This window comes from Passer montanus, unplaced genomic scaffold, assembly GCF_014805655.1.
Source record: "Passer montanus isolate IOZ18808 unplaced genomic scaffold, ASM1480565v1 scaffold6, whole genome shotgun sequence".
Taxonomy (NCBI): domain Eukaryota; kingdom Metazoa; phylum Chordata; class Aves; order Passeriformes; family Passeridae; genus Passer; species Passer montanus.
The window spans coordinates 4,365,471-4,509,649 of record NW_024371037.1 but is presented as its reverse complement, the minus strand read 5'-3'; the positions used below and the strand labels follow the sequence as shown (position 1 = coordinate 4,509,649).

The 144,179-nt window shown below is 40.5% G+C and overlaps 5 protein-coding genes across 18 annotated transcripts in view; 2 read left to right on the top strand and 3 right to left on the bottom strand.

Annotated features, from left to right (window-relative positions):
- The window catches only part of TRABD (TraB domain containing), a 31,788-nt gene extending 16,495 nt beyond the window's left edge, over positions 1–15,293 (bottom strand). Inside the window, exons 1-3 of one of the 4 annotated variants that reach the window (XM_039726916.1) lie at positions 15,205–15,293; positions 3,636–3,698; positions 1,419–1,497 (exon numbers count right to left, since the gene is read on the bottom strand). In XM_039726916.1, coding sequence (XP_039582850.1) covers positions 1,419–1,497; positions 3,636–3,659 — 103 coding nt within the window. In that variant the 5' untranslated portion in view covers positions 3,660–3,698; positions 15,205–15,293. Of the gene's footprint in view, positions 225–1,418; positions 1,498–3,635; positions 3,699–15,115; positions 15,136–15,204 lie in introns of those variants that run through there. The other 3 variants (XM_039726918.1, XM_039726917.1, XM_039726919.1) reach the window with 3 other exon arrangements.
- Positions 15,294–28,612: 13,319 nt separating this feature from the next.
- Positions 28,613–31,775, top strand: LOC120510802 (tetraspanin-7-like). The gene has a single exon (XM_039727016.1). The coding sequence runs from the start codon at positions 28,687–28,689 to the stop codon at positions 29,401–29,403; it is 717 nt and encodes a 238-aa protein (XP_039582950.1). The 5' UTR covers positions 28,613–28,686; the 3' UTR covers positions 29,404–31,775.
- Positions 31,776–52,172: 20,397 nt separating this feature from the next.
- On the bottom strand, positions 52,173–75,064 carry PANX2 (pannexin 2). Of its 8 annotated transcripts, XM_039726921.1 has the most exons (6): positions 74,923–75,064; positions 74,351–74,641; positions 64,568–64,689; positions 64,003–64,147; positions 55,870–57,374; positions 52,173–53,994 (listed from the first exon to the last, which is right to left on the bottom strand). In XM_039726921.1, the coding sequence occupies exons 5-6, from the start codon at positions 57,353–57,355 to the stop codon at positions 53,633–53,635; spliced, it is 1,848 nt and encodes a 615-aa protein (XP_039582855.1). In that variant the 5' UTR covers positions 57,356–57,374; positions 64,003–64,147; positions 64,568–64,689; positions 74,351–74,641; positions 74,923–75,064; the 3' UTR covers positions 52,173–53,632. The 8 variants fall into 8 exon arrangements, 7 of the variants coding, with proteins under 7 accessions (XP_039582855.1, XP_039582860.1, XP_039582854.1 ...); XM_039726926.1 differs by lacking the exon at positions 74,923–75,064 and having other exon boundaries at positions 55,870–57,321; positions 64,095–64,147; positions 74,351–74,632; XM_039726925.1 differs by lacking the exons at positions 64,003–64,147; positions 64,568–64,689 and adding an exon at positions 54,838–54,911 and having other exon boundaries at positions 53,864–53,994; positions 55,870–57,321.
- Positions 75,065–93,561: 18,497 nt separating this feature from the next.
- On the bottom strand, positions 93,562–123,667 carry MOV10L1 (Mov10 like RISC complex RNA helicase 1). The gene is made up of 27 exons (XM_039726852.1): positions 123,514–123,667; positions 122,247–122,431; positions 119,249–119,405; positions 118,756–118,868; positions 117,766–117,956; positions 115,621–115,761; positions 114,496–114,722; positions 114,160–114,355; positions 111,231–111,425; positions 109,773–109,887; positions 108,304–108,481; positions 107,616–107,686; positions 107,148–107,239; positions 106,403–106,461; positions 105,732–105,847; positions 104,610–104,640; positions 103,290–103,468; positions 102,626–102,772; positions 101,678–101,799; positions 100,793–100,892; positions 100,227–100,391; positions 98,638–98,811; positions 97,728–97,877; positions 95,985–96,092; positions 95,280–95,417; positions 94,437–94,528; positions 93,562–93,941 (listed from the first exon to the last, which is right to left on the bottom strand). Exons 1-27 carry the CDS (start codon positions 123,590–123,592, stop codon positions 93,932–93,934), a joined length of 3,531 nt encoding a protein of 1,176 aa, XP_039582786.1. The 5' UTR covers positions 123,593–123,667; the 3' UTR covers positions 93,562–93,931.
- Positions 123,668–127,805: 4,138 nt separating this feature from the next.
- MLC1 (modulator of VRAC current 1) lies at positions 127,806–141,794 on the top strand. Of its 4 annotated transcripts, none has more exons than XM_039727001.1 (12): positions 127,806–127,902; positions 128,565–128,748; positions 130,843–130,932; positions 132,930–132,983; positions 133,132–133,233; positions 134,863–134,964; positions 135,847–135,918; positions 136,376–136,492; positions 137,197–137,253; positions 138,363–138,485; positions 139,901–140,068; positions 141,229–141,794. In XM_039727001.1, the coding sequence occupies exons 2-12, from the start codon at positions 128,569–128,571 to the stop codon at positions 141,301–141,303; spliced, it is 1,140 nt and encodes a 379-aa protein (XP_039582935.1). In that variant the 5' UTR covers positions 127,806–127,902; positions 128,565–128,568; the 3' UTR covers positions 141,304–141,794. The 4 variants fall into 4 exon arrangements, with proteins under 4 accessions (XP_039582935.1, XP_039582937.1, XP_039582934.1 ...); XM_039727000.1 differs by lacking the exon at positions 127,806–127,902 and adding an exon at positions 127,925–128,046; XM_039727003.1 differs by lacking the exon at positions 132,930–132,983 and having other exon boundaries at positions 133,147–133,233.
- Positions 141,795–144,179: the final 2,385 nt, after the last annotated feature.

Genomic DNA, 144,179 nt, shown 5'->3' with positions numbered 1-144,179 from the left:
GAAAACCAACAAACAGAAGAGAAAACGCAACCAAAACAACCAAAAGCAACCCTTCAACATCCTTCTTAGCATTTGAGCAACCTGTTACTTCATGGTCAATACCAAAGAACATGGTGTGCTGCAATCATTACTGTCTGAGCTAGGACAATGTTGCTGCCAAAACACCTGGTGATGCTGAGGAGGAGGTAAGCAAAACATGACTGAAAAAGCAAGTAGAGGTAAGGCTGTTGCATTTGTAGCCCTCTCAGTCACATAATTATAAAAGCAGCAGATGAACAAAAACCCACCTAAGCAAATATCCCACCCCCCACTATGGTCAAAAGTAGATACCTAATGGGGAACACAATACATGGGGAAGTGTGTATAATACCCGTCTCAAATACTTTCATAGCCTAAAGCCATTTGTGAAAGTGGTTTCTACATATTTGGTAACCCTTAAAGGGTGTTAATTTTTATTTATTTCTCAAGCTTTCACCTCACACATATAGTCAGTACTGGACTGAATAATGTCTCATGTGAAGAAAAAATGTGATAGTGGTACAGAACCAAATGTTTTAATTTAAGATCACAATTAAGGAAAACATTCTCAGGAGCAGCTATGGTTTTTATTGAACTAACTTCTATATCCGCAGAAAAAAGCAACATAAAAAATGCATCTGCTTCAAGTCTGCATACACCTGCCATAGCTTTAGTCAATGCTCTGTTTGCTCCCATGAAAGCTGAGATCCCTAGGAATTATTCAGCAGTGTTACTGTTACGCACTAATTTGCCCTAAGAAAGCACAATCAGAATGTTCCTGTTGTTATAAAGGAGCACTGGATACATTAATATCATAACAGTTTATCAATATAGATAATGCAAACCCTAAGAAGCCTTTGTTTTTTCCTCTTGAGAAAGACAAGTCTTAATGTCATTATCTGATCGTACAATAACAGGTAAGAAAAGATACTCTTCCAGGGCTTCACAAGACAGTTTTGGCTGGAATACTTCTATTGCCACATCCTGCAGGCTTGCCAAAACATTATCATGCTAGCATGGGCAAAATTTTCCACTTGGGACAACTCATCACCATCATATCATGCCAGACTGTCAAAGCAAACATATACTCATGCATTACTGCCTTAGAAAGCAATAGTTAAGCTTAAAACAACAGCTGAGTGTATCTACTAAGTCTGAAAATATTTACTTTTAAAAGTATGGGATCAGCAAACTGACAATCTATATGTCATTGCTCTTTCTAAATTTGATTTACACAACTGGGCCTTGAAACAAATCAAGAACAGATTAAATCAGCTATGACTTCGTCAGCATCTCCTTTTTTTGCCAACAGCCCTGTCCTTTTTAGGTAAAGAAAAGGCAAGGACATTTAAATACCCCTTCCAGTATGATACACCCTCCCAGTCCAACCAGAAACATACAGATATTCTGCGATATACTTGACGTTTCCTTTGGGCCATCTTCTGGTGCATCAGAGGACGACATTGGATCTGCAGCAGCCTGTATGAAACAAATTCAAAAGGAGGCTGGGAATTATAATGAATCGTTTCAATGCATCTTTCCCTTTGTGAGTTTTCTCAATTTGAACCTACCAATAACATTCAAGCAAGTAAATAATTTAAGCAGTGTCACGGTTCAAAACATCTGTGATTTTACAACTATTTTTCCTAGCTGCCTGAGTATGAGAAAGAACATCTTGAAAACTGACTACTTCATGCCTATTTTAAGAGATAATATTTATACCTGACAGAGAGTTTTAAAATAAATAGGATTCCAGATAAAAAGAAACAAATTTATCTCTAACACTACTACAGTACTACAGCACTTTGTGTTGAAAACTAAAATGTGCACTGATTATTTTATACCATTTGACTCAACTATCAGTCAGCATTAGTCTGTCAGGAGTCTGACAAAGTTCATCAGTACTAACAAGACTAAGCACATCCATTCTAGAAGAGTCAGGCCAAGTATTTGTTGGAATAAGGCAATTACACAATATGCACATCAAATCTTAGAAAGTTCATGTGCATGTTGACTTTATACATATCAGAAATCAAAAGATACAAGGCATCTGCAGAGTTTTGCTCTCGAAAGGAACAGAAGGCAATTGAAAAGATTCACAAAGACTGCCTCTCCGATATTATCCCTAGAAATATATGATACAGTCTTTGGCTAACAAAACCCTTTCTTATTTTTCATTAAACAGCAAGTATTAAAACTCGTGCATAGAATTTAAATAATTCCAGTCATTCAAACAATGTCATTCAAGCCAGAGAGGCAGATTAGTGCAGAAAAGACTCGGGAGTAAGGGAAAGCTAAATTATATACTACCTTTAGACAACTACCTTAATTAAAAGTTTAATCAGGATGATTACTGGAAGAATTTGGAATTTCTGACCAACATTAAGTCAAAAAGTCAGAGATGGGATGAGAACCCATCATCATTTAAGTACTTTCTAAAGGAAAGACAATATTAATGAGTCAGCAAGCAGTCAGCCAACCTCTCCTGATGGATGCCAGCCTTTCAGCTAAAATGATTGGTTTATGCACTTTGTACTTAACCTGGTAAGGTTTAAAGCAAAGCTGTACAAAGCACACCCAAATGTTAAGAGCTTTCTATAAGAGTAATTATTTTCTTCTTGCATTCCATTATGCCAAACAGGAATTTTGAGAAAATAAATCCTGATTGTCTTACCGTGGCCCCACTGAAGGCAAGGAAAAATTTATTATACATTTCATGGACTAAACTCAAACAGTACAACAGCTTTACAGTGCAAAGTTTAAAATAGTCACAGCAACACATCATCCTTTCACTACAAAGCAGAAGTCTGTTCATTGACAACTGCAAACTGCAATTACACTGCAAATTGCAATTACATGCACAGATCTAATTTAACACCAGCTCAGCTTTTGATCACAACATATGGCTTGACTACTGCTTGCATACGTTAAGTCTAGTCACAACAATATTTTGGAAAAATTTATCCATCTGTAACATATGGAATTAATCCTATCACTTATGCTGGCTTTGTCATCACAACATCACAACACTGCAATGAGCACAGCACTAAACCACCACATTAGGAATCTGTTGTCCTTTCTTTTTATTAACAGGACAAAAGACCTGATGTTCTTATACTTCATAGGATAAAAATTTCCTGAACTTCACCTATTACACCGGAAAACGGTTTTGAGATACATGGATATGAAAGAAGAAAAAAAGGAACAGAAAGGATAGAAAAGCATCTCAATTTAATATGGCAAGGAACTTCAGCCATGTACAATGAGATTATTTGTATATAATCAATTTCTGTCATTTGCTCACAAAACCTTTTTCCTCCTAAAGGTTTAATCTCATAAGTTAGGCAATTTTATGCAATTCCTCACATGCAAGTAGAATAATAGAAAATACCTATTTTAGCTTTTGCAAGTGGAAGGAAAGAGAACCTGAAAAGAACCTAAATGTATCACGTAAAATAGCACTCAGCTCTCTATGCCCATTTTAAAAGGGGTCTCACACCAGCATTCTCAGTCCTAAGACTTTGCAGAACTTGCCCAAAAATAAGTGGAAGAACCTGGCTGATTCAGTCTTGACCTTCCCTGCAATTGTACTGAGATACAAACTTCATCTTCCCTACCTCAGGCTGTTGCTCCTCTTGCATTCCTGCAGTGTAGGCTAATTTTCACCAACCACACAAGAACTGCAAGAAGTAAAAAGAAATGGGAGAGAATTAAACATTATTGTCATAAACTAGAATATTTGCTCAAGAACTGTCCAGGAAAAAAAAAAAAGAAAAAGAAAAAGATGCGTCTCTACAGTCTCTAATAAAGGCTGAAGTAATAAAAGTACAAACTGAAGAGGCACACATGTCACCTCTTCAACTCTACTGCCATTAAGAGAACCAGAAAAGCCAACAGCAACTCCCCCAGTGGTAGGTAAAACCAGCCTGTTTCAGTATGGTTCTTGAGGTGGCTCAAGCCAGAGAACAGTTTCTGCAACAGCAGAAATCTTGCTCAACTTATTCAGTAGTTCTGTCTAGTTCATATCAACTACATCAAGACAGTTTTTAGGCAGATTTTAGGAATCAGAATTTATATTTCTACCACTTTACTGCTGCACAGAATAGGAGACTAGTCACAATTTTAATATTCAACTATAGTCATACATGTTGTTTTATCTGCATCATGTGACCACATATATTTAAAAATATGCCAGGGTTAGAAAGTCAGCTACTATCTGTGTGACAAACCCTTACTGAATGGTTTTTATGTTTTATTTAACAACAGGGATGAAGGAATCTCAAAAGTCCAAAGTTCTTCCTGACGCTGGCAGAGTGCTGTGATTGGACTTGGTGGTACTCTGAGGGTGATTACATGAGACACTGAATGCATGACTAGTGCTCATTCTGCTTATTCTCACTGCCATCCCACTAATATTGAAGCACGCAAAGAAAATGATGCTTCTCTACTACAGCATTTTGGGCTACCCCCATTTGAGCTATTTCACAGTACATGTGATCAGTGTTTTATTTTATTAAATAAAGAGAGAGCAATCCTGAACAACTTATTCATAGAATACGTTTGCAGTCCTGCTCTGAGGAGTGGACAGACAACTCTGGCTTCTGCCCTATGGTCATATGAGGCTGGAGAAAAGCTGGCTGTCATTTGGGTGACAGGATACTTTAGCACACAAATGTGATGGCAATAGCAAGCCTCCCTCTTCCCCAAATACAAAAGACTCCTGCAGTTGAATCAGCGCTCTGCATTCTGGTTTCTAGAATGCCATTTTGCTTTCTAGCCTAGCTTAAAATACATTTCTTTAAAAGAGCAATTGCTCTTTTAAAGTATGAAGCAAGTGAGTGTAATTCTGTCCACTAGCACATCTCCCACCATGCTGCAGGGATCTCTGGAATTTGTGCCTTCTCACTGTCCACTGCTCATGGTCAGCCAGCAAACCCGAGATCACAGCTGCAGGCTGGGCAAGAAAAAAGTGGAGTGGCTTCTTCATGGTCTCTAGACAAAAATCCCTTGAATCCCAGCAGCTCAAGCTGTTCTTGAGCAGGAACAGCTACAGACACAACTCCTGAGCTGTGAGGCAAATACCTCATTAAAACAAAAAAATACACACTGCACATAGTCCAAGAGGTTCATTAAGACAAACTATTCAAAAACATGCAAGAAGTCTGCACAGGCAACATAAGCACTCCAGTGGCTGTGCTACAAGGCACAATTTTAAAACCAGGACCTTCCTGCCTTCCAAGGAGTCAAGTCAAGGAAATCTGGATGTCACAGTAAGCTAAAATGGTAAGTGAAGCTGAACTGCTCTTCTGCTTTGGTATTTCCACAATTTACGAGCGGTGCAGACAGATATAAAGCAGAACAGCAGAAGGAAACCCTTGCATCGACACCTGCAACCTGACTGGGACACACCAGCCCACAGACATCTCACTCCAGACAGTCTCTCCTTTTTGGGGGGTTAAGTAAACTCAGTGCCTCTTTTTATCCTGTCCTGTCTTTGACAGACTGGCTTAACTACTTGGTGACTTAGGCAGTAAACTACACTGAAAAGCAGGCTCAGTTTACAAAAACACCACTTTTTTCTCCCCCACTCATCCAAAGCATTTTTAGTTCAGATGATTAAACAGCTGCAGGAAGAACTGCAGCACCAAAACCTGAGGAACAGCATGAAAGGGAGATGCTGAAACCAGCTCTGAGAAAATACTTCTTCAACTACAGCATCACTCAATGTGTACCAATACTCTGATGCTCAGCTCTAGGCTTGGTTCTCAATTGGTCTGTGTGCAAAATACCACAGTGTTTTTCTGTCAGTGAATCAGCTGGCCATAAATACAACCTAAAGTTCTAAGCTTGATTAAGGTCTGCTGGCATTTGAAAATGTCTCTTATCTACAGACTACTCTTCAAACTAATGAAGTGCAAGTTTCATTTTAAAAATAGACTCCTATACAGAAGGACTACATGGTATTTTTTCCCACCAAGTGACATTTTAGAAAACGTCATCCCTTTCTCACTACTAGCTAAATTATATGTCTGATACTGGTGGGGGAGAGAACTTCTTTGACGCTTACTCAAGTTAACTAGCACCGGTTTTAACTGACCTATACCTCTGGAGCTGTTTCCAGCTCACTGTTTCACTGCAGTTTTCAGCTCCAGCCCCTGCAGGGAATCCATGGAACAAGACTTCCATGGCCAGATGAGAGAATGCGCAGCCACAAAGTCTGCCACCATTTTCTTCTAGGACAAGCCCGTGGGAATCCCATGAGGTTTAATAAGTACAAGGTACTGCACCTGAGTTGGGGCAAGCCCCCATTATCAATACAGGCTGGGGATGAAGGGACTGAGAACAGCCCTGCTGAGAAGAACCTGGGGGTGCTGGTGGATGAGAGGCCAGACATGACCTGGCCGTGTGCACTTGCAGCACAGAAAGCCAGCTGGGTCCTGGGCTGCATCAAAAGCAGCATGGCCAGCAGGGAGAGGGAAATGATTCTGTCCCTCTGCTCTGGTGACACCACAGCTGCAGTGCTGCACCCAGCTCTCGAGTCCCCAGCAAGGGAAGCACACTGACCTGTTGGACTCAGTACAGAAGAAGGCACCATGGTGGTTAGATGGCTAGAGCACCTCTCCTGCAAGGAAAGGCTGAGACAATTGTGGTTGTTCAGCCTGGAAAAGGCAAGGCTTTGGGGTGACCTAACTGCAGTCTTCCAGTACCTGAAGGGAGCCTACAAAAACCATGGAAAGGGACATTTTACAGGAGCTGTAGTAACAGAATAAGGGGGAATGGCTTCAAACTGAAAGAGAGTAGATTCAGATTAGGTATCGGGAAAAAATTCTTTACTGTGATGGTGGTGAGGCACTGGAAGAGGTTGCCCAAAGAGGCTGTGGATGCCCTACCCTGTGAGAGTTCAAGACCAGCTGAATGGAGCTTGGAGAAACCTGGTCTAGTCACAGGTGCTTCTGCCAACTGCAGGAAGTTTGGAACTAGATGATCTTGAAGATCCCTTCCAATCCAGGATTTTATACCCTTGTTTTCAGGTGCTTAGATATGCTCAAGTGACACTGGAGCTGAAATTTTCCATGCAGAAGACCTGTTTCTAGACTCACCAGAGTACAGGTAAGGCTGGGTACTCAGCTAGCAGCATCCTCCTCAGAAGCACTGGCAAAAGTCCATGTATTTAGGAATTAGTCAAATACCTTGGACTCCAGGCTGATCTAGCTCATCCACGTGAAAGGCACTATCCCTGTACTTCTGTGTATTCACAGAAGGTATGTGAGTGCTAGGATATTTGAAATATAATTTGAAGCCTCTGAGTGAAGACCGAACGTACCTTGATGTTACACAGATAACCAACCAAAGTGCACAAATCTGTATGAACTTCCTTTCACCATGTCCAATAGCAAGAAAAGGAGCCAATTCAGATAAAATTCTGGCATCATCTGAACAATTTAGACACATGCTTTTCAAAATTTATTGGAGTTTCATTTTCCATCCTGTGTTCTGGGCTTTTTTTTTTGTTTTAATTTTTTTAAAGTTTACTTTCCTAAAGAAATGACACAAGGTAACAAGGCATCTTATTTGTTTGTGCTTGTTCACCCATAGGTGGATTTTCAACTATTTTGGCAAGCAGGGAAGAGTCTCACAGTCATTTAGAGGTGCAACACACAGCACTGCTCTTCCAGGAGAAACATCACTAAAGATTAGATGAGGTGCTTGTGAAAAAGAGGCAGTCCACAGAACTTGCCAAGGAACAGAAGGAAATTCAATCCCAAACTGAAAAGCCACAGGCAAAAAAAAACCCTGTTCAATTATTTACAGCGTTCCATAATATGTATTACTGCAATATCTCATAACCTCAAGTTCTACTTACCATGAGATTTGGCATGAACATGTGAAACCAATCAAATTGCCCATCTCCAGCTACTTCAAAGACCTGTAAGAGCCTCTTGTGAGATACATCATATACTGAAAATCTCAGACATGACAGTGCACTTCTTTCAGATGCACTGGGAGATGCAGCTTTTAGGCACTCATAAAGATCAGAGATTAGGAAGTATTTCTGTTCTCTTATCTGCCAGGAGACTATCTTAATCAGGGATTCATTCTCCTGATTCAAGTACTACCAAGAAAATTCCTGGAGCTAGAAGAAACAAAGACGGGTGATTAATGATTGAATCTCCACCTCAAACACCTTTTTTTCCAGGCAGATGGAATTCTTGTGCTTATTGCATCTTTGTTAGTCCAAGGGGACCTGCTGTTCACTGGGCCATTAAAAACTGTTGTTTATACATACATATGTGAAAAAATTAAGCCCTTCTGCCAACTCTTAAAATACCTAGGCAACCAAACAGGAGTTTTTAAGACCACTAAAACTGCAAACCTAGAATTTAGCCATTACTCATCTCTATTGATAGGCACATATTTCCTCTCAAGTCTTCTTGTTCCTACAGCACACACAGGACAGCCATTGCTACTGAGAAAAATACTGCCAAAGAGGGGCTGTATTTTTCCCCTTGCACATGGGCATTATTCTCTTTCCCCCAAAATAGCAAGTTCAGAAAGGAACACACAGAAAAGTTCAACATCTTCTACCAATGCTTACTTACCCTGCACAGACACTGGCAAAGCAGAGGCAGAAATGCTATTTCACATCAGCCCTCCAGTTTTGTTAATATAAACCAGCTTCAGCAGCAATTTGCACAAAATCTTCTTGTGAACTTATTTTTCATACTTGATAGCCTCAGTCAACCAAAGTGTTTCGGTTCCAGCTTCATATTTAGGCATCTGAAACTCTCTCAGCTTGCAGTCTCAAGAACACAAGAGGTACGTGCACTCACAAATCATGGCTTCTAGCAAGGCAAGTTAAAGAAAAAAAGGCCCTTTCCTGTTTCATTTCAGTGAGGTAGTTCAGTGAGAAAATTCAAACACCACACAGACAATTCATTACAGCATTCTCCTGCAGTAGGGCTAAACTTGTTCCTTTAATGTCTTATCTAAATTTGCTTCCTTTCAGACAGTGATTCAACTAAATCGATAAAAAAGCTCTCAAAAAACCTCTCATGCTCCTACCCATAAAACAACATAGTCAGCTACTTTTTAACACGATTTTTATTGGATGTTGTCCTTCTGAGCTATACTAGAGAAATTCAGAAGCAGCACTTTGTTTCCTCAACATGTTGACACTGCAAGAGGGAAATAAAAGTTGTCCACAGACTTATAATTGCTCTGTATTTTCCATGTGCTGCACACACACCAGCATAGCTAGTAAAGAAACTAGGAAAGGAGTCACCAAACTACAGCTTGTTCCACCTTTTATTGAAAGGAATGGGCAAAAATTTCTGTGTTTGATCACTTCAACAAGCAAATCTAAATGTATCTATTAGTGCTTTTGATGGCTACAGTATTCACTAACATTGCAGAAGGTACCCACATGTCTTGTGTTAATCAAACTGTTAATGGCAAAGTGTTAATCCTGTAGCCTCTGAGATAGTTACTTACTTGTAAACAGGAACGTACATACAATCCTGAGGTATATGAATGCTTAAATACATCTACAAATCTGACCTCTGGTAGCTAAACAAGTAGTTAGAAGGCTCACGGAACTTTCAAAGCATTTCAATTTTGCAATCTGAATTTTCCTTTCTTTTTAATCATTGGTCCTTCTAGGATCCTCACAGAACAGCACTTCCTCCTAGTAACAAGGCACCACCACCCATCCTTGGTCCTCTAAAGTTGCTATGGGAAGGACAAGAGATAGGCTGAGTACAGATCCCCACAGGACAGCACTTCCTCCTAGTAACAAGGCACCACCACTCATCCTTGGTCCTCTAAAGCTGTTGAGGGAAGGACAAGAGATAGGCTCATGAGTATTGAATTTGAGAGCAAGCTGTTGAACAATAAGGTGGGAGTACTCCAGTGAGGATATAGCACACCTCACACAAGTCATGCTACAACTGAGCCAAAACTGTCCTGAACTGGACATAAGCCACAGGCACACACAAAAAGACTATGTCACAAACAGACTCGTGTGTGAGCCCTCTAACACCAGTATCCCTGGCCAGAACACAGCATCCATCAGCTTGGCATGAGATGCAGCAATAGAAATTTACCTGCATCTATGTGCATTAAGAGTGCCGTGTTCCTGTCATCCTCCAAACCTGCAGTTCCACTAGCAATGGATATTTGATTTAGCTGGTATAGCCTGTACACTTTACATTCATATTATGCGCTGCATAAGCTCATCTCATTTGAATACTGCTACCGTTTAACAGGGTCACTTACTTTATGTAAACAGAAGAGGCATATCAGTACTTCAGAAGATACAGACCAAACTTTTCTCCCACTGACAAACTGTTGCACTCTTTATTTACTGTCTGAAATACCTAACAAAGCACCTTCCATGCTTAACATTTAACCTACTAAGGAGGCAAAACCAAAATAACAGATACCCTCTTAAGTCTCAGCACCATACTCTGCAACATAAACACAGTATTTAAGATTGATGAGGCTTTTCCCATACTTATGCACAGAAATCTCACAAATGTTTATAATCATCAGCTCCAAATGGTGTCTACTCTGTTGATAGCCTGTTCATACTCAGAAGGATGCATCCATGGAGACCTGTCTACCAATTAATGCAACAGCTACAAAGTCAGAAATTGGAATGTATTTCAAAATTATCACCAAGGTGACCTACTCCACATATTGCATGTTATCTCTTTGACACAAACCCACGCCTTTGAAACCCAAATGAGCAACTGGTTTTGTAATCACAGATGGTTGTAGAGCATGGCTCTGGTTTCTCACGACTCAGAAGTTCACAAATTTCAAAATGCACATTTTTACCCTCTGAGCATCAATGAGGTTTTCCTGCAAAATGAACTGTGCAGACATATGCAGCCTAAACTCAGGTACCTGCACACAATGTCCATTTGCGTGCTTTGGTAGTTAAAACATAAAAGTCAAAGACAACTACATTAATTTTGCTTGAACGGAGGTGTTGAAACATGAGAATATGTGGCCTGGGACACAGAAAACACATTTATCAGTGACAGACAAGAAGGCATTCTCATGTACTCTGTGGTTTTACAAGTTGTTGCTAATTACAATGACTGGGGCTACTTGATGAAATGAGTAAGTATGAGGTGAATCAGGATGATAATGCACTGCAGATTTATGAACAAACATTAGCCCAAATCTTTACTCTTTTAAGAGGTTGCAGAGGTTATAAATATACTGCTAAATTTAGAGACATGGGACAGAAAGACCGCAGTGATGTGGCTCAAGTCTGGACAGGCACTCAGAAACTGGCAGTTTTTTAGAACATACACATCTATTCAAGTCACTTTTCTATGGCATTTCAATGTGAACTATGTGAATTCAGCAAAGATCTAGAACCAAAATAATTTTATTAGACCTTCCTGTATCCAGCAGCTTGGAGTAAGATATCAGCACTTCTCCCTCCAGGCCACATAAAGCTATGAACAAAGTGATACTTCTGGCTTTGGAAAATCCTCTGCAAAACTCTCCCAAGCAGAACAGAAGGGAAATAGCACAGCTGCTGCATGTGCATGGAGTTCTACAAGAAGTTGCATTTCTACTCTGTTCATCACCTACAACCAGCAAGAAAAGGAAACAAGTGAAGAAGTTCTGCGATGCCAATGGCTGCTGAAATATGCAGAAGCTGCATCTCAAAAGTACCAGCAGACACATTCACCTTTATTAAAAACACTTTGAAATGCAATCCTTATGATGGTAAAATTGGGATTTCAGAGGACAAAATAATTTTGCCCAACTGCAAGCACATTACTTATCAGTAGAGTTCTTCTTCCTGTCCCTGTCATCCTACTCTCCACACACTATCTGTGAACAAGGTCATGTACTCTTTCAAAATCATTAGGTGAACACAAAGTTGAAAACAGTTACGTGACATGGGCCCATCTTCTGGCCACAAGTAAAGAAATACAGCTCTGCTGTAGCAGAAAACTGAAGAAAAACTCCTCAGAGACAAAGCTCCAGGGTAGCAAATTCCAGCCTGCAGTCACAGAAGCCCCATGATAACACTAACAACTCAGTACTATTGACACACTCACAGGAAAGCTGTTCTACTTCCAAGTCCATCCAGCTATTGCACCACTCATTTAACCTGTAAAGGACTCTGCACCTGATACTGATATATATTATATACATACATACCAACAACAAAAAAATCACCTCTATTTCCATGACTACCTGCTGCCCTCCCAAGAAATGAGAAAATCCCACAGCAACTTCTGATCCCAGTTCCTCACACACAGGCCTTCTTCACAGGCTACACTGTAACCAGCTGCCTGCTCCTGCTGGCCACACTATTCCTGATACTGATATATATATATACATACATACCAACAACAAAAAAAATCACCTCTATTTCCATGACTATCTGCTGCCCTCCCAAGAAATGAGAAAACCCCACAGCAACTCCTGATCCCAGTTCCTCACACACAGGCTACACTGTAACCAGCTATCTTGCTGTCCTTCTGAAGGACAGCTACCAGAGCAACACGGAAGATATGCATCCTAGCAAGGCAAGAGCAGCATCTCCAGATGCAGCATGCAGTGATTGGACACTTTCTTCAATTTCACCAGCAGTCATGGTGTTGTTCAGCCATGGTGTAGGCTCCTGCTCTCTCTCAAAAGCGTGCACACCCTTCCTGAGATAGACAGACTTCTCAACATAAGAGCAGGACGTGGCACTGTCAACAGAGACAGAGCTATTTAGCAGACAGCCTCAAGGGCTTACCCACTGGAAGACACACTCCTGGAGCTCCAGCCAAGTGCTTCATATGCAGGCTCATCAGGACATTTAAATTCTTGCATGTGGATAGGCTAAGATCCTGTATCCCTCAGTGATTTCAATCAAAACTGCAAAGCAGGTGAACTAAAGGCAATGAAAGAGGCAGGAGTAGAAAAGAGCCCCTCTACTTTTTTTAAAAATTATTATTATTAGTATAAAAAGAAGTGTACAGGAAGAGAACTTGTTACTGAGTGCATGCATGTTTTCATACAAATCTATAAACTGCGGTTAATAGCAAAGTTATGTTCCCTTCAGTCCTTTTTTTATAAAGGGAAAAAAAGTTTTCACTACAAAAGTTTTAAGTTCAAATACAGAACTGCAGTATTAACTAACATGTTCAAACCACCTGAAATTTGAATGGCCCTTTAAAAAAGCATTCAATAGCTGAAGGTCTGATCTCAGATTCAAGTCATATAGGTATTCGCAAATGTTTCTAATCTAGTAACAACTATCACCAAAAGAGTATATTGGTCAGATTTTGTACTAAATCATCTATGAAAGACAGCCAGTGTCCTGTCTCCTGACAGGACAAGGAGAACTACAGAATCCTTCTTTCCTACTGGCACTGGCTGGCAAAGCACATGCTGTGATATCACTTCAGACAGAGTTACACACCACTCCCATTAAATCTGGAGCACACTTATCTCTGGCCTGCTCTCATTTCTACATTTTCAAAGACTGCCCCAAATCTCTCTGCACTTTTCCTGAGTAGCAAATAAGGAAAAAGAAGATGCTTTCCAAAAAGTATTCTTTTAAAAAAAGCACTCGTATGACTCTCCCACAAATAGACGGCAATACCACGTGGTTCATTCACAGTTGTGGTGGCAGCAGCAGCAGTGTTTCATCATTTTTACCATATGGAAGAAAGAACATACTCAAAAATCAATCTAACTCTTCTACCACCCAGCTACACAGTATCCAAGTCTACAGTTAAGGTGCCAGAGTGTCAGACACTGTGAGGACTGAAATTTACAATAAGCAACCTAAAACTGAAATTTACAATACAATAGTCAATCCAAGTTACCGAATCTTGAAAGTCTACTGCCAAAGACAGCAGGGCACAAACCAATGCCACAGCCACAACCCAGATTTTTCAGTTAATAAATTCATTTAGCTTAGGATAGTTAAATGGATACGTTTTTCCCCTACTGTGTAAGGTCTATCCCCTACTAAAATACAGATGAGAAACCACCCCTGGAATCTGTTTGGTTTGGGTTTTTAATTTTTTTTTTGCTTTACTCTGTTAGCTTTCTAAGAAGAAATACCTCCATTGGTACATGGACAGTAGTTGCACAGATGCAGAACTCTACAAAATGGAGAAGTGTCGTTCCAGACACCCTGGGTATTTTTTTCAATTAGTATTGTCACCACCACATTTGTGAAACAGCATCTAACCTGTAAAAGACCATCCCGTTCTCTCACTTTTCCAACCCACCAGTTGCAACTTTCTCCAAAGTTTTACCAAAGAAAAATACTCTCTTCCTTCCTGAAAGCTGGTAAAAATAAACACCTCTGTTATGTGGACATCTGCATCAGTACATGTATTTTCCTCAAGAGAAAAGCCCAGGCTATGCCGGTGACACAAGTTATGCTCAAGAGCTAGGTTAATTTAAACTGTTTTCACAGGTGAATTCAGAAGAAGCCACAACTGAGACCAAACCAAAAAAAAAAAAAAAAAAAAAGAAGAAGAAAAAAAACTGTGAGTCTCGGCTTTTCCGCAAATCAAACAAATCCCACGCTCTTATCACCAAACACCTGGATCAGGAGCGTTGTGCCGTTGTGCCACGTCCGTGAACCCCAAACCAGTGAACAGCCATAACGAAGGCGCTGAAGACACGCGGCCCGGGACCCTACAAACGGCCCCAGGAGAGGCATTTTCCCACAGGTTTCCAGCCCAGCCGCAGCTCCCCGGCCGGCAGGGCAGGGCCCCCCCGGCGGGCGGCGGGCACCGGCCGCCCGGCCTCCTCCGGCCCCGCGAGCGGCGCCGCTCGGGGCAGCGCCGGACCGGCCCCGGCTGCACCTCTCTCGCCAGGCCCGGGGAGCGCTTCCAGCCACGGGAGCGAGCAGGGCCGCCGCGCCCCGGCCACCTCCCTGCCCAAGCGGGCGCTGCCCGGCAGCACCTCCGGGCCGGCACCCGGAGGGGCAGGACCCGGTGGATACCAAGGGGGAGCGGCGAGGGGACACGGCCGCGCCGCTCGTAGCCCCCTCCCCTCCTGCGGGGCACCGGGAGAACCGCGGCACCCCCCATCCGCTTCCCCTTGCACGCACCGCCACGACCTCGGTCGGCCCCAGCACGGCCCCGCCGCCCCCCGGCCCGGAGGGACGCGGCAGCGCGGCCGCCCCCCGTCCCCGCTGACCTGCCGTGCTGGGCGATGGCAGCGGCGGAGCCGCCGCTAGCCGGGGCGCTGCGGGTGGAGCGGGCGCGGGGCGCGTTAGCCGGACAACGTGCTGCACGAGTCAGCGCGGGGCGGGACCGCCGCGGGGCACCCTGGGCACTGTAGTCCTTCTCCGCTCCCGGTTGCGCGGCAGCGGGCGCCAACGGACTACAACTCCCAGCCCGCCGGGCCAGCCCGCCGCCGGCCCCTCCTCCTCCTCCTCCTTCCCCCCTCGCTCGCCCCGCGTGGCTCCTCCGCCGGCGGCCGCTCCGCTGCGGCCCGGAGCCGCGCGGCGCCGTGTGCGGGCCGGGCCCAGCGGCCGCTCGGGTCTGTGCCGGCGGAGGGGCCGCCAGGGGCTGTCGGGATTTCTGCGGGAGCCCCGGAGCGGAGCGTGCGGGGCTGCCATCAGCGGCTTTCCAGGCGCCTTCAGCTTCCGTGGGGGGCGGGGGCCCTTCTGGCAGGGAACTGAGCCACGTCTGGAGGCCGCTTCTGTCTGTCCTGGCGAAGCAGCTCTGCGGCCATGGCGACCGCTCTCGGCCGAGCCCGGCTTGGTGCAGGAGGCCGGCCTGGCACCGACCTGCAGGCCTGGACGGGAGCCAGCGGCGCTGCCCGGGTGTCCGTGGCTGCCGTGGCCGCCGGCACACGCGTGGCCGTCCTTGGGAGCCGGCTGGGAATGTGTACAGGTGTAAGGAGTAAGGGAGAGCCCTCAGGGGAGGGACTGCACCGAGTGTCCGTGTGAAAACACCCCGAAGACTGAAATCGCAGGGATATCACACTCCAAACGACATAATCTCTGAATTTGTCCATTACTTCCTCGATGTGCCGCCCTGCTTGCCACTGCTGTTCTGGCCCTTTGCTTTCTCTCTTGCAGTGGGCCTCTCCTGCTGGAAAAGAGTTAAATGTTTCACCCACAAAACATGAAAAATCTGTGTTACACCACTTCTCTAAGTACAAGGGGCATTTGGTGATACTCCAAATGACTAGGCTGACACATACAAGTATTTCACTGGTCAAGAAAATATTTGTTTTCAGAAAGATGTGTCGAGAGTTGATTATAACAACTGGTTGTGTCCTGGAATTGTCTCTTACCCTTTTCCTACTTCTCTGTTCTGTTTCTGGTAAGTCACAGTTCAGTGACAGTATGGCTTAAAACACCCATTTAGTCTGAACACACATTTGTTGTCTAAATGCAGTTTCATTTGAACAGATGTGAAGGTTTGTTTTCTAATTTTTTTCTTACTTCACATCCTGAGTTAGTTTAGGATTAGGCTGAGCTTTGCAAGAATGTGGTATGTGGAAATCAAGTCCAGACATGTTGAGACAGTTGGGAGTTTTACTTCCTGTTTCAACTTGCTATAAAAGCACAGAGCAGGCATTTCACGGGTGAATGATCAAAACACACTGAATCAAATAAGGTGCAAGCTACACAGACCTTCTGTTCTGAGGAAGAGCCATCCAATGTCTGACATAAAAGGAAGAAAATTTCACACTGAGCATTTTAATCTAGTGCTGTACACTGATTCCAAAGACTTTTTTTTTCCTTTTTTTTTTTTCCCCACAAGTGGTGAGTGAAGGCCACCAAGAAACATGGGACACTACTGGATCAGAACAAGTTGATTGATGCTTTTGAGGAGTGTGCCCAATGGCTTTATTGGCATCCAAGGACATTGGCCCTTTGAGTAGTGTAATTTCTAGATGCAGCTGCTCCCCCTGACCACAGCTGCTTGCTTTTGAGTCTGCTTCTAATCCCACCTCTCCAATCACCAGCCTTGCCCAGCCACAAGCTTTCCATGATGCCAGACCCACCCTGTGCCCTGTGAACGTTGGCTAAGCAGCACGAGAGGCCCCTATGCTCAGCAGCTTGAATATCAAGTTGCAGTAGCATCCTTTGCACAGCTGATCACAGATTTTATCCTCAGATTTGCTCAACTATCAGTGTGCCAGGCTTGTACTCAAGCCCCAGCTATTTGCAGTGTCATGTGTTTGGTTCAAGCTGATACTGAGTGACAGTTCAGTATTTTTTTGACTGCAGCTCCTCCTACTACACCACCAATGGTGTTTTGTTCAAACTCTGTGAGCCCCTTGACAAGATACAGGTCTGTCTCCAAGCTTCCCACTGCTTCAGATGCAAAAGCTCAGTGGTTTTTTTTTGGTCAGAGCATGGGAGCACCGCCTTAGCCCTGCAGGAAATACCTCATCTGATCTGATCTGATCTGATTGACAAGCCCTCTGCTTTTGGGAATACTGTGAACATTGTTGGTTTGATTTTATTTTAGCTCGTGATGCTGCACCCTGATTATGTCAACAGTGTTGGTACTTTTGTATATACTTACTTCAGGCAGGTTTCCTTTGCTGGCTCAGCAAAAGCTGTGGTGGCTGAACATGCCTTTACAAGGACTGAAGTAAGATGCAGGTCTCTAATGCCACGAAACAACGTGGCTGGAGATTCTGCCTGTGCTGTTTCAGCTTGGTTTGGTGCACAGCACTTCTGAAGGTGGAGAGGGAGGGCTGAAATGGGAGGAACTTCATCAAAAGCAAGGACCTCTGCCAGCAGGAGGTCTTAGAGGTTCCCTGGTTTGGTGCACAGCACTTCTGAAGGTGGAGAGGGAGGGCTGAAATGGGAGGAACTTCATCAAAAGCAAGGACTCTGTCAGCAGGAGGCCTTAGAGGTTCCCTTGTGCCAGGATTGTGCCAGGGATCCCTCTGACAACTGTGGTGTCTCTTCAAGAGCCTATGTGACTGTAAATTGTCTTCTGCTCCGTTGTGAGCAATGAATGACAGAGTTGTGGTAATTGAATACTCCATTAATTAGCAATTGCAAGATGACTGATTGGTGTTTTCTGAGAAGCCTAATGTGACATGTAAATAATGTTATTAACATTTAATACATTGAATATCTTCTTTAAATGTTGCTATTGATGTGGGACTGTTTTGAGATCAATGGCAAATGCCAGTAGTGAAGAAAGGGCATGATCGATGATTCCCGGATTTCTTCAGTGTTTCAACTCGACTTAAAATACGCTTCTTTTTTATACTGAAACTGATCCTCATGGAATGGTTGCCAGCCACACACAGTATATCTGAAGTAAGTTTGTTGTATAATGAGCCAGAAAGGCTCCTCATGAACATACCACTGTTCTTAGGCATAGAAATTTCCAGGAATTTTGGGGATTTCCAGGACTAGGAAGAGGAGAGGCAATTAAGTGCACTTCTGCCTGCCCTCCCTTCCTCTCTTTCCTTCTTCTCTTCCCTCCCTTCTGCCTTCATCTTCCATCCACTCTGCCCTCTTCTTTCTCTTTCTTAAAAAGTTATTTTTACATAAGTTTCTTAAGAACTGATAGGAGTAATGATGTCATCAGCCAGAAGAGCTCGATTGTCTTCAGATCTCCAGTTTGTAGCAGACAGAGAGACCCAGTGCAACATTTGAATCAGCGCCTGAGCAGACTGCCACGGAAGGTACCAGGCTGTTTCCTGGATGGCCATGTGTCTGTCCAGATTGCAACAGGTTTTTAAGAACTTGTAATAAAGAAGAAATCACCACTTCCACCCAAAACAAAGAACCTTGACCATCAGAAATGTTATTCAAGCATCTGACCTAAACTGGTGTTTGCCTGTATCCAAGCCCAGTAGCCGGTGCTCTGTGGGACTGGAGGATAACTTTCCCTTTGTAGCAGCCTTCACCTGTTTAAACATTGTCACGTCTTCTCTTGCCTTCTCTAGACTAGTGAGCCTTAAGATTTTTCTCCGTGAGTCCCAGCTTCGTGGATACTTGGCTGGGGCTGGTACCTGGTTCCATCACTGCTGAGCATTCCCAGATCAGCAGGATCCTGCCCCACCGCCTCTGGCGTTTCTAGCCCAGGAGCAAGGTGGGGGTGCTGTGACCATGGCTCGTCGGGACACTGACAGGAGCGTGTCACGGGCGCGCTGGGGCAGCAGCGGGGAACAGAGGGCGGGCAGCACAGGGAAGGGAGCAGAGGGAAGGCAGCAGAGGAAAAGGAACAGAGGGAGAGGAGCAGAGGGAGAGGAGCAGAGGGAAGGGAGCAGAGGGAAGGGAGCAGAGGGAGAGGAGGAAGGCAGCAGAGGGAAGGGAGCAGAGGAAAAGGAGCAGAGGGAAGGCATCAGAGGGAAGGCAGCAGAGGGAAAGGAGCAGAGGGAAGGCAGCAGAGGAAAAGGAGCAGAGGGAAGGCATCAGAGGGAAGGCAGCAGAGGGAAAGGAGCAAAGGGAAGGCAGCAGAGGAAAAGGAGCAGAGGGAAAGGAGCAGAGGGAAGGCAGCAAAGGGAAGGCAGCCGAGGGCGGGCACACGGCGGGGCCGGGTCGGTGCCGCGGGGCTGTGCCGCCCCCTGCCGGCCGCGCTCCGTCAGCGCCCTGGGGATGCTGCGGCCCCCGCCAGGGTCACCCCACAGCCTCCGCACCCCTCCTTCAGTCTTCTTTTCTGGGAGACACCATCCATCTCAGACTGCGAAGCTGAAGAAAAAACGCAGAGTGACTAGCAGCTTCACGGAATTTCTTTGACCGTCCTCCCTGGAGGAGGCGCGGGTTTCTGTCATTTCGATCTCACTCGCTGCGTGTTTGTTATCGCTCAGAAAAGGCCCCGAGGGCCACCTCCAGCGTGCTTCACTCCCTCGGGTCAGGAGTATGGTCTGTATTCACCTTGCTCCTAAACGGCGTCATCTAAACATGCTAAGAGGGAATTTAGAGAGTGATTCTGCTGCGCCCAGGAGAGATACGGCTGTTCTGTCACAGAGGTGGCAGCCTGCCGTGTCAAGAGTGCCATCGAGACCCAGTGCCCTCCGTGCACTGGCATATCTGCTCCTGAGGCTTAGAAGGTCTAGGAGATGTTCCTTCCACACTGCTTCTACAACGGAGCTGCTGTATGTGGAACTGGCTCCCCATGGAGCCATGTGCTGTATGTGGAACTGGCTCCCAAACCACACACAGGACTACTTCAGCTATCTCTAGACCTTACAATTTTCCCTTAAGATTTGCATGAGATGTGGGGGCAGTTCATCATGAGAGGCTGCTGTGAAGGGAAGCTGATGACTGTGAGCAAGGCTTTAGCAGCTGTGGTCCAGCCTTTGTGGCTGTGCTGGTGACTGTGGCATGGGCACAGGCAGGTGTGCAGTCCACAGCGTGCATGCGGAGGAGGATGGTGCTGATGGCAGAGGGGGTGGAAAGGCTACAGCTCCTTTGTTCTTCCTCTGCATCATCCCCACCCCACCCTCTGCTCTCCCCCTCTCCATTAAATTTGTAGCAGACCTGCAGAGCACAGTGCATTGCAGAAGCATTCCGAGTGCTTGTGGGTAACACGGCTTGGGTGCAGAAGCTGCATCGGCACAGCGCTCTTTGTGAGATCGTTTGTGTGGGAGGATGTAGAGCAAGCAACGTGGCATTGCTCTGACAGCAAGGTGGATGTGAGACACCAGCTCTGGGCTTTCTTTGTCCAGGAGGCAAATTAGCCTGTGCTTCTCTGCAGGAAAGGCTGGAAAAGAAGGCAAAACAGATTGTACACAGATGTACCTCTATGAGGAAGCCCAGGACTACACAAATTAATCTTTCTGTTCACCAGAGGTAAACAGAAGTCTCACAACAAAGCCTAACTCCCATAAGCTTTGGAAGGCAAGGAGAGACAACAGAAGTATTATATGTGGTCTTGTTCCTACACATGAACAATTAAATTGCACGGTGCTGTCTTCAACTAATAACAGACTGGATTAGAGCTACAGAGCAGAAAATCTGGGCTAATGCCAGTTTGCAATCCATAATGCACTCAGATTTGAAAGCTGTATGGCATTATGAGAGGCTTTGGTTGTAATCCCTGCAAATAAGTAAACAAATGAGTTGAAGATAAAGACCAGTTAATGAAGCACTGAAAATCACTGCTGATGTCAATGTGAGATGTGGACACAATAAATAGAATGAGGGGTCCAGATACTTGGTTTAAAGTTGCACTGAAAACCCTGGTTTGGCAATGGGATTTTTTTCTGTTAAATTTCTCTGTTCTCAAAAGCCTTGGGGCATACATATACAGTAACAGCTTTTCCTACAACAAATTGAACTGGGGATTGAAAGAGCTGTTCCTGCTCTCCACTGATTCCCCAAGGGATCATTCAAAGCCAAGAACAGTAAGTTAATTTGAGCAGGTGGTGCAAACATTTTCCCACATACTACACCCATATGTGGAATCAGTGAAAGTGCTGTAATCGACTTACCCACTCATCAGCTCCCCTATTTGCATGAGCTGTAAGACTCCTTATGTGTACTTGCATTCATTTGAGGACATAGCTTGCACAACTGAAGTCCCTGGCAAAGTTCTCCCTCACTTCAGTGGCTACAGGACCTGCTTCCAGGAGCTTGCTGTGAGTGGGCTAAAGATGGAGAGCTCAATACCATTAGTATGGAATTAGTTCAATTATGTAATTAAATTAAAAGAAAAATCAACCCTTTTGCATGATTACAATCCCTTTCTTACTAATATCTAGAAATACTCTGGTGTAGGAGTGTGCTCCCTAATGACAGAGTGGCAAAACTAGCCTTTGTTCCCCAAAAAAAGGAAAGAAGCCCAGAAGTTTCTCTCAACGATTAGGTGAAAAGCCACCTCATAGGACCTCAGGGACTTCACCAAAAACTCGAGAACATCTAATTGGATAGAAGCCAAAAAGTCCCACCTGGCCCATCAGGAAGAAAAAGAATAGAACAAAAGAGCTAAGTGCTTTTGTGAGGTGTTTTTACCAGGAGCAGACCTCTACACCTGGCTCGAATTTTTCTGTTTGTTATTTTGCCTTTTATTAAACCTTTTTTGTTTCTAACACTGCAGCAGAAGTCATCCTGCTTATTTTCTGCCCCCAAAATAACAGCTGAGCTACCCTTGGGTGTACTATATTTCTTTTGAGAGCTTATGAGACCTGTCCCAAGAAAAAGAAATATAATACTCTGATTCACAAATCCCAGCTGCTTTTGCCTTCATAGATTAGATGGAAAAGTGCTTAACACATGAAAGGTCCCTTCATAATGCCTTTCTCCTGAAAAAAGAATTAAGTTACTAATAAAATCATTAGGCACCCTAATGTTAATGTTGTGTTCGTGTACACATTTCAGTAGTAGGGAGTAGTTGCACAATGCAGAATCAGAACCAAAAATCCAAAATTATAGCCACTACATATCAGAATATTCAATTGTCTCCCATGGATTTGAGTCAAAATGTTAATTCCCATGCCTGCGTCCTCTAATAGATCTTTAAACAAATAGGTGGAATTTCCAAGAAATTAAATGTGTTCAAATGTTCTGCAAAAAATCCTGGAGCATACACCTAAAGATAAGAGTGAAGAGAAGGAAGGAGACATCCTCAAGATTTCTGAGAAGACAGAGAACTTACTGGTTAAATGCAGACAAGTTTGAAAAGGACTCTATTAGGAAGAAAAATGAAGAATAAAATTACCACATGGTTGGAGGTACACAGCTTGTGGTAATTGGGAGTGTGGCTGTGGCAGAGCCTCATCCCTCATGCACTACAGCTGTGAAAAGCAGGTGAGCAGCATTGAAAGCAATGAGCCATGGAGTGCCCAGGTGCACCCACCAATCACCAAAGGGACACACAGGTGCAATGCATGAACATCAGGCTATAAAAGGTTGGGCTAAAGAACAAGGAGAGCAGACACTTGAAGCTTTCTGGTGTGGTGTTACTCTCCATGGGCAGATGCCTGAAGCCTTCTGATGAGGTGTGGTGTTACTCTGTATGGGAAAATGCTTAAAGCCTTTTGGAATTGTGTGGTGATACTCTGTGTACTGTGGCTGTGCTGTGACACATGGTCACAACCAACAGCTTCTGCTCACCTGCCCTTGTGGTCCTGGTAGAGTGGTTTAAAGAGTTTAGTGCCCCTAATGAATTTGAGAGGGCTTATGCAAATCCTTCCTACCTGGCATGACAGTTGCCTAGAAGCACTCTTGTAATCTGTTCCTCCATCTCTGGTGAGAATATAGGAATTAACAGCAATAACTTCCCAAGCCACTGGCTTAAGGGCTACCTGTGCCCTGCAACAAAATTCACCCATCTGAAAACCTGAATAGTTGCCAGACAGGTTACAGCTTAAATTGGCTGCTTTTCTTGGGCAAAGAAACTACAACAGTAAAAAATTGTACTGTTTATGTATTATGGACACATCCAGCTGTGTGTGCTGGGCATTTTTTCCAGAAGGATACTGTGAGAGACTGTATTGAGAGCTTTGCCAAAATAAAAAGAATCCCACATCTACTGTTTTCCCTTGGTCAACTAGATGGGTGACTTTGTCATAAAGAAAAATTAAGTTCGTTAACAGGACTTTCCCCTCATGAAGAAGAGTAACTTTAGAAGTACATGAAAAATGTCTCACAAAAATAAAATAAAAAAAAATTTCAGCAATTCTTCCTGTGGGAAACTGTAAGAAAACTTCTTGTAGCTTTATTGTCTTCAGAGAAGCTGTAGAACGGATAATGTTACAGGCATTTTTAATACAAAATTGTAGTAAGAATTCTTCAGATTCTGTCATCATAAGAGAGCGAAACAAGATCCTTCCTATCTAAGTATCAGAGAGGACAGGCAGGCTGACAAATGATTGTCCTGATTAAAGCAATGATGCCAGTGTGGGGTGTTGTTTGCACACAGGCTGTTTCCTTGTTTCCTTTGACTAAGCCTTTACTGACCTTTACAGCAGGCAAGAGCAATGCTTGCTTGAGGACAGCACACTTCATGTGAGCAATTCAAGGAAGCTGTAAAAGAACATGGATCCAGGCCCCAAGGCTTGGAAAAACCTCTGCTGTTGTACTGTTGTTGCATTACAGAAAAGCTGTAACCATTCACCTCAGCAAGGACACAGGTTTGTGCCCCCAGGATAATTGTGGTGCTCTTTCACCAGCCCACACAGAAGGTGCGTGGTCACCTTGTCCTCTGCTGTGGTGGCAAGGTCTGCCAAAACACAGAAGCACAGCAGAGACAAAGAAGATACTCTTTGTGTGGAGGTAGGAATCAGCTGGTACATGTGGAATACCTTCCTTTGCACTGGATCTCTGTTTTCTGCTAAATGCTTCAGCCGTGCAATTATCCGTGAGATTTCTCAGTTCCTCACCCAGGGGCACAGAAAGCATGAACTTTGCTTGTAACCAAATATTCTTTTTCCACACTAACCTTGTGCCAAGCACCAGTAGGATGCAAGAGACTACTCATAGGTATTTTTTGATAAAAACACATTACAGGAACATATAGATCACCTCTATACATCAGGTTGCGTGCATTATCTATTTTATATAATCAGCCATGACAGCTGATTATATAAAATAATATTTTCATTCCATAAAGCTACACTTACAATGTCACTAAAACGTTTACTGTTTGTTACATAAGAAAATAAAATACATGGTGTATTGGGGTCTCTTATGCATCCAGAGAGGAACAGTCTTCTCCCTTGCATCAGCATTTGTGAACTGGAAGGCTCCACTGTTGTGATAAAATTAAAGAGAAGTGGTTGTGCTATGCAGTGAGAGTCCCTAGTTTACCCTAATTTACTCTGTTTTGGATTGGCTGCTCCACAATTAGTATCATGGCATTTGTTTAAGATAAGACAGGAAAAGGGGCTATAGAGAAATAAAGTCATTAACTTTCAAACCCAGCAAAGGTGATACAAAATTATACCAACCAAGTGAAAAGTGGAAGAAATTTTTGTTGCTGCAGATCTTGTAAATCTCAAGTATGGAAATCTGTGTTGATAAGTGTAGGTAAGTGTTATATGAATGATGACTTGCCAAGTACACTGAACTGCTGTCACTATGCACAGATCCCATATGTGAAATGCTTAATACCCTCAGCTCCTAACACAACAAGTGGAAACAGAGAATTAGTAGAAATATATTCAAATATTTTAAAATTAAATGTAAAATTTGCCAATATTTAATCTGATCTTGTCTTCTCATTGTTCCCTGAAAAGTTTAAAGATCTACTTTGATTTTTTATTCCTTTGACATGGTATTTTGACACTTTACTACCTACCTAGCCTGTATGCTATTTGGATACATAGCTGAAATGTATCCAAAGTGCTGAAATGTATCTGATGTCCAGCATATAATAATTTTCTGTGGGGTAAGTGGAAAGTACATTGAATTTTTCCTTGAGAGACTTGCTCAAGGCATGGATCATATTTTCCTCTAGTTATAGTGAAGGTACAGCTAAAATTAAATTTTGTGCTTTACTTTAAGGTTAAAAAGCACATTAGAAGTAAATCATTAATTCAAAGCATCTCTGATCATTGCTATTAATAGCAAAGTAACTGATATATAGCAGAGATTACACACTTGAGTTCCTAAAATAAACTTGCTGTGAAAAAAAAAAAAGAAATAGCACTCATGCTAGTACAGTTGGTGAAGTACATTAGTACATTTCAAGGATCAGTAGGTTGAGTTCTTCCTTAGGATCCTAGTTGTGCAGGTGGAGGCATCTGCTCAGCCATGCAAGCTGGTAGGAACCCCACCAGATGCCTCTCTGCTCTGCCCAGGCTGTATCTCTGAGTCTGCTGATGAGCAGGAGCAGTTATCCAATATTTCCTCTTGGACCAAGGGTTTGTGATTACTTGTGAGGCAAGTAATGTGTGCTATTTCATAATCTATTAATTTTCCCTGAAGGGACCTGCAACTGGAAATGAGTTCTGTTATGAAATGTTGATACATTTCCTTCTCAGGATGAATGGAAAGATTAAGGGGAAATTCTCTTTCCCCAAGTTCATCTTTTCCCATTTAACCTGCACTTGCACCACATCCATGCAGCACAGCCCTGGGAGTCTGTAAAACTATGACTTCTGTTTCAACTGATTCAATTTAAAATAAAGATAACTTTCAGTTTTAGATAAAAATAATTTCAATTGGAATTAGATAACTTGTCTTACACTGAAACACTGCTTTTCCTATTAACAGTTCTATTGAACTCAATGGGCTTGAATTTATGGTGTAAGAAATCACTCAACATGATGAAACATTGCAATATCAGACTTTACTGTAGCAGACACTTTTGTTTTGTATTTACAGGGATCCCGCCCAGTAGGCATCTTGTCCTTAGGAGGAGCTCTTAAGCATATTGCCAGACAACAAACTACCAATAACAAATAGTTACAACATCAAAGGTACACTAGTATAACACCAGCAGAACACTATGCTGGCATCACAGGACTTCTAGTTTTCCCCAAGGTAGATATGCAGGCACTTTAGCATCTATAGTACCTCTCTAGTAAATCATGACATGAAAATCTCATTCAAGTGTCTAAGAAAATACACTTGAGAACACTAAACCAATACTTTAAGCTACTCTTGCTACCCATTTTTTTGTGGTAAAGCTCCTAACTACTTGATCTTGCTGTCTGTGCAAGTACTGCCACTCATTCTTCTAGCCAGAGGTACCTTAAATAGTCATGAACTAAGAACCACAAAAAGGCTCAGTTTCCTTGAAAAGCTATAAAGAATCCCTGTATTGTTCTTCCCCTCTGTTACAGAGTGATGGGAAATAGTCACTTCAGAATCTCAAGTGTAAACTCCAGGAAAAAAAAATCACAGGAAGTGGAGATGATCACTTTAAATCAAAATCATCATGCATTTGCCAAGAAGATGTAACACTTAAGACATTATCAACCCAGAAGAGTAAAGAAACAGGAAAATTCATACTTCAAGCAGATGGCTTTTCCTTGCCAAACAGCATTTCAGAGCACTGCCTAATTAGGTATCTCCCATCACCCACATGCCCTTCAGACGCACAGTTTGGCATGCAGCTTCTTGCTGTCACTAAGCACCAGTTTTCTCTAGGATATATTGGCTTGCATTTCCCAGGGTCAATCTCAGTGAATTCCCTACCCAAGTTTGTAACCACTCTTTGATAATTGGTATTGCTTCTCTGACTTAATGGCTTAGGCACATCTGAATCCTCCCTTCTCATGGTATTTCCACAACACTTTGCTTTCCGAAACAACATGGAATGGATCATCACTTCTCTTTCATCATGTTGCCAGTCCACATATCACGTGTAATACAATAAAAATTTATTCACTTGTATGATTTAATGAGATTCTTTAACGTTTTTATTACTAAGATGTAAACATAATTTATGATTTGGGTAATGTCTGAAAAAAACAAGCTACTCTAGTAAGTTTATTTTTCAGACACTGAAGCTGTTTCATCATTTATGGCTTCACATATGCTCAAGGAGTTCAATCCTACCTCCTCTACTTACCCAAATAGTTCCAGGAGTATGGATTGTGAGAATGGACAGAATTCAAGGCCTCTAATAAAGAACAAGTGATTTTTCAGTTATGATTATGCTATATTAATGGTTTGACAACTATGAGTTGCACATTAAGCCTGTGCATTAAAATGTGACACAAAGCACCTCCTTTCCCTCCCTAAATCTGTAACAGAAAGAAATCAAGAAAATGTTACCACTGAAACAAGTAAACCTCAGAATTCAGTCCCAAAAGGGTTTGACCAGCCTTTTTTTTCAGTGTGACTGTTGCACATACAAACTAAACCCCTGGAGATGCTAATTCTACCTCTGACTGGGACACTGTCTCATTTACAGTTTCCTACTATTTTTTTTAATCTGACTTGTAGGGGTAGCTTATGTTTTGCAATGAGACTACGTTGATAAGGAATCTCTTCTTGTAGCTTACGGGGCCACAAGTTACGTAACAGTACCTTGCTGTGCTTTAATGTCTTCTCAGCGGCTCAGTGTTATCATGGGCTAAATCAAATGAATATTTAACAGGGCCAGGCCACACTGAAAATAGTTTCCAGCTGGGAAAATCTAAACTGAGTGACTGACTGAATGTGTAGTTAGTTAATAGTCAGGTACAGATTTGTGCTTATTTCTACAAAGGGTCTTAATAGTACAGCTTGATGAAGTAAACAAAATAAAAGAAATAAAACCAAAACCACTCGTTGTGCTTCCTGTAGGTTATGTCTGTGTTAAGTATTACTCCTAGTGCTTATAAAAGTTTAGTCCCTCGCCCAGGATAAGCCGGGGCTGCAGCATATGCCATTGAAGTTTAACACCGAGCTCTCCTGTTACAGAATGTTTTCTTTTCTCGGCTGAGGGTCCGCAGTGCTGCAGGCAGGGGCAGCTGCCGGTCGCACCCGTTTCCTTCTCCCGGGGAGACGAGCGTGGAGCCCGGGGACGGCGGCCGGGCAGCTGCTCGCCCTGGGCGGCTCGACCCCCCCGCCGAGCCCCGCAGCGCGGCCAACGCCGCCGGCCCGCCCCGGGCCGCGCCCTCAAAAGGGGCACGGGCCGGAGGAGCGGCGGCACTGGCACCGGGCAGCACCGAGGGCTGCTCGGGGAGCCGGCGGGGCCGCACCTCGAACAGCGCCGGGCGCCCGTGCTCCGCTCGGCCCGACGGCCGCGGCGGGCCCTCACCGTGACCGTGACCGCCACCGCCCTCCCCACGACGCCAGGGCCCGAGGGCACCATGACCCTGCTCAAGCTGTCCCTCATGGCCTTCAGCTTCGTCTTCTGGGCAGCGGGGCTGACCATGCTCATCATCGGCCTCTGGGCCAAGGTGTCTCTGGGCAGTTACTTGGCGCTGTCGGCCAGCGACTACCCCAGCGCCCCCGCCATCCTCCTGGCCACCGGCGTCGCTGTCATCATCTGGGGCTTCCTGGGATGCTTCGGCGCCGCTACGGAGCACCGGGGACTCCTGCGCGCCTACAGCGCGTTCCTGGCCGCCGTGCTGGCGGCCGGGCTGGCGGCCGGGCTCTCGGCGCTCCTGTACCGCCGGACGCTGGCGCAGGGCTTCCAGGCGGGGCTGCGCCGGGCGCTGCTGGCCTACGGGCAGGACGACGGCGTGGCGGACGCCCTGGACGCGCTGCAGCGCGCCTTGTCCTGCTGCGGTGTGGAGAGCTACCGCGACTGGCTGGCCTCTCCCTGGGGGCTGGAGCAGAACGGCTCGGTGCCCCTCAGCTGCTGCCGGGCCCGCCGCGGCTGCCAGAGCAGCCCGCCCGACGCGCGCAGCCTGCACCGCCACGGCTGCTTCGGCTCCGTGGCCGCCTTCGTCGGCAGCAACATGTTTTATGTTGCCAACGCTGCCCTGGGGCTGGCGCTGCTGCAGCTCGTCGGTATCGTGCTGGCCTGCCTGCTGGCTGCCCGCGTCCCTGCCCACCTGCTGGGCATCACCACCCCTCGCTGAGATCCCCCGCTTCTGCCCCTTGTCCCCTCCAGTTCCCTTCTTTCCCACATAACTGAGTATATCCCACTGGGAATATCCTTCCTTCAGATTCACCATTTCCACTTGAGCGTCCTTCTCCAGGCTCCATTCGTCTGGAGGCTGTGTTAGGTGTGCTGTGAGCACCTCAAGCCCTTCAGAGGGGAAGGTGCTGGGAAGGTGCCTGCTGGCCTGGACACGCGTCCTGCAGGGCAGCAGGTCCCCACTGGAGCCTCCGGACCACTTCGGCAGGGAGTGGTGGCTGCATGGTCACTCTCTGAGGCAGCAGGGACATCTGAGGCAAGGCTGACTGATTTTCTGGGTGGTGTACACACCAAGGCACCTAAACGTAGACCAGGAAAGAGTAGAAGATGTAGGAGAGCAAGAGAGGTGTCTCTTGACATTACACCATGTAAGTTTTCTTCTGAGACTGGAAAGTGATGTTACTGATAAACTGCTGGAGTGCACGAGGGGCAGACCTGGTCCAGGGGCACACAGACAGCCATGCCAGCAGCTGGCCCTGGGAGCTGCTTGAGGGACTGCCCAGCATCGTGCATCCCGTTGCCACAGATATCCTACCTTCGGGTGCGTTTTCTGCTGTTGGTATTTCCAATGCCGATTTCTATCTAAAGGTGGAGCTGCAGCTCTAAGTGTTACTCCCTCCTTCAGGATATGCCTGTCCTCTTAGCCAGTGTGTGGCTGGTTATATATATCTTTGCAGGGCTGAAAAGACCTAAAACCTTGTCGTACAAGAAGATGGCAAAAGCTGTACGATCAGATCTGCTGAGGGGTGGCAAGTGGAGAGAAGGTTCGTTGCCCTTCAGAAGTTTGCTTTGAACTTTTACTATTAATATCAGGATAAATGGAACAGGCTGACTGTTTTATAGAAGTGTTTCTAAAAATCAGCCCTCAGACTCTTAACATTTTTCCTCTCTCAAAGGATCTGTCTCTGAAGTGTGCCCCCACCTACATTTTTGAAGCCAGACCTGTGTACAACCTGAGAGTAAATGGAGAATCCCCAAGACTTGTTGTGTATCTCTGGGTGTATTCAGGTCAGACAGCAATATAAATCTACAAGAATTTGGGGTTTTTTTTGTGACAGAGCTGGGTTTGCATTTGGAGTTTGAGGAAAAGCAAGCCATGGACTTCAGAGAGTCCTGAACTTTCAGAACTTAACTCCGGCTTGTTTCCACTTCCTTAAAACCTGTGAACTCTACTTTTATGTGTTCTCTACCTCGCAGCACAAAGACATGCCCACCTTAACCAGCAAACAGGGGAGGAATGATTTCAGAAAAGAATCAAAGAACCACAAAGGAACTCCAGAACATGGCATCTCTTAGGAACGTGACTTGCAAAGCTGTGGAGAATGGTCAAATGAGTAAAGAAGATGACTGGTAGCTTCATGGGAGGAGTGGAGCAACTTTGGGGGAAAGGCTTTCTTTCATGTATTAGGTGGCTGTTTAGCTATGATAATTGTGTTCCAGGTTAACAGTGTAGTGTGAACAGTCTTTGCAGTCATTTGGGTATTCACCTGCATAGGTGGACTCTGGAAATGTGTTAGGAATCTCTGTAGGCAAAACAGTGCTTTATTTTTGAGGGCTGATGTTTATTATTTTACAAAAATATATTTTTTATTTTTGCTTGTAAATGTCTCTGCATTTTTTTTTTTAGTTATGTGATAGTGGAACTCCTTTTATTTCCTGGAAGTCAAGATGATGTTGTACAATTTTAACAATGGGCAAAAAGTATAGTTTGTATGGTAAATGGTACTTGAGAAATAAAGTTTGGCAGCTGCTAAGAGCAAAACAGGTCACTGTGTCAGCTTGGAGTATTTGCATTGCTGTATGTCTACACTTGCAACTAAATGCAAGTGAAATGAAGTTTACATTGAAATGTAGAGACAGAAGCATGTTGCGAGTTTTAAAAATTATTATTCAAAAGATCCATTATAGATGAAATAAAACAGGCATTATAGAGACTGTGGGAAAGGGGCATGGAATTGCACTGGCTTTATAAAAAGATCTTCTATATTTGAGTTAATAAGCTCTGAAAATTTACAAGAATATGACATTGCTCTATTTTTACTTTACTGATGACTAAAATTATTTCTGATTTTGACCCTTGTTGCTTTATGTGACACATAGTAGTCAGTAAAAATGAAGTACTCTGTTAAAACACATTCAAACATAGTGTAAATATGCACTTCAGTGAATTTGTTTTGGTTTTAAGTTGCTAAGAGTATCAAAATAGGAGTAAGAGCAAGTTTGAAACGTACCAGTGTATGTTTGTATGGTGATTGGGTCTGAATCTGGGACATCAGCTGAATGTAATAAATAATTAAAAAATGTAAACCATCACTCTGCACTCTTGGCCTCACTAAAATAGGATAAACCTTGGCAATGACCGCATAAATGCTGAATATATTTATATCACCAAAGATTCAATGAACTGGCTGTGTGTGTTTATTGAATATGTATTGCCAGTTCCTAGAATTAACAACGTTAACTTTTGTAATTGTGAGAAAGAAATGTCATTCTTCTCTAAATAATTTCCAGATTAAGAGATTCCCAGTAGCTGTTTCAATTGTCTGGAATTCTTTGTGCTCAGTAACCAGATCTTACTTTAAGTTTTAAAATTTATCTGGATTCAAGGTTCATTTTGTTCTACATGGTCAAAATGTCTGTAACTGGAAAATATTACAGGGGACAGTACCATCTATCCCTTGCTGGAATATGTGTTTGTTTTCTGTCTCCACTTTAAAGTCACTCATCAAAATAGAATATTTTAATAAAAGATCATACCATTTCTTACAAAAGGCTAATATAAATTCTAACATACTGGCTATTCAAATCAAGGAGCAATTTGTGTTGCAGTTGTAGAAACAACAGCTCTGTTGTTTGGACAAAGTAATATTTAGGATTAACAGGGTGCTAAGATTAGACCCTTGTTATGAAACAAGGACTATTTTATAATGCTGATCTAGAATGCCAAGAATATAAATCTTTCAAACTTCAAAAGTGCTTTGATATTTCATCCAATATGAATTATTTGCTGTAGCTAAACTTCGTGTTACAGAAAACCAGAACTAAAAATGGCCTTTATAACAGATGATTTTTTAAGTAATAAGAGGTGAATTTTAAAGTAAGAGATGATATTCTGGGGTTAGAAAACTTAAACAGTTGGCCTTCCAACATGTGCATAGTTTATTTTTGGGGATGCCACTGTTCACTTTGTGCAACTTGAAAAGTTAATGACAGTCACATTGTTTCCTTGAAGTTTAAGCTTTTCAGGATGATACTGTGGAGAGACATTCAAAGCAAACTAGACTGCAAACAACCTAGTGGTAGGATCTCCTGTGATTCTTCTGTTTCCTTCTGTTTCAGTCTTTGTAGGGTAAGCCTTTTGACAGCAGTAGTGAATATTTCATTGGTCGTGCACCCATTGTGCTTCAACATGGTAAAAATACATATTTCTACTCAACTCTATGTGATTCAAACCCGCAGATTTCACTTTGTTCAATGTGCCATTTTAATTTGCTGAGAAATTGCTTAAAATATCACAATTTAATCCTGCTTTGTTGTGCCCTCTACTGCAACATCTACTCTCTGGGCCAGTAAAATGCAAATATCCAAGGATTTAGTGTCCCATGTCATCAAATAGAACACCATCACACATATTCTTCAGAGGGATATTGCTCAAATATATGGATTTGCTTGTGGATGAGACAGAAAAAAAGAAGCAAACTAAGGAACATATTCTGTCCTTCATATTACCTTTGATTTGCAATTGACACACAGTACTCTGTTGTAAGGAGGAAATCTTTTGTTTATGCTTTTAAATCTACAAAATAGAATTTATTAGAGTATTTTATCTGGGCTACAGAATTAAAATTATCAAATTAAACTTTATTTAAAATGCTCTAATTCTATAAAGATCTCTCTAATCTGCTTGAAATGGTTTCTCTGCAGCTTTGCTTCTCCTGTGCACTCATTCTCCTCATGTCTAGAGTCACTCTAAGGTTGGCTAAGTTTTGAGTTAAGTAGTGTTTGAAGCTTCAATCTTAGACTATTCCCATTTTGTAGATGTTATCCCTGGTTTATCATATTAGGGTACTCAGACTAATTATGACACATTACATATGTATATATACACATATATATGTATATATACATACATATATATGTGTGTGTGTGTGTGTATATATATATATATATATATATGTACTCAGATACATTATGAATATAACGTTGGTATTTGTTGGTTTTGAACAGTATCTTGAGTCTTAGGCAAGGCCACAACAAAATAAAGGGAATTGCAATGCTCATATTGACCAAGACAGACAACTCCTTGGGACTGACGATTCTTGAAACACTATCACATGCCACCCTAACAGTACAACAAATAGATCAAATACTACTTGGTAATTAATGTTTCTAATTTTCCCAAAAAAATGGTTCTACAGCTTTTCTCTGTCTTCGATGAGATGAATCATCTTAAGGTATCAGCACTTTAGAGCAGTGGTGTGGTCTCAAAACCTAAGAAAAGGAATCTTTCATGCTTAGTGTTAATAATTTCAGATAGCTTTACTTCTTCCAGGTCACAGAGATGGGGTGCTGAGAGTATCTCTGGTCACTTCTAGGACTGACTGGAGGGTTGGTATTGAGAATATATTGGTTAAAATGTCAGCATCAATAACAGTAGTTCTACTGCTTTACTGCTGTTCTGAGGGCATGTTCCTGGGCTGTTCCTCTGCTTTTGGTTTCTTGGCTTGGCAGACAGCACTGTGTAGTGTGCCAAGAGCCACCTCTAGGACAAGATCCTCTTCTCAGTAGTTGTGCTAGAGTCCTATGCCGTGTTCCTTGCCGGAGTGTACTGGTGTCCCAGTAGTCCCAGGTACTGCCATTCTTGCCTAGAAACTCTCGGAAGAGGTGAGGTTGGAGGCTTGTCAGATGCAGAAGCACCTTGAGTTTCAGTACAGAGTTCAGGAAAAATAATCATGTAGGTAACGCACAAATCCAACAGCTAAATATACTTATCTCATAATTTGGAAAAGGTTGTTCACTGAAACTGGTAAAGAAAACATCAGAATAACTAAGGTATAAGCAGAATTGAAAACTCATTAATATCGCAAATTTTCCCACCAGTGTGGCATGTTCACACTTTCTTATCCATTTTGCCCTTCCACCTACCTCTAATTCTACTTATTCCCAGAGTGTAATTGTCTGTAATCTCAGTTATTAGTTTTCTGCTACCTTATGGGCTCCCTTGAACAAATTCCTTTATTTTCTAGCTTCCCACTCCAAGGTCAGGCAGTCCTTCAAAGTTTGAGCTCCTTGTTGGAGAGGTTTTTGAAAAGAAGCCTTTTGATTTGCCTGTTTTAGTAACAGCACTTTTCTAGCAATAGTAGTTTATAATGATATGAAAAATTTGGCAGAAAGTCATAATTAAACAATAATTTCAGATAGCTATTTTTCAATTAGGTATTTGTTTCTTAGCTAAGCAACACTCCCTCTCCACTCCCCTTGCCTATATTATCATTGTATTGTTGCTGTTGTTTTGTTAAAATTATAATATTCTGGGAAACTTAGGCAGAAGATAAACGAGGTTTTTACATGGAAATAAGTGGGTTTTGATCAGCTCTAGTGATTACATTAATAATTTAATTAATAAAGTTTAGAAGGTATCACTGAGCAAACTCATCAGAAAATAAATGTGCTATCAGATACTTAATGGAGAAAAAATGAAGGTCCCATAAAACAAGTCTCATGGCTTAAAAGAAGAGTACAGATAATTTAAAGTCCCCTGATAGAGGGCATTGGGACATACACATGGTTCATACAGCTGACAAGTAGAAATGAAGATGTGAGTGCTGTTTCAAAGTCAGCTTTCTAGCATATGTTTTATATGTCATGCTTCTAGTGTGTCAGGGATGTCATCATTTATTTCCATTCTATATGATGTTCCTTGTGTGCTTATGACATTCACATTTATTTCTTACTAAATTTTTGCCTTAAGACACTCTTCATGCTCTTTTCCATTTGCATGGGGCTCAGCAGTGATGTTGAAGAACCATTCTGTCCCTCATGGTGAATCCAGTAAGATTTCTCCTGTGCTTCCTACATATTTCACCCCTAAAAAAGGACATCACTGTTTTTCTCTGAGCCTGTACTGTTCAATGTCTTGTTTGTTTCTAGTTTATAACACAAAACACAGATTAATCAGCTTGTCCACAGAGACTATAATAAAAAAATTGCTTCCCTTTAAGCATTTATTTTTCAGAGTTTGCTCAATTGTACCATCTAAGCTTCATTAAAGTAATTCTCCTGCTGCTGCTTCTTCTCCAGCTTTTAATTATGACATTATTGTACAGTGGTCAGGTCCTTAGTTCCCATTTTTGGGAACTTATTTTTTTTTTGTTCTTCCCTCTTGGCTTTTATAATATGATTTCTATCCTATATTTACATGTTTTTAAGGTATGCTCTTTTGCCTCAAATGAGATTTAAAAAATCTTTGACACCCTCTTCTCCCGTGCAACAGCAAGAGGATGAGAGGAAAGGGCCTCAGATTGCAGCAGGGGAGATTTAAATTGGATATTAGGAAAAATTTATACACCAAAAGGTTGGTTGAGCATTGGAACAGTCTTACCAGGGAAGTGGTTGAGTTGCCATCCTTGGGGGTGTTTAATAGACATGTAGATGTGGCACTCAGGGACATGGCTTAATGGTGGCCTTGGCAGTGCTGGGTTAATGGTGGGATTTGATGATCTTAAAGAAGACCATCCCATCTGCTGGCTGCAGGCAGACCTCACAGTCCATCTCATCACAGCTCCCAAATCCCTGCTGGTTTATGCAGGGACTGTGGAAGTAGTGTGCTCAGCCTGTGGTGCTGTGTTTCTGTAGTCCATGCAGTTTCCTACAGGACAGGTCAGTGCAATGTTATCTGAGCTGTGCTGGCACCGTGCTGTAGGGGCTGTTTGCTCACATGGGTGAGCACAGCTCAGGAGTAAAGAGCTAAAGTAAAATGGGAATGTTACCTGAGGGTATCAATTCATCAAAGTGTAGATTCTAGAGATAAGAAGGAAACATTAAATCGTTCTCCTTGGGATTACTTTTGAAGGCTCTGGAAGTTTATTCCATTCTCAAATTTGCAGAAAAAGACCTGGCAGCTGTGGAGGTTGGGTGAAAAAGACTCAGCAGGATGCTCTTGCGACAAAGGTAGCCAACCACATTCTGGGCTGTAGACAGCAGGATCAAAGAAAATATTAATTCTTTTTCTCTGGCACTCATGAGGTTTTGTTGGGACCAATGTGCCCAGTTTTGGACAAGATAAAGTTGATAAAATGTGACTTATCTGGCCCAGGGCCACTAAGCCTGTTGGGAAGCTAAGGCAACATGATATATGAGGAGAGGCTGTGGGAGCTGGGTTTGTTCAGCCTGGAGACAAAAAGGCTTGGGGGGTCATCAAATAGCTGTCGTCATGTTTCTTGTGGCATGATTTAGTATGCCTAAGATGCAGTTCTCTGGGTATCAGAGTTGTCTACATTTGCAGATGCTGCATTCTTGTTTTTAATCACAGAGTGGTCACTTGTAGGAACTGACACACATGTAAGTCACACTTTAGGTTTGAGTCAAAACTGAGGGGGAAAGAACAATCATTACGTGAGCAAACAGTGTGTAGGATATTGCCACTGGGTAGCCAGTGCATTGTAATATGTCTTTCTTTACTTGCATGGAAGGCAAATGCTTAATTTCACTCCCACTATGCCAGAGACAAGAAGCGGTGATTTTTTTTCACTATCTTGCCCAGCAATTTCAGGACAAGTCAGTTAATATTTGTGTCCAGAGATTTTGTACATCATTCATCTTCTATTTCTATTCTCAAACTGGACTGACTGATTTGATGCTGTGCTGAGTGCAGGCACTTGGGTTGAAGTGGTATGAGTTCCTATTGTGCTGTTGTCCTTCCCTCACCCATACTTGAGGATGTTTTCAGCTTAGAAGGGCTGAGGAACCATGGCATAGCCAGGAGCAGAAGCCCAGACAGAGGACAGACATCTCAGTTGGTGAGTGCCATATAAATCTGCCCATCTGGAGCAGAGCACATGCTGGCACAGCTAACCCTGCTCCTGGTTGCAGTGATGGCTCCCACAGAGCTGACTGAAGCATCTCTGCATGTCACTTCTGGGGTTCTCTCACTGCTGTTACCAGCTTGGGAGAGCCCATGCCCATTGTGAACACAGTCAAACTGCTGGTTCATAGAAGGATTGAATGAAAACTCTTGAAAAATATAACCAGATCTAAAACAATAGCCACTGAGTACTAACAGATGTGACAGGCCAGTCAAGTGCTCTTGAGGCCTTGCCTTGGCATGCAGTGGCTTTTGTAGTAGAATAAGGCTAAACACAATCTTGCATTTTTATTTTCTGTATAATGGGAATGTGTTATACACTCTGAAGAGACCAGGATAAAAGCTGATTGCAACTGAGTTACAAATTTTAACCTGCTAAGAAAATCTTGATCTTGAAAATGTGCTACAATGCATTTTGGAATATTTCAGCTACATTTTGTTCACAATAAGCTTCTGTAGAATGATTGGCTGGTACATTAATGGTCCTGTACTTACCAAACAGTATGCCTTGAGTTTATAGCTGGTACTTTTATTCATGTGGACACATTTTAGAAAGCAGAAGACCAAAGGTATCATCTCAGGAGGTACCCTTAGGCACTTTGTACCCTCAGTACACTGCCTGCTGGGACAATGCCTTTTAGGAAATAGGAGTTTTACAGGCACAGCAGGAAGTTTTCCTTTCAGTGAAATCCTTTGTGCCAGTGCAGGTTGCAAGCAAATTCAGGGAGTAACAGTGTTGAACATGTAGACTTCAACTGTTCTGGACTATAGAGAAGGTGCTGAGAATGCAAGAGAGAATGGTTTGGCTATTTTGGGCCACAGATCTCCTTGGGAGAGATGAAGAGATTACTGGAATTCAGAGTTGTTCTGATACTTGTATTTATTGATGACATGTCACCTGACATGTCACACAGGGCCTGAAAATTGGGGATGCTCCAAAGCTGGGGATGCTCCAGATTAAAGTACAAGCCACCATATTCCTAATTCTTTACTGTCTGACAGTGCCCTGCTTTCACTGGGCATGAATAAATCTGAATTGTGGAATCCAGGCAGCACTTTTTTTGATATAAAATAAGAGGCAGGAGAAGATAAATGCTTAAGCTAACTATTTAAAATTTGGATCAAATAGAGTAATTCAATAGGTAAATGAAACATCTCTCTGAAAACACTGTTATAGTCCATCCAAGAAAACATCTATATCAATGTCACATAAAAGTTTATCTTATCAATGCCAGAAACCTTTTCTTAATGCTCTTATGCAAGGATTTCCTGGTTTGTTGCTTGTATTTTAAACAACTACCTGCAATTAAAGCATGCAATTTCTAGCTTCAAAATCCCTTAATTTTACTTTTTTAATAAGTAGAGCACATAAAGTGCCTTATGTAAAGAACAGACAAGAAGCCAGTTGTTCACCTTGCTGCCAGGCATCTCATTTCTGGGCAGATTATCTTAAGTGTTTTGTAAAGTTTGATGTAAGAAAATGTTTGCACTTCAACAGGGCAGGTATTAACACCATTTCTGGCAAAAAGAACTGTACCATACAGTTTCAGGCTAAGTTTCTTTTTCTTTCTTCTGCAAATCTCTCCTTTGTACCCTGGGCTGATAACAAGACTATGGCTACAAACACCAAGCAGGTGTGGTAGGTTGGAGAAATCACTGCTTGCAATGCTGCTTGTCATTCAGATTAGAATGGTACATGGACACATTCTCATAGAGGGCCCTTTAGATGCGATAAAAAGTCAGTGCTTGACATAATTGTATTAGACATTGGAAAGCTGACATGAAGTTTTTTTCTTGATGCAAACATCAGTCATCTGCACTTTTTGTGCTCAAAAAGTAATTCTTGTCTCCCTTTTTAGAGACTGTCAGGCTGAGAAATTTTTAGTCTCTTTAGTAGCTGCACAACTGTTCCTATTCATCAAATGAGCAAGTTTGGGCTGGCAAATTCTGATGCTGTTATATTGATTTTCTAAGAATGTATTAGTGTTATTAAAAAGACAGAAATGCATATACAGCTGGAGACACTCCAGGAGGTTTTTAACAATGCAATGGACATATGCAAAAGCTAGTGTCTATCAAGCTAGCAGGGAACAGTTCAGGCAACTGGATATCATGCCACATTATGTGGGATTTCTGGGAAGCCCCCCAAAATCATGGATAACAGAGGCAGACTGCAACTCACTCATGTGGACCCCCACTCACTGCATCACCAAATCTAGATGGTTTCAGATTTGGGAGGCAGCAGACTTGTATGTCACCAAGACCTCACATTAAACAGTCTCAGACTTCATACTGAGGGGGAGGATCAGAGGATAACCTCTGTGACCACAGCTGTGGAAAGAGACAATTCTTCACAAGCTGTTTCTCCTCACAATGTCTCAGAGGACTGAAATTCTTACCAAAACCTGGCAACAGACAGATCCTTGCAGATACCACAGTGCTGGTTTTTGATATGCCCTATAAGCTGCCCTAATCACTATGTTGTAGTTTTAGTTCCTCAAAGATTTTAAGATATAGCACATTTCTAGGATTATTTTTGTTTCCTTGTTTTGTATCTTGTTCTCTGATGTAAAAAGAAAAAAGAAACAAAACAGGCTGAAGCCACCACCACTTTTCTGTTCCCCTGGACTCAAGCTACACTTGTAATTTTTTTATATTTTTAGTTCAGGTGTTTATTCCACCTACCAACAATTTCTTCAGTCTAGCTAGGATTTTCCAAGCAGATCTACCTTTGGGAAACTTGGGCTGTCCTGAGCAAATACTGAAACACGTCCTTTAATTTCATGGGTCGCTGATGCTCGTATTCAGCGTGACGTGATCCAATACCCATCTTTTCAGAGACTGACCTTGCCCATCAGAAAATGTACAAATAAAATGTGTTTAATCCTTGTTGCAGACAGAGAGAAGGGCCCCGAGGGAGAGCCTGGCTCCAGCAGTAGTTTGGCTGCTGCACACTGTGGCTGCATTCTGCACTCGGGCTGAGCTGCCAGCTGTGCTCCATGATCCTACCTGGAGCCACGGATTGCCAGGTGTGGAACTGCCCTCCCAGCACAATGGTACAAATTCTGCTTACGCAAAACCAATATTTTCCAAAGAGGAGTTTAACTTTAGTTTCCACCAAGCCTGCCTAGAAAGAGCTGTTTAATTTCCCTGGGGACTTTTGAGATCCCTGGATATTTATGAATGTACTTGTTCAGAAAATTTATAGCATGAGGATGTGACAGCTTGTGTACAGAGATGTGGAAACTCCTGAGTAAGTGCTTGCTTGGGCTGATGTGGACAAGCAGGGACCCATGGGGCTTCACAGAGATGATCTTGGGCCTCCAAACAGCCCGACCCAAAACTGCAGTATTGTGCCTCAGTGGGTAGCTACCCTGCTCAGCAGTTTGCAGGTAGCTCACCCAGAGCCAGCCCCATTCTCTGTGTGGTGAGTGCCCAAATCCTTTACATAATCTCTGTCTCTTCAACAGATTGGCTCTTACCTCTCTGTTCTGCTTCATCTGCTCCTATCCTGTGATGAGAATTCTCTGCTGCCTTCTGTCCCTGAAGCAATCCCACGAGACTTAAAAAGAAGTTTTCTATTAGCCTTCAGTCCTGGGTAATTTTCACCAGGTGTAATTACAGCCTGACTTCTCTCCATTCCCCCTGAAATTTTGCTTTGAAATTGTCTGACACTGCTTCCTATTAGAAAAGCCATTTTACTTTGGGGTGACTGCACTTCAGAAATGAGTAAAGTGATTTCTAAATGCAGCCTGAAAATGCTTTCAGCTAAGGGTTACTCTGGGTTCTTTCTTTATTTTTTTTCCAGAAAGAATTCAGTAAATTTGTCAGCTAACAAAAGAGATGGAAATTTAGGCTTTGTATGTACACATCAGAAAGGAGTCTGGCTCATGAAGGGAAAGGTGAAATTATTCCTTCTTCTTTGAAAGCTGACCTTTCCTCTGGCAAGGTACATCCAATTACAATAACTGCACTGATTTCATTGCACTACCACTGGGAGCACTCTAATTCCATAAAATAAATTAGCATAAACACAAAGCACCCATGACAGGTATATGAGAAAATGTTCCAAGTTCTTTCTGTGCAATATTAATATGTTAGTCATCAAAGCTGTGAGTGAAGTGAGGGATTAATGTTTTTAGCTAAATATGACTTATGATAGTGAAAGAACAAACATTGCTGCTTACTGTTAGGAGGGTGTTCTTTCCAGACAACTTAGTAAAAAATAATTTCTTCTCCCTGTCTATCATTGAGATTAATTCAGATCGTATTACATAAGCTTTTGGGAAACATATTTTCTCTATTTCTGTCTCCTACACTTGTGATAGTTTTAGATTTCATGCTGCAATATAAAAATTTTAGTTTCTTCCAGAAACTGATTATGAAACTCTTGATAGAAAAGACTGTACAACACATGCAAAGATGTGCAGTTACCTTGGTTGATAACAAATGGTAAGAAAAAAGTATGAAAAAAATCAGATAAATGCCTGTGTCTGCAAGTTACATGCAAGAACAATACTATGATTATTTCTCAATAAGAAATTACATAAAAGGTGATTTTAGCTTTAAACTGTTAAAAATGCATTTGCTGATTCTTAAGTCTAACTTCAGGCAAGGCTTGAACTTTAATTGTTGCCACTGGGTGAGTGCATAATTAATGAAATATGCAGGTAAGGTATTGTCTGATTAAATTCTCTTATAGGTCATTTAGGAAGCCTGTTATTAAATGTAGTTACCAGGATAAGGCTGAGATTGTTGCAAATACTTATCATACTAAATCATGCCAAATGATAGAATGACACATAATGGCAACAAATTAAAACATTTTATCTCTTTGAATGATGTTTATAATGGATATGTGTGAATATTAACCAGAAAAACTGGACATTCAATGGGTTTATTCCAAACTGGTTTAATGACATACAGAATGTCACCTTTTGGATTAATTTTTCAGAAGGAATAGAAATTTGTTCCTTTTTGAAGCTTTCATTTCTGCATGAGGTCGTGGTTGTGATCAATGCCTAAGTTGAAGTTAATGGAAACATTTCCAAGGCAGCTGGAAACAAACTTGCAATAGACAAACACTATTAAGGTCTGTCTCCTGGTGGGAGGGGGAGAGGAGCAGGGGCAGCTGGCACAAGCTGTTTAGCAATGCTAGCTGTGTGCTGTGTGTAGAAATGCTGTTTCCTGCACTTTTACACCTGCACAGAGCGTTGGGCAGCCAGCACTGCCGGGCAGAGCTGTCAGCTCCCAGCAGGAAACAAATGAATACTGAGCAGCACCTTGCAGCACCTTGCAGCTCAGACAGCTCAGGCACAAGCAGCTCCTCTGCCTGGTCTCCCGTGTAGTCTCACTGTGCCAGACTTACTGGCAAGAAAGAATCTTTCTTACTGCAAGATTCTTAATGAACAGGACAGTTTTAACAGTAAAGGAGTGCTGGTGCTGAGAGAAAGAGCTCCATCCCACTTCAGAACGCTGAACCCTAGGAAAAGGGGAGAAAATCTGTCCACTTCAAAGTTCTTACCCACTGATCCAAAATTGCCAAATAAATTTTATTTGGATATTTTTCCAGGAAATGTAAGAACTGAGCTGAATTCCTCACTTCATACCACCATGTAAAGGCAGTGGAATTGCTGCAACTGGTGAATAAATCAGTGTACCTAACCTGTACTCATATTGTCCACCTTGAGAAAGTGTCAGAGGTGGAGAACTGTGGGTTTTTTAATGTGGCCTCAGTGCTGAAATGGTTCCTGCAGGTGAGACAGGTGTGAAATCCTGAAGCAGCCTGGCTGGAGCCTGATGTCTTGTAAGCTGGCAGGCTTGTATAAGCCATTAGCTGAAGAAGAAATCTGAAGAATTGGGATACAGAGTGTAGGTATGCTCAGCCTGTATTGCTACCTTTGAATTAAAAAATGTGAAACCCCTCAGAAAAGGAGAGGTTATGCTTGCCCAAAGGAATTTCTTTGGGTATGGTAACTCAGCTGGCAACAGACATATTAATTATAAAATCACACAAGTTACAATCTTAATATCCCAACAAAAGACACTGGGGCTTCTACCCCCAAATCCTGTTCTCCAAAGCAGCATCTGTTATCCACAGTGTTTACCACTGTGTTGAAAGCAGCATGGTAAGGAGGTGATGCAGGAAGGTCAGTGAAAACTCATTTCACAGAGGAGTGTTGCACTGTGACATTTGACCTTGACATTTAGTCTAGGTATAGCACATAGAGCATCTTTATTTTACCTGTGCAATCTTTGGTAAATATACAGCTTTGTTCAGGCTGCTTGCCTGTACAAAATTACAAAGCTGTTTTTGTTATATTATCTGTGAGTTTTCATTTACTAATTTCATATGTGTATCTGCTGTCATCTCTATTTCCATCTTACACATCTCTTTTCCTGTATGTGTGTCAGGTATTTTCATCCCAACATTTTTTCAGGAGACAGAAAAAGCAATGCTTCAGAAAATATTTTACAACTCTATAATTTTTTTCCTCACATGTATTAAAGTAATGAGCTCTCAGAACTCTCTGGCTAACCTTAATAACTAAATTATGGAAACAATTCAGATGATAAAAAAGGTCCTGTGCCTGAATAAAGCAGTCCATATTAAATTCCCCCTGAATTTCTGTGTCCTGTGATTGGTGGTTTGGTTATGGCCCTGAAGTAGAGGCTTCAGCTGGCTGAGTTTGCTGTGATGGAGGGCTCCCAGCAGGAAGGTGGCCCTCCAGTCACAGCCTGTCTGAGGACAAGGGCCAGTTTGCTGCCTCTGCCTTGCTGAAGACAAGTGGGCCCATCCTGACAGCCCAGCAGGACTCCTGCCAGCAGGAGCAGCTCCTCGTCCAGCCCAAGTGATAGCAAAATAAATGGTCCAGGCTAATGTAGAGGAGAGCTGACTCCATTTCATCAGTAAAGCTTTTGCCTTTGAACTCTAATTAAAAGAACAGTGTTTAATATATTGACACAAGGCCAGATACATATTAACATTTCAAAAAGTGATTAAGGGAGCTATCAAGAGGAAGATATTTTAACAGAAACATTTGGAGGCAATGTTTCATTGGAATAACAGTTCTGCTAAATACTAGGCATTATTCTCCTGGAGTAAGACATAATTGGACCAGCACATACAATTACCTAGTGCACATAGAAAGTTGGTTAGCTGACTGCTAACAGAAACAATGTTATCTTATTCATACATTTGCTGCTTTTATTAACATGCCGCAGGAAGAAAATGGAAATGATACCATAAAATCCTCAGTTTGCATTCAGGTGCACCAACTTCAATGCTATAAAGTCTGTGTGTATCAGACATCCATGCTAAACAGTTCTTGTCTGTGCTGCTTGGGTTTTATTTCTGCTATAAATCTACAGAGGAAACATCATTAAAGCTAGCTGTTTGTGTAGTCATTTATTACTCTGAACTGATAGATTGCTCAGCACAATCATAGCTTATTTGGACACATTTGGTATCACTTATCACATGGTCTCTGGCTTCCTAAGCAGAAACAACAAATGAACATTTAAAATCTCAACAATATGATGAAGACATTAGTATTCCTGCCTCTAAGGAATTTCCTAATGGAATCAGCTCCAGAGAATACAAGAAACTGGTGGGGGAGGCCAGAAAGTGGATTTGGGAGGCATTAAGTACTCTAGGACAGGCAGTCTTGTATTTTTGTCCATCCTTTGATAAAGCAAACTTGCTCTTCAGTGAAAATGAAGGATTTATTTAACACTTAGCATGGAGCAAGAGTAAACACACACACACACAATTGTCACACAGAGGTAGTAAACAGACTGTAAATTTTAGTCTAATTTTACTTCACAGTAGCTAAATGTTAGCACATTCAGTGGGCAAATCTGAAGCTGCTTCACATTCAGTGAAGCAAAGCTGGTAAACTCCACTCAGTTTGGCTCTCCAGAGCTGGTGAACAGTATTGGCACCTGCTGGCTCTCCCTGTTTTCCTCATTGCTGGGAGGGTTCTGCAGCCCCTTGTATGGCAGCTGTGGTGATGAGCTGCAGCCAGGCAGAGCCTTTGGTGAGGCAGAGCAAGGTGCTTCCCACCAGTCCAGGATCTGTAGCTCTGGGAGTGAGGTGTTATGGGGATGGCTGAGGGAGAGAAGAGAGTGTAACAACGTCATCTTTGGCAGTTTGGCTTCAAGGAGTATGTGATTCTGGACAAAACTGCCTGTCACACCTGCCAGCTGCACATTGGTTCATTTTACAGAGTGAGTCTGTTGTGTGTGCAGCTTCTCCAGCATAGAACTGCCCTGGAGATTCTGCCAGAGGTACAAACCAGCCCCTGGTGTAGATATAAGGCTTCAGACAATGACAAGTCTCACATACATGCCTGGAAGGAATTTTTGGTCCAGGACAACACATTAAATGTCATCTGAATGTAAACTTCTAGACCACAGATGCTGGAGCAGTGAGGAAATCAGCACCAACTGGTTCTGTTTACTGATCTGCTCCTATGGTACTGGGTTACTGGTGAATGAAAGAAGCAGGCAGTGAAACCTAGGCACAGTGTTTGTAAGAATTGCCTTGAGAAGAACAGTTCTTATGTGCAAAGAGTTATATGGCAGAGAAACAGAGTGAAATGTCAGAGGAGGGCTCAGCAGGCAGGGATGTCACAGATTGTGGATTTTGGGTGAAGGGGAGGGGAGCAGAGACAAGTCAGTGACTGGCCCAGCTAAGGATAAGCATTGTGTACATGGCCTTTGGCTGTGTCTGACTTACCAGAGGATGCCTGTTGCCTTTGGTAGCTCTGACCCACCCATGTTCTGCTCCTCGCCAGCTCTCCTGAGAAATCAGTAAGTCAAGTGATCCCTCCTGTGTCCCCATGCCTTGCACAGCCAAGGCTGCAGGTCTGGGGTTCTCATTTCTCACTGGGTAACGTTTTGGCCTGCAGAAAGAAGGAAGCGGGCATCCCTCTGGAATGCAGAGTGTGTTCTGCTGACCAAAGCCATGAGTGCTCGCCCAGGAGCCCTCCAGGAGGGGCAGCTGCAAGGCCAGGCTGAGGCTGGGCAGGAGCAGTGCAAGGGCTCTGGGCTGGCTGCCTGCTCGGTTGGAGCAGCTCCCAAGCACTGCTGCTGCCCAAACACTAGGATGTAACATGTGCTAAATTAGCAAGTTATCTCATCAGAAGACTTCTGCTATTCCTGTACCTCCATCACCTTTGTGACCCTTCATGTCTTCTTTCCAAGCACTAAAATATTCTCTGTCATTGCCTTGGAGCAATTCTCATGATACTTAAGCTTCTCACAGAAGCTCCTCTGACTCTTCTGCCACTTCTGTTGTCATGTGAAGCATCCTGTGAAGAAACCTGGGATACCAGGTTTCTCAGACTCTCAGCTTTGTTATTCTGGACCATTTATTCTTTATAGCTAGTCTGAATCTAGATATATCCTCTTCTAGTTTAAACTCTCTTTTAAACCCTCTTCTAGTTAAAAACCATTACGCCTTGTCATATTGCTACAGACCCTATTAAAAAGTCTGTCTTCATATTTCTTATAATCCCCTTTAAGTATTGAAAGGCCACAATAAGATCTCCCTGTAGGCTTCCCTTCTCCTGACTATTAATTTATTCTAGACATCTAGTCACTCCTTTATATTGTTCAAGCCTTTCCAATAACAGGATAAATCTGTCAATGTGAAGTCCACAGGACTGTACATAGAGGACAAATAGTACAGAGTTTTCTTAGCCCCCATTGTGGCACATCCTTTTTCCAAGTTTGCATGGATGAACACATCCATCACTTTGCAAAAGAAGTTCCTGAACTGCTCTCAGAAACTCTTTTCCTCAGCAACAAAATGTACCCATCTGTCTCCTCCGCTGTGCGCCTCAGGGTCTGGGCACAAGCTTGTTATTCCAGAGCAGGAGCTGGGAAACTGCCATGGGGTTATTGCCATGGTATAAAAGCTCTAGGAGCAAAAAACTGGTATAATCTTCTAAATGTGTAATTTTATTTTACAGGCACCCATCTGCAGTGGTGTGGGTTATGGGCTGGTTTTCTGTCTCATTTCATGCAAGATGTCAAATTTTGCTTGTGAATCATGCATTCCTCTTTCAGGGATTTATTGTAGTCTTTGCTGTCCCTGGATGTGTTTGTGGAAAGCTAGACTGGTGAATGAGCCCTGTGATTATAAAGCAAAATGAGTTAAGCAAGAGTCAGTAAACTTCTTTGCTCTCGAGAGCAGCAGGAGGCCCAACAACTTCTTTCAGTTGAAGCTGGCACTGACATCAGGCAAATCCATTCTGTGAACAAACAGCAAATCAGTGAAGCATAAGAAGACAGAAGCATCCAAAACCACTGAGGACAACAGGACTGGGAGGCCAGCATTTCCTTGAATCTGACCTGCAGAACCCTGAGATCCTCAATTGCATGGCAGTAATTAATAATTATTTTTGCTTGTCCAATGTTGTAAACTGCTTAAAAAATGCTAACATCTTGGGGAATAGCAAAAGCTGAAGATTTGTTTCTTGTAAATAAAGTATACAGAATGTTTTGCCATTAGTTACTGTCTGTTTACAGACAGAGTGAAATATTCATCATTAAAAGCCAGAAAATATTGGAAGATGTCTCAAAAATTATTGTTAAAAACTCCCAATGTGTTCTGTGGCATGTATTTTAGCAGAATTATTTTAATGAGAAAAGATGTTGCGTCTTTAAAATGAAACATTCCTTGATCAATATTCCACAATGATCCTGTCAGAATTAAAAAAAAAAATCATTTTCTGGTAGGAGGAGAGTTCAGAGAGCTTTCCTGCAGAACCCAAAACCATCCTGACCTGGTTTTGCTGGCAGGTAGTGCTCTACCTATGGCACATTGTCAGCTTTAGATTAGATAGTTTAGACAGAGCTGGAGTAGCTTCGGGACAAATTGTTTTGCTTTCTTGTGCTTCAGTGTCTGTAACTATAAGCCAGGGATAATAAGGATGAGCTCTTCTGGAGCTTCTTGAACCCTCTGACCGAAAGGCTAAAGATGGGTTTTCACTATTCCTATTAATACTCTTCTGTGATTGTGATATAAAGGCAAGAATTTTCCCTACGCAGTGCAGGTCAAGTGTGTTTGAGGCTGTCTTCAGTTCTCGTTCACTCAGTGGCTCTATGAGCCTGGGCTCGTGCTCTCAGCCTTAGCTTTTCATTAGTGCTTCTTTTGATGTAAGCCTGAGAGGGCAGTGACCAGCTTGCTTCAAGCTGGAGATGCAATTCCCTCAGTGTAGCATCTCTTACAGCCTGCCAGCTCTAACCTTGCAGTTCTTTAAAACGGCAGATAACCAGTGGCTGGGACAAAATGACAGGAGCTTCATCTCTGCTTTGCTTTCCTCTGCTCCAGTGCTGGCTTTGGGAGCCAGCTCTGGGGATACAAACGATGTACAAAGTGACTGCCAGCTGTACCAACTGTGCCCCCAGCAGCACAGAGAGAAATTCTACCCTGGGTTTTAGTGCCGAGGAGTCATGGGAAGTACATTGCAGAGAACAGCTCCCACGAGGGCCTGACTCACTGACAGTACCAACCCAGCAGGACCAGAGCATCCTCACCAGCAGGCTGAGCATTGGAAAATGCCAGTGCAGTCAGCAAGATGTAACCAGATGGGTTGGGCCCAATATGTGATAATGGGAAATGAAGGGAAAAGAAATTACTAAATATAGCTTATTTACAAAGTGAAGTACAGAAGATGAACATTCCTATGCAAAATGCATATTTGCATGTATATATAGAATTAGTAGATGTACAGTTTATATATATATATAACAGTTTATATATATATATATAAATGTATATTTGTATATGTGTACATTTACTCAGTATAGCTATATTTTAGTAACATCAATACTAAAATCATTATTGCATTAGAAAAGTTCCCACAGAAGCACTGCACTTCTCTAGCTGCTGTGAGACAGAAATGGTTGATCTCTTGCTGGGTTTATGCAGCCTAAATATAGCTCAAAAGATGTTTCTGACACACTTGTCTCTCTTTTTGGTTGTCAAGTGTACTCTGAGTAAGAGTACTCTGGAGAAAGGGGTTTCTGCGCTCTCAACATACAGTCCTATTTCCTGTGAAGGAAATGGGAAAGCAGCCTTGAAGAATGTGAGTCATCAGATCTGTCAAGCTGAAACCACTAGGCAGAGGCAAGGCAGATGGAGATGTAAATGCAATCCAGGCTGAACAGACATTTAAAAACTGCAGCATTGTCTCATCTTTCTCCTCTTTGGTCATTCAGTTTAAGTGCCCCCCTTTGGTGGACAAGACACTAAAATTTTCCTTTCAGTTCAGCAGAGCAGTGTTTGCTATGTGCCTGCATCAATTATCTAGCCCTCCATCAGCCAAGATACACTTGCTGTCTGCCAGTTTGGTCAGTGAAACACCACGTGTGGGCCACCACCTGCCCTCAGCAAGCAGGTGCTGTGCCAACACTCCGAGCTGGGTGCCTGACATCAGCAGCTTGTGAAAGGATTGGTGCCAACCTGCTGGAACACAACATGCAGAGATGAGTAAAGGGGGTGTTCTCTGAGTTTAGCTTATCCCAGGGATGAAGAAAAGTATATGGCTTCCTTTCTTTCTTTGAGTAGGTCCAGTCAAGTCTGATATTGATTTCTACAAGGGCAGCAACAGATGCTAAATCAATAGGAACCAGCAGTATCACAGAGTAGTATCACTTTGTCCACACAGACTTGCTTCCTGCTCTTGAATGAAATGGCAACATGTGAACCTTTGTGGGCAACTCTTCCTAGGAAACACCACCCTCATTAGATGAGTAAGGGTACATGCCTGAGAATCTGGCTCTGTGTTTTCTGCACAATGAAATTCTCTCCAATTATTGAATTTTGCTGCTCTCAAAACACTTCACAAAGTTCAGATCCTTAGTTTTGAGAAAATCTGCTTTGCCTGACACTGGTACTTCCATATATTGGTGTATCACTCCAGACCCATACTGGCCTGTGTAACTGTACCATGTGGAGAGTGAATGGGCAGCCTCAAGGATTCCCCCACATGCCTGTGAAACTGTCAGCTGAGCCACTGCAGCCAGCAAGAAATTCACCACACTGCCTACTGACAACTGAAAGTACAGTGGCACAAGGAAGTCACATCACTTTAAAACTGGCCTCAGGGTCCTGTTCTTTCACCTTGCTTTTAGTAACAAGTCTTATGGCAATTTTCTGTTTTCTGGGGTTTTTAAAAAATTTTTTTTAAACCTAATTATTTATTGGTGTCTAACAAGTTCTGAATGATAATGGTTTTAATTAATCTAAAAAAATTGCAGTGGGGCATTTGCCTCATCTCCAGAATCTATGTGCCATTGCTTTCAGGTGACTCTGAGTGACTGGCAGTCACCCATCAGGCCGGGCACTGACCTTGCCTGCAATCCTGTCACAGGTGATGCTGCACTCTTGTACCTTGAGAGGAATGAGACCCAGGTTATGCAAGTGCAGATTTGTTACTTGGAGTCACACAGTGCCTTTTCCCAGGGCTGGAAGGACACAAGCCAGCAGGAGCCATTGCAGTCCCATCTCCCAGCAGCCAGGACCGAGCTCCATGTCCCCCATCAGCTCCGTGCTGCACTGCTCTGAGACCTGGGGGTGTTACAGCCAGGCCCTCCAGCTGTCCCCAACCCTCTGTCCTGTTGGCAGTAGCTGCCCTGTGCCTTGCTGCCATTATGGTATTGAGCTGTTCAGGCCAAAGAGGCCATGCAGCTGGGCACAACTGAGGTAAGGTAAGGAGGAATGGTGGCTTTCCATTATGTAAATTACAGGTCCTGCATACTGCTTATCATAAAATCCCCATTGTATGTAATGATGTGTGATGGGCTGAACTTTGCTTGGATGGGCAGGTTGAGCTCAGCTATTGTTTCCCTCATAACGCGGGACTGATGTCTTAAACAAAGCACTTTTATGCCAGATTAGGTAAAAGGCTGTTAAGAAGCCTGTCCTGCAGAGATGAGGTAATGCTTTTCATCATACCAATTTCCTGTCCCCCAAGAAGGCTGACAGCACAGAACTCCCTCCCAGGGCAGGTGTTGGGCACTCACAGAAAGGCCTGAAGCTATTCCTCCCTAAGGAGGCACAGCTGGCACAGTTAGAAACAGGGCCAGAGAAGCAATCATGTCACTGGAAGGGGCCACAAACCATCAAAAGACCCTCAAAGAAAACCCCTCCCAGGGGGAAGTACTGGGGGATTAAGCCTGAATGTATATAAGCTGTCAAACTCTTTGCTGTGTGGGTGCTGGCCCCAACAGAACAAGGCTGCCATGCTGACTCCAACCATGGACATCAAAATTGCAACAATCAAGTCTTTTTGCAGATCCACGGGTGGTGGCATCTTTCCTCCCCATTATCTACTCTTGTCCTTTCCTTCTCTTTCTTTCTTCTCCTAATATCTTTTCTTTGTCATCTTTTTATAATTGCATAGAGAAGAAACAAAGTGGCTACATACCTCCTTTCCAATGCAACCAATTTGTTTTAAAATAAACTTGCCTCAAAAATGTACACTGGTAATTCAGTGTCATTTTACTCTAATCCGCCCCAAGGGATCTATTGACAAGAACTTCAGTTACCCTGCTTTAGAGGTTGTTTGTATCACTAAGCTAGGAAGTAGTACACATTAAAATATTCAGAATAATAGGCATTTATTTTCAGTACTATTTTCATTAAATATTGGTATAATATATCCATGTCTGAGGTAATAAATTAAAAATAAACTCAAGATTTCAGTCCCATATTTGTGCTGCATATTTTTTTTCTACCATTATACATCATTTTGAAGCAAACACACACAGTCTGTAATTCTGAATGCAGCTAGGAATATTGTTTTGCACAGTCACTTTTTGTTTCACTATAATTTTGCTGAGAATGGTTATTGCATGATACACTTTTAATAGACGTTTTAGTTATTATACTAGAGTTTTCTATTAGATCACACATATCGTAATTATAGGAAGATGGGCATGAAGATGTGCTTTGAGCCAAGGATGGCAAATACTGAATCAGTGATAGCACATACTGCAGCATTATTGTCTGCCTTCACTAGAGCCCAGATCCAGCAAAGCCATTTCAGTGTGTGCTTAGTTTTAGACATGAGTCATTTCAGTGTCATCCATGGCCTTAATTTTTGCTGAATCAAGGACTAGCCAAATCTGTAGAACTGAATTAATAGACTTCTTTAACTGTGTGTTAAAACTGTTTGAAAACAGGTTTGCTGGTTTCACATTTTGTAAGATATTTTGTAATGACCTCTGTAAGTTTGTTCATATCAGTGAAGCACCCATGAAAGTTTCTAACCTGGTTCATAAATACACTATGAAAAAATAAGCAGCTACAATGACTCTCTTCTACACATTTTGTTAAAAGTAACACCTGGTTTGAAAAGTTATTAAAGTAATTTTTTTCCATGGTAAAATATATTTAAAAAAATAAACTCTTAATTTAATCATCTTCCATCAAACATATAAGCATGTTAAAGGGCGGGGCATAATTCAGGTATTTTCATTTATAAATGCAAGAGATTGAGTGTGTCAATCTTTTGCACTTAAATGCTGGTGGTAGTAAGGCCCTTTCAGCTAAGTCTTCATCAAGCCCAACATCAGTGAGCTAAATAAACAAACAAACACAAATTTTGCTTGCATATAACTTTTTCATAATCCTGAATTAAAAACAAAAAAATCCTCCCTGCTTAGAAAAGAACTCTTATTTAACTTCTGCCATTAAAAAGTATACCTCACTTCCATGTTAAGTTTAATCAGTGATTCTGAATGCAAAGGATTTAAACACTCACTAAAATTGCTGTGGCATGCCATTAGACTCTTAATGTTCATAAATTGTGCTAATTCCCATTTAAATCAGGAAGCTATAGTTTAGAGTTAGAGCTAATGGTTGTCTTAGTGTTAAAGGTCTATTTCCACCAGATTTTCTTCATCCTATTTTGCAAATGACTGACAGTGCCTATGACGTGATCCTGAAGAACCGTTTGGTGTTATTACCAGAAGCTATAGTCCGTGAGAAAACTCTCCATGCTCATGCAGTGAGTTGCATTGCTGGGGGACCACGGCCAGCGCTGCCGTGCTGCAGGGCCCGGCCCGGCCCTCAGTACTCCACCGAGCTCACCATGGCCATGGGCTCGTCAAACGTCGCCAGCCTGATCTGCTTCGGGGTGGGGATGGAGAGCATCTCCCCGGGGTCGCTCGGCGAGTGAATCCCATTGTCCATCATGTTGGACACCTCCTCCTCATGGTCCTCGTACAGCGTGTTGATGTGCAGCAAAGGGTGGGCCGGGTTGCAGCTCAGTGCGGGTGTGGGCTCTGCCTTGACCTGGTTCAAAGCCATACTGGTGGCAGCAGCAGTGGTGGCTATATGGTTGTGGTTACACGTGACAAAAGCCGCAGCGGCAGGCACAGTTCTGCATGTCTCGGATGAGTACAGGATCTCTTTTGCAGGATGAGGGGTGTCTACAAGAGAACAAAACAGACAGATAAAGGACAGGTAGTCTCTCACCATTCCAGTCCATCAGCGAGGAGCGTCCTGAGCCAATAAAAGTCATTGGCAGTCTCGCCACTGATTTCAGTGGGATCAGAAGAGGATCCCAAACGGAATATTCTTGGGACCCTTTGAGAAATCCAAAGAGGACTGTTTGAAAACAACAGGGTTGTAAGCTCAGGGAAACAGGACAAACAAGAAGTGGGGTTTCTAAATCTCACTCTTTTTTATGCATGCTCATGCTTCCTTATGTGAATGGTATTTTTGTAAAATGAAGGAAAAAAAAACTCAACAACTGAAAAGTATATTTATCCCCCTCCTAGTCTGGCCAGTGTTTTTTAAACAGTATGATTTAATGTTTTGCCAAATGCAATGAGTATTGAAATCCACAGGATGGAATACAAAAGGCATTGATATTTTCAATGGGAAAAAACAGTGGTTACACATTGTAAGCCACTTGTCTTTAGAAAGAACTCAGCAATTCTTCATAAACTGAAGTCTCTTTCCAGAATTTATAAGTCTGCCTTACCTGATGGACTGCAATGTAGGTCTAACTCAAAAACAAAGTTGAAAATTTTTAATGTGAATAGGGAGTCACAGAGCCCCAAAACTCCAGTAATTATTTTTTGCCCTTAAAATATTCAAGCACTAATTTAGATTAAGGTAATTGAACCAGAAAACCCCAGCAGTTTTGAGGAGTTGAAATCAGAGCAGGTGACTGGATAAAGAATGCTGTAGAACAGCTCACATGCATATTGGGGAGTTGCAGGACTCTAAGGAGCATAGGGATTTGGAAGTGACAGAAACTTTTATACCTCAAATCACTTCTTTGCTGGGCAGTGGGGTGACGGTAGAGGTCAGTCTGTCGAAGCCCAGAGGGAGGTCTTAGCTTGTAATGAGATGAGAGCCATTGCTTTAAGTACGTACAGATTTTTCTGTAACTTCAACTGCATAGTGCTTCTTTCTTATGTCAGTAGCTTACAAAAATAAACAAGAAGATATCTGTCTATCAGTTTATTTACTGATCTATCACTTTTTGTAATGTTCAAATGGCTTTCCTCATCATCCTAGCTCATAGCAACTACTGATATATTTGAAACACTCCCTTGAGTTAAGAAAGGGACAGGCTTTACAAGACCACCAGGGAACTGAGGCACAGAAAGAGCATCTCCTGTGAGGCCACATGGGAAGGGAATGGCAGAAATTCTGAATCCCTGACCAGCACCAACACTTCAGAGCATCCATCCTCTGGTCCACATAAGACACAGGGCAGTTTAAAGTGTGTGTGAAGAACAATGTCAACAAGCTGAGTTTTGATTTTCTAAGTGACAAACATATGACAACCCCTGAGAGTTGGTAGTCTAAGAGATCTTTTTTCCACAGGCAGCTTTAACTACCATTAGTAGTCGCCCACACGCCCCTAAGGGGCTATTACTGCTCAGGTCATGTACCATGGCAGTTTCCATACCACTTGAAAATAAGGCAGGTTTGAAACGTGCCAGGTGCTGGTGGAGCAGGAAGGGTATCATGGAAGCCAAACGCTCCTCATTTCCTTGGCAAGGCATGATCACATTTGTAGTTGTGAAAACCTGCTTACATTTGAAACATGACCCACACCAACAGCCTGCAGCCTGTTTTGTACAGCTCTACCTGTAATAATCCTTACCCTCCATACAGTTGTTAAAGAGAGAGAACCTGTATTTCTGAGACCTGCAAATCTTGAGATTACTAGCTATCTCCAAATCTAGCAAGGTAGGTCTAACAGTTTCAATAAACTCTGAGTTCCTTAAGATTGCTATGTAAATTATGGCCTGTGGAGGTGGTATGGGCATTATGGCATACTGTACCTTTGAGAGAGGAGGTAACATGCACTACAACATTCTCTTCCTGATTTATAAATCCACCCTCTTGGCTTTTTGACGTAGGCATCGAGGGGATGGCTTGAACCTCTGGCTTGGGTTTTTTGCTACTGAGTATATATGGATGAACATCCAAGGAAAAGTGCCGTGTGTGCTTTTTTTCACTGCTTGTGCTTGGGATGGCGTTTGGCTCGCTCTTGTGAGCGGACGATTGCTGTGAGGTTTTTGCAGCAGACTCCAGCAAAGGAGCTATAAGGCTGTCTGTCGCTGTTTTTCTCCGCACAGGCTTCGGTTTGTCAGGCTTGTGGTTCTCAACCTTCATAATGGCTAACTGCTCCTTGAATGGCTGCGGAAGGGGATTGGTAGTCGGGATCCATTTCATCTTCTTCCTCGGCCTCTTAATGATGAGCTGTTCATTAGCATCAATGTCTGCTGGATCAACGCTGGGGTCTATGGTCTGAATCCCTGAATCACGCATGGTCGGAGTGGCATCGTGGTTGGACTGGGCCAGTGCCGCGAGCAGCTGGCGCACCACGTTGTCGTACATCAGATCGCTTTCATTTGTAATAAAATCCAGACGGTTCAGTGATTTTATGTGGTCCCTATTTTCATTACAAAACATGGCCAAAATATTAATATCACAAAACTGGGACTTCTGCCACTGTTTCTTGGTCTTTATTCCTACTTTGTTCAGTTTATCAAATATGAAGTTAGACTTGCGAAATATGAAGAGGTGAATCAAGTTGATGAGGATTATCAAGTTCATGAAGCAGAGGAGAACGATATCTACACCAGCAATAATCCGCTGGAGCTGGACAGAAGGCAGTTTACAGTTCACTCTGATGTGCAATTTGGAGCTGCTTGTTTTGTCTGGAGGCTCACCTAGTGCACATGTAAATTCATTTTGCTTCTGTGTAGCATAGTAGGTGGACAAATATGTGATTGGTATGATGCTTAAAAAGATGATGAACAGATGTCTTGCAAGATAAAGCTTAGCTAAAAAGTTACTTCGTCCTCTTCTTTCCAGATATTTCTCAAACAAATTCTGCTCAGGGCTTTTCTCCTTCTCTGCATTCTCAATGATTTCTCTTTTCTCTCTCTCTGTTATCCCTGGGCCTTTGGACTGAATCTGTTTCTCTATTTTTGGTGCCCGCCCTTCAGCTGCACGGTGGTAGCAGTTATCGATCTCCTGAAGCAAAAAATTAAGCTCTGAAGTCAGTCGAGTGGAGGCCAGAAATTCCCAGCCCAGAGCTGGAATGTACATTATCCCAGCAAAAGCCAGCAGTGCATAAGGTAGGAACTTATGCTCAAACAAGGAGGGCCAGTGGCTGGCATCAACTCCTGGCAAGGCATCTTTTAATTCTGTCCAACAATATCCTCTGGCATACAAGGCTTGATCGCGGGTGAAGTTGTGTGGTGTGTAACAGTATATTGGCTCCTCTGTATAACAGAGAGAAAAGTCACTGCTGTGCATTTAACCTACAAAAGGGGCTCTGGAAAATAAACATTTCAAATTATATCAATTTTATTTTACTGTATCTTCACATGACCATTAAGCCCTCCACATCTTAGCCAGCTCAGTCTGCACACACATCCTCACAAACCCTACAGCAAAACTATTTACCTAAAGGTTTTAGAATGAGCCTGAGTTAGAAATGTCAGCAAGAAATACATATTTTGGTTTAATGACCTCTCTGAAAACAACATCCTAAGCAACTGTGATGTGAACTCTGTAAAGCTAAAAGACCTAATATTCACTACAAAGCCAGCAGCTGAGGATGTTCCATGCTAATGCTGAAAATGGGTTGAAATTTAAGGTACATCCCAGCTAAGTATTCTTCCATATAGAAAAAAGTTAGACATAGCTTAAGACAATGCTTTTAATAATTATTAACAAAGTCAACTCATTTGATATGATAGGAAAAAATGAAACTTGAGACATACAAGGATTTAGTCAACTGTATCCCTCTCAGCAAATATTCTTGAATAAAAGTGTGACTGATCAGGATAGAATCTGGTGTGTTAACTATTTATTCTACATTTGTAATTGTAACTTTGGGATTTTTACACAATGTGTAATTAAATGCAAATTGCCCTCAGACAGTATTATGGAAAAACAAATACTGTGGATCAAGAAAAAAGTCAGACAAAGTAATAGGAGAGAAAGTATAGCAAGTATTATTAAATTCACAGTGATGCAATTTTTCTCTCAGGACAGTCATATTCTGCTGGAGGACAGAAGGGTTTGTCAAAGGAAATTACCACATACTTGTCTATTTTAACACTCCTTCTAAACATTCGTATTTTACCATCATCATCAGAATGTTGAGATAAAGGTCCTAACCCAGTAGATAAATTATACATGATCCTTTTTTTCCCTAGCAATACATGAGAGAGAAAAACTTGTGAAAGCTAAAGCAGCATCAATTCCCCAAAGAACAATGGCCATTATGAAGACATCTTATTCAAAGAGGAAGACCATGTCTTCATGTTTGACAGGTAGAACAAAGAGAATATATTTTACAGTGTTCTGCTACACCTTTAAAAAACTTCCCAGAATGACAGCCATAGGAGCAGGCATGCTCTCTTGACTCGAGAATCGCTCAAGAACATCAAGCCTGCTCTGGCTCTGAATGTAGTCTACAATTCAGATCAAGAACAGCTCCCTGGAAAAGCACGGTGGCACTGTTCTCTTTATGATAAAAATGAAAACAGAAAATATCATATTGATAACAATAAATAGAATATTAAAAATTAATAGACAGGCAACTCCCCGTGATCTTTCTGGCTTAAAAAATTACTCCTTACTTGACCAGTTACTTTTCACATGTGAGCAAAGCAGAAGTTAGTTCTTTGGAGAGGAGGTATAAACCTCTTCTGTGACCTAGAGAGAATTAATACTACCAACTTAAACAGAGTTGACAGAGTAAACGCTGCTACTCAAGACAGCATGGAAAGTGAGTACCCCCTGCAAATATTTTAATATAATTTTTGAAGACTATTTTAAAATTAACTAACTTCAGTCTCAGAGAATAGTTTAAAGCACTTCCATTTAGACTATTTTTATGTACTTGCAGATATATGTAATAAGAAAATTGCTCATTGACTCCCCTGATTTCGTAATTACACAGCCTCCCAAACCTACCCATGAAGGGATGCATACAAAAAGCTTAATCTCCAACTATCAAAGAGTTATTGTAGAATTCCCTAGGAGGCCAAGCAGAATCCTGTACAAATATGTTCCCATGGGGTAAAAAAAGGCAAAGCAGAATGCTATGTTTCTCATAAGCAGAATTTTTTTTAAATTTGGTATCCCTAAGCCCAGTAGAACTTTCCATTATGAAACCAAGTTTTCTGTGGCAGACATGAGTTCATTTCTTCTAGGTCTCAACATCACAAATACTTGGGAAAACAGCAGCAAGTATTCCCACAAATCAGCCATAAGGATTATTTTTTGATTCCTGCATCAGTTACTACTATCCAATAAACTGATTACTTCTTTCTGTTGTCTTCACTGAGACACAAAAGCTAGAGTGACTACAACAACAATCAAATATATTTTTCCTTTATAAATTAAAAAAAATAAATATTTTACATTTGCATTTACATTGAGCAGATCACTGATAGACTAACCGCACTCCATCCATTGCCACTGCTGTGGTGAAAAAAGTCTAAAGAGCTTCAGAAGTCCAGCTTGGACTGACCAGCTGCATTACAGGCTACAAAATGAGGCTGTCCCAAACAGTGGAAAAAGCAAACATCACTTGAGAGGAATTTGTTTTCTTTTCCTCTGTTAAACTTGTTTTTATCTGACCCAATTTTCTGTGAGGTTGTAAAAGATCTCTAATTTATCTGGCCAGCTGAGCATGGTGTCCCACTCTTACTCAATGTTTTGTACCTGGTTGCCACTAGTCTAGTATTTTCTTTGCATATTTGCAAAATTGGCATGATTTTCATTGTATAATATGTAAATCCCAAGACCCTTCAGACAAAAACAAATCCTCTGTGGAGCCAATGGGACTTCTGATAACTGATTGAAGTGAGAGCAGTGGGGTTCCAACACTATTTTATTCAAATAGTATTTTCTAATATAGAATCATAGAATCACAGACTGGTTTGGATTGGAAGGGATCTTAGAGATCATCTAGTCCCATCCCCCCTGCCATGGGCAGGGACAACTTCCATTAGACCAGGCTACTCAAAACCCCATCCAGCCTTGCCTTGAGCACTTCCAGGGATGGGACTGCCACAACCTCTCTTAGCATTATCTTTGAGCTATATTTACTGTCAGAGAATGCCATAAATTTTGGTGAAGTTATTCCACAGGGATATTTAGCTTAACCCTCTCATCACAGGACTTGACTAACAAAGCATTGCATCAAACCTGGAAGCTCCTTCCCCTAGAAAATGGTCCAGACAACTGAGAAGAGAGGAATTCCCTTCTGAAGTGACTCAAAGCAAAAGACTCATTTAGCTGTTGCCTGGACAAAGAACTTGTCTCTCTGCACTGACAAGAGGCTACCAAGCAGGATCCGCACCAGGTTTTGAGTTAGCTTTTGTAAATGTTACTTCTTAGACAGTGGCAGCATTCAACCTGGCATTTAACAAACACCCTGAAAGTGTTTGATCCAGGTATAGTAGGGTATGAGATTGCTTCTTCTCTACTGCAGCCTGTGTCCATCATTAATTAAGGAAAAAGAAAAGCACCATATCAATAATCTTGTTATGAAAGTTGGCAGTGATGTATAGCTGGACATTAACATACAGATCTGATGAGGATACCAGAGGAACAAGTTGTTCTCACACATAACTCACTTAGCTTGAGGCTTCTGCTTAATGCAGTTTCAAGAAGACACAGCAGATTTTTCTATTTGTTTGTTTTACAATGTTCTCCTGATAGGTAAGAAGCATTAAAAAAAGGTTGCAATGGTGTTAAAATCATAGCTCTGATGTTGGATCATGCAATATACAAAATGCATTTGCTTTCAACTTTATATTCATAAATATAGAAAGTTTCTACTGATACTCTTCTTTCATCCTGAAAATTCTTACACAGTTTGTGAAGGTCCTTTTTCATATAGCCATTCCAGCCACCATGGAACAGGTTTTTCTTGAGACGCCACAATTTAACTGCGTATGTCAATGAAGTAAAGTGTTGTAAAGAAAATTTTTTAAAGCTTGAGGAGCATTAATATGGCGTGGATTGGTCATCCTCTCAATGTTATCTAATCTAAAGCCCATAAAAATAATCTGTCTCTCTGCTCCTTGAAAGATGTATTCCTAGTAATTACTACATTGAAAAAAAAAAAAAAAAGGCTTTGATGGTGATATGTGATAGTTTTTTTATATTAACTTAAGCCTAAACTTAAGTGCATGCTAACAAACTTCATTTCCCTTTTTTCAATATGTCAGATGTTTTCAACAATTGTACATAAATGCATTTTATCCTGCTCACTATGCACCTAAGTAGCTTCTAGAAATCCACAGAACTGTCCTGTAGGATAAGGTATGAGAGAGATCTGACTGCATTTTTCAGATATGCAATCAAGATGAAATAAACAACACAGAATTACTTAGTTGCATAATATAACTGATTGTGTTATGCCACTTGAGAAATTAAAATCCCTTGGCAGAGAAGTTTTTTCACATGTTCCATTCTGCAACAACTCACCCCAACCCATCATTTTAAGCATTTCTGAAAGGGAGAGAAGTGACTTGAGGGAGGTCCTGTGGTACTGAAGTCATACCTCAGGGGAATGGAAGCTCATGGCTGCAGAAGACACTCAAGGTAGGGAGAGGGATAAAGGAAGGGGTTGTGCCCCAAAAAAAACTCTTTAGAAAGAATCCAGACAGTATGGAAAGGAGTGAAGTCAAAGCACTGAAGCCAGGAGCTGTCAAGTCTGCTGCTGTAAGAAAAGGCTTGGAGAAATGCCTGTGGGCTTCCTGCAGGCACACGCTCCCACTCCTACTGCTCCCAATGTAAGGTCAGCCACCTCCTGTTCCCCAGCCTCCACATACTGCAATATACATTCAACTGTCCTCTTTGAGAGGCCCTGAATTAAACACCATTTTCTCAGGCTGCAAGTGTTAGGCATGAAAATATGTTATAAAAATAAAACTGCTACATTTCAAACTGGAGTTATGATACTCCAGGTTCTGGATTCCTCAGGAAAGGGGCCTGAAAGAATGCTGAGGTTTGGGGTTGGAACCCTTGTAAAACTTTCCACTACAGAAATGAATCTCAGATGTGGAAATGGAGTTAACAGAGGAAAAATCTGATGACTGCTGTTCCTAGACCATTTCCTGAAATTATACCCCAATGCAAAATCATAGAAATGCTGAGTCCCACATCCCACTCAAAGCAGAGTCAGGCCTGATTTCAGACCAGCTTAATTAGGGGTTTGTCAGTCTGAAAACCTTCAAAGACAGAAGCTACTCAACCTGTCTCTGCATCTTGCTCAGGCAGGGACAATGCTTGATTGTCCTCCAAGTGAATTTTCATCTTCTAGGTCATGTCCAGCAAGAATGGCTGATCCATGCAGCAGTACTTTTTTTAATTTTTGAGAAACAGCCATTTCTGAATGCAATGGCCAGTTGCATTAAGAACACATCCAGTACAATACAGCTAGAAGGCTGTCACAGACATACACGTGGCTGGAGCTCAGGCCTCAGCATTGCATCTCAACAGAGGGAAGAGATGCCAAAAGTACGGCTCAAGGAGGCTGTGGGAGAGGCGTGTGTGCATTTATTTGCCCATCTATAACAAGAAACACTTTGCAAGAAATATGGCCTAAAATGGCACTGTCAAGAAGATATGGTGCAACTGTAGATGTGCATCACCCTCCATTGTCTATTCAAAGTTAAGATTTTACAAGTCTTCCTGGGAAAGCGTGTGAATTGCATCTAACACACTCACCACTTAAAAATAAAGGTAACAGTGACAATCTCTTAGCATTCACTGCTATAAAAAGTCAGACCTGCTCCTGAAAATACTTAAGCAACTGCAGGCACTGGGCATTTCCCTTAAGTAAATGTGATTACTAACAGTGCATAAAATCTAGCATATGCATCTCTCTTTGAAGAAATGATGATGTAGTTATAAAGCTTTTAAAATGTCATTATGAGCAAAAGTTATTTAAAAAAAGGTGGACAACACATTTAGAGTGCTTTGGTAGGCATTGTAAAAAAAAAAAATTAATAATAAACAGTATATACTCCTATATAACAGGGCAAATGATTTTTTATACCTACTGCATTACCAGTGGAATAAAGTATATTTGCCAAAATATAAACCATGATAACAAATTGTATATGCTTCCTGTGACCTCCAGCTTTTAGAATTTACTCTAGGAGAAGAAATCACACTTCATTAATCTTCCCACTGAAATGCATTATTAGCACTCCAATGTAATAATTGAGTAAAGCAAAAGAAACAGTAAAATTTTCTAGCAGACAGAAAAAATGAAACAGTTTTGAGAAAATATAATAAAAAAATGTAAAAAAATTATGAAAATTCTTGCAAGGAAAGAATTCAATTCAAGGCAAAGGTAAGTATGCCTCTTGTGTGAAGACTTCTTCAAGGATCTAGTTAACATTCAGTGTGACTGCCAGTACCCCACACAGGGTGTGGGCAGCAGAACTGGTGATGAGGTGCTGCTGAACAGGCTGGATGTCCCAGCCTCTGGACAAGTGCCTAAACACTCTAGCTGGAGACCCAAGCTAAGGATCAGGTAGGTATATTGATAACTACACTTACTGAGTTAAATATACTGCAGACTCATGCTAGCCTAGTGCTTCCTAGCAACTGGCATTCTGCCCTCTTGTAGAGAGCTCTAAATCATCCTCACTCCTGTGCCCAGCCTGCCTGTGAAGATAAGCTGGCAATCCAGGCAAGATCTCTGAAGCACTCCTTGTGCAGTCCCCTCCACTTGTCTCCCAGGAGAAATTCAACATTTGGGTAGAATCTCTGAATCTCCCTGCCCATCACTTCCCAGTACACACACTTCTAATAGACAAAATAAATCAGAAACTCCCTGAATTCAGTGATAAATGCCAGTATTTAACAAGGGTATTCCTTATCATACTGCTTTGTGGCACATACATGTAAGCAATCTGACATACATGTCTTATTCATCTTGGATACTAAAAGGATTGCACAAGAAAGCAGGTAGCAAACTGTTTATTTTTAGAAACAGAAATAATTTATTTAGTACTTCTTCAGCAATTTTTAAATGGAAAAGAAGAAATGTCCTGGATCCTCTTCTCTCTGGAAAAAACGAATAAAGAACATTTATGTTACTGAGGTTAAAAATGTAGTCTAAGAAAGTAAAACATTATCTAAACAGTATACATGTCTTCCATCCCCATCACACAGTCCACAAGGAATACCTAATTCTGCTTCGAATAATTTTAACTTATGCTAGCTAATTAACTGTCAACAAAAGGAAAAACTCACTTAATTTAACTAGTTTATTTCAACGATTTTATTTAAAGGATATTTAAAGTTAGAAATTAGTACAGGGTAAGGATGGATCCCTGAAATTCATTTTGTGTGTCATACAGTCCTATTTAACTCACTGAGTTTACTTATATGAATGAGAAAACATCCATCAAACTAAGCCTCAACTTAGCAAGCTAATTATTAAGAATTACTAGTTTTACTGAAATAAAAAGGCAGTACCTTTACCTTTCTTAGGGAATATTCTTTCCAGTCTGAATACAGGTTGCATGCCCATGAAGTCTTCCTAAGGTACAAATTTCTCCATGATCAGCAAAGCCTTTTTTGCCCAATCTCTGAAACCACTTGTCCTGTTTAAGAAAAAAATCTTGAAAAGAAAGTCCCTAAAAAAATGAGACAGGAAACCACTGCTGCTATTAGGTTTTATTGGCCTATGTTCTGTAAGGATTAGTCATAAAGAGTGAGATGTAGATAAGCAATTTCAAAGATTGATTGGCAGTGGCTCACCCACAAGGGTAACTGAAGTGCAAGGGTAGCAGCAGGTCTCCCTGTATTTCCAATTTGGGTCTTTTTGCCTTGCAGGACTGCTGCTTGAACTGCATATATTTTGGATCTGTAGAATCAATGAATTAACAATGCACTTTCCTAGTGTATATATGAATTTACAGAACCATATTCCCAGTACGTAATAGACTCTGTCTCTTCTAAAAGTAGCTGGTGTGCTCACCCTTACTGGAAATCTGAGGCTCCAGGTTTTGTACACCTCCCCAGGTTAGCCAGGAAAAAGACACCTACTCATGCTTGTCTGGTGTGTTGGAAATAGCCCCTGTTATGAGGAAGGTGCAGAAACACTTGGATGAAATCCCTTAGGCTGCTCCTATAGAGGAATGTGTCCTCACTCATGAGCTGCTCTCTACCATGTGGTGGTAAAGTCACTGAAAAGAGAGCTTATTTATATGACTGACTATTGGTGCCAAGATTTGAGGGAAGGTTAGATCTGAATTTAAAGAAATGTATTAATCTAAATATAATTAACAAAATTCAGCCATGCAGTCAGTCCTACAAAAGAGATCTGAATAACATTTACCACTAAATTTAGTGCTTGCATGAGGAGGTGAGTGGAATTTCAGTGATGTCCAGATCTTCTGCATAGGAGAGGTAGTAAGGCGTGAAAATAATATTTTAATGTTTTGCAGAGGTCAAAAATTGCCTGTTAGAGATGGAACCCCAAAGAACTACGTGCACTCAGACAGTATGATAATGCGGACGCAGAGGTCAAAAATTGCCTGTTAGAGATGGAACCCCAAAGCAACTACATACACTCAGACAGTATGATAATGTGGAGTGCAGTAACACCTAAAGTAAACTGCAAGAATAAATGCTGAAATGAAATGGATCATGAGAATCCAGTGAAACCGGTGATACGTGAACAATGGTGGCATCTTAAATCAAGGGTCAACTACAAAATACAACCACAGGAAGCAACAGGAAACAGTATGTTTGTTCTACTGCATTACTATTATTTAATGACTAGAAATTAAAATGATGGCTTGTATTAAATACCTTTTGGCATAAACACAGCACCCGGAAAAGTTCATATCGAAAAAGAAGAAAAGGACCAACAGTTAGCTCACTGGGTAATAACATTATTTTAATAACATAGTGTTTAGAGGGCAGAGATGGCTGGTCTACTGCTCTTGGAAAACTGGTTTCTCCATGTGTAGAGAAATTGGGTTTTGTGAAGTATCAGAACTGTTTTGATTCATCCCAGAAGAGACAGAACAATCCACCACCCGAGGCTCCCAAGGGCTCTGCCACTTCCAGGGTAGAGGCCTCCTGACCTTCTGAAGAAAACATGGCTCTCACAGAAGATAAGGTACCTCAACCTCAAAATGTGAAATAATTACCTCATCATAAAACTAAAATTAAACTAAAACTCCAGAAATAGTCTCTGAGCTGCAAAACCACACATCTCAGCACCTGACTGCAGCACTAAAATTAAACTAAAACTCCAGAAATAGTCTCTCAGCTGCAAAAACCACACCACACATCTCAGCACCTGACTGCAGCAGTACTCCATGGACTTTGAGCCTGCATGACAGGCTTGGTGCCACTAAAGAAAAGCACACAGTCCCCAGAGCTCGCTAACTGTGCTTGCTATCACAGCAAACAGCTGCACTTCCCCATTCAAATGCAAGAGTATAACACATGCCAGGGACAAAATCCCCAATGATGCAAATATGTGTCCTGATTCCAATGGTTTTCTTAGAATAAATCCTGTATAATGTGAGAAAGAAGGAATCTACAAGAATTATGCCGGTCTACTGTTAAATCATTCAGCTTTTGTAATTAAACATATACATGTACTGAGGGTGTCCACTGCAGCTATTTTTAATACTGAGAGGACCCAAGGAACTCAGTGATGATGCAGATTCTTCCTGAAGACTTTTACAGATGTAAGAAACCACACAAGCTGAAATTTCCTCTACGTCATGGATGCATGATTTCTATCTAGTTTGGAGACAACAAAGAGCCTCAAATACTTCAGGATAGCTTTGAAAAACAGTCTCGACCTTATTCTTCATTTATTCATAAGGTTTCCTTTTGTCAAAGGTGAATAAATTAAGTAACTCTTAAAGAAAATTATTTTTGACCATCTGTTCAAGTCTGTTGGTTATCTGAAAGCATGTAGTAAGCCAAAATTCATCTGTATTTTGGACCTCTTCCCACATATGACATTTGAAAAAATGAAGGGGTTAATAATGCAAACAGGACATTAAAGACATGACTAAAAAATGATGATGTATGTGCGTTGATGAAGTCTGAGAAATGGAATTTATGACAGAAAAAATATCTGCAGTCATTAGGAACTGCAGTGGGGTGATGCATGGCTCATGCATTTCCTCAAGAATACCGTTCTATTCCCCATTCACCTGTGTAATTGCAAACCTTTAAATGATCAAAACTCACAGAGTCCCAGCTAGTGTATCTTGTGCACACATCGAGTTTGTGTGAGTGTAAAGGGCCCTCATCCTTTGGGAAAAATGCCATCAGCAATGCGAACAGCCAGGAGGCAGACTGCAGCCAGCCTGTGGGTGCTTGCATCATTTCAGCCCTTTTTAAAAATACGTGCTAAGAAAGCACTTAAGTGGTACTGTTACACTCCCTAGATTCTCTTTTCTCTGCTAATATCACCTCAGAACAATTTCTGCACCGGTGTCATCAGTTTGTCATACACTAAACAATCTGGCTCTGTACTCTTAGCACTAACAAAGTCACTTGGGAAAATGCCATCTTCACTTTCTTCAAGTGCAGTTGGAGAGAAAAAATGGAAAGATCAAAAGCCATCTATTAGGTAAGTTACCTAAATAAGCATTTGTAATTATCCTGACACAATTCGAAACAAATACAAATTAGAAAAGTGACCAGAAATACAAAATAAAACTCCGTCTCATAATATAAAAATCTGACATATTCTATTTCAAACATACCGTAGGGTGAAAAGTGGAAAAGACATTGAACTCATGCATATACTGTATCACACAGTAATGTAAGCATTGCTTCTGCAAATCATTGCAAATCAGAAAATATAACATAAAACCTTGAAGTGATACTTCAGTCACTAAATATTGTTTCCTTCCATTGCTTTCTTATGAAAATTTTCTAGCAGAAGGATGGTAGGTAGAGGGCTGAACTACACAAGTGTTAAGAAACACAGAAATACAGTATTTTTGAGCAACCTCTTTTGTATTTTGCAGGCACTGTTTTAAGAACCTAGTATGAAAACCAATGCTAAAGCTTGGCTTTTGACTGAAGTATAAAAACCAACTGGATGAATGCTTTGCTTTATTTTAATAAAGTACCGGCATTTAACAGCTTGGGTGGGAAAAGCAAACATGCTGCAATATGGAAAGAATAATTCACTGTGAATAGAAAGCATGAGGCACTGTACTAGAGGGATATGACTTAGCAATCCCATTACAACATCAGTTTGGAAACCAAAATATTTCAATATTGTGAAGATAACACAACAAAACCAGCAATGTAATCTCCTTTGGGATGCACCACTCTCTGGTCCCTTACAGAGAGAACTTCCCGCAGACATTATTGATGGGGTTGCTTCTCAACCCAGCACAACCCTGGAATATTTAAACCAGTCACTAAAAACATGAAGTGATACAAAAGAACTAAGCAGCACATCATGAAAGCCAAGTGTCTCTCAATCTACTGGATTACAGAAGAGTGTTCTGAAGTTCAGCAAATGCCATGAGACACTCAACACCAAAGGCTGGCACCTGCTGCTGTGGCACCACTGCCAGCCACGGAGGAGAGGATACAGCACATGCTGACCCAGCAGCATCCTACTTGTGGCTGCAGCTTGTGTACTGATGCCATGGCAAAACCAGGGAGAGAGAAGGATAAAAAACATGGAATATCAAACAGACCCACCTCAAACTGGCAGTCTAATACCCCACATTCTGTGCATTTTGGAAAGGAAGTGAAAATGGAAAGGCTGATGGAATGATCTTGTTTCTCTATATCCATACCATTCCAGACTGACCATGCCTTGACAAGAGACACTGAAACTTTATAACTAAAAAAAAATTATAAACTGAAAACCAACACAGACTACAGCTGGACTAAGACTATGTACCTTAAATCCCTACCTTCTAAAATTTAATTAAATTTGGTGTATTACCTTTCTTTCACTAAATATTAACCTAAGGCTGACTTAGGTTAACAAGGAAACACTTCCAATAAAAAGAATCCCTAAACCTTTATCATAGGAAAGGGAACAACCCAGGAGGCTTTAATGCAGTTAAAATGGAAAGACAAATGTGACTACCAATACTAACAGACATAAAATTTGCTTCACCACGAGGCAGTACCTGGTATAGTCACCTATTCATACAGTGGGACAGCACAGTACTATCAAATCTGAATTCTCTGCTCATACTGGTTGTATTTTACTTCTAGTTTGCACAGGAATAACTAACTGGTAGGAAATAAAAAGCTCGGTGTGAGAAATCAAACTTCCAGAGAGTCAAATACAAGCATGGATCTCTGCAAAGCACTGCATACACATCTGCATGAGTGCTCCAGAAGATGCATAAGACTGTATAGAGTGTGATGGGGGTTATGTCGCTGTTCTGACAGAATTTCAAACACATTTGCTCTCATATTTAAATAAAAAATTTAGTTGTTATCTTTAAAGCAGTAATTTTCACACAAAAACAGATCAAGCCAAAGTTCCCTTGGAACCACCCACTGCACACACTGTTACCTCAACAAGGACACTGCTATTGGAGAGACATCCTTTAGCCTATGCTACCTTCTGAGAGCTCTCTGACTCCAGGAAGCCAGAAAACTCATAGTTAAATACAGATTCCATCCACTAGGTGAGAGAAAAATGCCTCAAAAACTTTCTTTATTATCCTCAAGGTCATCATACATGGGCCTCTAAATAGAGGATATGCTAGTTTTATACGAAGTCCATCCATGGTTGAGTTTTAGAAAGGGAAACAATATTCATTCTTCTTTTGTGAGTGCTGATGTGGGCTTCCTTTGTGTTGGGCAGCTGAACATAGCTCCTAGATGACTTTATGATGATCTTACGCTCAGTAAAAATATGGCTCATAGATTTATTTTAATTAACTTTCTAGGGGTGTCCTTTCTGGAATCACACTGGTTTGATCGAAAAACAAAGGAGAATTAGGAGACTCAGAAATGGCACAGTAGGATGTTAGCTACATGGCTTTCTTTCCACCTGTGAAAAAGCTTTAGGAAGTGGGAATCAATGCAAGAAACGTATCTTACTTCAGCCATCATAGTGAACTCTTGTCCCCATTGAAATCAATGGTCAAGCTCTTACTGCCTCCTTTGCAGCCTGAATTTAACTTTCAGGAGCACATCCTAGCAGAGTGTCTGCCCTTTGCCTTCCTCCTGCAGAGAGCCCAATTTCACCCCAAATGCACTGCCACCTAGTAGTGACGTATGGAAACAAAACCTTATCTCCCAGTACATTTTAGCTACGTTACAGATTCATTTACAGAGCAAAAGAACACCAAGGATGACAACCCCTCCTCCCACCTCGAGCCAGACTGTGAGGACACCAAGCATCCAGGGCTGCACAACATGGAGTGTGGCCAGCAGGTCCAGAGCCTCCACTCTGTTCTCATGGGACTGCACATGCAGAACTGCACCCAGCTCTGGAACCCTCTGCTAAGGAAACATCTGCCCAGGTGATACCAGAGGGACCACGAAAATGATCAGAGGGATGGAGAACTTCTGTGACAGGCTGAGAGAACTGGCATTGGAAAAGCCTGGAAAAGAGAAGATTCCAGGAAGACCTAACAGGCCTTGCAGTACTTAAAGGAGGCTTTTGAGAATGATGGGGACAGACTTCCAGCAGGGCCTGTATCTCAGGACAATGGTTTTAAACTGGAAAAGGGTAGCTTTAGATTGAACACAAGGAAGAAATTCTTTATTGTGAGGGTGGTGAGGCACTGGAACAGACTGTCCAGAGAAACTGTGGATGTCCCATCTCTTCAAGGCACTATTCAAGGCCAGGCTGGAGAGGGCTTTGAGTAGCCTGGTTTAATGGAAGGCATCCATATCCATGGCAGGGAGTTGGACATATGATCTCCACAGCACCTTCCGACCCAAACTGTTCTTTGACTTTATGATACATATAATAGAAGAAAAGCACAATATCTAACTTAAAGTCTTTTGTAACACATTAAGTTCAGATGAATTGTGATTTTTTCATAATATTGGCATAGAATCTGCTACATAATTAGGTCTTGCCTCTTATGCTACCAAAACAGTAATTTGCCATTAAATTTCTCAAAAGAAATTTAAAGATCAGAACACTCAAACTCAAGGGCAAACAAATCACTTACATGAAGAGCACATGCATTTACCAAAACAATGACTTTGCCCATGGCACTAAAACAACATAATTAACTAGGTAGCTTTATCTCCAGTCACAGGCAAAATAGAGCATACAATAATATATACTACAGTCATAATGACCTTTAAGGTTGTCAATTACAATCTTTTAAGTAAACACCATGTTCTTTCTTTGTCCTCTGATGAAGGGCTGAACTTTGCTTTCATATGTGCTTCCTTGCAGCCTCTGGCCCCAGCAGACTTCCTGCTGCTTGGGGACTCCCAGGCTTCCCAGGATGATGGGGTGCCCCCTGCACACCCCCAGGGCAGGACACCCACCCTGCCTGACCAATTCTCACTAGGCTTGTTGGACAGACTGTACAGCTGGTCTTGACTTTCAGCTACACTTTGCACACACATAAACTAGATAAGAGGCTCTGATTTCTTCTACCCACTGATCGTGAGGGTTCTTCCAATCCTCAGAAAAAAAGTTTTGAGAAACCACTGCTTTTAGACAGCAACATTTTCATGTCTCGAGTGCACACACCATTGTTCCAAAAGCTTTACCAATACTGATTAAGTAAGATGGTATAGACCCCAGAAAAGGGGGCTTTTTTCAGTTTAGTGGCATGATGGTATCTTCACATAGCTTGCACTGGGTATCATTAACAGAAATGAGAAATAAGGGCAAGTATCAGAAAAGCACTCAAGGGCCCAAAGCAAAGTTTGGGAAGCTATTATGATATGATATTCACAACCAAAAGGCAGTAGGTACCTTACATCAGCAAAGTTTGTACTTGCATAGCTACTATTTAAATTGCACAGAAGAAGCAGTATCCAAAGCAAACAAAGTTAGATTTTTTTTCAAGGTTGGTGACAGTGTATGGGTGAAACAACACAAACTGTAAAATCAGTAGTAAGCATGAATCCAGTTGAACTATTGTTATTACCAGGGTCAGTATCTCTGGACATGCATGACTTAGGAAAGAAGTCTGAGTAAATACTGTTTCATTAAAAGAGCAACGTCTGATTAAGATCACATTAAAATTAATGTAAGTTTTGCTCTTGAACTCTGTGGAAGCAGAATTGAATTCACTAACCTGGAACTCTTTCACTTAAGCTTAAAAATTATCTATTTAGTTTTATTAGATCCTTAGACTTTTTCAATTACATTCTGTTGCATAATTTTTTCATTTTCTCCTATTATTTTTCTAACTGCAGACCATCTGAAGAAACATGACATCATATGAGAGAAAAATCTTATCCCATGTTTTCGCAGAGATGTAAGGGTGTTTTATGTGTTACCTTATAAAGTTTTGTCCCGGCAGGACACAATAGGCAACTGCTCTCTATCTTACTGGGTCAAATCAACATACACAGCCCATAAGTAGACATAAGTGACACTGCTTTTAGTCCTTCTGAAAAACAAATCTGGAACACAAGTGTGAGCCCAGATAATAGTCTTCCACAGCACAAAATAAACTCAACAACAGAAGCATAGGCAGATGTGAGTAAATTCAACAGATCCTCTTTCTCCTGTATGTGGGACTACAGTTTAGCTTTGCAGAGAGACATCCACTGTATAAATCTGAATCTCAGACTTGATACTGCTCTACCATCTGCAGCCTCAGATGACTTCTTCATATGGAGCAAGCTACTGCTGTCTGACCAAGCACTGAGGCATCAAGGGGCTTCTGGTAGGAATCTTGCCCTATGTCAAGGAACACATGTGAAGGGGACATGACCTTGCCCGCATCCAAGGCTGTCTTTAGGCCTACTGAGGCTCAAATCTGTACACCTCACACAGTATGAAAGTATATATGTAAGCATGCACTCTCGTGAGCTGCTGTAGGATTGCCTTTTTATTAGCTTAATCCTCTGCAGAGGAAGCGATCACAAAACTTTTGCACCCCACAGAGGATCCTCTAAGGTCACCTTGAAACCTGTCTTTCAGTTGCTATGAAGAGCCAGTGTTCATGTACCATGCAAACATGGCTTCTCCAAGATACCTCCAGAACAGCATCCAAAAGATGAGGTTCTTATTAACTGTGGTTGAAGATCTTGAGCTATAAAACTATTTTTTAAAAAACTGAGGTGGATTGAAAAAGTTTTAACTATGATTAAGAAAAATCTCCAGACACCATTTGTAAGCAGTTATACTTCCAGATGATTTAACTTCACCTCATAATGAAAACAAGTGTTAAGGACTGGAAGTCAATCCCAAAGCAGCATGCAAAGCAAGAGCCTGATTCTGGTTTAAGCTGGTTAAGTACAGCCAATTCTCAGCAATTTACAAGCTACAGACTGCCAGGTCAGTCCTGCATATTAAAGCACCAATAATTTCCCATGGATTTTCAGGAGCTTCAAGGGACATTAAAAGCAGTCATGCACTGGCAGCTACACTCATCAAGCCTATAATCCACACAGCAAAACAATGTTTACACATCTAGTGGCCCAAAAGGTGTCCTAACAGTTTACTGGATCAGTAATTTTCAAGGCTCACCAAAACCTCACCTTCTGAGACTGGTGGTGATGGGCATTCAAACCAGGCTTTTTAAACTGTTACCAGTTTACGCAAGATGACCCTCAGCAGACACAGATACCAGTGATTTCCACTGTCACAATCCAGCAAAGCACACTGCACGGGGCTCCATACATAGTATCAGTCTCCATGAAAGCATCAGCCTCTCCCTGGTAGACCACTTAACACGCTGTAGACGCCTGAAGTAACACCAGGACAATGCCTGACATCAGCCAGGTCCAGTCAGGACCTGCCCAGGATCTGCCTCAAGCATTAACCCGCCCTGTCACCGCCGCCAGCTCTCACCTGCTGCTGGGCAGCACCAGCACCTCCCCACGCCTCGCCTGCCGGCCAAGGCAAGAGCCAGCAGCTGTCCCCGTTAGGGACCGGCCTGGACGGCGACACCCCTGCCCTGCCCAGCGCGGCGACAGCCCTGTCCTGCCCGCCGCGACGGGCAGTGCCGGCTCCTGAGCACAGGTGGCTCTGAGGCAGCGGCCACTGCCGCTGTCCCCTCCCGCCAGGGCGGGGAATGGCTGACATCTCCCAGCACCTGTTTGGCATGCACCGGGACACGACCCTGCCCGTCCTGCCGCCCTTACCGGCAAAGTTCTTGGTGAAGACGAGGGTGACGAGGAGGATGGGGATGAGGACGGTCCCGATGGTGACCACGCGGTCGAAGGGCAGCTCCAGCTTCAGCTGGAGCAGCAGAGCGGCCAGCGCGCCCGCCTTGTCATCCTGCTGCCCCGGCAGGATGAGCTCCTTCAGCTTCTCGCCCGCCAGCAGCGCCGTGGCCATGTCGGGGTGGTTATCGATGATGTGTTGCATAAGCAGCGGCGGCGGGCGGCCTCACGCCGCCGGGCTTCCCCGGGGACGGGCGGCGCCCGCCCGGCCTGCGGGGACAACACCGACAGCGGTGACGGCGGGGCCGCGCTGCCGCCCCGCCGGCCCCGCACCCCGCCGGCCCGGGCAGCGCCGCAGCCTCCCGCTCCCGCAGCCGTGCGGAGCCTGCCGCGAGAGGCGGGCGGCGACACGAGATGCCCGGTGACAGCTGTGCCACTGAGCGCTGCCTCCGCTCCGAACCCGTGCTGTGCAACAGCGGCGCAGCAGCCATGCAAGCCGGCAGACCGGAGCCGCCTCCCGAAGCGCTGCAGACAAGGAAGGGGGCATTTACCTGGCAACTTCGGTTCCCTCGGCTCCCGGGGGATGGTGAGCAAAACCGATGGCCGGCACAGCAGAGCGGAAGCCGAAAATACACTTACGCTGGACCTTCCTGCCGAAAAATGGTCCCTGCACCACGACGAGTAATGAAATCGCTCCGGGCTCGGAGCGGGAGGTGGCTGATGTGCTGATGCACGTTACGGCAGCGGGCGGCTGGCGCTCGCATGGAAGTGCCCGCCTGCACCGAGCAGCGACAGCGTGCCGAGCAGTTCAAGAAGGGGCTCGCAGCCGTGGGGAGGAGGAGGCGGCAAGAGCAGCCCGGAAAGAACTGCGGGAACGCAGAGGTCCTTTAAGGCATGCCAGCGAGCAGCTGGAGCCTGCGGAGCGGGGCGCGGCCGCGGCAGGGCGGCCGGGAGCGGCGCGGCCGCAGCAGCCGGTGCGGCACAGCCCATGCGCACCGGCCCCGGGAGGGTCTCGGGCCCGGCCCGGGGACACCGGCGGCACCGGCACCGGGAGGGTCTCGGGCCCGGCCCGGGGACACCGGCGGCACCGGTACGGGCGGTCCCGGCAGGACGGGCCGCGGGCTCCCTCCCTTCTCCTTCCCGGAGCCCGCACAGGGCAGCTCAGGCCCGGGTACGCGGGAGCTCCGCGGCTGAGGGATGGAGAGAGTAGCGATGAGGGAGAGGGAAATCCCTCACCCAAGCGGGCCCTGAAGGGCTTGGATCTGCGGGCACGTCGGGATTTCAGTGCTGCCAATATAAAGCCCTTACTGATGCTGTCTTTTTAAAGCACTTGTGGGGTCGGCCACACCTGGTGAAGCAGCCTAGGAGCAGAGGACTTGCTGAGCATGCAGAGGGCAGCTTTCACCCACAGCCTCATGGTGTCGAGACCTGGGTCTTACAGAGATGGCCAGACTTTGCTGTCCTTCTCTGGAACAGGCTGGGAATGGAGCACAGATTGACACTCTGGGAAAAAGCTACACCACACAGCACCAAAGGAGGCCATATGTGCTGCATCATAGCCTGCAGCAATGGTGCTCAGACAAAAGCTCCAGGTCACAGATCCTGCTTCTTGTTTGTGGACTTTATTTTTAGCAGTACTTAGATAACAACCAGAGATAAACATAAACAAATATTGCTGACATTTCTCTCAAAGATTTGCAGCTGTCATGTGCAACTCACAAGAGTAAGGCAGGGATTTTTATCTTTGCCTTGAAATTTTCATTTCCCTGGTCACTGTAAACAGTATGATGGTTGTGTTTATTACTCAAGTTTAAATATTGGGTGCAAGCTTTAAATAATACTTCTTGGCAGGGGTCCTTCCATCCAGGCAGGGAGATAATGAGCAAGGCAAGCGGGATGTCCTGATAGTGATTGAGCAAGGATCCCAGGCAGCAGACACAAAGCTGTCAGTGCCACATGCTCCTGAAGAGTACTGAAGATCAGAAGGCAATAGACCCTGAACCTGAACCTGTAACCATCACTCATTTCATTTTCCCTGCTTCTAACCCTCCATGGGCTCTGCCTCTGTTGGTCTTCTGTAAGGACTGACATGCAGTACCTACCTCATAGGCAGAAGACAGGGAGGAGAAGTACCCTTTTCTTACCTCCTTGTCCAGGTACAGTGGGTACTTGTGATGTAGTGCAGCAGAGAGGGCTTGGTCACCAGCTGTACCCCAGCAAGGCAAGGTGCTCCTGGCAGAGCAGTGAGGTGTGGTGAACTTGGGAACAAGTACAGCCTGTGTTGTTCCCACAGCTGAGGAAAAGTGGGGACAGTTTCTGAGTCAGGCTTCAAGCCTCAATAGTCCTACCTATCTGTGATGAGGGATAGATGCATCAATTTCTCTAGCTCTAGCTGCATTTGGACTACATTTGTATTTTATCAGCCTCCAATATACAAGCTTTCCATTCCAACACAAGGAACCAAAACACCTTATGCACTTGTTCCTGCTGCTGCCAGAGGGATGATACTGAGCATGGCTCTGGCAGCCTGAGGCGGTACAGCTGATGTGTGAAACTTTTGCTCAGACTTTCAACATTGTAATTGTTTCCCCACGATTTGTCGGCTGTTGACAGTCTTGTCCTGCTCCTTGAGACTGCAGCTGAAAGACCACTTTTCTAACTCTCACTATTGTAATCTTCTTTTTGAATCCTCTTTCACCCATGCACTTACTTAATTCAAAACAATCAGCTTGCTTTTTGTTTTCAGAAACTGCCTGTAGTATTTCTCCTATCTTCCCCTACCTAAGCCCTTAGCATCATCTGCTGTCTAGATGCTGACTCTAGATGCTTGCTCATGTTTTTCCATGAAGAAATAATGCCAGCTCTAGTAAGCATTTCTGAGGAACCTTGGTCTAAACATCTACAAGCCTGACAAACTTAGGAGCAGCCATCTCGTCCCTTACATCTCCAAATGTGGCTGCAACTGGTCAATTAAGGAAGTGTTAAAATGAGGTAGCCTGTGTTGATGCCTTTCCCTAACTGTCCCAGCTTCCAACAATGGTGAGGGAATTTCCTGAGCTTGTGATGGTTTGATAACCCCCAAAAGATCTCAGGGTATTTTTCTGGTATCCTGTTGGGACTGTGTAAATTTCTGGCATCCACAGCCTCTTTATTAAGGAATTCCAAAGGCCTACAACCTTTGGATGTATCATCCATTGTATCAAACCTACCTTGTTCTGTTTGCTTCAAATGGAATCAAATCATCAAATTAGACAGGCCCCTATGGAAATGTATCTGGACCAATCCTCACCCATCTTTTCCATGATGCATATACTTCTGTAGACATGTACTATATCTTCCCCTTAAATTATATCTAATTCCACATTTAATATCCAAGGCATAGAATAACCATAAATCAGACACTCTGCTTTTAAAATAAATGTGATATCCATGAGTGATTAAATTTCTCTTATGAAGCTTGCTTCATTATAATACCATTATTTGATTTATTCATATTGATTTTGTAATCCTGCTTTGCAAGATTATGTCTGTACAGCAAGCCAAAGAGACAGGCAAGATGGAATGGTACTGTCAGACCAGAAGATGGTAAACAAAAACCTGTAGTAAGGCAGAGTGTGGGACATGGAAAATTACCGTCACAATTTACAGATAAACACCACAGCCAAGTTTCTCAGCAATAACATCCTGGCATGTATGCTGCTGGGTGATCTAGACAATAATCAGACTGTGATAATATTCCTGTGCTAATAAATATTTCACAAGTTGCTGGTAGGGTCAGAAATTGATTTACAGATCAAAGTGGAAAGTCATGGGAAGGAATTCTAATTAGTTCTAACAAAAGATCAAAAAAGAAGTATTATTTTTTAGTTTGAATAAATCACTTGCGATCACATAGAAAATACTGATTATAGAAGGTAAAGTGTGGGTCTTCTATAAGTCTTGTTTTCTGAAGTTGTGAAGGTTCAGAAATTTAAAAGCAAATGAGAAAAAGTGAGATTGATTTCAAATTCTGACAGGGACATTTGTAGCACCTAGAATTTACCTTCTAAGCAGAGGGATACTACCTCTAGATGTGGTGTGAGATTTATCTATCCAAATACGAAGGTCCTGGAGCGAGATATTGCAGGGCACTATTCCTGAATCACGTAGGAGGAGAAATAGCTAAATGTAACAGTGCAGTTCATGTGACCACACGTAGATGTTCTCGTCCAAATGAGATGAATAATTTACACATTGTAGGTGTCCAGAGTTTACACATGAATCCCACTCACTGTCTCTTATATTACAGCTTGTCTTAGCTTAGCTGTTTCCCCAACGGTGACTGTGTGCTGTCCTTGTCCTTATCAGTTCCCAGTAACGTGAGAATTGCTGCCTTTTAATCTGAAGGTTTTAAAATTGGTCATGCTACCAAGAATCTTTCATGCAGTTCCTCACGCTGAATTCATGGAAAGGATGCAGTTTCCCTGTTAACACTGTCAAGGAGCAGAAGGACTAGGAAGCACTTGTGGCGCTTTTCTTACCTTCAGCCAAGGCGGTGACTCAAATCCACGTGGTCTTTATCCCATGAACCCACCCTGGGAACCACATCACTCAGCCTGGGGGTGGTGTGGCCCTGCACAGACCAGCTACTCCCGTGCTGGCAGGGATGCAGTGCAGGTTAGCAGTCAGTGCTGCCATGGCTGTGCAGGTGCTGCTGTGTGAGCAGCACACACACCTTTGGGGAGTGCAGCCATGCCTCTGCAGAATGCTCCCAGTGAGTTAAGACTGGGTAGGGTTGGAAATGGCAACTGGCAGATGGCAGGGAGCTGTGACTGGGTCTTAGCTCAGAGGTGATGGTTTTGGTGGTGAAGTGAGATGCCAGATGACAGTGAAAAGGGGCAACTGGCAATGCAGCCTGGTGTTTTGGCACTAACAGGAGGCTCTGTGTTCCCTGGTAAGAAAAAGTGACTCTTAACAACAAGATGTGACATGGTTGTTGACATCAGTTGAAGTATTTTTTGCTGCAATGCACATCTCCTTGCTAGTGGGTCTCTTCTGGGTTGTTTAGAGTAGAATAGAACATTTCAGATTCAGTGAACATCTAGTCCAACTGCCTGACCATTTTAGGGCTGACCAAAAGTTAAAGCAGATTGTCAAAACACCCCTAAAACACTGACAGGCTGGGGGCATCCATCACCTCTCTAGGAAGCCTGTGCCAGTGTTTTCTCAATAAATAAATACTTCCTAATGTCCAGTCAAAACCTCCCCTGGTGCAGCTCTGAACCATTCCCATGGGACCTTATCACTAGATATCATGGAAGAGGGATCAGAGTCTCTTCCTCCACCTACCCTCCTCAGTAGCAATGAGGTTACCTTTCAGCCTTTTTTCCAAACTAGACAGGCCTGAAGTACTCAACTGCTCCTCAAAGGACATTCCTTACATCGTTACTGTGAGCCAGAGACTCAAACATGGGGTTTCAAAACCAGCTAATGCCACCATGGGAACCTGGAGGGTAACTGAAACTGTTCATGGGCAAAGAAATTGTATAAGCACAAAATGGGTTATTCTGTTGCTCTGGTATGCAAGCTGTCTCTGCATAAATCAAGAAACTGCTGGTCTTAAATAGCTAGTAGGGAAGTCAAGGCTGAAGTAAGATAACATATTTCTGTTCAAAAAGCATATGGTATAGAGGAAATGTAACCAGCTTGAACGAAAGGGTCTGAAGGGAGTCTTGGGACTATCTACATAACAGTGTGAGCAATACATATTGTATCAAAAGTGCCTGGATAGCAGTGTTAGAAACACCAAATTTGGCTGTGGATATAGCAGAACTGGGACCAGTAAGGAAAAAATAATTAGAAGCATGTAATTAAATAGGTCCTGTTTGTCTGGGAGGACCCCAGGCAGAGAAAAAGAGGTGCAGGTTTGGTGACAAGGTAGGTTCAGGAAAATAGCCACTAGGAATTAAATAGGAAGAGAAAGCCTAGGAAATAATTTAAAAAACGCCCCAGGCATTAGGAATATTCCTGGGGAGAGCAAAGAGGGATGAGGTATTCTGTTTCTAAAAGTGTGAACACCTCCAGTAGTAAAGCTGTTCTGTGACCTCAGGTCCTTCTAGGAAATAATTAAAAAAAAAAAACAAACCCAAAACAAAAACAAAACAAAAAAACAGGCATTAGGAATATTCCTGTGGAGAGCAAAGAGGCATGAGCTATTCTGGTTCTAAAAGTGTGAACACCTCCAGCAGTAAAGCTGTTCTGTGACCTCAGGTCCTCCAGGATGGCAGACAACACCCCTGAGACAACAACCTCCTGCACTCTCATCAGGTCTGTGTCCAAAAGACTTGGTGTGCAAGGATCAGAAGGGATAGGCTTGTGCCCTAATAGTAAGAGGAAAAGGGAAGGGAATTGTGGCATGATGGAGCTTGGGTAGCAATTGCAAATAGCAGTACTAGTAACAGGCCACAGAATTGTAACTCAGAATTGTTGTCTTGTAGTGATACAGTTGTGTGTCCTGCTCATATCAAACATTTATTCATTAGCCAGTTAAGGTGGGATCAGTCTCTTACAGGTGTGTAGATTAATCAATAGACATTTTTAGTGTTAGTTACGTTATCAGGTCTCCAGTGTAAAGGAGCAGAGTCAGACACATAAGACACCACGATCATTATTTTAAAGGCTATTTTATATGCAAAAATCTAAACCCATTTAATTTTCCCAAAACTTTCTGATTATCCACAACAATTAAGAAAATGAAATGGGTAGTACTTTTTGTCCTGTGATGTGGTGCTTTTTCAGCATTGGCTTAATGCTTTTTTCCTAGTGTCATAACTCTGATCATTGTGGAACCAAGACAGTTTGCAGCAGTGCAAGCCCAAAGTTTTGAGTGGGCTCAATACTGCAGCTGAAGACACAGGGCTGAAACACTTCAGTAGCAGAGACTGCAGCTGCATACAGATTGCTCACAGCTAGAAATGTGCACAGTGTTAGAAAGGTTGGCATGGTAGTGCATGAAGATGGAATCACCAATGGGAGACTGAAGAGACATTCAGACAGAACCCATTAAAAATACAGAAACTAATAAATACCAATGGAAAAAAACCTCAAGAAAACAGCATCTTAAAAATTTATTTGAATTTAATTTTGGCAATTTGTATTACTTCAGAGGAGACTAAGGACATAAATATATTGTCTATTTGTGCTGGTTTTGGCTGGGATAGACTGAACTGTCTTCACAGTAGCTAGTATGGTGCTCTGATTTGGATCTGTGCTGAAAACAATGTTGATAACTCTGCAATGTTTTAGCTGTTGCTGAGCAGTGCTTACACAGACAAGGCCTCTTCCCCTTCTCACACTGCCCCACCAGAAAAGAGGCTGGGGGTGCACAAGGAGTTGGGAGGGGACACAGCTGACCCCAAGTGACCCAAAGGATACAGCAGACCATATGGCATCGTGCTCAGTATATAGAGCTGGGGGAAGAAGGAGGAAGGGGAAGTCATTTCGAGTGACGGAGTGTGTGTTTCTTCCCAAGGCACTGCTATATGTGATGGGGCCCTGCCCTCCTGGGGATGCCTGAACACCTGCCTGCCCATGGGAAGTAGTGAATTAATTCCTTGCTTTGGTGTGCACGGCTTCTTCTTTACCTTTTAAACTATCCCAACCCGTGAGTTTTCTCACTGTGACTCTTCCAGCTGTCCCCCTCATCCCACTGGGAGAGTGAGTGAGTGGCTGTGGGGGGATTAGCTGCCACCCAGGGTTAATACTGACTTAATATTGACAATATTAACTTAAGGGTGCCTTTATACTTGTATGTTTCTGCTGACAAGAAGAAGCTTGTTTCTTGTTTTAGTCTCTTACTTCAAAATTTTAAATTCTGACAAAAGAAAGCAAAGCACACACTGAATGCTTTGCTCTCAGTACAGACTGCAATCAGCAACATTCTTTCAAATTCCACTCTGAAGCTTGCAAAGGAAAGGCTTCATTCTGCCAGACGGTGGTATTAAGTATCACATGGAAGGCAGTCATAATTCCAGTTCACACTGTAGCAAGGAGCATTTAAAGTAGAAGTAAACTTGTAATGCAAATGAGGAAGGAAGCACAGATGAGACGATGATGGTTCTTTTTGTTAAGCCTTAAGTGAAGGGAATAAGAGCTCTCATATCTGCTCTAAGTCCTGCTTGTTTGAGCATCACAAGCTAAAATACATAAATGTAATTTGGAGCCAAGGAACAAAACTCTCCAGAACTTATAAACTGCTGGGAATCCTCATCTTGCTATACTACACACAGGTCCCCTACAGCTTGTCCCCTCTCCCTGGTCCCATTAATCTTGCACTGTGCTGCACTCTGGCTCTGCTTCAACAAGGCAGACGGAGAACATTGCTGTAGCCTATTTCATAGCATGATAAGGCATTTTATTGAGAACTACATATTCAAATTCTTCAGGCTGAAGAGGGCTCAGATTTTTCACTTCCAAGGATAAGGGAAAAATGCCTAGGATATCACACTGTCTCCTCTGCTACTGCATTTCAGAATTTTCAATGAAAAAATAAAGGAAAATGCTAATGTAATTTCATAGTTGTTCTGAGTATTCTGTTATGCTCAATTAGTATACCTTGCTATTTCTGTTCTTTGACATTCAAATAAATGGCATATTAAGAGGAAGGAAGGTTTTAACCCTACATCTTGACATACAGAAATATTACTGGAAGGATTCCTTCTCTTGCACATTTATTAAAGAATTCTAGCCTGGTGGGTTCTGGAGGGAGCTCTCAGATCTGCACGATGAGCTGTGATGCCAGAAGGCTGAGCATCCTGCTGCTACCCGGGTGTGGGTTTAGGAAGAGAGCTGTGGAACATTCTGCCGCAGAGGCAAAAGAGAGAGGCTGTGTTCCAGGAAGAAGAGCAAAGCAGGACAAACAGAAGAGAACTTAACACAGGTTTGTGGAGTAAGGAGAGTTTTCTTGTGGGCCTGTGACACTGTTATGAGCATCTCATAAACGGGGTTATGAGTACACAGGTCCCCTCTCTCTGCACTGGGGGTCTGACCTCTCTACCTCATTCTGGTGAGAGGCAGATGCTTTTCACTGCAAACATTCCTGTGCAGATGCTTAACAGGGACTCAGCCTGGCCTTTAAATTTTTGCTACCACAGTATGAAGGGGTATTGCTACCACAATTGCTACCACAGCAATTCCAGGGAGGGCAGCTCAAGCAAATGAAGGGGAGAAACAAGTCTCATCCAGGTAGCCTCTAGCCATCCCTGCATCACATGTTCAAGTAAAGATGTAAAAAGGAAAAGGAAATGAGAAGGGATGAGCAAGTAAGGGAAGCTCTTCCATTTTCCACCACTTTTTATTCATGCAGGCTGCAGTCTTTTTGATAGGGACTGTTAAATTTTATTATCAATCAGCTGATCTAACTACACAACTATTTAAACCCCCTCTGCATACACTGACAAAATGCATATAAGTCATTACTTGTTTTTAACACTTACTATTGTCCATTTAATTGTAAGGAATTAAGAAGGAGCAGCTGTGCCAACACATTATTATTAATGTACTTGAAAACAGTGAGTAATCTACACAGCTCAGTTATAGGGATCCCCCTGTCCCAAAGAAAGCAATTGTAGAGATTTACATTTTAATTGATACCTTACTCTGTAAAGAAAAATAAAAGCCCTCAGCTACCTAAGTCCTTATAATTAATTAAGCACAAAATACTCCATAAAGATTAACAGTGCCCTCCTCCTAGGAGTGCTCAAATAAAAAAAAAAACAAAAACAACACACCAAAAGGCAGAAGAATGTTAAAAATCTGTAAGTTATCAGTATAACATGTCTAGTTTTGCAGTTAGACTGTGACAAAACCAAGTCATGGCTGTATGTACAGTCTTAACATCCAGGTGATTTTCAAGCCAGTACCATTTTACTTTTGTGTTCCACACGCACAGGCCAGCCCTACCCTGAATCTTCTAAATGTACTGGATTGCAAGTACAATAGCTGAGAGCCTGTTCAGTACTTGAATGGCCTTTGTCAGTCACATACCACGGCCCTGAAAGGCTGCAGTACCTCCCTTGCAGCCTCACCATCCTCCAGACACTGTGGAGCCATTGCTGGGGTCATCCCATGGCAGCAAGGCAGTACTGTCCCACCTACCATGCCATGTCTTGTTCAGCTGTTCCTGGAGTGTGGATGGATGAGAATGCAGCATTTGCCTTGTTTGCCAGATTTATTGTAAGCTCTGTGTTCAGTCTCCATACTCAATGAATTCACATAATGATGAACTGTCCCTCTGACCCATTGTCCCAAACCACAGCTGCCAGCAAACACAACCAGTGTGCAGGCCCTGCAAAGCCATATGCCTTGGCAGCCCAACAAACTTCTGCCCTTGAGCTGCTACAAAAAACCAAGTCTCACAATGCACCCCAGGGACGTGTCCTCCTGGGAGCAGTTCTGCATTCCCATGGAGGAAGGTGATTTGCTCCTTGAAACTGCCACAAGAGTGTCAGGCATAGCACGACCACTGCGAGCTGCTGCCTGGAGCCTGTCAGGCATGACAGCATGCACGGTGCCGAGGTAATTTACTTGTCTCAAGCTTGGCATCCACATGTGCAGATGTGTGGATCCTTGCCAACATCTACCTACCTTGTAAGGTCAATTATTTCTTGTATTTTGAGTTGTGGGGGTCAGGCAGCTTTCATCACATCTTCTTGCAGATGCTGAATTCATATCTTGCAGATATGAATTTAGGCACTGGCCTACCCACAAGACATGTTCCAGTGTAAACTGAACATGATTTCAGAAGGACTTAGTGTCCAGGAACTTCAGCTGGTGACACTCCTCATTTTATATCCCAGAAAAGGTAATGCAGAACCAAAATACAATCTTCAGTGGCTTCTGCTATCTAATGTTTGCAAATGGGCATGGACAAATGGAGATTTCCTGGCATTAATTTCCAGATGTAGGCCTATTTTCTCACAGATGCCAAAATACACGTGTCCAACAAGACTGGACAAAAACTCCCAATAAAACCAGTGCTTTGCCAAGTTTATAATACAGCAGTTTTGAATAATAATATAGCAACAATGAGAAAGAGTTAAAATATCTGGTTCTACTATTCAAGAACTCATAAGCATCTTTTCCCCTTTGACTATAGCTTACACAAGAATATTTTGGCTTAGTTCCAGCTCAGAGATTTAGAGGTGACTGAAGTAAAGAACTGAGAAAGGAAAAATTCTTGTAGCATTTCTCAAAAAAATTAGAACTCAAACATATGTGAAAAAGAGTAAATTCTTAAAAGCAATGAGCAATATCAGAACTACTAAAAATCCAACTATACATGGCCCTGCGTAACCACAGCCTGTTGGACAGGCTCAGAACAGAGGGGATGGACTAGGTGATCTCCAGAGGTCTCTTCCACACTACACCTCTTCTATGGCTTTATGCTACACAGGTAGTATTTCATGTCTGTCTTACATCTGGAAAGATGCCCAAACCCAGAAAAAAAAAATACTTTGGGGATGTAGTGTGGTTAAGTGCTGTACAGTAGCTGCAAATCATGTCCCTCCATTCCAGGCTGCAAACATTGAGCTTTGTAAGGGATGTTCCTCCTCAGAGCTATTAGGGTGAGATTACATGCAACACATGTCATGAAGAGCTGGTTTCTCATCTATCAGGTTTTTCTTGTAATCCTATGAGTGAAGCCTTGGGCAAAACTTTTTACATTCATGCAGTGTTTTGTTATTTTTGGCAAACCTGCACATGCTGATGGTTACCTCCTTGCTTCTATAACCCAACACACTTTCTTAATTTTATTGCCCTACACAGCCAACCACACTTAAAAAAGTGGAAATACTCTCATTAGTAAAGCCAGACCACTGCACATGTGTGTGTAAATGGTCTGCATTTGTGCATGGCTTAGCAAGTGGGCTCTTGCTGGATGCTCTGTAATCTAGGTGTAGTAATGTGGAGATCTCCAGGATTACCCTGGATTAACTACTTACCTCTGACTAGTAAAAATCAGTGGTTGCATCATTTCTCATTATTCTGAATTTATATTATGAAATACTAATTTGGACACAAGCCTCTATTGCTAGAGCATGCCTAAGGCTGTAAGCTGAAGTTATGGATCAAATCCATTTTGCTTGTCCAGACAGAGACAAGAGGCAAAGTTCCTTATATAAACTTGGAGCTGAACAGGGTAGACAGTGGGCAGGGATGGTAAAGTTGTCAGTCATGATGCAGAAAATAAAGTTACACTAAGTTAGCATTTTAAAGTAGCAAGAATATCAAATCAATGTATTGCATTAAGGAGAGATACTTTATATCCCATCATTATCTACTAGAGCTTATTAAAAAACAGTCACTTGAAAACACCCACCAAATTAAACAGCTAGTCTGCAAACTGTTTGTTAAGTAATTAAAAATTATATATATAATTTTAAAAAAATATTATATAATTTAAAAAATAATCTGAACTATTTTCAACTTAACTGCTTGAACCCTGAAGTTCTATTAAAAATGGAACACCCCCCTCGCCCCATTTTACATGGGGAACTAAGGGCCACGCAGCAGCCCTGAAGAGAAACCGCAGAGATCATGCTGTGTAAGTGTCACAGCTAATGCCAGCCAACAAGGTAATGGCAGACAGCCCCTGGTATGAAGGCTGTGGAATGGATGTGCCTTCCTAACCCTGCTAGTGTCAGATCATGTCATGTTTTCTGCTGGCAAGAACTGAAAGCTTTCCTTCTTCCTAACCCTGCTAGTGTCAGATCATGTTTTCCGCTGGTAAGAACTGAAAGCTTTCCCGCTCTTCACCATGCTGGAAAGCTTCTTGTAACTGATGCATTTTGGTAGCAACAAGAGACAAGAGCAGAACTTACAACAGGAACCCAAACACCATGCTGGAAAGCTTCTTGTAACTGATGCATTTTGGTAGAAACCAGAGAGAAGAGCAGAACTTACAACAGGAACCCAGAAAGCCACATCTGAAGCCAACTGTATCAAATACGCTTGGACAAAATGACAAATTTGGTTGATATACTCAGAAATACTTATTTGATGTACTAGATTATTTTGAAGGCTTTTCTAAGATATTAAATATATATTTGTTAGTATTTTGATACAGAAAATTACAGCATATGAATAGCTTTCATGTTTATTCACAAGCTGCTAGGTACATGATAATAACAGAAAAGATATTTGATGAAGAAAGGTTAGAGGCATATATTATTAAATAAAGCTTCTGCTGGAGCAGAATTAAATTTGGATATAATGACATTTTCATATAATAAGAAAAAGTAAAGTAAAAAAAATAACAGTCAAGTCAAGCAATACAGGTAATATCTGCAGAAAATATAATGCTGCCCCTGGGCATTCAGCTGTTTGTGGGCTGTAGCTGTTCATCATGATTCTAAAGCCACAAAAGGAAAATTAGTCTTTATGATATTAGATCCCAGTGTATTTTTTTACGTGAATGTAAGACGTAAATATTTTTGATTAGTAAAAGAAATAAAACTAGAAAAAGGTGTTAAAGCAATGTCAACTAGTAAAACCTGCAAAAGCCTATTTTTTGAAGAAAGAAACAAGGTGCCATATAAAACTTGCTCTGTATCACACAATGGAAAGTAGGAGTGACTCTACCAAAATTTGAAATACATGGCATGGAAGTGCTGGCAGCAGGAGTTGGATCAGGCTGCATGGTTTCTTTGAACACAATGCTTTTGTGGCTCTGCAGAGGCTGTGCAGTAATTCCTTGCTCTGCCAGGGACAGGGAGGTATGTGCCTCCCTGGCGCTGCTGATGCAGAAGATGTCAGTGAGGTGGAATAATTGCTGGGGTACCTGTCTCATTCTATCTGTGCTAATGGAACCACTGAGGTGTTAATGGATCAAGACGCTGCATACATGTACCACAAAACAGGCAGCAGCTGCTCAAGAATTCACACTGAAACTGTAATATTGTGGTAAAAGGGGAGAAAGATTCCATGTGTACCTGACTGAAAGCCATCATTTAAAGGTTTTCAGCCCCATGCATGCAAATACACACTGATGTAGAGACAGTGCACTTTGTGAACATTTAAAAAAAAAATCATATTACCTCCTGGGCTTGTAATGGGATTTTTAGCTTTGCAGTCAGTGGAGAGTGGAGAATGTCCTTACACAGAGCCTGTATCTGCACTGCATAAAGCAGCTGCATTTCAAAGTATCAAAAATACTCAGTAAGAAAGAAGTTAACTTTCCAGGGGCAAACAGTACACAGATATTTTTTAGAAGCTAATGGTTAGGATAACCTTTAAATCTTTAAACTGGGATGGTTTCATTCCTCATTGGAATGCAAAAATTTTTGTATTTCCCAGTCTTTAAAGTGAGGTAAGTAAATCCACAGCTCCACAGGCCTGGCAGCATGGAAATTCTGGGTTTATTCACAATTTTAACATACATTACTTGCCTATGTTTATATACAGGCACTCAGGGTACTGCATTAACCTCCTCCTCACACGTTGTGGGACTTTCTGCTTACATAGCTACCCATTGCACAAAAAGGAAACAGGGAAAAAAAAAGAGCTGAAACTCTTAAACAGATCTACAGCTTGAAAAACTTTGTAAAGTCCACAAGATGGACAGAAATTTAAATTACATTCCTCTTTGGGCACGGAGTACTCAACCCTGTCTAGGAAAATGTCTGAATTTCAATGGCATTGCAGAGAAGAGTGAATTTACTTCTTTGCATCTAGGCCGTATCTTCAGACTGCATAAGGCAAGTTCCTGAATAGTTGATTTATCGTTTAGCAGGTGGCTTGCTGATACAAATTTTATCTGGAGTTTTGTTTTCATACATATTTCTGCAACCTCAGGCTTGTGAATTGCAAGGTCTGATGTGCTATGGGTTTCCAGCCACAAGCACAGTGCAAAAACACCCAGCATAAAAAAAAGAAATGGCAAATTCATTTTACAGTAAGAGCACAAGGAGATACTAAAATTGACATTTTTGGAACACAGGTTGCTTCTGGATTGCAAATGTAATTTTATTTTGTAGGAAATTATGAAGAGTTTGATGCACAGGGGACAAACAGAAGTAAAGAGAGAGAATGCAATTTTAAAGCACTTCACTGGATTCAAGAGATCTAAAAAAAAAAATGTACCTACAGTGTTGTGAGGTAAGAGTTGATTTTTCCATGTGGTTCACTGGAAAATTTATTCTTTAAACTCTCTGAAACATCATTTATAGAAGGAACATGTTTGGAACATTAACATGCAGTTCAAACCACTGTCACCAGACTTGTGCTACTGTTTCTTCAGGTATGGTACATGCAAGGCTGATTATTATCAAGTGTTAATCCTTAGCAGCCTGTGACTAAAGGCAGCACTCTGCTCTTGCCTGGATGTACAAGGAGTGACAAAAACACTAGAACATGAGAAACAGAGGGAAAACAATGTTGAACTGTTCACATTTCTCATGGTGAGGAAACAATGGTAACTTATTTTAGGGTATCTCTACAAGCAGGCAGCAGGACATTACAGATTGGCTTCTAAATCCAGATCATATTTTGTTAACTTCAATCCCAGGCAGATGTGCAGTTTAATCTGGATAAAGATTACACAGCAATATAAAACATAGAATTAATCTGCTTCTAATGAACTTATTTTTATTTCTACTATTAATGAATTCAGTAAAAAATTAGTTATGCCTTTTTTTTTGGTTACATGTTTCTTTCCACGTGTATCTGCTGTGAGTCAATTTTTTTTTTTAAATCTGGTTTTGAAGTTTTCTCTTGCTAGACTCTTCTGTGGTGGTAGCAATGACTCCATATGCAAATGAAGTTCATGTACAGGGCACTACCATAGAGGCCACACATGCTTGCAGCACACAATCATTTTTAAGACTTAAATTCTGAATATAATAAAATAAAAAAGGAAAATATTACTGTTACCATTTCCAGTGCAAACAGGACAGAATTTATGTTATTGCCTGGCTAGCAGTACCTAGTATAACACACTTAAAAAACCCCTTGATTGTATTATTCAGATGAAGAAATCTGACAGAAGACTGGCAAGCAAATTGTTTTTAAAAATGGGTGATGGCTTAAGTAAAATAAATATCCATCCTGAGAAAGCTACCTGCAGCTATTTTCTACCCTATTACCAGCAATTCCTTGGCTCTAAAGTTAAAAATCACCAGATCTGAAAAATGTCAAGTCTTCCAAGAGGCAACTCCAGCACAACCTCAAGACTACAGAAGTTTGGACAGAAGAAATTGCATAACCTGCCAGAAAAATGACAGTACAGCATACACTGAATTTGACTGGCTCTAACCATGCCAGCACATGCCCTTACTGCAGAGGCTGCTGGACTGGTGGCAGAGGTAGGGAGCCTGTGAAAACCAGCATGCCATTTCAAGGATGGAAATACACATCTGGAGTGCTACAGGCACAGTTCTTTTCTACAGCAAGACCTGAACACTCTGCGGAGAGCTCTTCCCAAAACAGAATGACGCAAGGTGGAAATGACTTTCAGTCACTATTCTGTTCCACACAAAGGATGTCTTCATTTTAGGCAGTCTAAACAAATTGTTTATGTTTGATTTCTTCTTCTGCCTCACTTATGCCATCTGGGCAGTTTGCTCATTAATTTAAGGCAACCCAAAACAGAGACTTTCACTACCCTTCTGCTCTCACTACCTCATCCTCTTCACTGCCCCAGGGCACAGCTCTTACAAACAGAATAGAAACCACCAAAGGCCCTTGACTTCCCAAAAGCTGTTTTCAGGAAACTGCCAAGAGCTGACAATATGCATATTTTCATGCTTCTTCCCTCCCTGCTCCCTGCTGCCAGGGCAGTGTATGGGTTTGGCTCAGCTCTCTGTCCCAGCTGGCCTGGCCACCTGCTCTGTGCCAAGGGCAGGCCTTCCAGTGCAGCAGGAACTGCACCTTGCTCCAGCTGGGCTGGTCTGCCAGGTCATGCTGCAGGCCCTGCCACCCTCCCTTGCCCCAGGGCCACTCTGCTGTCAGGGACCAATTGAAATAATGTAGCCATGATATTTTAGTGGAAAAGCCTCTGCTGGGATTTTCCTGTCCTGAGGAGCTGAGAGCCTCAGGAAAGAAGTGTAAACAATAACTGTCTGCTGCTGTGGAAGGCCACAGGTACATCTTCCATTGGTCCATGTGGATTGTTTTCAATTAGTGACCAATCACAGTCACCTGTGCCAAGGCTGTGAGCAGTCACAGGATTTTTGGTATGCATTCTATTCTATTCTTGTCTTTGTAGCCTTCTGATCTTCTTCTCTCTGTTCTTTTTAGTATAGTTGTAATGTAGCATTTTAATATAATATATAACATAATAAATCAGCCTTCTGATGAAAATGGAGTCAAGCCTCGTGTCCTCACACAAGGGGTTCTTACCTAAGCAAGAAAATAACACATTTGTAGTATTAGCACTTGTCCTTTGGAGCACAATTTTGTTTTTGTGTTAACCAGAGACGTGCTGTTGCTTAAAAAGTCTCACTATGCGGCACAACACTGTGTCCCCTTTCCCCTTACAGCAGCTTCACTGCTCCTTTGGCTGCTAAACACGCACACATATTGTGATAACCATCACCTTCCAAGTTGTCAGTGACTGGCATCATCTCTCTGGTACTCATATGTCAGATTAAGCTCTTTTCAAATGGTGCAAATGAGAGGTGTTTTAAACACTTTTATTCTATTTTCAGTCTCATGTGAAGGGTGAGACAGTACAGATTTCATTTCCCACACTCATACAGGCATGTTTTGTTGTTTGACAGACAGAGCATCACAGAATTATTGGACAGGGACCTTATATTCTATTTTCAGTCTCATGTGAAGGGTGAGACAGTACAGATTTCATTTCCCACACTCATACAGGCATGTTTTGTTGTTTGACAGAGCATCACAGAATTACTGGACAGGGACCTTGGAGTTCATGTGGTTTATACCCCCTTCTGTGGACAGGAACACCTTCCACTAGACCAGCTTGCTCAGAGCTCCATCCAGCCTGGCTTTGGACACTTTCAGGGATGAGGAAGTGCTATATTGGTAGGAATACATGGATCTCTTATGAAAACACACACTACTGCTAAGCATCATTGCACTAAAAGGCACTTGAACAAAAAGCTCTACAAAAAAGCACCAAATACCCCAGCTTTTATTGAAGCAAAATAATTTTGGGGGCTCTAGCTTTACTGTGTGCTAATAAAGACATGCCCAAGCATGTCAGGACCTGACACCCAGGGTATGTTTCATGGACCTCCCTTCTGCCCCTGTGTGGTTTTATGAAAGAACTGAGAAGCCACAAAGCACCACCCAGCTCCCTCAGCCACCAGCAAGAACAGCACCTTCAGGCACCCATGTGCAGATTCAATACACGACCTTTCCTTAAGAAGAGTGCACGTAAGTTACAGTATCTGCATATTGTGCATTGCAGGGGAAAGAAGCACAGTGAATACCAGGAATGGAAGTGACATGAAAGGACTGTAAACAAGGCAAACAGAAGCTTCCTACTTTTTCCCCTGCTTCATTTGTTTCCCTGTAACCTATGTTCCTATCTAACACACTTCTGTTGGATACAGAAAGCCCTCTTGTTGTACTGGCAATTTTTAAACACAGTGTCTCATTGTCAAGCTACTCCTGAAGTGCTGTGTGGCAAGACTTAATCACCAAAGAAAGGACGAGAGAAAAACACTGTTTAATGGGAAAGCACAGTGCCAAATTAAGCCAAGAGCAGAAATACTGCTAACCTGTAATTTTATTTTAATTTTGCCAAAATAAAACACAACACTTTATTCTATTTTTTTATTCTATTCATTTACAGGAAGGCAAAACAGGTTTAATTTTCTTTTTTTCTTTAACCCACCATTTAAGCCATTGACATACACCACAGCAGATAGCTAAACTACAGTGGAAACTAAGAACACCCTGTGTGATCCCAGCTGTATATACAAAGGCATAAAAAACTGGAAATAGGGTTTTGGCTTAAGGTACTCAGTATCAGTTGAGTGGAGATATTTAATGTATCATTCCAGTTCACATCATACATATATTACTGTAACACTCCCACAACAATGACACACATTTATGTTCTTAGGACAGTCCAGTTTTAGGTGGCACTACACACCCAGTTCACATCATACATATATTACTGTAACACTCCCACAACAATGACACACATTTATGTCCAGTTTTAGGTGGCACTACACAAGTCTGCGAAAACTGAGAAGCTGAAACAATTACAGAATATGGAAAAGCTGACATAGGAGTCCTTCAATACTTTTCTCCTGAAGCCTGGAGGATTCAGCCATACTGTTCTCTGCAGAGGCACAGTAATACACATTTTAAACAGAAAAGCTAATAAGGTGCCCCTACTACTTTACACTATTAATTTCAAGTTTTTCACTTCTTAAAAAAAAAAAAAAAAATCTTGTTTGTAGAAACTTCTATCATTTCAGAACATGTGCCTCTCCCTGAGGAAAAACGGCGTTCAATCTGCTCAGGACTGAATTTCTCATAAGTGTTTTTTGTTTCAAAACAGATGAATACCAAACTCTTGAATGCATCTTGAATACAAAAAAACTAGTCACACCTGTCAATTAAAGGGAGTAAAATAAAAATCTTGCTTACCTTTCCCATAAACAACAGTTTTGATTAAAAAAATAGTATAATCTAGTATGTAATACTCACTGAACACTGTATTTATTATATGTTATCAGAAGGAAGATATTTAAATCAAGTTTCAAGCACTTTGTTTTTAACTACAGTGAAACCACCTGAAATACTTCTGCTGTACCCTCCACATTAATGATCATCAAATATGCCATTATCATTTGGGGATACATAAGATACCAAAGTCAACAACAGGTCTTATTTAATAATTAATGGTCAGAATCCCTTATGGGGTGGGAGAAAACAGGGTTACATTAAATAATTTTGTTTACAAAATGTTTACTTAGGAATGCAAAATCCAATCCTACTATGATAACACAGGTTGTACTGATCAATCTTTCAAATGACACTAGCTCTAAAAATACTGTAAACTGATCAATATCTAGCAAGGTTAAAGTGAAGACCAGACACTTACTTCTGCAGGCGTTCCAGCTCTGCGGGCAGGTCACAACCTATGTAAACTCTGTTCATTATACTGTATTCTAATAGTGCAGAAAAACAGGGATCCTACAAGAGAAAATTAATATGTAACTGTAAGCATGGTGCTCTGTGAAGTGAATTTTCAAACAAATTAACACGGCACATGAATGTAAGAGATTTAATAGTACCACTTCCAGAAACAGAACTCTGCAAATGATGCAAGTATGGTGCACCATGTGAGGAAGGTACCTATAGCTGCCCTCAATTACATGGAGTTATATATTAAGTGTGGGGTAACTATATTTTCATTCAGATGATTTCTGGAACCCTGTTTTCCTTGTTGTTTGTGAAGTCAGACATAAAATGAGATATTAAGACAAGCTCCACTTATTCCTGTGGAAAGACCATGCATGAGTCCAAAAGAAGTCCTCCTCCCTGGCACTCGTTGCATTAATTGGAACAATCACTTCTGCCATCCTCCATTTAGAGTGATGCAACTACATTTTGTGAAGAACCTAATTATGTGGGGTTATTCAGAACATGCTTACTGCTGGAGAACTTTAGAGGAGGTCAGAGCCTTCATGCTGGAGACAAGAAGGAGCTAGGAGTCTACGCACAGAGCACGATTTCCCTTGTGCTTGGAAATCTACTGTGTGTGTGCCTGAACTGTCCATTTGTATGGGAACCCTTGGAGATCAGATATTCCCAACTGCAGACTGAGGACAATGTACAAGTTCCTAACATATTCTGATGCTTTCTCACATTGGATTAACCACAAAATCATACAACTGCTGTGGCAAATAACATACACAATTCAAGATACAAACCCAAAACTTACTTTCACAAGAACGTGAGGATTTCCCACGACAATCAGCAAAGCTTTTGCTCTAGTAATTGCTACATTAAATCTCTTTGGGTTACAGAGAAAGCCTAAAGAGTGTTTTTCATCATCAATTACGACTTTCTGAGATCGCACCTAAAATTGATTAAGGATAGTTTTAGAAATAAAATTATGAGAACACAACATACCACAGTGTAAGTTTTAACATAATATTTCCTGCAAAAATCCACTCAGTTAAATGACAATTCACAATGTGTCTTTCAGCATGCCTTCTTCAGTAGCCTCATCAGTGTGCTTTGTCTTAGCATGGGAAAAACAGCCAAAGCGGGTAGTGTGCTAAAATTATGACTCATTAGTTTTCCACCCATATTTCATCCATATTTGAACCTATCATTGAAAAAGAAAATTTTCATTACCTAAATAATGAGTTCTTATAAATAAGAGTGTAGTACATACCTTGAACTACTTTAAGGAAGATCTAATAGTAAATTGAAAAGCTATGGTATGATGTGGAACAGTGAAAGTAAGCCTAGTACCACTGACCTCAGGTAAAAAAAAAAATGTACTTAATAAGCTCTGCTTTCAAATACTGTGACAGACAAAAACATACCTTCTAAATTTTTTAAAGGCCTATGTCAAAAATGAAACACAGAGAATTAGACACATAAAAACTCTCAATAGGACCACAATGAATTTACGCACTGTTGATAAGATGATAACCATGTACTCCTGCCCTTGAAACTCTTCTACTGTGCCAACCTTTATGTCTTCCAAATCAATACTTCTGAGAAGAAATCTAATCTTTTCCACCTATCAAAAAAAAAGGTGGTTGAGAGAATTTAGTATGACGTTTGAGAGTGGACTGCTTTAAAACCAAAACCATACCACATATACATGTATGCGTTTTAGCATGACAGTGTTGAAAGGAATGACTACACCAAGCTTAGCCATCATTCACTAGTAAGATTGTCACATAAAATAGTAACTTCTCTGACAAGAAAGTATCACAGCTAATACACAATTTAGAAGGTGAAGGTACTCTCTACCATAAATTAAACAGAAGGTGAGAGATTTTTAGTAGTCCAGATTTTAAAGAGAATAACTCAGATCCTTAAACCCTCTTTTTCCAATATGCATCATATCCAAAACCATGCATATGACAGATCCAGCAGGGCAAGCAGCTTCCCATAGCCCTTCAAGAAGACTACAAAGATTCCACCTTTGCTTGCCACATGCATCATGCAGAGTGAAAGGCAGAAGTGAAGTAAGATCTTAAGTACCCACCAAAAGAGAAAGAGAACAAGGAGTCTCAGGCACTGGGATCCTGGTACATATGGGACTACTGTACTGCTATCTGCTAGAAGTTGTTCAGAGATTATAACTGAAGTGCTCCAAAAGATTTAAGAAGTCCTGCCTAAGTAAATTGAAGATTACAGTCAAAGACTACTTTCTAATTAGTGTTCCAGCAATACAAAGTGACTTTTTAAATGAGGACATTGCCATCATATGCCTTGTATTATAGGCAGATGAAGGGCAAAACCACATTAAATCATATGAAATAATTGAATTTCTTACACTCTATAAACAGTCACATCAACAGTATGAATACATATTTGAAAAAACAAATAATAACTTTAAACATAGGGCAGGAGCATGCACCTGACTAGCTGGATCAATAAAAGCAAAGCTTTAATTTGCAAGTGAGATTTCTTCACTAGGGCTTAGTCTTTTTCATACAACGCAGTGTTTTCCTCAAGCCACACGTGCAAGGTCATGAATACTGAGATGTGAAAACCAAGAAGAATTATGTGCACTGTCCAAAATCTCCTCTGCAAGTGAAAGGGGATTAATTTTATTTTTAAAATGAAAGTAAACATCACATACTTAACACATCTGGATATAAATACATTTAAAAATAAAGCACAGCACTTGAATTTCATGTTCAACATTCTCTAGAGGTTTAGAGAACATTACAAATTTCAAGTCTGACTATAGGACAGCTAAGAAGTCACAGTAATTGTTTCCTCTAGTCTCCTCAAGACCACAACAAGTTGTCAGGCCATCTACTTCATAATAATTCCTGTTTGTTCCAGTCTTCAGTGTAGAGAGTGACAGAACCAGACTGCTGTTCCAGCTGTTAGATAATGAATTCTTGACTTGCACTCATTACTTCCAATAACTGAAAAATCTGCTACCGTTTCCATATTCTCCTCAATTGCTTGATTTTTAAAACTCAAAAACCAGTAGAATGCCATTATTGCTGTCTTTTAGATTTCAATGGCAGTATTGCAATGACTGATAATACACTGTGTATCAGGATACACCACGGTGGAATTTTAAGACATGCCACATTGCTTTAACAAAGCACAGCCACCATATAAATCCATGAGATGAAATACAGCAACTTGGAGGCTCTGAAGACATCAGAGCTGTTAAACATTATACCTGCTTACGGTATGGTGCAATCACTCCAATATCTGTCACTGGTACTGCAGAGTATTCACTTCGAGCCAGCTGGCAACAGTACATCATTACTTGAACTGCTTCAGCTGGATTAAACCATGAAGGACTGTGACCTTCACGTGTTTCACTGCCCTGGAGTGGGGAAAAGAAAATGAGATGATGGAGATCAGGTGCAGAAATGACTACATACTTATTAACACATTATTCTTATGCCCCCTGAATGCAAAAAAAGGGATGGAATACTATACATAATTTGTCTTCCTCTCTATACACCTTTTCCAGATAAAAAGTATCACCTCACATTTTATATATATTTTTATACATTTATAAATATAATTGATATAACAACAGTATTTTAAATATGCAACAAAGGAGTTATATCTCAACTCAGAATAACACATGTTAATAAGCTGGCATCTTGCTTTTTTCAAGGTGGAAGAGTTCTAAACCAAGCCTCTGCAAGCAGCAGATATTACCACTTCTTGGAAGATTAAAGAAATTTTTTTTCCAAGGTACTAATTGTATCCCCTGCCAAGTTAAGCTCTAATGATTCTTTAGTTTTAAAGGCTTGTATCCATCTGAATGTAGGAAACTCTCATCAAAAGCAATCTAGAGCAGCTGATGGTAACTCCAGTCTGGACATCTGCTGTGAACTTAAACTTCTATGAAAATGTCTCCACAGTGCACTTCAAGAGGCAGCTGTTCAAGTTCCTACCAAATATCTGACTTCAGTCAAATATTTGACTTTTAAAACCAGATGGTTAGGAAGTCACATTACCTGTGAAAGGCATATTAAGCTTTTTTCATATCCTTTCTAGAATTTATTCTAAAGAAATCAGCAAACTGCTAGCAAACCTATACAGTTAGTTCACTGTATGAATATTTTACATACCCTTATTCCATGAAAAATTAATGGAAATCCCTTCCTGGGCAATTTCTCCCAATTCAAGAAAGAAGTCACTACTGAGGTATCTGCACAAACTTCTAGCTCCTTATGATAAAACAATCTAGATGGCAAGGCAAGCAATGCAGAATGTGACCTGTAGTTCTTTGTGAGTTTAGTGATCTGCAAAGACAAAATCCAAAATCTGTAACAGAAACAGGCAATTATTCATTGGACTTCTGAGAACACAGCTTACCATCCGCTAGCATTTAGCATTTCTAAGGCTGTCAGAACTCTATTCAAGGCAAAAACTGAGTTGTGGTCTTCTGTAAGTAAGAAGTACACCAAAGCAGTTTTTTGCAGGACCATCTCCTTCCCCTCCAAAGGAGAAGCAAAGAGAATTGAATTTACATGATAGATGAATGGGTCATCTCCAGTTTCTTGAAACATTTGATGTACAGACACATTCTCCTTTTTTTAAGAGTCAGATTATTTTCATGGAGTTTCAATGGATGAAATGTTTTCTTCTGAACAAGACTTGACAGGCAAACAGGGAGCATCAGAACAGCTGACAACAGCTGGCCTTAAAACATCTAAAAGGTATTTGTCTTTAAATGAAAGAATAGTCTTAAGGAAGCATTCCAGAAAGTAATTACCGGCTCAAAAAAACCTAGTCCTGTAAAATAACATAGGATATTCCAGTCAAAATGTATCCTTAAAGCCCTCACATTCCTGATCTCGCACTATGCCAATTCTTCTTAAGGACTGTGTAAGGATCACAATGACCAGAGATTGTGCTAACAGATTTTACGAGGAAGTGTGACAGGTTTTTCAGCAGGCTGAACCTGATCTAAAACCTAGGTCCAAACAACCTCACTTTCACCCTTAAATCTGCCATCAGATTTCCTCCCTTCTCTGCTTCCATGGTCATCTAGTCCTCTTTAGCTCTTGGTTTAGTCTTTCAAATTATGTTACCATAAGAACAGGAAGGCATCTTAGGAAGCCTAACATCAGTCCTATGTTTTGGATTCAGACAGCAATTAAAAGCAGCTCAAACATCTGACTTGTTTAAATACCAATGCTGCCTCTGCCACTTAACATAGATTTTAGGTACTTGCCCATACAGAAATCTGAGGAAGCTATCCTTCAAAGGAAGACACGATACAGAAATAAGAACAATTTCTCTTCTTCCCTTTGTGAAACATGATGTTTGCAAAATTCATCTTCAAAGAAGAGACTCTGTTTGTCTTTTTATGTTAAAAGCAGAAATTGTACTTTTTCATCTGTGGAAAATGAAGTTATGGTAAACCTGGACTAAGAAGATGAAAGACAATTTTAAGCTATTATTTACAACTGTTCTCTGTGCACCATATTTGACTTATGATACTTAAGAATAGAGGATCCCTTCAAAGAAAAGTTTTAACACGCTGGAGGACTCAGCATCTTTACTATTCAGAGTACATATGCAAACTAATCAAGCTTTTCTAGAGAATTCATGCTCAAGCTAGACTTATCATTAAGCATCAGGGAGCAAAACGGTGGTAAGAAACCACAACTTTTGATTGAGCTGAAAAAGGTTGATGGAAAGCGTAACTCACCAACAAAGGATTGTATGCTCCACAGGTACCAAAAGCATCCTCATCTCTCAGATATAGCTCTCTTGATGACAGTCTTTCTAGCAAGGACATATTTAATCCAAAGGACTGTGCAAGTCTAGATTTTATTACTGGCCCTAACTGCTTTGGATCTCCAACGAGAATTATCTGTATATGAAATTTAAAAACATCCATCTTAGATTAAAATAATTGGTACTGAAACTTCATTTTATAATGTCATACATGTTTCAGAATTCAGAGATCAATTCATATCAAGTATTCTGCTTTCCTTCAAACATTTGTTTCCAAAGGACAGAAGTATATTGCTGTCTTAAACAGAACATATCTTTTATTTTGATATCTCCCACACAGACCCAGTCCTCCCAACACAGACTTGTTCTAGATGTAAAGAAACTTGTTTAAGTGTTGAGAATTGACATTATGCATGAATAATCTCTAGTACCAAACTCATTACCAGAAAATGGCTGCTTGCATTCTACATAATCCACAAAATATGAAAACAATAAACAAGCTTTTTCCCTTTCAGTAAATGATGTTAAGAGAATTACCTGTCCATCAGCTTCTGAAATCAACCCAATAGGAATGAGACTTTCCGGTTCACTTGCTTGACCTGCCTCATCCAGAATCACATGAGTGAAATGCCCAAGCCTATAATTAAGTAACATTAACATGGAACAGGGCTGTTTTCAGATTAGTTCATTCTGCCACCCTGTGGTTGACCTCAGCAATTGTGTTAACATCCTTGTCAAGTGTGCCAGGCAACCCCAGAGACACAGAGCAAAGATGGGTACTTCCAGAAGGAAATATAGAAAAAACAACCTCTTAACTTTCATTCTTCATATTTCATTTCACTTACATACTGACATTCACAACCTTTAACTAAAGCATTGTACCAACGTTAAGATACTTAGAAAAGCTTCCCTTATTCTCAGTTTACTTAAGATATTGAATTAAAACAATGCAGTTGGTGTAGCAAAAAAAAACAAACAAAATGTTCTGCCAAAAAACTCAAGATAGTAAGGCTTTAGACTGTCCTTTTCCAAAGTTAAAATTAAAAGAACTTGATATGACAAGTTAGTAAAGGTGGCTTGATAAAAACCAAATACATCGTAATTTTTAGTGTGGCAATCATTTTGAGCCAAAGTGACTGTCAAGAGCAATGTAATTCCCTCTGGTGGCAGAGGAGACCTTATTGTTCCAAAAATCTTAAATGTTACTCAAGATAATTCTTAAATTTACCATGGAGAAAGTTTCTGCTTAAACATTACTAAAACACAGAATAACAGAAACCAAGTGCTTTGCTCTCTCACACAACACTGGTGCATGCAATAAACTATTAAAACAGCTCAAGTTACAGGTCAGACAGTCTGTAAAAGCTCTGGGGTTTGTGTCATCCAGCCACTTCAGTGATACTCCTTTCCATGGTACTGTACCGTGTATCTGTTTGATAAAACAATCCTGCACTGCTGCATGTTGTAATTACAATCCTGGACCACAATGCCTTCTGAATATCATCACCATCTTTGCAGTAAGGTTTCACCATGTCATCAATTTGCTGCAGAAACAAAAAGGGAAGACAACTTGCCAGCCTAAAACTGAACTTTTAAATTTGAAGAGAAAAGCTCTCTGAAAACTATTTTAAAAACTGAGCAAAACACATAGACTAACACCCATTCATACACCAAAATGAAGTAATTAATTTGTCTAGGCAAAATAGTACATATGCAAGACATCTGTGCTTTATTGTAAGGATCAAAATGGAACATTTGGATATTTTATATACTCATCTATATGTACGCACGCATATATATATATACATATACACACACACGTATATATATACAAATGTGTATCTCTATATATACACACACTTGGATATTTTATATACTCATCTATATGTACGCACGCATATATATACACATATACACACACGTATAAATACACAAATGTGTATCTCTATATATACACACATTTATGTGTAAATACATATACACATGTATAATATATATGAAGTGAACCCACAAGGTGTGTGCCCTGCATAGAGATGACAATATTACTTGCTTACTTTCTGTGTAAGTAGTCTTAACCTGGACTGAAAAAAAACCTAAATGAAATAAAAAATCCTCACCAATGCCTATTTGCTGTTCATAGTGTTATGCACAGCAAGAAAAAGGTGAAGATCCTATGCTCATACAATCAAATTAAGGATTATGATCAACTTAACGTTAATCCTTCTGGAAAAGCAGAAGCAATATAATACTCTGGATGCTAAGCAAACCTAAGCAGCCTCATAGCCACTGAGAGTTAAAATACTAAATCAGTATTTTAAGGTAAAAGTATTAAAATGGAAATCCTAAGTGGCAGGTATCTGTAATATTTACCTCTGCTGACCTGAAGGCAGCATTAACTCGAACCATAGTTCCTGGTTTTAAGAGATTGCTTTGATGCAGCCGCAAGCAAATCAGATCTGTTGCAGCATTTGATGGTGCACATACCAAAATCCGACTGTCTGGGAGAGTAAAGTGTATCTACATTAAAAAATACAGATAATAATAATTAAAAAAAAAGGTTATTTAAGAAGCAGCAGTAGCACAAACGTTCCCATTCTATTTCAATGAATACAGAACCCAGAAGAGCTCTGCACATGTGTGATTTCCATTCATTATTCTGCAGTTCAGTAACGCTCCTGCCGACAGTCATGACTAAGTAGTCTCAAACTGAGTGTACCCATAACAGAGTTAATTAATCATTATCATATTAGTGTATACCTGTGCTTCATGAATACATTATGCACTACTGGAATCACAAAGTAGACACTATTCACTGAAGTTTTAAAGACAAAAAGGCTTGAAAATAAGACATTCAGAATTCTGTTAAATCCACAGGAAGATGGATTTTCCTCCTTATATGGAGTTGTAGAAAATGATTTTAAAAAGAGTATTTTGAAAACTCCTTTGGAAAAAAATATGATGGCACTTACAGAAACACTATAAATGTTCCAACATGAAAAAGACTAGAGATGACCGATTTGTTATTTACTACTACCTGTAAAATAGCTTCAATTACTGTTACTGTTTTTCCAGTTCCTGGTGGTCCAAAGAGAAGATAAGGTGTTGGGCGACATTCACCACTCAGTATCCTTTTCACTGCCAGTTTCTGTTGCACATTCAACACAGGATTGAAAAATTCACCATCTCTCTGTTTAAGTGCCACAGTTTCACCAACTATAATCAAGACAAGCATATCTCAGAACCTCACATATATTTTTAACATATGTAGATTAAAGCATTTCAAATTCACAATAGGCTTCTGCACATTTTTTGTTTTCCTTTTGTGGTAACAACCAATGAATTTCTCTAAAATTCCATTTTCATTCAATACCAAGTAGAAAATAAGCCATTAATATTTCCAAAGTGTACTGGTTCTTTATTGAAAGGCAGAAAAGGACCATGATTACATAACCAAACAATCAATAAAAACTCTATTCAGTAATTCTAGAATCAAGTTCACTTTCTTGTCCTAGAACAGCAAAACTTGAGAAACTTCCAGTGACTGGCACTTTGGGAATGGTACCAGTACTACATGATTGGCCCTCTGCTACAACTGCTGGAATTTTTTTTCTTAATCCTGTCTGAAATAGTCTAGCTTTAGCTTTCCACAGTAGAATCTTATTAACCTTTGGACAGAAGTGCATTCTAGGTAATTTCTCAGTAATCCTTTAGCATACTTTTGATAAAAAATGACATGATCACTCTCCTCTTAGGCATTTTGCTACAATGATATCTAAAGCCATACTTTCAAAAAAAAAAAAAAAGCATAGGAATAATCTGGGATACTTGAAAAAGTTTAGCAAAGCTTTCCCAAAGATGAGAGACAGCATCCCAATAACAAACTGAAAACTCTGAATATGATCAAAACGTTTTGAGTAAATGACTGGGAAATAACTACTTATTAATTACAAAAAATATATCATCAGATGCTTGCTCCCCCTTCTCCCAAAGTAAACTGTTCAAAGCTAGCCTGGATGAACTCTGGGCAACCTGGCTAGTGGAAGGTGTTCCTGACATTGGCGGGGAGGGTGGAACTAGATGATCTCTAAGGTGCTTTCCAACCCAAACCATTCTAGATTCTGTGAACTAGAGATGTTTAAGTAATGCACCAAAAGCCTCCACAGAAACTTCCTGCTATAGTATTTCTAGAATTTGTCTTTAAAGGCAGAGCACAAAGACATCTTAAGGGTATCTTACTTAGCCCTGATTTACTGATGTGATACTTATCATTTAAGCACAGAAAATATACCAATTTGGCTTGTTTGCAGAGTTACTATCATCACCTCTGTTATGTTCACCTCCCTTGATGTCATACCTTTTGTCTGTTTGTTCTGTTTTTTTTTGACCTGAAAAGAGCAAGTGAAGATAAATGCATTTATAACCTTAAGAAGACAGGCAACTATCTTCCCTGATACTTTTCAAGTTGCTAAGCTTGAATTTTTCCCCATTAAATAGAATATTTACCATTAAGACAGAAAAAGGCAAGAGTAGTAGGAGAAGGTGCCAGGAATTTCCATGTTAAGTTTAAGGTTTCTAATACTTTGGCTCTATTAACATTAAACACTTATTTCACGAATACTCTGCAGGCTCAGAAAGGATTTTGAAGCCATGATTACATAACTTGTTTGCTTCCACAAAAGCAAACAGTCAAATTCCAGACCATTATGAAAGATACATGTATCTTCCTTGGTGGACATGTCCCGTCAGATTGTAGCACAGGAGAAAACTTCTTGTAGAGAATATGGTGTTGGCAAGGCTCTGGACATCATGCCTCAATCATCTTAAAAATACTGATTTCAAACCAGATTGATTGATCACTCTTTGTTGTAAAGCACCAATTGCAGGTGAAATAATTAGGGAGTTAGGAAAAAATATTGAGTGTAAAGGTGATGAAGCACAAGTTATGCAGACACTGTGAAAACTCTTAGACAAAAATAAAGAAATGCTGCCACATGCCCCCAAGCTGACTTGATTTAGTGTTGGTGACAGTCTTGCTTCAAAAAAGAAAGAGAATTAGGCAGCCTCCAAAAGTCCTTTCTACATTTTATGAATATAATATAAGTCGCAGTTAAGCCTGAGTCAATCTACTCAGTACAGGATGATTATTTTCTATTACAAAATTATTTCCTGCCACATTGACTGGACTTACATATCTACTCAACACTAGCTATGAAAACTTGTCTAAGGCAAATTTGACAGCTTCCACCACAATCACACACTTTTTTAATAAGCACTTTCTATTTTGTAAGCTTTATAGTAACAGCTGTCATAAAATCTCCAGGCAGCAAACAAAAACTTCTGTCATTAGAATGCAGCAGAATACAACTCTGATTCTGATACTTCATTATGCAATTCCCTTCTGGCAATAGCTGTACAGTAAATATCTGGTACCTGTCTGAATGAAGGAAATTTTAAGGAACATTTACAGAATAGTTACCTTACTTTCCTGCTGTGTAGATTGTTTAAGGCCATCATCAACAGCACAGTACTCTTCAGTATTCAGGGTCTTGATAGCTTGTGGTGATTGTAACACAAGTCTTTCTGGAAATAACACTAAATTTAGAAGAGAAAAAGAAAGTAGAGAAAGTCACACAAACACTTTGCATATTTCACTGATTAATGTGGCTGTTGATACATCAGCTTAGTCTGAGCTGTCAAAACTGGTTTATCAGAACTAAGGTGGTGAAGACATGAAGTTCACATGCATTGTTCAACTCAACCATAGAACAGGAAATCAGTGTTGTTTAATAAATTCTGAGGTAACACAAAGCATGGCCATTTCACTGGCTATTATTATAGCCATATGCATGATTCCTACATTTCTTGTTAGCTCTAACAGTGTCACAAAAGTTTTCTTTCTCTCCTCCTGCCTGGCCTCCTGATGGCCAACAGATGAAGTAATTTTGACAAAACCTTCTATACATTCAGCATTGTTTTTATTTCTTAAAAACCAAACCAAATCAAAAATCCCCTAATGCACAGAAAACTCCTGTAAGAACAAATTATAATGCATTCTTCCCAGTATGCCCTGATGTGAAAGCAATAAAACCCACAATACTCCACACAAACAAACTCCTCTAGACAGCTTAACAGTCAAATGAAATGTACCTTTTTCACCCAGGTAGAGAGCTTGCTGAACAGCCAACTGGCATCGCCTGCTAGGAATACTGGAACCAGAATACAGATTTGTAGATTAAAGTAAAAGCTTATGTTTCCATATACTATGACAGCACACTCCTGTGAGTTACCTGGTACTTTTTACTGTGCATAAAAAAAATAATTTATACAAAATATTTATTTTTTAAAAAATCTACTGAGAAATATGCTGCAGAAGTATAAATAGCTTTGCAAAAATGGCCTGGTGTTCAACACTTCAAGGAACTTCTTTGCAAGGCTGAATTTACAAAGATTATGTAACTCCAAACAGATAACAACATCCCATGAATAAAACAAAAGTTTAAAAGAATGGGAGGTTATCACCTGCTATTTTTACTTCCTGCATAGTCTTGCAGCCATATTAATACATTAAAAAAAACAACCAAAAAACCTAGCAAAAAACCTAAGAAAAATACCCCCAAACACCCCACCTCATTCCTCCCCATTTTATTGTCTGGCATCAGTGTGGTTATCTAGGAATGATTAAGATAACAACTCTTTGACCACTTGTACAGTTACAGTCTTTTAGCCATGAATACGGTGGCAAAGGTGTGTTAACGAAAAGTGAAAAAATTGGCAAGATCTTAATTATGTATTTTTCTGTGTCCACCAAAATAAACAGTTGATAATCTTAGTTTAAAAGTCATTCTACTGGAGGAATCATTAAACACAGTTTTCTGGAAACTTATAAAAACACCTGCAATGAACAAATTCCACATCCATGGGCTCCAAGTTGTAAGCACGTTCAAAGTCAGCATTAACCTTAAGAGTAACATCTTCCTCACAGATCTGTTACAAAGATAAAAAAAAAGTCAGGATACTGATGAAGATTTAGTACTTTAAAGATAAAGAAGCACCTCTGAAAGGACTTAACCGCCCCCAACTCCAAAAAGTAAATGTAGATTTAACTACTAACAACACATCACATATCTAGATTATGTTAAAAGTGCTTTCCGAACAGGCAAAGATTATAATTCCAAAAGAATAGGGAAGCCAGAGTCGTCAAAAATACAACAAAAATACAAAATCACCGTTCAAAATAGAAGTTAAAATAGAGACTATTTTAACCTGATTTCTGAGATGATAACTAACTCCAGGAATTGCAAGCTTCCCTTATAAAACCTGTGCACCACGTTTTCTTCAAAAGGAGAAACATTTTGCTTACCTCAGCAACATAGGCAATGTACTCTATTATGTGATGGGAGTAGACCTGAGTTCTCAGTATCACCTTATCACCTGATTGAAAACAAAGTTAAAAGGTAAAATACTGTTACAATGAATAGTAACATTCACTGCAGCATGTAATTTCTCCTTTCCTTCTGCACGTTTAAACTAGGAATTTGGAAGATATTAACTTCAGCAAAGCTGCTGTACCCATCAGTACTGTTTTGAAATGCCACATGTAGTTGTATATTACAAAAGGCATCTAGTATTGATGCCAACAGACAACACCTCATGAAAACACTATCTTGTATGTTATATTACTTGAAATTCTGAATTTAATTTTAGCTGCTTTCCCAGCTTTTTTGCTACAATTATTGCTTTTTAAGCTATTACTACATTGTACAATTTTTGCTGAAAACCCCACTGATTATTGTAAAAGAAAAATCCTAAAGCATGGAAACCTCTGTAAGAACAGACACATGCAATGCTGCTTCAGATAGCAGCCATTGTAAGACTGAGACATTAACACAGAGTCCCCCGTCCCTAGTCCCCTGTCTAGTAGTCTAAATGAATAACATTGTGCTCAAATATCTGAAAGATTTCTTTAAACAAATGAATAAACAATATAGTTTGCATTGTGAAAACATAGATCAACACGCCATTTGATTTTATCTCATGTTGATTTCTACCTGGAATCAGGCGAGGTCTGCCCTCCTCTACTCCTGGCACTTCCAGCACTAACAAGTTCCCATTCCTTTTTAAAGTAACCCCGCTCATGTAGTAATCTTTTAAATCCATTTCTGCTTGGATCTCTTCAAGCCATAAAAGAGTAGAAAAGTTTGCTTTATAATTATCTAGATTAAGACGCTGAAAAAAAACAACCCGGCACACGTTATTGTTATACACTAAGATACAGAACCCACTATTGCTAACATTAAACAATTCTTGAGACAGACTGCACAGCAACTGGGTTGCCAAATAAGATACCTAAATACATGCATCCATACAGATATAGATAGGATTGTAAACCTCCTTAATAGCCGAAGTGAGATTACTATAGTTCTTAAGCTCATATACAATAGCCCCTCAGCTAAAGAGTTAACAAAGCCTCTCACTACTACAGCAGCAGTTTCACCATCTGAATTCAGGGGCAGTCTACAGACTGAGTTCTATGCTCAGTTTATGCCCAAAAAGCAAAAAATCTAAATACCTGGACAGAGACAGCTGACAAGAGAGAGTTATGTCATGTCAATTACGGTGAGCTGAAAGAACCTGAATTTTCTCCCTCAGAGCTTAACAAATCTTACTGCAGAGGTATTCTCCAATACTACCAAATTTTATATAAGGTTAGGGTTTGGTTAAAAAAAGTAACCATTAGTGGCAGGCCTTCAGTGCAAAATTATTATAAACACTACAGATCTTTATCTTCCTTTTTGAGAGAGGATGTCTAACCTGCTAACTTAAAGCTGTGATCCCAAGTTTAATGTCAGATGTTTAGTCAGCAGACAATACAGCCTTTTACATTTTAAAAAAGAGTCAGCTCCAGTTTATAAGTACTTAAAATTCACAAAAACAAGTAAGTTGCAGCCATATTCTACCAGAAATCAGAGCAAAGTTTTGGAGAAGGAATCACTGTAGTATTCTTGTTAAGACTTTATAGCTTTTTGGGGGTGTTTTATATGTATTCTGAAAGTGCTATACTTGTGGGAAGAATTTGAACAAGCTATAGTGAATTAAATCTGAAGATGTTTAAGAAAACAATTTTGAACAACCAGAAAGAATTCTGTTACTGCAGTAATTTAAGAGACTGCAATTTTCTATGAAATAACTTTTCTGACACCTCAAAAAACCCCTTCCAGTAATGCCTAAAAAGTGAGAATACAGAGAAAGCTTTGTTCAGCTTCTGTGATGTCCACCCCCAATACACTTCAACTCTCTTTTCAGATTTTCCCATTTATGCTTCTCTGGTTTTGTAAGCTTGGAATCTGTAACATACTGAAACCCATGGAAGTCATGGGATCCAAACTGAAGTTTAAGTCTACTTGACAAGTGTTGTCATCTTCTCTTACACTAAGGACTACACATTCTTCCTAAGTTAAGGGTGCTTGAACAGAAACACTGTATTAGAAAATATTTCTTATATAAAACCTATACTTACCTCTGCTAGGAGGGGCTGAAAGGTCAGTATGTCTAACTGCTGTTCCACACATTTTCTTAACTCATCTGGTATGGTATAATGCGGGAGAAAGTTTGAACACCACCTTCTCTTATTTCTAAAATGAAAACGTACAACATAACATTTAGGTTGCTTAAGTAATGTATGTAAAAACAGCTGATTAACATGCCACATCACCAAGACTATAAACCCAAAACACATACACACACACACAACAGACTAATGACTCCTTCAAAGTTGTATAACAAACTGAGAAGTTTGTCATACTGAGAAGAAAGGTAAAAGATCTTACAAAGATGCTCCTTGACACTGTAGGGAAAAAAATTTATGTGGCCAAGGCTCAACTGATGATGAAGCTGTCCAGCACTGTGAGGGACAACAAAAAGTTTTAAAAATATGCCAGTAGCAAAAAGCATTATCAGCCCATTACAGGATGAGGATGGTCACCTTACACACAGGGACATAGAAAAGACAGAAATGTTTAATGTTTTCTTTGCCTCTGTTTTCAACATCAGTGAGGGACTAAGGGAGTGCCAGTGCCCTCAGCTGGAGAGTCATGACTGAACAAACTCCAAGGTGAACCTGAACTTCTGCAGGATTTGCTGCACCTGCTGGATTGCTATAAGTCTATGGGACCTGATGGTATTCATCTGAACGGTCCAAGACATGGCTGATGCCATCACAAGACAGTAAAGCTTTTGATACTGTCTCTCAGTGGATCCTTCAGCACAAAATATCCAGCTCACAGCTGGATAAACACATCATGTGACGGGTGAGCAACTGGCTCACAGGTTGGGCACAAAGGGTTACAGTGAAGGGGATGACATCTGACTGTGACCTGTCCCTAGTGGGGTTTCACGGGGCTCCATCTTAGAGCTAGTTTTCTTCAACATCCTCTCAAATGACTTGGAAGCCAAATTTGAAGGTATACTGAGTAAGTCTGACAATGATACTAAATTGAGAGGAGCTGAGGACTCCCTCAGATGCAGAGTGGTGCTGAAGAGAGATGTACACAAATTAGAAAGATGGACAGCCACCAACAAAAGTTTTCAATGAAAGCTGGGAGACATTAAAGTTGTGTAAAGAATTAAGAAGGTTATTATTTCAGAAAACTATTTACAGTTTCCCATTTTTTAACTTAATAACACAATTATTACTAAGTAGATAACTAAGGAACAGTGTTTTATCTTATTACCACACTATACATTAGAGATTCTGTTTGAAAAACCTACAAAGAAATCAAGCAGTTAATTACTAAAACAACCTCCTCTATCAGAAATGTCCACAATAATCTTGTTTACAACATATATATGTATATATGAAAACACGTACAGATTCTCCTAGCTTCACATTTTCTTTCTCAGCATTTCAGAACAGATATAACAATACCAAATAGAGCCATGCTAGGTAAGTATTATTTTATGCTCTAAGTGACAGTACCTTTTGTGTTTAGGGGCAGCCACTGTTGTCTTCCTTAGCTGAGAATCTGGAATATTTTTAGGCTTTCCTGGAGAATAAGGTTGTACAGGTGCTATAAGTAATTCTTCGTCATTTGTTACAGTGGCTTCAATATAGCGGCCAACAGTAAAATCAGAAAAGCCAAGCAACAGGAGCTCTTTACTGTGTCCATGAATCCTTTAAGTAAACAGAAGTTATCTCTTTAAAACCAACATGGTCACACTTCACATTCCCCAGCCATGAGATACATTCTCATTTCAGTTACATATGAAAATTGCTAATTTAGGGTAATTCCTCACACTCCCCACCTCGAGTTCAATCCTAAACAATTAAAAAACCAACCCAAGCCACTCACCCACCTGACCAAAAAATCCCAACCCAAAGCCACAGCAAAAATCTCAACCCACAATTTCATCAAAACCTTGGGTAAAATGCAAAATCCCTCCACTCAACATACTAGGGTACAGAATTAATACTTCTGTTACAAGGAACATCTTGGAATTACTGCTACTGCAAAAGAAGAGCCAAACAGGTCCATCAGAGGAACCTGAAGCAAATCTACTCAACATACTAGGGTACAGAATTAATACTTCTGTTACAAGGAACATCTTGGAATTACTGCTACTGCAAAAGAAGAGCCAAACAGTGAAGCAAATCCCTTCACTGTCTGCAGTAACTGCTTTGCAGCGCCTTGTGGAAGGCTACTCAGAACTGAACCCTAACTCTAAACATATGAAGTGGAGAAAGTAGGAAAAATCCTCTAAATCTGGAAAACATACTTTATACATGCAAGTGTTGCTTGGGAAGTGATACATGAGAAAAAACCAGATTTGTTCAGATTGGTTTCTAAGAAACTTTAGCACTGCTACAGTGCAATTCTCAACTACATGTTCCAACACTGCTACCACGTGCCTGAAACAAATGCATCCCAGAAGTGTTTGGCAGGAAAACCACTTTTGCCAACTAAGACTACCTGCTCAGGTTAAAACTACACCCTGGTTTTGTCTGATATAAAAAGCTCAAAACAGACATCAAACTGTCCAAATTTGGTCAGTTTTTTGGTCTACATTTGCAGTGTCTATGGTCTCTTAAGTGGCCAGCAAACACTTGTTAACTTCATGCTGCAGCCTCCCATGAAGTTTTGTGTGGCTTATTCTCTATTATTAGAAGATTATAAGACTTTGTGGCTTTCATGGATTTACACCAAAATATAAATAATTCTTTCTACATGTCTACCTCCATGAAAGCAAGCCATGCCTGCAGCTTTATCATTCAAACTACAGCTAAATCGTCCTCCTAAGAATTTTTTTACCCCTTACTTCACTATTTAATATGATAAGAGAAACAGTGTGAATATTATTGCAGCATTACTTCAGTGAATGAAAACTTGTTTTCCTCTGTCCAACTTTTCTTCTACCTAGGAATCAATGGCTGTGGAACACTGTTCTACATGTCTACCTCCATGAAAGCAAGCCATGCCTGCAGCTTTATCACTCAAACTACAGCTAAATCATCCTCCTAAGAAATTTTTTACCCCTTACTTCACTATTTAAAATAAGAGAAGTAGTGTGAATATTATTGCAGCATTACTTCAACAGATGAAACCTTGTTTTCCTCTGCCCAACTTTTCTTCTACTTAGGAATCAATGGCTGTGGAACACTAAGTCTGCAGAGCTACAGCTGGAAGCAAGTGAAAGTTACACAAATATAAGCTTTGCTGTGTAAGGCTCCTACTCCTACTTGAATGCAGGAGCTTCCACAAAGCCACCTTCCATTCTTAACTAAATGAATGAAGTATTTTGTATAGCTGAGTATTTTTTTGTTTTTCAAGGGTTTTCTAAGATTTGCAAACCACTTCCTCTGTGAATTACACCTTCAGTGAAGAAAGTTTTTTCTTTTATATTTCAGCATATGTAACTTGAATTTCGCATCACAAACAGGAAAACTTGAGATTAGGGCATGTAGCAATACAAGATAATAAGGACGAGAAGAAACACATCAGACATAACACAGGAAATCTGCATTAGCTCTGGTGCTCATGGAACAATGGATTTACTACAAAGAATATATCCATCTGCATTATCTTCACCTCACTGTATAATTTTAGAGATGTAACCTATTCCCACTCATATTGCTTCATTAGCTACTATAATTTTCTTTCAATAAAAACTCAGAATCAAGCACTGAAATGGTAACTACTTTCAAAGTCACATAGATTTCCAGATGATTTGCTACTATGTATTGGCTTACTGTACACTACACCATATGCCTGTTTTGATTGGGGTAGAGTTAATTTTCTTCATAGTATGAGGCTCTGGTTTGATCTGGGCTGAAAAGTGTTGATAGCATAGGGATTTTTTTTACAGTACTGAAAAGGGCTTGCACAGAGTCAAGGACTTTTCCCCATCTCATATTGTCCCACGAGTGAGGAGTCCAGGGGTGCACAAGGTGTTGGATGGGGACACAGCCAGGACAGCTGACACCAACTGCCCCAAGGGATATTCCACATCATGGGACATCATGCTCAGTACATAAAGCTGGGGGAAGGAAGAAGGGAAGACATTCCAAGTGATGGCATTTGTCTTCCCAAGTCACCATCATGTGTCATGGAGCCCTGCTGTCCTGGGGATGGCTGAACACCTGTCTGCCCACGGGAAGTGAACAAATTCCTTGCTTCACCTTTTCAACTGTCTTTATATCAACCTATGAGTTCTCTCACTTTCACTCTTCCCATTGTCCCTGGTGTCCCACTGGAAGGGGTGAGCAAGCAGCTGAATGGGGATTAGTTTCCAGCTGGGGTTAAAGCACAACATGCCAAGAAGAGAACTGTGCTCAGAAACAGAACTGTTAAGTCTATTTTCATTACTTCCTGCCATTGTATTGGTTAGAAATAATGGAAAGAAATACTTACACAGCTGTGCATATAATCACTATGAATATTTTTTCACCTGGTGCTATCACAATTTCTGGAGTAATATTGCTGTGCTTAGTTGGTTGGTCCTCATGGTCTTTTTGCTCACTTTCTCCATTTTGCGTATTTTCACCTTCAACCAAGGAATTGTTTTCCTTCGTCCTTGACAAATTTGTGTCTTGAAAATTAATTCCTTCTGTAGTAAATGTATAACAATAAACTTTGTTATCACAATTTCTATTGCTAACATAGGCAAGCGTTCTTAACACAGACCTACTGGTCTTCTGAGGAGCTAACATTTAGGATTCAGCATTCAAACACTGTCATTTCATGTACCTGGAATGACTTCATTCTTCAAAATGGATGTATGGTTCAATGACTCACATGCTGTTCCTCCACTGTTGTTAAACGAATTAATCACAGCTTTTGAGAGGTTTTCTTGATTTATCGGAAAAGATGGACTGCTCTCACAGTTCTGAGGAATCTCAACACTGAATTGCTTGTCTTTCACCCATCCAGCTAATCTGCAGCTGATTAAGGACTGTGGTACGCTCCCTTTATTCCTAGAAGTAGTTATGTGATTAGTTACATAATGAAGTGCATGCATGGTGAATGCTCTTGAGAAGTTTATTTCTACCTGAAGTCAAATACAATTGTCTGCAGCAGGCTAGTTCTTCCCCTTGTTTCATAATTGCTACCAGAAGGAAATTGCACTGCTGCTTCACCTCTGCTTTATGATAATATTTCTAGGTCGTATCAACTACCATATAAAGCATATAAAAATACCATGTATAATATAAACAATGGGAGCTTAAAGTTCATTATTGGGTAACCAAGTCTTAGGAAAGAACATAGAATAACAAAAATGGGTAGCAGGTTTGTCTTCATTTAAGCCTTGATGCCCAGATGTGAAAAAGAAAACAACACACAAAACACACAAAAAAACCCCACCACCAAAACAAAACCCTCCTAAGGATACACCAACATAGCTCTTCAGCATCCAAGCTCACAAAACAAAAAACCAAAAACAAACAAAAAACCCCCACAAACCCAATACCCTCCAAAAAACCCTACGAAAAAAAATTCTGGTCTGCTTTTAATACACAAATATGCAACAGTCGTCTTCTAAGATTTTGAAGATGGCAGAGTATCTGCAGCTTAAGTTACAGACACAAGTAAAAGCTTTTGCTTCAGTCCTTGTTCTAGAAAGGATTTTACTAGGATTGAAAAGAGATACAGGACTGGGGAGTCTCAAAGCACTATCTGCAAGATAAATGCTCAATATCAAAAAGGCTATCCTACAGACATTAAATTCAGTGTGAATTTAATTCCATAGTATCTGGAGGTTACTTGAACATCAAAAAACACAAGGCTCAACTAGAAGAGACATTTGAATGTAAAACATGTTAACAGTTAGAGTGATAGAAATAAAGAAATCTTCAAACAATCAGAAAGGCTTACTCTATCCAAACAATCATTCTTTTAGATTCCCCCTGCTTCAGAGTTCCAAAGTCAGTCACTCTTGATACTTTCAACTCTCCTTTGTCTCTCATTATGTCTTCGTAAGGCTCATCCACATTACCTTCATTAGAGTGAGATTGTCTGCAAAAATAATTTTAGGTAGCAGTTTTTGCTATCTTTGATTCAGCACAAGTTGAAGAAACACTATACCAAGGCACAGTCATGATATTTAGAAACAAGCAGGTGAGATAGTTCATTTTTTTCTCAGCCATTTATACTTCCAAGACAATTAAATGAACTAATTTAAGCAGCAACAAGTCTTTTGTCAGCAGCACAATAAACCAGCATAAAACTTCAGATGCAAGACTAAAATGATTGAGGAGTTAAGGAATCCCTGCTGAAGGGCTAAATCAAATGGTGAGTGAAGTCATTACGGCTCTCTTTGGGAGCTGAACAAAGACACAGCAAAGAGCAGCTCCTTAGCAAGAGTCACAATTAGCACTACAGATAAGAGATAAAATGACTAGACTGGAAGTGTTTCAACCTATGCACTTGTGTCTTCTGCTTACTGTTCCTATCTGAAACCAGCAAGCTGAGAACAAAACTAAAAACAAGTTGAAAACCAAAAACTACCTTTGAAAACTTTTATCACACATGACTAATGAACAATGCCTATGAAACCAGGCACATGCTCTTTACTGTCTGAAACACTGAGCACAGGTCTAAACTCTTGGTGTCTTCTACCTGTAAAAACAAATTTTCACATTGTCTCTATTCTGTATTATGAAATTATTCAACTATTCATTTAGATAAAGTGGCATGGAAATAATTTAGAAATATTTTAATAATCTCACAAATATGTACACACCCTCAGTATTCCTGAGTTATCTGACACACTGAAGCAGAAAATGAGTGCAGCTGCTTTTCATTAGCTATATCAATTTACTAGCCAAGCCCACTAGATGTCTCCCACTTCAGCCTAAGCTGCAGTTTTTGATAAGGTAGATGTACACTAAACCTGAGTAATCAACCCTAAGGTCTACTTTTGTATTTTGACTTCAGTAATAATTTTCTACATAAAATCCATCATTAAAAACAGGTGCAACTGAGAAAAAGGATGTGAACAACTTGTACTGTTTATCAAAATGATGTAAACACTTTGTTTAATTTAGGTACAATATATTACATCTGTTATCTCTACAGAAAACAGCTTATATAGTTATTTGTAGATCCTTTGAAGACACATATATATGGCCATATGGCCTTGGCTAAATCTCCTAGAGATCTCCCAAAGATGATGTCTGAAACATATCAGAATGTCCTTTTGCTCTCCCTTTGGACTTTCCAATTGACAATTTATTTTTGGCCTGCAGAGTTAGACCATGTAATCCTGCCAAGACCTTAGCATGAAAAGTGATAGATTTTACAGTACAGATCTATTTATTCAGGTGGTAATTGTGTCTTTCACCGGACAGACACAAACTCACAAGGCAAATTCCAGATCTTTGCTGAGGTCTTATTGACTAGCTGCCCATTTTACTTTTGTGTAGTTGATTATTTCCCTACATTTTGCTTCTTTTCCATACTGAACATCTTTCTCCAACCTCTTCTGCAGTGTATCCAGATCCTCCTCATACCACATATAACATCTAAAGTCCCTCCAGAACCTCTCAGTTCAATACTTGCAGGCCAAATGAATCTATTATTTAAACCATGAAACTTTTCCTTTTAGGACAAATATCTGAACAATCACCGTAACTTAAGACAAACAGATTAAAGAAACATGTATTTTATGTGAATTTTGCTGCAATTTGCTTTCAAACAGCAAAGTCCCTACAAGAGGAGCACAATGAACTTGGCATTTTACTAACATGCATGCAAAACTCCTTCCCTGCCTAGCAATATCCCTGAGTTTTACTTCTCTAGTAGCACTCATGTTCCTAACTTCTGGAAGGAGAAAAAAACCCAAAAAAAACCCCAAAAAGGGCCAAATCATATTATGCTCTGGTTTTTCCAATGATCTTTTATGCTTTCTAGTCAACTAGGGCAATAGTCACAGTATTTCTTGCTTAACAGTTGCAATGAAATGTCAACTGCATAACTACACCACATAGCTCTGCTACAAAGAGAACAAAATATCATTACCCATCCTGGCTGACTGGCACCAAGCAGAGAGCTCTCCAAATGTAACAGGACTGACTGCTCTCCACCACAATCGTGTTCACTAGATCATGTATACGAGGAAAGTAACCATCAGGAAGTCTCAGTGAATCCAAAGTGAAAAATATACTGTCATCTACTGTCCCAGTTCTTCCACAGACGCTGGAAATGCGAACCTGTAATAGTTTGTACTCACTGTTACTTGATATTATCTTTTTAAGATAACAGACATATTTTTTCACCTGAAGCAGCCTTTCTAGCATTAATAAAAATGCATTCTGAAATTTCAGTTATTCAGGTAACAGAATACAGAAGTAAACACAGAGCCCTAACCCAGAATGACTGTGCCCATCTTCAGATTTCAAAGAGTAAAGAAACACAAGTACTTCACATAAGCATTAGGTTCCACTGAAGTGCATATACTACAATATGCACACCAGACTTAACCATGATACCTTCCTTGTGACATGTCAGCTTACCTAATTTATAATTCTATACTAGCAGTAATGAGGCAATTTTTTTCCTATGCTTGAAGTGCAAATATTCAATATATAGGGTTAAGATAAAGACAATAAACCATAAACGTAGCACAGCATATGCATTACTACAGCAAACAAATATTTTCATTAAAATAAAAAGAAGGGACTGTGGTTGTTTTTAAGCTGAAACACTTGAATAAACGAAACTTATAAATTCCCCAATCACAACACATCCTCATCATAACTAAGAGCAAGAAATCAAAGCAGCAATTCATAATAGATATTAGTTACTCTTTGTGTTCAACTCAAAATATGTATGCACTTTCAAAATGCCTTATTATTTTACAAACATCTTCTAAATGGATGAATTAATATGTTTTATTTTTTAATTAAAGATATGTTATAGAAGATCTACCCATATTTGTAACTGAAACCAATTTGAAACCTCACTTCACCCAGGATTCCTACTGCCAAAAACAATGTGCAGAACATTTACCTTGTTTACTTGTTTATACCTCAAAGGCCTTACAGCAACTGCTTCAGTCTTCCATGTTGTCGAGTTAATATAATATTTTGCTTGTACCCAGTCACCTTCACAGGGTTTGAAATCTATACAAAACAGAACATTTCTCAAGGTTAATTACTATTGGTAACAGCTACATTACTCCCCTACAGAATAGTGTAAGTTAAATAAAAGCCAGAACAATGCATTATTCAGACCCACCGAGTTCAAAGTTTTCTTTGCAGGTTATGGCAAACTACATAGGAGATGCTAGCTGAAAAATACACCTGCTTACAGGTAACTTATGCTTAAATGCATAAGTGAGAATGAACAGGCAGCTTTCTCCATCCATGTCTGGCTGTTTCACTATGTTTCACCACATATTCTATGGAATTTATTTAGGATGACAACTGCAAGTTTATCAGAAGATATTTCTATTGTATACACAAATATATTAAGAAAGAGGAAACAAGAAGTCCCTACACACCTTCCCAGACATCTTGCATTGCAAAATATGTATTCTGATTAATATAGCCACCATCCACAGAGAGAGAGGTAATACTGCCAATTAATGTTTTCTTATTCAGTTCAGAGGCATCACAAGCAGGACGGGAGTCTTCTTGTGTATTCTGGATGGTGTCTACCTATTAAGACAAAAATAACCCAAACATTTAAACAGTTGACCCCTAGACTTAAATACATATTCCTACGATAAATATACAAAATTTCAATTGCTTATGGAGACAAAGCTTCTCATTATACAAATACTTACTGTAGCTGTTACTTTTTGGACACAAAAAGAGTAAGTAATAAACAGTCACTTCTCTTTTAAAGAGAAACTTGAAAACTTCTCTTTTAAAAAGTGCTGTATGCTGCAGTGCTGACAACTGCTATAATTACATGCTGATTTTTCAAATCTTTCTCACACATCCCTTGCTCTAGGTCTACTTAAGATTTTTCTTCAATTGACAGGAACACCACATCCAGCAATCCGTCTGTACACAACTGGATGTAGAAAATGACTGTTTCATAAAGCAAAAAGCATGTTTTCAAGATGGTATTTATAAACACTACATGTATTTCAGACTGACCCTGTCACTTTTTAGTAATTGGATTAAGAAAACCCCTAGAGCTGCTTCTAGCAGACTGTTCATATCACATGAGAATTTCAGTAAACTTCACATGTAAGTTTACTGAAGTCTGATCCTATCTGAAGCATACTATCATACGGAATTTTATATAAGTTATTTTGTTAAACATAATGCTTACCCTTTGCAATAGTAATGAATAGCCTAAGTCTACCTATACTTCAGAGGTTTGCAAACACTAATTGACTATAAATAGCTATTTATTTTTTAGCCAATACTGTTTTATTGCTATTCTGTTCCTCAGAAGACTAGTAAATTTACATTTCACGTAAACTACACATGCAGTTACACTTGAAAGTAATTTGTAGACCTAAATAAATGTTTTTAAGACATGAAAACACCTTAAAACTCCCAACATACATTTTCTTTTGAAAGTTCTCTATTTTTCTCTAGCAATAAAACTAAAGCTCTTTCTCATACTAGGTTAAAATGGCCTTCCTACTACCACTGGAAGCAGCCTGTTTTTAAAGCCTGCTACAGAACCAATAATCATTCCATGCAGAGTTTAATTAGGAGTGGACCTCAAATAAACTGAAATCCAAACTTTTGAGCCATGATCTTTCCAAACCACATGGCCAGTAGCTCCAAACAGCAGCTGAAACAGTACACTGAGCAGAGAGGCTGACCACACACTTCCTTGAAGCAACATAAACATATTGACACCACCAAAGTTTGATCTGCGCCTTCCAGATTCTGCCCCAAACAGCACAGGCAGTGTCCAGGCTTCAGAGCAATTAGAGGAGTACCTTTTAGATCACTTAAAACCCAAAGTTAAGTGATAATATCTCAGTTATTTGGAAGAAGTACTGATATTCAAGCATCTTTCTGTATAGTAGTTAACAATGATGCTTGTCACGAAGTGAAATTTTCTTTTCTAACTAGGGGTTTGAAAGGGGACTTAGCTCTTCACCATGCAAAACAACTACAGTTCAAATCCTGCTGTCAGTTCTTATCAAATGTTCAGAGTATCTCAGGTTTGTGCCACTATATGGAAATAAGGCAACACATCACAAAGTACAGAATGGTTTAGGTTTTTATTTATGCTCTTAGAACAGACTTTGAAGAAATTAGCTTTATCTTCTTCCTTATTGAATCAAGACTGCCCTTGGACTTTGACTTTCTATGCACTATAGTCAGCTTTTGACAGGAACTTGTCTCAAAGCTTTTCACCCAGCCACAAACTACACTGCCAAAAGTCTCAGATGCCTGCAGGATTACAGCTCACAAACAGGAACAAGAAAAATCATCATACTTTTCAAAAAGTCATTATCTATATTACAGAATATATAGCAAACATGCCACAACTGTTACAATATTCTAGTTGCTTTGTAGAACCACATGCAGTTTCTCAGTTACTAGGTTTATGTATTTTGGAGCAATTACAGTATTTCAACAGTATGGTGAAAGCTGTCAGTAAGAAGAAAAACAAGGAAGAAAGTAAGATTTAAACTACTCAATTTTCTGACTGTATATATTATTTTACCAAACAGCATTGATATTGCTTGTTGGACAAACAATACTTAGTTTTTATGCATGAAAATAATTTAAATTTAAAACGGAGAAACAAAAGGAAATAAGAACAGATATAAAGTTATCTTACAAGACACCAGGTTTTTGATAGCACTTGAGCTGGTAATACTTTAGAAACAAGACTTAACTGTTTACTTTCCTTCCATGTTTAATGAATAGAGCTGTCTCCCCATGAAGTCTTTCTTTGGTTTCATTTAATCAATGAAACTACATTTGGTTTCAACATGATTTGCTAAGAAAAACTTCCCTCAAAATTCTTGACAAGGTATAATCATGCTTGAAACAGGTATGCAACTGAAGTGTTAAGCAAAATACATAGCAAGATATCCATTTTTGTAATTGTCTGTAACACCAAGTTACCAATTTTTACAACAAGAAGTTTTGAAATTTCTGTTCTTATTCACAAGAACATACTGTGCAAAAAGAGCAAACTTTGCACATGATCAAATTGCTCTGAGTTTCTTATCCATTCATATAACAATAACATAAAATTGACTGAAACTCAGGAAAGTTATACAGATCTGGAGTAGCTATGACTAAAATTCTGATGCAATTATCTCAACTAATAGCTTCTTATTCACTACACCTACAACTGTATTCAGATTATCAGTATTAAACATAATTTGAAAGGAGATGGAATGAAACAATAAAATGACCCACAAACCCCAGCTTATCCCCTCTAGGTGAACAGCTTGCAATTTATCCTATTTTGTAGAATTTGTGAGGCTAAAACTACAGTAAGTTCCAAAACAAAGCCCAAAGGTACTTCTGGAGAAAGTGAGACGACTATTTATCTTCACCTCTTACCCTGACAGCCTTCAGGCCACCTGATGTTTTATCCTCTTCCACAGTGGCAACAACTTCTTGTCCAACAGCCAGCAATATGTTTTTTGTAACAACATCCTTTGTGAAGATTATAGTGTCATCTATCATCCCATAATCATGGCAAAGTCTTGTCACTACTCCTTGTACGCTTCTCAACGCTTTGTCACCTGCATCAAAAGGAAAAGTGTTGACATAAACCCAAATTGTTTGTTTATAGAACTGTGCAAAAAGTTATGAATGCTACTAAAAGGGACATCCATTCTATCAAAAGGCCAACTGGAAATAGCAACAGATGCCAACTAATTATTTTCACCATTAAGTCTTGAATCTTATGGCAATTTATGGTTTCAACCAATAAAGAAAGCTAGTTAAATACAAACTACATTTTAAAACCAACATGCTTTAAGCTCCATTAAAAAAATTAATAGAATATCTCACACTGAAAGAGACCCATAAGGATCATCGGGGTCTAACTCTGCTCCTCATAGGATTACCTAAAACTAAACAACATGACTCAGTGCATCATCCAGATGCCCCTTGAACTCTGACAGGCTTGGTGCCTTCCCTGGGAAGCCTGTTCCAGTGGCTGACCACCCTCCCAGTGAGGAGCCTTCTCCCACTGTCCAATTTAAACTCCTGATGCAGCTTCCTTCCATGTCCTTGTACCCTGTCCAGGGTCCTCCGAGAGGAGACCAGCACCTCGCCTGAAGGTGTCCACAGCGATGAGGTCACACCTCAGCTTTCTTGTTTCCAAGCTGAACAAATGTAGCGACCACAGCTGCCCCTCCTAAGTCACACCCTCGAGACCTTTCACCGTCTTGCTCAGCCTCCACTAGACTCACTACAATGGTTGGATGGAGGTCATGTATTGAGGCACCTGAAACTGCCCCAGGACGTGAGGTGAGGCTGCCCCAGAGCAGAGCAGTGCAGAGCAGTGCAGAGCAGTGCAATCCCCTCCCTCGCGCACCAGCGATGCTGTGCCTGATGCACCCCAGGGCACCGCTCCTACTCCTTACTCCATACTCCCAGCAGCCATACTAATCTCTCCCACCCAGGAAACGGCAAAAAAGTACTTCCGGGAAAACTTCCACATGCTCTGAAGTCAAAATGATGTTTTATCATCCCAATCTCCTCCTTACACCCTTTTTAAGGAAACAGGTCTGCACTCAGCTCCAGTCCCGTGGGGGACGAGCACACCTCACGGCTCAGGAGCTGCACCACCAACCCACAACCGGCCCGGAATCCCTACCAGAGGTCGCCCATCTCTCATCTTCGTCATCTGCGCGTCTCCACAAGTAGGAGACCGCCTTAGAAAGGAGGGAGAGCATGCTGGAGCGCCTTCGCGAAGAGTCGGAGCCCCAGGACCGCCTTAGAGACGCGGCAGAGCCCGCAGAGCCGAGCCGAGCCGAAGTGCGAAGTCTCCCCGCGAGCGCCTCGAACCCGCGCTGCGCGGCCAATGGCGTTGCTCGCTCCGGTCACGGGGCAGCGCCGCGCGCCTCGGGGTCGCCCGCGGGCCCGCGCAGGGGCTGCCCGGGGGCGGGCGGAGCCCTCAGGGCGGCCCCGGGCGAGCGGCCGGGCGGGGGTCGGCCCTCCGCAGGGGTCGGCCCGCGGCGCCGGGGGCACGGGAGAGGTGGAGTCGCACGAGGTTGCCACGGAAGAGCTTAAAGGAATAGGCTGTGTACAGCTTGTTGCTTGGTGGTGGGGCGGGCGGAGCCCTCAGGGCGGCCCCGGCCGGGCGGGGGTCAGCCCTCTGCAGGGGTCTGCCCGCGGCGCATGGGGCACGGGAAAGGTGGAGTCGCACGAGGTTGCCACGGAAGAGCTTAAAGGAAAAGGCTGTGTACAGCTTGTTGCTTGGCGGTGCTACTGTCTGAAATTGTGGTCGTAGTGTATGCCCGAACCAGGGAGAGCCCACGGACGGGCTGTGAGCTCCCCTGGGCTGAGAGCTCTCCGTGGCTCTGGGAATAAGCCGGGCACCGAGTCCCTCCGGTGCCGTGCAGCGGAGTGGCTTGAAGAGTATGCACGTGGCACATTGGTGGATTGTGATGCTCTCAGTAGCAGCCAGTTTCAAAATGATAGGATAAACTAGAATATAATAAATTTGCCTGACAGGAAAAAAAAAAAAAAAGGTGTTTTTGACTTAATATCATTAATGAAGGAGCTGCTGTAGTGCCTGAGGAAAGATGATTTTACTGACTTGTTCACTGTCTCTGTAGTTCTAGAACTGTCTCTGTAGTTCTAGAGTTACTATCTCTCTAATTCTGTGCTTTCTACATCTCTTGTATTTTTTACCAGTTCTCTTCACACACTGCAGTTCAGACATCTTGTGCATAGCCTCTGCATTTTGTTCAACAAATGCTGTTTCACAAAGCAAAGTTTTTTGAGTTGATGAGCTCAGCATCCCAGTTGTTTAAATAGGATCTGCCACATGAAGCTGTTAGAGCAGGCGCTTTCAGGAGGTTGAGCAGAGCAGTGTGTAATTTTTTGTAGAAATCACAAAATACACTGCCTAAGTTGTGTGACTAAAGCAGTAGTCGTCTTTGGCAACTTTAGTTTCTAGCTGTGTGATTCACTCGGCGTTATTTAGGCAAAGAAGGGCTAGGAATGCATTTCAGACGGTTTAACACTGTTACAGAGTTCTGTACAGTTCCTAGAGCAGAATAAATTGTGTTTGCCAGTAACTGCACGCAGGTTCCAGTGTCTCATTCTGAAGTAACTGCGGTGATGCCATTGGAAGGAGAAACGTGAGTCAGTGCTGTTTTAGAAAAGTGCTGAGAGAGTGTTAGCCTCTTTTGGGCACATTGATTTAAAGAATTTTAACTACTGTTTTCTTTCACTGAGTTTCCAGTGGGAGTGCCGGCAGGGGATTGTTAGTTGGCAAAAATGTGGTGGATGAAGAGATTGTGTTTCTGGAAAAGATGCTGATTTACATGAAGAACTAAATCCAAAGAAGTTTGTATTATACTGGGGGGGCAAATGTTATTCTAGGGGAGCAAGGCATCAATTTGAAGCTATTTGATCTACATTTTGATTTTGGTTCAGTACATGCCCTAAGATGTGAGCTAGGAAACATGGACTGAGAAATCAGCTTCAGAGAAACAAAATACGTCACAGAACTGGTTTTAAAAGAGGTGAAAATACTCAACAAGGAATACAGGTAATGAGCTAAAGTAGTGTAATTAAATATTGTGTGAAAAATCTTAAGTGTAGTGCAGGTATTAATTCATCATAAAGTGGAAGAGTTGATCAGGATGCTAAATGTAAACTTCACCAGAGCTTCAGGTGTGCTTTTCATTTAGATTTTGGAATGTGAGTGAAACTTTGTTCAGGGCTAGGGAATGTGGCCCAGGACAGAATGCTTTTTCCTTAGTCCTTGATAGCAAAAGTAGGACTCTGACAAGTTTATGTGCCTTTTTGTCACACTGGCCCTTGTCACTTGAGTTATAACTGGTAATCTGGTTTTTATCTTTTGTCGTTACTGTGGGGGATGCTTGCATTGCACACAGCCTGTGGCAAATGACCAAGTATCTGCTATAGCTGCTTCAGGCAGCTGAATTTGTTCAGTGGTCACTCCTGTGGTGGAAGTATGTAGTTATTCATAGCTGCTCATGATTTGGTTTAATTGTCATCTTTTGGCCTAACTTAAAATTAAAGCACTTAATTAGTAAATCCTTTTCAGAAGCTTCTCGTGTTGTGTTCGAATTGTTATACTTGCTACGGTCTTTGTGTAAAATTTCTGTGCATTCTTTAGAATTAGGAGGAATCTCTTTGTACATCATATTTGTACCTTATCTAGCATTAGAAGGTCTTAGTCAATGACTTGGGTTCTTGTCTTGCACAAAAGAGAGACTTTTTCTGGAATCAGGAACATGAGATGAAGGGAACCTAAAATAAGGGCCCCAGAAAATTTTTAGAGTAGAAACTGAACTTTGAACTTTAAGTGTTTTTTGTTCATGCTGATGCCAAGTACAGAGGATTAATTATGCAATGAACCTCTGTGCATGCGAAAGAGAAATGGGAAATACTGAGAAGTACACAGGAAAGGGGGTAGGAGGAGTTTCACTATAACCTGAGAAAACACTGTATAACCATGCTTGAGAGAGGGAACTTTCAGGTACAATGGTGGCTGAAACACTTGGAACTGTGAACAAGTTGTTCTAGGGTTTGAACCCTGCTCTGGTCAGTGGTGCAGGACTTTATAAATTCTTTATATTCAGAGAGATTAGATCAAGTAAATACCTAACTATCTCATTTTGTGTAAAAAATAAACAAAGCAAAAAAAACCCCCAAACCCACAAACATTCTCCCTAAATTGATCAAAAGGGTTAAAATATGATTGTGTTTTGTGTCTATGGTAATTTGTGTCAATCAGTTCCTAGTATTCACTGAAAAAGCTGTCAGGTAAGCAATACCCATTATCCATTAAACCATGGTCTTTGGAAAGTTTCAGATAATAGAAATAGTTGTGCAGTGTTTCTTCCATGAGAGAGGAACAGTAGTGCTTAATTACTTCAGAAAGTTCTGCTTGACTGTACAATCTTTTTTCCCCCCTCTTTTTAGCACAGTTTACAGATGTGTCGATTGCTGTGTATGGTGTACTAATTTCCCTGTTTAAATCTATTAAAACAACTGTAACATTTTAATATTCTTTCAGTATTGGCTGACATGAAAAAAAAATAAAATCTACAGTCTGTACAAACTGAGAAGTTGTGCTGTTCAGAAGTTTTTCTAGCATACTTTGAAGGTGATGCCCTTCAGAATACTGAAGATTTAATTGTGTCTTAGTTACAAGAGTGTTTAAAGTTTAGACAAAAGACCCTGTCATTGCTGTAGCTGTCAAGGTGCCAACATCTTCAAGATAAAAACGTCCTTTTTTTCCCTCTTTTCATTGCTTAATAAGCAGGAGGACTGGATCCAATGTACGCTGGCCATTGCATGTCACTGCTGCCTGCTAGGCTGAAAATATGTTGTTTAGTCATCTGGGTGCTCTGTAAGTGCAAATGACGGCGCGACTGAGATGTGCCAGGTTTATCTGAGCACCCCAGAACACTGGGCTTAGTGGAAAAAGACAGAAGTGTTCTACAATGAAAATAATAATCTTGATAGATTTCTAACCTCAAACTTTTGAGCTTCCCATCTTGCTGAGATACTGTAATACTTGAAATATTCTCCTAGAAAAAAACTGCAGATAAAATTGTATTGTAAGTACATTTTGCTCTTTTGAAACAAGAGCTCGTTTGTTAGATATTGTGATCGCTGGGTGTTATGATAGCCAAAAGTGGAAAAGTGAGGAAACTTTTATTTAAGATGCTAAGTAAGGGGTAGTACTCAAATAAAAAAGAGACATGAAACTTTTAATTTGTTGGTCTGATTTGGAAGCAGCCCTATGAGATGCAGTACAGTCATTTTCTAGTGTGTTCTCTTAATTAAAATTCAGGAGGCATTTTCCTGTTCCCTGGCTTAACTGAAGTTCTTGCTGTGCTTTTGTTCCATATCTGAATAGATGTTGTTGAAAGCCAAAGTGTAAGGGAGAACTTTTCAAAGCCGGCATGACTCACTGAACGGTGAGAATATCACAAAGTGTACAGGCAGCTGTGTTCACAGGGCTGTTTTAAACTGACAGCTAACTTTTCAGTGGAAGGTAAGCACGAAGGTTTTTAGCTGTTGAAAAATATACAGTAACTTAATTCTGATATGAGATACTCCTCGTGGTATTTTAACAGATTGGCAAGCAGTGAGGTGAACAAGAAAGGATGAAGGGAACAAGAGAAATGGTTGATACTGGGTAATTCTGAAACAGTTTGCTGTAGCTGAGTTATTGTGGGTATCTGTGTTCATGGGACTCACAGGGAAGTCTGTCATTTTAGGTAGTTGATAAAAAGTGTTGAAATTAAATGGAATTTATGTTGAAACCTGTTTGATTATCTGTGCTGTCCTAGAGTTAAAAAAGTAAAAAGCTTTGATTATAGAGGTATGCACTAACTAAACAGCTCTAAAACTGGTTCTTAGATCTTGAAATAAAAATTCACTGAGCTATCATAGATACACAAACTTTAAATATGTTGGTACTTATACTATGTTATTATGAACTGTGGCTCTATGATGAAATTTAGTTAAGGTGTGTAAGTTGTTGGAAAGTTTACATATTTTGAAATGTAAATACAGTAGTTAAACATTGTGTTCATTTTGTCTTGAATACACAAAAAACCTAGTTGACCACTGATCTGAGTATGTGAAGGATCTGAATTATACTTTTTCTCTTTCTTTGTAACTTATTATTATTATTTAATTGCCTTTGTGAAGTGTTATGACCAGGGAAGAAGGTTACAGAGAAGAATTTAGCTATGACAGGATGCCAACTTTGGAGCGGGGAAAACAAGAGAATGGAAATTATATACCAGATATCAAATCCAGTGACCTTCAGCTGTCAAAGAGGCTGCATCCTTGCTTTAGTTACAAAACATGGATATTTTCTTTGCTGATGGGAGTAAGTACTTTAAACTATAGTAAATTTAAAAATACAAGTGTGGCCTTAGTGCCCAGAAATCTGTTCTGTTTGACGTCATTTGAAGACTAAGAATTTCATCACTGATAGTATTGAAAAGTAATCTTTGTAAAAATAGAAACGTATTTAGCAAATTTGGAATGTAGACTGTGTGTATTCTTTGACTATTTTTTACTAATCAGAGGTGGTATATGAAGGCTGATTTTTATCATTAATATTAATCATATAAGTAGAGAATAAGTGAAGTAGTGGTAAATATCAGCCCATGTGTATGTATAGGCAGTGCTTTTTGGTAGAGTATGTAAAATATGTGGACCATTTGCATTGTTTTAAAAATTCTTCTAACTATTAAATATACTGTGGCTGCCATGATAACATTTTGGCATTAAAAAGATATGTGGTACTTGATTGCCACATTTGTCTATCAGGGTTCAGTAGCCACATAATTATTTGGTATAATCACTAACATAGCAAGGTATATACTTGTATTTCTTATGCAAACAACACAGTGATTTAAATTTTTGTGTTCACTGCTAGAATCACAGGATACTCATCTTGCATGTACATCATATGCTTCTCCATGTTCTGAGCCAAGTTAATTAAACTTCATTATAGCAATTAGAATTTGATCTTTTCTTTTTCTGTCAGCTTGTGTGTTTTGAAGAGTACTTTTTATTAAGAACTAAGATTGTCTCACTGTTAATATGGTAATTGCTTGTTTATGCACAGTGAATAAAAGTATTGCCTTATTTTTGTGGAAACAGCTGAGCATTTTTTCCTTTCTGACAAACTGCAAGGCTTGGATTTCCTTTCAGTTGTACTGTTACATGAAAAGAGAGGAAATAAGTTCTGGCTTTATTTGCATTAAATTTTCTCAAACTTAATTGTCCAAAAGAACAACTGTCTGTAATTTACTGAGTAGTTATAAATTTTTGGAGATAATAACATTTAATGATCATTTGCTGAAGTCATATTATCAAGAAGAATGAATTTCATGATTTCATGAAAAAATGAAAGTGCAGTTTTATTAATGAACTCTTAGATTAAATTCCAAATAGATTTTTCTCCCAAGTGTTTAGTCTCTATTAACCCTTCTGAAAGACAGTGTCCAGAAGAGAAAGTCTCTGTATGCTGAGCAATGTAAGTCACAGTGAGCAGAGCCATGTACTTGAGGGAGCAGTTGCCAGCTGTAAAGTGACATCTAAGTGGCTGATGGGCTGGTTTTGTGCAGGAACAATTTGATGAACATCAAGCACAATTTCAACTCGTTTTTCTATAGACTGTTTTTTCAGTCTGCCAAAATTCTCTGTGTGTGTGTTTATACATGCACATATGCTTTCCTTATTCTCTGGGGTTTTTTGACAAGGGCTTTTTAAAGACCCTCAATAATATTCTGACATGAAAAAAATACCCAAATAAAGCAGAAGAGCCATTCTGTCTCTTACCTTTCCCAGCCCCTTCAAAGAAATGCCTACTAAGAGGAATGACAAGGAAAACCAAAATAGTGTTAGTAGAAGACGCTAATTGCTTATTGCACTGTGTAACTGTGGTAGTTATGAAATAAACTTATTAAGGTAAGAGGAGTAGCTCAACATTTTTGCATGTACCACTGGATGAAAGCAGGAAGAGAATTTGGAGGGGTGTAGGGACATAGTGGAAGAAACTTAATTAATGTATCCCAATTCTATTTTTACTGCTGTGTTCCAATTGGCAATTGCCCAGCTGCCCATATGCATAATGAATGTTGGACTCAAGCAGGGAATGCAAAGTAGAGACATAGCTGAGGTCTCTGAAACATTTTTACCACTAAACACTTAAGTTACCTTTTGACTTATATTTAGGTGTTTGCCAGGTCAGGACAAAATTTTTGATTTAAATATGTTCATTATTAGGTCTTGTTAACCAGTGAAATATCTTCAGAAGTCAGCGTATTGTGATATTTTTCTTCAAATTTATTCACACAAAAACTGCATTCTTAAAAGTAGCTCAATTTGATTACTGATTTATGTCTGACTAGTTTTTTTTATTTTTTAAAACCCCAGTTTTATTAATATAAATTTATTTGTTGCTTTGCAGACTTGCCTCCTTATTACTTCTGGATTTTCACTATATCTGGGAAATATTTTTCCATCTGAAATGGATTATTTACGTTGTGCAGCAGGTTCAGTAAGCATTCTTAATTATTTGCTGTGGCTGTTTGACAGCAAATGCAATAGTAAATAATTTTTGTGGGTTTATGTCTTTTATTCTGTCTGTCTTTTTCTACTACTTTTCTTCATGGAAAATTTAATTATATTTAACAGTTCATTAAATGGAATTTCATTGCATGGTTAAAGGAATTACTGTTGTCATGAAGACAATTGGGTTTATGTTACCAATATTTTTGTTATTTTTGTTAATCAGCTCACCATTGGCATGCAAGATTAATCTGCTGAGCAGTTTTTCTTTGCTTGATTTTTAAGAAAATTTTTGTTGCTATGTATTTGGAAAGTTTTCTGGCTATATGCTATCAAAATGTATTTCATATTGTATCTCAAAATGTTAATTTTTCAGTTTATTTTGCCATAATATCCTAGTACCAAAGCAGACTAAAATTCTCTTGAATATTATTATTTTATTAGTAAAGTGTGCATTAAAGATGGCTGACATTTTCCAGAGCCCAATATTTTTTTCTGTACTTTGAGGGATGCATACACATATTTACTGTATTATATATGCTTAGTTTGTGCTTTAAGTCTCATGTACTTGCTTTGTTTATGGCAGTATTTTGTCATAGTTATTTTCTCACCTTGACTTATATATTTGTTTTTAAGTTAGGTCCAAGATTACTTGGAACAAACAAGTCCCAGGAGTTGCTCTGTGAATGAGTTACCACTTGGGTTTCCACCAAAGGTGTTGAAGTTGGAGGAGTTTAAGTCAGTAGCCTCAGAGATACCTTATTCTGTGCAGCACTGGTTTAGTTACTGAGATGTCTCTTTCTCTGCCCCTGATCTTGACTCTTTGAACTTCATGTTTAAAACTTTCCAAAGACCTGTAGATCTTTGGATGCAGCAGGTTATCTCATTGGGTTTGAAGGTGTGTGTATGTGAGGAAGGTGTTAGAGCTCCTGCTGCAGATGGTGATGTTGGTGCAGTCAGAAGAGCCTGGAGAGATGTGGAACCAGCTGGCCACCAAGTGTCTCATTTAGCCTGAGGCTGAGTTGCTCTCTAGACTTTCACCCATCTGGACTAATACTTCATTCAGTTGCCTAAACATAGTCCTGTAGTGTTCTAGGAACTCCCGTGTATCCAGGACATAGAAGAATTTTAATTATGTTCAGTAAAGGTCATTTAGGTGTTGAGGAAGTGCTGCCAAGAATTTTACATATCAGTATTAATCTCTTTATAGCATTCAATTGTTAAGCCATTAGTGTTCAGGTGTGTGGGAGGAGAATTAGAAATGTGGCATTTATTGCATAATTCATTGTTTAACATAAGAACATTTCTGTTATAATTTTAGTAGGCATCTGTGTAAAATAGAGTTGGATCTGTAATGGAGCCATGTCTGTTGTGGTGGGGAACAGTTAAGGGATAGAGAAATTACTTTGTGAGACTTTTCATTTGTGCATGACTTTTCCATTTATCTTTGCCCTCAAGCAGGGAAACATAGTCCCCAGTGAGCCAAATGGACATCCCAGGCACAGTTCTCCAAGTGTGTCTTGACTACGCAGATTTTCACAAGATTTTCTTCAGAACTGTTTTGACATTGGGCAAATTTTAGCTTACTCAACAAGGATGATGTCTGTTTAAAGAATGTGCAGGCCCAGTTTGGGAGTAGCATTGTTTTCCCCTGCTCGAGGATCTCAGGCCTTCTAGAGTTAATTTAAACTAATGAAGTCATGAAATACCTCATGAAAGACCTTCTTTCGTTTACTCATCACATTATGCTGGGTAGTTAGTAAAAACTGAGGAATATGGAAGGTATATTTAAACTTCTTGTAATTCTTAGACACTGATTGTGATGAATGAGTTCAGTCAAGTGAAACTTTTTCTTCAGAGTTTCTGATCTGCTGTTTGTCTAAGTGTACTGAATATGAATTCAGACACATAGAATATATCTATAGAAGTATATATAAAATTCATTGTGCAGAAGATCCCACTAGTCTTTTCTTTTAATTTTCCCAGTGTATTCCTTCAGCAGTTGTGAGCTTTGCTATAGCAAGGAATAAAATTAATGTGGTAAGTATGAAACTTCATTGTCAATTTTATGTATCTCTCTATATATCTACATCTATCTATATCATCTATCTATATATATCAGTATGTGTGTTCATATTCCCCCTGTGTTTGAAATAAGAGAGAAACCCATTCTGAAATTGTTTTTCAGATACCAAATTTTCAGATTCTCTTTGTCTCTACATTTGCTGTTACAACAACGTGTTTAGTTTGGTTTGGATGCAAACTTGTCCTCAATCCATCAGCTATAAATGTAAGTTACCAAAACAATTACTAATTGTGATACATTTATCTTTGTTAAAAAACAAGGCAGGGAGGACTTTAGGTGGCTGGAGATCACATGTCATTACTTTGCTACCAATATCCCAGTATTCCTGCTTGGTCTGTGAGGAGAGGTCATGCAACAGTAACTTTATATTTTTCTTTGCCCAGTGTTAGTTACCTGCAATATTATTCACAAGAATCTAATTTATTTACTCTTACTTTTCCAACTTTTGTTATTTACTTCTTGTACCTGGGTCTAAGTGAGATAGTCCATCAGTTTAGTTACAGTGCTTCTGGACTCAAACTTGTGCATCTACTTGGCACTGCAGTGCCACATGTGACATGTGGCCTTGCCAGCTCATATCAGTATTAGCTCTGTGTCAAAACGGAATTTTTAATCTGGATTAAATTGTTCTCCAGGCCACACATTTGAACTTCTTGTTTTGCCTAACAATTCCTGTATTCTTCATTGTAGCACATTTTCTAGTAGTTTGCCACAATGACATTTATCGTTGTTTGCGTAGTTAGTACAACTGTACAGTCTATTTGGTACAGCAAAGCAAATAGTTTCAATTATCATTTCCTAAGCAAAAGTGAATTTCAGCATCCAAAAAAGCCTCCTAAATCTGTCACTTGCTACTTTTTTCAAAAAACACATGCTGCAAGATACATGTCAGAGTATTGGAGGAAGACTGAGATTTCATCATCAACAAAGCAGGTCTGACAGGAGGAAGCAATATCATTCTGTTCTAAGTTTTTGAACAATGGTTTGCTATAATTGTATAGGTTTGGAATGGTATCAGTTCTTTCTAGTCTTTTGGTACTTTGCCCCAGTGGCCTGACTGACTACCAGTTATATTTTGGACTGCTGATTTCCATCGTGGTGCTTTTGAAGACAAGAAAGGGAGATCCACTCTGCCTAACTTGTGTGCCTGGAAATGATTCAGTCCATGTAGTGTAGGTACCTACCTCTTTTCATGAGAGTAATAAGGGACAAAAGAGCAGTGTTAAGTATTGCATTCACTTACTTGTCTCTTGAATGTGAGCAATGGCAGCATCCATGTTTTTTGCAATGTAGTCTGCAAGGGTCATGAACCCATGAAGAGTGTTTGTGAATGCTTTACCAGCACTAAGCAGGGCACAGAACCAGGATCCTTGGTGCAGTTCTTTGGTTTGTGTTTTCATTCAGCATCCAATATGGTAGCACACCGTTTGGGATTGCAACCTAGGAGTTGTGACCTGTGGCCCTCCTTCCCCTGGGAATCTTCCATTATTTGCTGCAGTGTTCTGGGTTCACATAGAAAGGCCTGCAAAAAGCGAATGTACCCAGCAAACACTTCCTTATCATAAGCTCCTCTTCTGGAGGACAGTGATAAAATCTTCAGGCAGAATATTTCCATAAATGAAGTAAATGTTTTTTCCTTAGGTTAGGCATTCTGAGAATAATGTTGTTCTTGAAGTTTGTCAAGAGCCAAGAAAATAGATAACAAAGTATGTTATCAGTAGATGTGTCTAAATTTGACAGAAACTAGACAACCTGCCTAATCATGCTAGACTCAGCCCCTTCCTTTATTTTGAATATGGAAGACATAACTCATGTCTGGGATTTTGCTGACAGATAAATTTCAACTTGATTCTACTTATTCTGCTGGAAATCTTCATGGCAACTACTGTGATCATTTCAGCAAGGTCTACCGAAGACTGCTGTACTAGAAAGAAAGTAGGTACCCTTAAGGATTGTGCATGTTAAAAAATTCTCCATTTTCCTGTCTTACATATGCTGAAAATTTATTGACAACACCATAACTTTGCATGCTAAAGCTATATTTGACCTACAAATAAAAATACAATACTAAACAGTTATTTCTTTTATCTTTTAAAAGTGCAATGACCCCTCTGCAAAATTACCTGTTGAAAATTACACAGCACAGAGTTCTTTGAATGTCTTATGAATAGGCATGGCAAAAGTTTTACTTCTGTTTTGTAGAACAAAACTTGCTGTTTGAAACATTAGAATACTATAGCTTGTATGTATTCATGCAGTACCTTTTTGAAGCCTGATGCAGAGAAAGTATTTGTCTTGTATGTCAGTTTGGTGGTATCTGCATGACATGTCTTGACTTCAGGATTTGGGGCTATTGGTATAATTTTCTTTATTCATAAGTGCTTTCCCAAACCCCACCCTCATTTTTCTACAGCAGTACTTTTAGGTAAGAATGAAGCAAACATAATATGCCATTGGAAATACTGATTAATAAAGTTGTGTAGTGCCTTGTCCTCCTTTGGCTGCTGCTGATGCACATCTGTAAAGCCAGAAGGCTCAGGAAGAAAGTATATTCTTTGAAGGTGGAAAAGGGAGACAAGATGAAAATATTTCATAATTGAATGGTGGCTGTGGAACAGCTAATCTGATACTAGTTTGGTTTTCATGTAGTTGATGTGGTCTTACCTTGGAAAACACCTTGATGTGTCACTGTCACCTCTTCTGGGCCAACCAGATATTGCATACCACCGTCAGGATCTGTAAGAGGCTGTACAAGATATTAGAAAGAAATCTATTGCTTTGTATATTTTTTATCATGATTTTTTTATTCTCCTCTAGAATGCTGCACATGACAGTGCCATTGTTTTGAGCAATGTCAGCTTTCCTGCTCGAATTCTGAAGTCATACTCAGTAAGAAAAGCATTGTTTCATTGAATCAATTTATTACTTCATCTTTGTAAGTGCTGAGGTTCTTTAAAGCCAGGAAGAGATCACTGTAGTTAAGAGCCAAAAGAATAAAGACAAAAAAGAGAGATATATAGTAAAATATTTCCTTTTAGAAGATTGCAAGATAAATTGTAACTGCTCTTTATTATGGGAAGGAGACTACTTAAGGATAGTGTAAACTGAACTATTGTTCGGGGGAGCTAATAAATGAAAGCATAAATGTGTATAATGAAGCTGATCTTGTTTTCACTTAAGCTAGCTAGTGTTTTGCCATATTTTAGAAATGGAAAACATAGACTTTATGCCTAGCTAGTAGCATAAATGCATTTTATTCTTTCCACTGAGGTCCTTTCTATATGCAAGTAGGAAATTTCGTGTTCAAATACATTACTAATAATTTGTGTGCTCTTATTTGTTTTAGGTAATTGAGGTGATTATTGGAATTTCATCAGTATTTGGTGGAATAATTGCTTTGAATATGGATGTTCTAGTCTCAGGTCCATACCTCTCAGTAACATTCTTTTGGATCTTAGTTGCTGTAAGTAGTGCAAATAGAAGCTACTCTTTTAAAACAATGGCTTTTATTAAATTTGTTTTTCACTTTTCTCCTCCCCACTGGAGTATTTATTTGGCTCTAATACTGTTTGGGAATTGCTGCTTAGCAAATGAATTAGAACTTCAATATACTTAATATATTTATGCAATATTTTTGATCTGTTTTGATTTGCAATATTTCAGTAAATTGTTCTGATACATTCTATGTCCTCAATTCAGTAAAATGGAAATGAGTATTAAAACAAGGAAGTGGGGTGTCAAAAAAAGTTACAGGTTTTAGAATATTTCAGGCTGCAAAGGAAATGTTGAGTTTAGGTTTAGCATGGTAGAATCCTTAGAACATCTTATTTAACCTCTCAGTTTTACCTGTTTTAAAAGTCAGAGGCTGTGGTTGGTGACCCTTATCCCTAGTAACAGCCTGTACCCAGGAGCAGTGGATTCATAAATGATGTTGTGCCACCCTGCTTGCCATGAAGGAACTGGTTGAGAAAGAAGACAGTGAACACTAGGTTTATATATGTGTCTGTAAAGTCCCTTTGCATGAAGTGGAAAAAGTTCATAAACAAACTTTTCAGCATTCATAATACACAAAAGAAAAAAGCTGTGAATAGTGGAAATTACTGTAACTCAGTTGTAGTTTTTGTAATTTTCAAGTCAATAAATACTTTGTTACACTCTTTTGCTTAGTGTTTTCCAAGTGCTATTGCGAGTCATGTAGCTGCTGAATATCCAAGTAAATGTCTGGTAAGTTTAAAATTCTTGGACTTTGTCATTAGAGTAGAATAATGCTAAGAAACTCTGGCTGATAGTGGGCACTAATCAAGTTTGCTCACTGTTTTTAGCTGCTTCTACAAAATGTGACAGAAATATGTAGCAGGAGTGTTAGCTGGTATCCCTTAAAAGAACTCTAGTAGGTCCTTTGGATGCTTAATTTCATCAGTTCTAGAAAAGCATTTGAAGAGTTTGGTTGGTTGGTTGGGGTTTTTTTGGTTTGTTCTGCTTTGCTTTTTGGATATTTTGTAGTGATTCCTTGGGAAAAGATAATACTATAGAAAAATGACATGCCTCAAATGGTATGCCAAGAACTGCTGGCAAGCTCCTGAAAGGAGGTTCCCTTTTTCTTTCATTATCAGTTGTGTTTCTGAAAGAAGAAAATTAGGTGTGCAAACTGTGCTAGACCTAGAACCTATTTTAAGCAAATTCTTCATCTATGTGATTAGCAACAATAACTAATAATATTCAGTAGAGTTAATTTATTCCTTGAATGTTCTAGGTTTGTAGTTAAGGCTCCTTAAAATATCTGTTCTAATTAATAGTCACTTATTTAAGTGAGTAATGAGGCATAACCACAATTGAAGTTAGAATATAATCCTGTGGGGGAGATATTTGAGTGAAACTCAGCTGCTGTTGTATGGCAGTAAATTTGCCTCAGGACACTCAAAGGTATTTGCATAAGATATTTTAGGTTGCAGGTCTGCAATATCTGTTTTTAATTCTCATTAATTCATATAAATTGAAGAATAAATGGTGGCTTCTGTACTGGCCCTCCAGATTGGGTATTACTTCCTCTATGTATGTGTGGAAGGCACTTGTAAAATAAAACAAAAATGTCATCATCTATATTGAATGAAATATGAATTACAAACCAGCAGTGTTTTGGCTAGGTAACTTGGGTTATACAAAGCTTGCTTCTGTATCTTCATGAAATGTGGATGGCTCTTAGTATTTCTCTTTTATGTATAATCTTACACAGTTTTACACACTTCTGTTATGCTTGCTTCAAGGAGACATATCTTACAAACCAGAGTTAATTTTTTAGATTATTATTTAACCATTATTATCTTATTTTTTAGGTTGAGGTCCTGATTGCCATTAGCAGTGTTACCTCTCCTTTGTTGTTCACTGCTTCCGCATACTTATCCTTCAGTATCATGCAAGTTGTTGACATCTTTAAAAGTTATCCACCTGCTGTGAAAGTATGTGTTTTTATGCAGTTGAAAAATGAACTTCTATATGTTACAGTAGCATACAGTAGCAAGGCAGTAGCAAATTAGGGAATATATTAGGGAATAATGCAGACAAGGGAATAATGCAGTACCTTGTCTGCATTATTAGGATTGAATGAAATCTTATAGAAATTACTTAAAAACTCTTGTTTGATTTATAAGTGAAAGTATGTTACATCTATTGGCACCCTGGAATTGTAGTTTTAAAAAGATAGGATTTTATTCTAAAGATGTCGAAAATAATATACAGTATGCTAGAATCCTTGGGGCTTTTATAATTTTAAATTAAAGATTCGAGTACATTTTTCTGTTTCTTAGGATGTTTACCCATCGTTGGGACTATAAGCTTATACCTAGATTCATTCAAAGTCTGGATTTGGACAAAGAAGAAAAAGTTTGCAAAGTTTAAAGCATTTCAGTATGAAGTGTTACCTGTGCATTGGTGAAAAGGTTTCTTGTGCTCTACTAGCCAAGTGTTTGCCAGTCCCTGATGTTGTTCAGAGGACCACTTAGGGGTATTAGACCAATGTCATTAAAAGTGTCCATTAGTCATTAAGTAGTCTCATAACTTTAGAAGAAAAGAGAGAAAATGTTTATTAAATTGATATCTCAGGGACTGGAAAATCAACTTCTGAGTCTGTGATCCTGTTCTTGTTCTGGAGGAGTGTACTATTTTGTTTAACCTCAGGAATGATGACAGCTTACATAACCTCTTTAAGTAGCTTCTCCTGTCACACATGCTGGAGACAGATGACTACACTGTCTAGACAGTTGGTGTGACCCTGCAGAGCATTTCTTACATTCTCTGCTTTGTGTGTGGTTGCAGTAAGAGTGTGCTGCTCTGCACAGGGCAATGAACTGTAGAGCAGGAGGTAACAGCAGGACAGAGGAAGAAGGGTAACTTGATTGGCAAGCAGGGCAGTCCTACAGCACCCCAAAAAATAGTAAAGGAAGGCAGGTCCAGCCACAGTAACAGGGTTCAGTGATTGCCAGGTAAGTCCACAGTACTGAGGCAGATCCAAGGTCATCCAGCAACTCAGGTCAGCAGGGCAAGGTCAGAGCCAGGAAGGCACAAGGCCAGGCCCAAGCATAGCTGTGACCTTGCTTAGGTCAAAAGCAGCAGTAGGACACTATTTCAGAGGATAGTTTCCTCAATTCTGTTGTGTTTCCAGAGGAAAAGATAATTTGCCAAATTAACATTTTCTTAGAAGTTATAGATCTCATTTACTTTCAGCAAAGTCAGGCACTAAAATTTTGGTTGAAACGTTATGGTGAAATAAACTTTAAATGATAATTTGATTTTAAAAGTCTAGATAGGAATTTTTAAAGTATAGAGATGGGATAATATTTTATTCAAGTAGTTAACAACTTATGTCTATTTTCAGCAATCTTATGATGTACTCCTGTTGCTTCTGATGTTGATGCTGCTAATTCAGGCATGCCTTACTATTGGAACTGTAATACAGTGTGTGAATTACAAGACAAAAATGAAACTACAGGATTCAGCATGGACACCATCACAGGTTAAAAAACAGGAATACAGAACAACAGAGGTTTGTATTTATACCCACTAGAAAATTTGAAAATATCTATTTTAAAATGCTTTTTAAAAAAATGTTTTGTGGTCTTAAATTCTGATCTTAATTCAGACCACAATTAAAAGCTATTCTATGAAACTTAATTTTGTAATCAAGAGGTAATGGTTTCCTGGTTAGATGATAACTGGGTATGACATAGGGCACAGAACTGTACCCCTTGAGCTCTCCTCTGCTGTACAGAGCTAGACCCTGAATCCTTAAACACTCTCAGAGAGTAACTCATGCTTACTGCTCTAGAAGGAGAGTGCTGGATTCAGTCTAGCATTGGATAGAAAGCACTGGGAGCAGAGACTGAAATCAGTCAAGTCAGTAAACAGCTGCTAATGGAAAGTGGAAACTTTGGAATTATGTCCCTTCAGGTTGTTGAGGGTGTTTGGTGTAGGTTGCTTATTTGCTGGATCTGTGTCCTGAGACTTAGGTTCTGTATAAAAGATGAAGCACAGCATCACTTCCACTGCTGCGAGTCGTGTTTTGGAGCATGGGTCATGGCATGGCTCAACAGATCTCTGCCAGAGATGATTTACAAAAGTACTCCTGCTTTGTGAGTCACTGAGAAATTAGGCATGAGTTAAATGCTAAAAGGAGCACTTTCTGTGCAAAAGCAACAGATTTTTGCTTACCTTTTAGTATTTAAACACATGAGTAATGTTATAGGTGAAGTTGCAAGTCCCTTTGGCTTCTCAGAAATCTGTGTTCTTAAGCAAGACCTAACTTTGCTTGCGTGTATGTAGGTAAATCTTGCTTCAGTTACACCACGGTGGACTGCTTCTGGCTTTGGGGTTAAAGGTTTAGGTGTGAAGGCTTTCAGTCATATTTTAGAAAAAGACATGAAAAATGTCTTAAATAACATGTTTAAAATAGAAATTTGGCTAAGTTTCTTAGACCCAAATGTTTCAAGTGTTATATGATTTGCACTGTTATATTTTATATCCTAAATATAAACTCTATTATATACAAAATGATACAATTTACAAATGTATAGAATATTTTATTAGCTCTGGCTGTACCTATTCACATTCTCCTAGCTTCTCTCAGGTATTTATTTGCTTGAACTTCAGTTTATAATCAAAACATTTTTTCATGTTTACATTTGTCTTAAATTTGTTTACTTTTAGGTTTCCAATAATACCTTAAAGGATTTTGACAAAGATAAAGCTTGGAAAGCAGTTGTGGTGCAGATGGCTCAGTAGTTTGGATTCTACAAATGCAGCCAACACAGCACAATCCAATAAAATAAATCAACTGTTTGAATGAAGGTTTAAAAACTTCCATTTTTAAACAGCAATATAGTTGCAGCAATAGGAGCCATGGAATAACACAGTAAATGATGTATCTTTCTAATAATTTTAAAATTTGTTGATAATATTTTAACACATCTGTTTTTTCTGTTGGTATCTGTAGTCTAGTGTTTAGAAGATACCTTTAGAAAAAGGTAATGAGTTGCATGGATTTATGCTGATGGCAAGGTAAAATATTGCAATATGTAGTAGGCTTCATACATTTGCAAGAGATTGTTATAACTGCAGTTATGCAGTCAGTGTGACTGATAAATGCTTTTGTAAAGTTATGAGTACAAGTCATAATTGATGTTTTTGCTTATACTTCACTTTTGTAGGAGTTGTAAAGTGTTCTGCATCTTATTGCTTTTATATAAATAAAAGTCTTTATTATGTGGAAACTCGAGAATGTGGATTGACATTCTAATCTGAGAAGTGACAACAGAATATTCTTTCCCATTAAACTTCGATTTCTGGACTATTAAAAGGGGAAGAGGCTTTTTCTGAGTGCTGGGACACATAAGCCTCTAGCCAAAACTAAAACATCCAACAAACAGAAGCAATCAGCGAAATAACTACTGATACTACTGATATTGAAAGAGGGTTTTTTATTTTTTGTTTTTAGATATATTCTTCTCATTTATTTATTTTTCTAACTGTCTTTAAAACCTATGCAACTTAGCTGCCCTGAAACAAAGGACATCCCCCATACAGATGACCTTTTCTTGTAGCTGAACTAGATTTCAAACACTATTAGAATTTCCATGTTAATAGGGATTCTGGGGTAACCAGGGTGATAGCTGACAAGGTGGTGAGGTTATTTTTCTCCTGGTTTTATTGTTGGGTTTTGAGAGGTTATAGACTTTGAAGTTCCTTCTTTTTTTAATCTAAAATAACTCAGATAATTTGTTTAGAGCGTGTTGCAAAGCTTAACTCTTTGCATTTGAGAAGGGGAAAGAAAGAGAGAAGAGTGTGTCATGTGTGGAGCCTTTCAGGTACATGAACATGTTTCTTTTCATTTTGGGAAAGCTGACAGTTGTTATGGATTTAAATACATAGAGGGTACTCTTTCAAGTTAGAGCAGTGCTTTTTAACAGCATGTATACAACAACCTCCCTGTCTACCTAAAAATATTAAGGTGTGCTGTTGGTCCAGACTACTACATCAACCACCACAGGCTGCAGCTGCTGTTTATTAAATATTGCAAAATTTAATGCCTGTACTGGTGGTACTTGTGTGAACATTCTCTCAACATAACAGATAATTAATTGTATATCTGCCACAATCTTACCAAGTTTGCAAGTAGGAAAAGTTAGGTTGATGTCACACTATTTTTTGAAAAATTGCAAAAAAATAGTTACAGTTCCACCCAAAAATAAACACCTAACTTCTTAAATCTCATGCATGAAACTGGAAAAAGACTGTAGACAGTGTAGAAGTTCTTAATGAATAATTTAAAATAAAAAGAGATTAATATATAGAATAGTGTGGATGTTACTTAACTGTTTCCTTAATGGTTTGTTTTACCTTTTGTGGTAAAACACTTTGTTTAACTGAATCTGTATCTTTAAGAGATTATCTCTGTATTTTCTGTCAAGTGAAGATTGCCTTTGGTTATCCAGGTTAGATATAAGTAGATATTACTTTTGTAAATGATTTAGGTGGGAAAAGAAATTAAGGGAAGTTGCACAGCTGATGGAATTTCCTTTTCACAAAATGCTTATACCAACAAAGCAGACAAAGGCACTTTTACTTCCTTTTGAGTCAAATGGCTTGAGGTGCTCTCTTCTAAAGAGCGAGAGGATTTTAAACAGCTCCTGATTTTTTTTTTTTAATACTTTTTGCTGTCAGGACTGACTATGAAGAAACAAAGCATATATAATAGCAGATATTTGCATTTCTCTTGGGGAATTAAAGTGTTTTAATAAGAAGTCAAGAAAATATCATTCATCAAAAAGAAGGAGGAAAAACGAAATAGGGTAAACAGGATGATTGGGTTAAAATTTGGATTGACCTTGAGTAATGGTTAAGATATATGAGTGTTTAGTCATCTTAGATTAGCAAGGGTGAGGATTAGATGGGAATAAAAAAAAGAGGTTGTAATAGAGCTGCCAGCCATAGATTCTGCTTTCCAGTGAAGATGAATATCCCAGGGCTCCCTGCCTGGCCATGGCTCCCTTCCTGCTCTGTTCAGCACAGTGGAGAAGGGACAATCTGCCAGGTGCAGGACTTCTCCCTGCATGCCTGGTGAACTAGGAGCCCCACCATGGATACTTCTCTGGATGCTGAATTTTCTCATGCCCTGCAAGAAGAAAAATCATGGAGGTAAGAGGCAGGCTTTTAAAATCATAATTAATGTAAGGCTGCCTGCTGACATGACAAGCACTTGTCAGGCAGAGAAAGTTTCACTATAAATGTCACTGTGTGTCAATGTTTTTGTAACTCAAAACAACACCCCCGCCCATATGCCCTTTAGTAAAGGACTTTTTGTATTGATGTTTGACACAGAGTAAATCTTGATAGCTTGAAGATTTAGTTAGGGCCTGTTGGTAGATGATCTGTTTCCGCAGCACAGCTAGAAAGCCTGTTAAAAGGACAAAAATCATACCCCTCTCTGAGGTCAGCCTGGTGAGGTAAATGTGGATGTGCCATGTTAGAAGAGTTTCTGCTTGGAAATGTGCCATTTCCTGCCTTGCTGGGTATCACTAGAATTAATGCCATGGCTGACTGCTTAGCTTATACCAAGAGTCAGGTTCCCAGCTTAAAAAATTAGCTAGATAAAATTAAGA

What these genes read in the sequence shown, in the direction of transcription:
- LOC120510802 (XM_039727016.1), top strand. Translation starts at nt 28,687, where the DNA reads ATGACCCTGCTCAAGCTGTCCCTCATGGCCTTCAGCTTCGTCTTCTGG.
- PANX2 (XM_039726920.1), bottom strand. Translation starts at nt 74,576, where the DNA reads ATGCAACACATCATCGATAACCACCCCGACATGGCCACGGCGCTGCTG. An exon ending in CTTCACCAAGAACTTTGCCG is followed by an intron (nt 57,322 to 74,350) that starts GTAAGGGCGGCA and finishes TCTGTTATACAG; the next exon opens with AGGAGCCAATATACTGTTAC. An exon ending in TGTTACCTCCTCTCTCAAAG is followed by an intron (nt 53,995 to 55,869) that starts GTACAGTATGCC and finishes GTTCTCTTGTAG; the next exon opens with ACACCCCTCATCCTGCAAAA.
- MOV10L1 (XM_039726852.1), bottom strand. Translation starts at nt 123,592, where the DNA reads ATGCTCTCCCTCCTTTCTAAGGCGGTCTCCTACTTGTGGAGACGCGCA. An exon ending in AGAATGATTGTTTGGATAGA is followed by an intron (nt 114,723 to 115,620) that starts GTAAGCCTTTCT and finishes AACTACTTCTAG; the next exon opens with GAATAAAGGGAGCGTACCAC. An exon ending in TTTCAGAAGCTGATGGACAG is followed by an intron (nt 100,392 to 100,792) that starts GTAATTCTCTTA and finishes TTTCATATACAG; the next exon opens with ATAATTCTCGTTGGAGATCC.
- MLC1 (XM_039727000.1), top strand. Translation starts at nt 128,015, where the DNA reads ATGAAGGGAACAAGAGAAATGGTTGATACTGG. An exon ending in TACGTTGTGCAGCAGGTTCA is followed by an intron (nt 130,933 to 132,929) that starts GTAAGCATTCTT and finishes TAATTTTCCCAG; the next exon opens with TGTATTCCTTCAGCAGTTGT. An exon ending in AGGAATACAGAACAACAGAG is followed by an intron (nt 140,069 to 141,228) that starts GTTTGTATTTAT and finishes GTTTACTTTTAG; the next exon opens with GTTTCCAATAATACCTTAAA.